Source organism: Malus domestica, chromosome 13, assembly GCF_042453785.1.
Source record: "Malus domestica chromosome 13, GDT2T_hap1".
Taxonomy (NCBI): Eukaryota; Viridiplantae; Streptophyta; class Magnoliopsida; order Rosales; family Rosaceae; genus Malus; species Malus domestica.
This window is the reverse complement of record NC_091673.1, coordinates 3,777,114-3,909,274: the sequence shown is the minus strand read 5'-3', so window position 1 is coordinate 3,909,274 and position 132,161 is coordinate 3,777,114. Positions and strand designations below refer to the sequence as shown.

The 132,161-nt window shown below is 37.8% G+C and overlaps 14 protein-coding genes, 1 long non-coding RNA gene and 2 pseudogenes across 23 annotated transcripts; 12 read left to right on the top strand and 5 right to left on the bottom strand.

Annotated features, from left to right (window-relative positions):
- Positions 1 to 4,330: 4,330 nt before the first annotated feature.
- On the bottom strand, positions 4,331 to 5,338 carry LOC103423783 (protein BIG GRAIN 1-like E). The gene has a single exon (XM_008361862.3). The coding sequence runs from the start codon at positions 5,336 to 5,338 to the stop codon at positions 4,331 to 4,333; it is 1,008 nt and encodes a 335-aa protein (XP_008360084.2).
- A 6,519-nt stretch (positions 5,339 to 11,857) lies between these two features.
- On the bottom strand, positions 11,858 to 21,916 carry LOC139190449 (uncharacterized). Its single transcript, XM_070810755.1, has 5 exons — positions 21,798 to 21,916; positions 13,395 to 13,818; positions 12,380 to 12,481; positions 12,227 to 12,293; positions 11,858 to 12,077 (listed from the first exon to the last, which is right to left on the bottom strand). The coding sequence occupies exons 1-5, from the start codon at positions 21,914 to 21,916 to the stop codon at positions 12,016 to 12,018; spliced, it is 774 nt and encodes a 257-aa protein (XP_070666856.1). The 3' UTR covers positions 11,858 to 12,015.
- A 3,650-nt stretch (positions 21,917 to 25,566) lies between these two features.
- On the top strand, positions 25,567 to 33,136 carry LOC103423782 (MADS-box protein CMB1-like). The gene is made up of 8 exons (NM_001328859.1): positions 25,567 to 25,880; positions 30,845 to 30,923; positions 31,230 to 31,291; positions 31,419 to 31,518; positions 31,615 to 31,656; positions 31,898 to 31,939; positions 32,593 to 32,702; positions 32,831 to 33,136. Exons 1-8 carry the CDS (start codon positions 25,696 to 25,698, stop codon positions 32,916 to 32,918), a joined length of 708 nt encoding a protein of 235 aa, NP_001315788.1. The 5' UTR covers positions 25,567 to 25,695; the 3' UTR covers positions 32,919 to 33,136.
- A 4,034-nt stretch (positions 33,137 to 37,170) lies between these two features.
- LOC103451743 (truncated transcription factor CAULIFLOWER A) lies at positions 37,171 to 41,063 on the top strand (the record flags this gene model as incomplete). Its single annotated transcript, NM_001293937.1, is given in 7 exon segments — positions 37,171 to 37,440; positions 39,324 to 39,402; positions 39,495 to 39,659; positions 39,776 to 39,817; positions 39,950 to 39,991; positions 40,134 to 40,240; positions 40,708 to 41,063. Coding segments are annotated over 7 exon segments (720 nt in total). The 3' UTR covers positions 40,808 to 41,063.
- LOC139190391 (RING-H2 finger protein ATL57-like) lies at positions 38,776 to 47,270 on the bottom strand. 3 transcript variants are annotated; one of them, XM_070810632.1, is made up of 4 exons: positions 47,124 to 47,270; positions 42,235 to 42,535; positions 41,989 to 42,098; positions 38,776 to 39,092 (listed from the first exon to the last, which is right to left on the bottom strand). In XM_070810632.1, the coding sequence occupies exons 1-4, from the start codon at positions 47,229 to 47,231 to the stop codon at positions 38,946 to 38,948; spliced, it is 666 nt and encodes a 221-aa protein (XP_070666733.1). In that variant the 5' UTR covers positions 47,232 to 47,270; the 3' UTR covers positions 38,776 to 38,945. The 3 variants fall into 3 exon arrangements, with proteins under 3 accessions (XP_070666733.1, XP_070666735.1, XP_070666734.1); XM_070810634.1 differs by lacking the exon at positions 38,776 to 39,092 and adding an exon at positions 41,374 to 41,579; XM_070810633.1 differs by lacking the exon at positions 38,776 to 39,092 and adding an exon at positions 41,612 to 41,845.
- Positions 47,271 to 51,906: 4,636 nt separating this feature from the next.
- Positions 51,907 to 53,158, top strand: LOC103451740 (uncharacterized). Of its 2 annotated transcripts, none has more exons than XM_008391164.4 (2): positions 51,907 to 52,324; positions 52,622 to 53,158. In XM_008391164.4, the coding sequence occupies exons 1-2, from the start codon at positions 51,964 to 51,966 to the stop codon at positions 53,011 to 53,013; spliced, it is 753 nt and encodes a 250-aa protein (XP_008389386.2). In that variant the 5' UTR covers positions 51,907 to 51,963; the 3' UTR covers positions 53,014 to 53,158. The 2 variants fall into 2 exon arrangements, with proteins under 2 accessions (XP_008389386.2, XP_008389385.2); XM_008391163.4 differs by having other exon boundaries at positions 51,918 to 52,324; positions 52,616 to 53,158.
- A 610-nt stretch (positions 53,159 to 53,768) lies between these two features.
- On the top strand, positions 53,769 to 60,377 carry LOC103451745 (uncharacterized). 6 transcript variants are annotated; one of them, XM_070810792.1, is made up of 16 exons: positions 53,769 to 54,188; positions 54,270 to 54,404; positions 54,709 to 54,865; positions 55,317 to 55,372; positions 55,694 to 55,753; positions 55,873 to 56,028; positions 56,134 to 56,262; positions 57,004 to 57,696; positions 57,883 to 58,075; positions 58,278 to 58,372; positions 58,469 to 58,573; positions 58,699 to 58,838; positions 59,073 to 59,349; positions 59,456 to 59,788; positions 59,903 to 59,952; positions 60,099 to 60,377. In XM_070810792.1, the coding sequence occupies exons 1-13, from the start codon at positions 53,892 to 53,894 to the stop codon at positions 59,263 to 59,265; spliced, it is 2,409 nt and encodes an 802-aa protein (XP_070666893.1). In that variant the 5' UTR covers positions 53,769 to 53,891; the 3' UTR covers positions 59,266 to 59,349; positions 59,456 to 59,788; positions 59,903 to 59,952; positions 60,099 to 60,377. The 6 variants fall into 6 exon arrangements, with proteins under 6 accessions (XP_070666893.1, XP_070666890.1, XP_070666894.1 ...); XM_070810789.1 differs by having other exon boundaries at positions 58,179 to 58,372; XM_070810793.1 differs by lacking the exon at positions 59,903 to 59,952.
- A 2,370-nt stretch (positions 60,378 to 62,747) lies between these two features.
- Positions 62,748 to 65,892, top strand: LOC139190448 (uncharacterized). Its single transcript, XM_070810754.1, has 3 exons — positions 62,748 to 62,878; positions 63,712 to 64,391; positions 65,846 to 65,892. The coding sequence occupies exons 2-3, from the start codon at positions 63,716 to 63,718 to the stop codon at positions 65,890 to 65,892; spliced, it is 723 nt and encodes a 240-aa protein (XP_070666855.1). The 5' UTR covers positions 62,748 to 62,878; positions 63,712 to 63,715.
- Positions 65,893 to 69,561: 3,669 nt separating this feature from the next.
- On the top strand, positions 69,562 to 71,946 carry LOC103414436 (cytochrome P450 CYP749A22-like). Its single transcript, XM_070810940.1, has 5 exons — positions 69,562 to 70,000; positions 70,077 to 70,303; positions 70,393 to 70,625; positions 70,862 to 71,240; positions 71,348 to 71,946. Exons 1-5 carry the CDS (start codon positions 69,718 to 69,720, stop codon positions 71,774 to 71,776), a joined length of 1,551 nt encoding a protein of 516 aa, XP_070667041.1. The 5' UTR covers positions 69,562 to 69,717; the 3' UTR covers positions 71,777 to 71,946.
- Positions 71,947 to 79,672: 7,726 nt separating this feature from the next.
- On the top strand, positions 79,673 to 87,439 carry LOC103416420 (cytochrome P450 CYP749A22-like). The gene is made up of 6 exons (XM_029090883.2): positions 79,673 to 80,000; positions 80,082 to 80,308; positions 80,398 to 80,630; positions 80,860 to 81,218; positions 86,491 to 86,510; positions 86,617 to 87,439. Exons 1-6 carry the CDS (start codon positions 79,718 to 79,720, stop codon positions 87,043 to 87,045), a joined length of 1,551 nt encoding a protein of 516 aa, XP_028946716.1. The 5' UTR covers positions 79,673 to 79,717; the 3' UTR covers positions 87,046 to 87,439.
- A 6,260-nt stretch (positions 87,440 to 93,699) lies between these two features.
- On the top strand, positions 93,700 to 97,464 carry LOC139190711 (cytochrome P450 CYP749A22-like; annotated as a pseudogene).
- Positions 97,465 to 101,909: 4,445 nt separating this feature from the next.
- LOC108175022 (cytochrome P450 CYP749A22-like) lies at positions 101,910 to 104,128 on the top strand. The gene is made up of 5 exons (XM_017336790.3): positions 101,910 to 102,233; positions 102,331 to 102,557; positions 102,640 to 102,872; positions 102,996 to 103,374; positions 103,466 to 104,128. Exons 1-5 carry the CDS (start codon positions 101,951 to 101,953, stop codon positions 103,892 to 103,894), a joined length of 1,551 nt encoding a protein of 516 aa, XP_017192279.2. The 5' UTR covers positions 101,910 to 101,950; the 3' UTR covers positions 103,895 to 104,128.
- Positions 104,129 to 109,234: 5,106 nt separating this feature from the next.
- On the top strand, positions 109,235 to 111,769 carry LOC103414269 (cytochrome P450 CYP749A22-like). The gene is made up of 5 exons (XM_008352665.4): positions 109,235 to 109,608; positions 109,723 to 109,949; positions 110,053 to 110,285; positions 110,593 to 110,971; positions 111,076 to 111,769. The coding sequence occupies exons 1-5, from the start codon at positions 109,320 to 109,322 to the stop codon at positions 111,502 to 111,504; spliced, it is 1,557 nt and encodes a 518-aa protein (XP_008350887.2). The 5' UTR covers positions 109,235 to 109,319; the 3' UTR covers positions 111,505 to 111,769.
- Positions 111,770 to 116,104: 4,335 nt separating this feature from the next.
- LOC139190734 (uncharacterized) lies at positions 116,105 to 118,077 on the bottom strand. Its single transcript, XR_011575091.1, has 2 exons — positions 117,350 to 118,077; positions 116,105 to 117,264 (listed from the first exon to the last, which is right to left on the bottom strand). It is a non-coding gene; the product is annotated as an uncharacterized lncRNA (long non-coding RNA).
- Positions 118,078 to 120,550: 2,473 nt separating this feature from the next.
- Positions 120,551 to 122,059, bottom strand: LOC103413411 (uncharacterized). The gene has a single exon (XM_008351878.2). It carries the CDS (start codon positions 122,057 to 122,059, stop codon positions 120,551 to 120,553), a length of 1,509 nt encoding a protein of 502 aa, XP_008350100.2.
- A 1,037-nt stretch (positions 122,060 to 123,096) lies between these two features.
- Positions 123,097 to 125,424, top strand: LOC103430657 (cytochrome P450 CYP749A22-like). Its single transcript, XM_008368809.4, has 5 exons — positions 123,097 to 123,427; positions 123,537 to 123,763; positions 123,877 to 124,109; positions 124,322 to 124,706; positions 124,795 to 125,424. The coding sequence occupies exons 1-5, from the start codon at positions 123,166 to 123,168 to the stop codon at positions 125,233 to 125,235; spliced, it is 1,548 nt and encodes a 515-aa protein (XP_008367031.1). The 5' UTR covers positions 123,097 to 123,165; the 3' UTR covers positions 125,236 to 125,424.
- A 2,979-nt stretch (positions 125,425 to 128,403) lies between these two features.
- LOC103414435 (cytochrome P450 CYP749A22-like) lies at positions 128,404 to 131,906 on the top strand (annotated as a pseudogene).
- Positions 131,907 to 132,161: the final 255 nt, after the last annotated feature.

Genomic DNA, 132,161 nt, shown 5'->3' with positions numbered 1-132,161 from the left:
TGATTTCTGTTTCTTAGATGCCCAAGAGAATACACCAGTCCCTAATGTAAAAGTATAGCCAGATGTGCTCTTCAAGTCATCCACACTACCTCCCCAGTCACTATCACAGAACCCATACAATTTGGGCTTAACATTCCTTTCATACATAATACCAAAGTCAAGTGTACCTTGTATGTATCTTAGGATCCTCTTTGCAGCTCCATAGTGAATGCAAGTAGGCTTGTGCATAAATCTGGACAACAAGCTTGCAACATACATAACATCGGGTCTAGTCGCTGTCAAATACAACAAACTCCCAACCAGGCTTCTATACACAGATTCATCAGCATCACCACTAACATCTTCTCTTTGAAACTTTTCATTCACAACTAGAGGTGTTGCAACAGGCTTGCAACCAACCATTTTGAACTTTTCTAGAAGTGTTTTTGCATATTTCTTTTGAGTAATAAAGATACCATCATTTGATTGAATGATACTAATTCCCAAAAAATAATGCAACATGCCTAGATCACTCATCTCATATTTCCTCATCATGTCATTCTTGAAATTCAAGATCATATTATGACTACTTCCAGTATAAACCAAATCATCAACATATAAGGAAACAATAAGGATATCTGAAATACCTTCTGTTTTGACATAGAGGGCAGGTTCATTCTCACTTCTTTGAAAACCTCTTTCATTGAAATATGAGTCGATCTCTCCATACCATGCTCTCGGAGCTTGTTTCAGGCCATAAAGTGCCTTCTTAAGTTTATACACCTTGTGCTCTTGTCCTTTAAGAACAAATCCTTGAGGTTGGTCAACAAACACCTCTTCTTTTAGGACTCCATTTAGGAAAGCCGACTTGACATCAAGTTGGTGTAGAAACCACCCCTTCTGAGCAGCTACGGAAATAAGGCCTCTGATTGTTTCATGCCTAGCTACCGGTGCAAATGTTTCTTGGAAATCAATTCCGGGTTTCTGAGAATAACCCTTTGCTACCAATCTAGTTTTGTTCCTTTGAACGGAACCATCTTGATTGAGCTTAGTCTTATAAATCCATTTCACTCCAATGACGGAGTTGTCACAAGGTCTGTCCACTAGTTCCCATGTCTTGTTTTTCACAATGACATTGATCTCCTCTTGCATTGCAGCCTTCCAAGTCTCTTCTTTCACTGCATCATCAAAGTTTTCTGGTTCTTCAACACAAAAATTGCAGCTTTCATAGACTTCATTTAAGCTCCTTAACCGAACCGGCGTTGAACTTGGACTTGAAAGTGTAGGAGAGTGAGCTTGAGGACTGTTTTCAGGTGATAATTGTGGAATTTCTGGCTCAATTTCCTCTTCATTTGGTTGATTTTCTTCTTCAATTCTGATTTGTGCAGATTCCTCTCGGATGGTTGCTTGATTCCAATCCCACGAAGATTTCTCACTAAAAAGAACATCTCTACAAACCACAACTTTCTTCCTTTTTAAATTGTAGAGTCTGTACCTTTTTGTGTATGAAGCATAACCTACGAAAATGCATCTTTCACTTGACTCATCAAGTTTTTGTCTTAGTTCTTTCGGAACATAAGCAAAGCAGATTGACCCAAACACTCTCAAATGATTCACAGAAGGCTTTCTGCCACTCCATGCCTCAAATGGTGTCTTATCTTCAACTGCCACTGTTGGATGCCTATTCATCAAGTAGACCGCTGTATTAACTGCCTCACCCCACAAATATTGAGGTATTCCCTTGTCATGTAACATTGCCTTAGCCATTTCGACTATGGTTCTGTTTTTTCTCTCAGCTACTCCATTTTGTTGTGGAGTGTAGCTGACAGTAAGTTGTCTTTCCAAGCCAATATCTTGACAAAACTTATCAAATTCTGTGGATGTATACTCTCCTCCTCTGTCACTTCTAAGAACTTTGATTAGATACCCAGATTGTCGCTCAACCATAGCTTGAAACTTCTTGAAGATTGAGAACACTTCTGATTTCTGTCTTAGAAAGTATACCCAAGTCATTCTGGAATAATCATCCACGAAGATACTTGTTTCCCACTTGAGTAGAGGTCTTCATGGGTCCGCAAACATCTGTATGAATCAATTCCAATGGAACTTTTGCTCTCCAAGCTTTACCATGTGGAAATGAATCTCTATGATGCTTTCCAAGTGCACACCCTTCACAGATTTCTTCATTTTCTTGGATACTCGGCAACCCATGCACCATTTCTTTTTCTTGTAGCTTCTTGAGACTTTGAAAATTCAAGTGGCCAAGCCTTTTATGCCATAGCTTTGAATCTTCTTGCACTTCCATCTTGAATGCAGATTGAGTTGCATACTCAATTGTGAGTGGAAAACTTCTACTCTTCCTCATCTCAATCTTAGCCACGAGTTGTTGACGATTCCTCCTATCATATATCTTGCAAGTATTGTCTCCAAAATATAAGTAGTAGCCATGCTCAATGAGTTGTCCAAGACTTAGCAAATTTTGCTTTAAATCAGGAACTAACATGACATCCTTGATGAACATCTTTCCATTCTTCGTATGCACGGCAATAGTACCTCTTCCCAATGTATCGACTAGCTGCCCATTTCCCATCTTCACTCGGGTTAGGTTTGTAGTGTCAACATTATGGAGAATGTTCTTATTCGCCGTCATATGATTGCTACAGCCGCTGTCCACAAACCAAACTTTAGCTTCTTCTTGGACGGTTGTATCATGACCAACATAAAACATATTGGTCTCTTCATCTTCTGCTTTGGTGTAGTGAGCTAGCTGATTATCTTTGTAGGTACAATCCTTTTGCATATGCCCCAATTTGCTACACTTGTGGCATTTCACTTTTCCTTTGAACCAACATTCACTGGAATGAGCTTTGTCACAAATTTTGCACTTTGAAACATACAAACTCTTCTCAACCTTTTTCTTCTCTTCAAAATTACCCTTTCCTTCCCACGCTTTGTTTTTGCCTTTCCAATTCTTGTTGGAGTTGGCTTTGCTTTGACTTGAACTAGCTTGAGTTTTTGGATTCACTGTAAGTGTTTGGAAAGCATTTTCTACATCATTGTTGTCATGCCTAGATAATCTCTGAGCAAAACCTTTGAGAGAACCAATCAATTCTTCAACACTCAAAGTTGACAAATCCTTAGTCTCCTCTATGATTGAAACTATGTTGTCATACTTTCTTGGCAAGCTAATTAGATACTTCTGAACTATTCTCTCATCAGACAAGATTTCACCATAGCTTTTCATTTGATTAATAATCTCAGACAATCTACTCAGGTAATCATCTAGCAATTCATCATCTTTCATTCTTATATACTCAAAATCTCTTCTCAAAGATTGGAGTTTGACAGCCCTTACCTTAGTAGAACCTCTGTAGACTTTCTCCAGCACATCCCAAGCTGATTTGGCACTTGTCTCATTTGAGATTCTCGGAAAAATTTCATCTGAGATAGCATTTTGGATGACCCCAAGAGCTTTTGCATCTCTCTTGATGTTTACCTTCAACTCCCTTGTTTGAGTCTCTGTCAAAACCACAGTGCTTGGAGGTACAACATAGCCATCTTCAATCAAGCTCCACAAATCATGAGATACAAAAATTGTTCTCAAATTTGTCCTCCAGAAGTCGTAGTTTACTCCACTGAAGATAGGAGTTCGAATCTCACCACTGCTACTTGAACCAGCCATGAATTTGAAAAATTTTGATTCTAGGGTTTCACTTAATTAGAATTTCCCCCCTTTTTGATAATAAAAAAAAACGCCCCACTCTTTGATCAGATTGGCTCTGATACCATGTTGGTATTTAGACAATCTTTCATCATTAATAAAACTTGAATAAAATGATAAAGATTGAAAATCAAAGAAACAGAGTGCAGAGAGCTTTGGAAACAGAGGGCTGATGCTTTTTGTAAAAACAGAGATCTATATTTTCATTTAGATATTTATGATATATATATGGCTCAATACATAAGCCGACTGAAGTAAATGGGTCGACTGATAAAGAGAATGGGTCGACTGATAAAGGCAACAGTTAGCCCTTTTACACATAATCAGTTTCAGTAAAGCAGAATCAGTTTAAGTAAAGCATTAACTTTTAACATCTAACTGTTAAAAAATCAAGAAATATAAGAATCTTTAAAAAATCAAGAAATATAAGATACAAGTATACTAAAAATCTTAACATATACATATATATCTCCAAAAGCAAAGTAAAAGCAGAAAACAAACATTCTCAACTGTACATACATAGAAAAAAGGCCAATGGAAGTTTAAGATAAGAGAACTTAAAAAGACAAATGTAGGAAATTTTAATTCCTTTCTCAACCACATATGCATAATCCAACACAAATGTAGGTTTTAGGATGAGGCATTGGAAATTGGTGTTACTGATCTGATCTTGATGTTGTCTACATTTGTAGTTTCGTACACAGGAAGGCCGCTCGAGTAATAACCCAAGTCATAATTCTGCAGCTCGAAAAGATCAGAGCTCGAATCACTCTCTGCACCTTCATCTTCCCGCTCGTCATCAACAACCTCACTGAGCCTCCTGAGCAAACCCTTGTGGTCCTGGTCGGAACTAATCTTATACTTCTCCGATAATTTGAACTTCTCATGATCCAACCAAGTCAGTTCTTTGTTTGATGATCTTTTCTCATCGAAGTTCGTATTGTACTTTGATAAGGAAACCGTTTGCTGCTGCTGCTGCTGTTGATATTGCTGCTCGTGATTATCCGAATAGCTTCTCAAATCTTTGTAGCTATTGGAGGCTACCATTTGAGCATGGCTATAAGGTGGAGGTGTTCGAAATCCTGAACTGGATGAGGAATACACGGACTTGGCATCCGTGGTGCTAGAGCTTCGAAAATGACTAATGCTGCTCCTCCTCTTCCTTCTCCCACCCGGGCTCTCCTCCTCATCTTTCATGGACTGTGTGGCGCTGGATTTCGACTTCTTCTTCTTGGACGCCGATTGGTTGAATAGAGAATTCAGGAAGCTGGCCAGCCTCCCGCCTGGAGAGCTTGGTTGCTTGTACTTCTTGTCTTTGATGTTGCTTTGCTTTTCCATCGCCACTTGGTTATGGTGATTAGGGTTTTGCTGAGGATGATGGAGCATGTGTCTGATAGGCATGTCAAGGCTGATTCTGCCTCCTCTCCATGACGATCTGTCTTCTTTCATCATCCTCTGCGAAAATGCCGATGTCTTGTTGTTTTTATGGCTGCTGGGAGCTTCATTGTATCCTGAGAAGTACCTTGCAGCTTCAAAAACATCGAGCTCGCCGGAGTCGTTCCTGTGGTGGAACAATTTCTTGTGTATCTTATCAGCTCCGGGGTCTGCTGAAAGCACCCCTGTACTAATCATGGACATGTTTGAGGTCTGTGAAATTTTCAAATTGAATTTGTGTAATAAGAATATGTGGGGTTTTTTTTTTGGTGTGCAGGTAAAGCTTGTTTGAATTTGTGACTGGTGTTGACGGTATTAAAGGGGAGGGAAGAGTTGTGAGATAAAAGGAGGGTTTTGTGAGATTGTGGAGAGACTTATGGGTTTGAAATGATTGCTAGTAGTGGGGAAGCTGGCTTTAAAATAATCAACTCATGTGCTTTTTAGTCTATATAAGTATGCATTTCAACTCTATATGATTGTGTGTTTTTGGAGGTTTTTCAAAGGAGAAAGACTATTACGAAACGAAGACGTTGAAATGATGCTATCTTTCAAATTAATAATGCGATATGATGTGAGAAACTTAAAACACATGATATCATATTATTGATCTGAAATGTCAAATATGTTTCCAATGGTATAACAAGTCATTCTCTTTGAGTGGGGCATTTACTACGAAGGAAGGAAAAAGCTTTCACATTTATCCTTGTAATGAGTCAGCACTGAGTTAATTAAAACCAGAGGAGTTTGTGCTGGGGATGGTGGGAAAGGGCAAAGGATATGTGTTTCCTTGGATTCTAGGGCTTCTAATCTTTAGGATGAGGAGATGTGGAATTGGCTCTCAAGTGGGGTGTTGCCTATGGCCTATGGGGGCTATAGGCATGTAGTGTTTAGTGTTTTGCTGACTATTTTGTGCATATCATTACAGGTTTGGAGAATTTGGTAGATGCTACCAAACTTTTCTGTGCTTGGAAGTCACTCTTTAATATAAAATAAAATGAAAGTTTATTGTTGGCCAAGTAATTTTTTACTGGCTTAGATTTTTCTATGGCCCAGTAATATCTTGCTGCCTCCTCTCATTTAAAGTCTTGGTTTTACATTCAGAGAAAGTAGTTACAAGGATTGGAATTTGAACACTAATGGAAGTTGGTTTAGAAAACTATACTAAACAGTGTCAGTAATCAACTACAGATTTGTTGGTTGACCAGCCTGAAACTTGTAACGACAAGAAAAATATTATGCACAGTTAATCACGCATGTGCACATGCATTGATGCGTGAATAACCGTTATAATACTCTTCTTATAAATCACATGTGTGAACTACCACTACTCTTCCTAGAAAGCATGCATGCACAATTACAATCCAATGCACTAGGGGTGATGTGATCTTAGTCTAATTTCTGGCACATATGTAATCATCTCAGTGGATCACCTTGTAACTTAAAATGGCTAGACAAACTTTTCTTCGGATTTCTATGGAAAATGAAGGGAAGTATTCAAAGAAGTAGAATTTTTCAATGTGTTAGGAAGACGGTTCGATATATTACGTGTAATAATCCACAATTGATTAGAAACTTAACAAAAAATCTATAACTAATTATATTAATATACTTGATGTACCGGTCCGTATTTTCAACTCATTGAAAAATCTCTATTGTCCAAGCCCCACCAGGGAAAAAAGAAGGGATAATCTCTTATCAAAAAGGAGTATTGTGGGAGAGGCCCTTTAAATTTTAATGCTAAAGAAGCAGACATGCAGCACAGCTTTCATCTTTTACTTTTCTCTTTTGGAACTCCTTGGTGTAGTCAATTGATTTGGCCCGCCCACTGAAATAAAAAAATGTAGTCTCTCCCATTCCTTGGTGTTTGGGGCATTCCGGCAGTGTGCGTGTGGGTGTGAGCACACGCGCATGTTTACGACCAAATATGCACAATACCAATGAATTCACTTATCTCGCCATGCATGATAAATCTACCCCCATTTTCCACTACCAGATAAGCTCAATTTCTGCATTTGCCAGCAATCAGCTCAATCGCATTTTCCAGGAGGACTTGTAACTTATATTTGCCTCTTATCTGAAATGCGTTATTGTCCCACACCAACAAAAACTCAAATTTGATTGGTCTAGCCAACAAAAATATGGCGTGTTAGGCCGACTGTTAGGATCCGAATTATGCAGTACTGCCTAATGGGTCAGAGAGAGGAGACAATATGCTTGTCGTGACTCACAATTTTCCGTCTGTATTCTCTCTTAGCCAATCCTGCATAATCTCTGATAGATTCATCTCAGCATGTTTTGTAGCTTTCTTTATTGTGCACCATGCATTCTAAAACTTACCTTCATTTCATATGGTGTCTGTGACTTGCAGTCTTGCACATTGATCAAAAGTCACAAAATTGTTATGATGCACCGGTGCAATGGATTATTAGATTTACACGGCTGAATTCTGACAATCTATAGTAAAAGAACCTCAAAATTCAAACACGGGATCATATCTCATACACAATATGGTGGAAAAACCTCAAAATTCAAAGCTAATGCAAAAATTAAGGCTTTCTTAAGATAAAATACCGATTAACAAGGTTTAGAGTCTTAAGATTATAGGGGAACAAAGGCCCAATTGAAGTCCCCACTAAACAAAACCTTGCGTTAAGTTGCTTAGACAGTATGGGACAGAACCCTAAAATGTCCCCCATTCTCACCCCATAGGCCATACCGCCACAGTGTCCACAAGTCTCATTGCTGGCAAGCAATATTCTCCTCTCAAAATCTCAATCAACCTGGGCTTTACGCAATTACCCAAAAGTATTGTTAGAAAAGAGAAAAAAATTAGATAAGATAAGAATTGTTGGAAGTGCATGGAACCCAACTGCATGAATTTTTATGAACTATATGTGAAACAATCCTTTATAATATTTTCTTTTATTTTTAATAACTTTGTCTGAACATTTGAACTACAAGAACTAAGGTACCGTTTGGTACGTGGGACGGGACGGGACGGAACGGGACGAGCCGTTTCGTCCCTCGTTTGGTGCGCCTAAAAACTGTGGAACGGGTTGTCCCATGGGACGAAATTTGGCTGATTTTTCGTTCCACCTCTCCCCCCTGGAACGACCCGTTCCACATCCGTGGAACACAAATTTATAACATTTTATGACAAAATTTCTCCTTATCTTTTTCAACATTTACATCATCTGTTCCGTCTCGTCCCGTCCTGTCCTGTTCCGTCCCGTCTGCGTACCAAACGGTACCTAAGTGCACACATATAGAGCTGCAACTGAGAGATTTTTTAAGGCTCACTCTACAATGTACTTCAACGATCTAATTGTATATTTTTTATGTTCTCTTGATGATTAATTTGTACGAACAGTCACCCAAATTTGAAACTATGTAATTGTTAGATTAATCGAAGACATTTAGCGTTTCTTTGAAAACCGTATTCTCATTATATTCACTATAATTGAATGTCTTAATGATTTTGAATTTATCTAATTTTTTACAAGGATAATTAGTGAATGGTAAACTAAAATATAAGTTGGTCGGCTGCTTAGTATGGTCGGCTAATTTTTACATCTGGTGATTTTTTTTTCACTTATAAGTGAGAGCTCTTAAGGTTTGATTATTACTAAAGGTAAATTCAAACCAAATTATTATTGATTAGCTCATTGTAAGGCTTAGCCCATTTTTCTTCCTTAGCGTAGACAAAATATCATATGTTTAAAAAATTATATATAAATTATTTGAACCATTAAAATATTTGCAAAAATATCGCTCAAATGAAATTATTCAAGAGATCTTAAAGAAAGATATATAAGCCATGCTAAAATCAAAACGTGGCCAAACTAGCTACATACATAGTGCTCTACCACCTAAAAGTATCTGCATTATGTTATCCAAATTCGAACCCTTGTCTCTTGAAAAGACATTGCTCCAATATGTCACTTTGAAAAACAAAATTGCTTACTATTCCCAACAAAGACGTCGTACGTGTCTCCTAGCTTGTTTTGAGCAATATGACTTAGAGAAGCATTTAATGTCCTCTTGTGTTATCGTTTAATTTCGAATGACTTAAAATAGTGTTGGCCATACATTTAGGCATTATAGATACACTTGAAGTTCCAATTTTCCATTTTTGGTCCGCACAAGTTAATATTATTTATCGATGATAAAAAATGCAGAGAACTTATAGTTTAACTTGTTAAGAATATTCATATCTTCATCTAATGTTCTGAGGTCGAACTCTTTCGTTTTAAATCATTTTAATAAAAAAATGTTGACTAAAGATGTGATAAATTCCACTAAAAGTGAGAAAATTAGGTGTATGATAGACGGAAAAAATTTGTATTTGTTGTGGTCTATTTTATCTGACAGAGGGACTAGGGCCGGCGGCAGAGAGAGAGAGGAGAGAGATGTGTGTTTGTAGAATTGTAGGGGAATGTGTGTATTGTTATCCCTCCTACATTGTGCCTTTATTTATAGTAGTAAAGGGAGAGAAGATATTCCTTCTTCTCCAAGTAATACAAGTTGTAATAGGAAATGATAACTAGAATCAAATCTTATCTAGGATTTACACAATCATACTTAAACTAGGAATGTTTACAACACTCCCCCTTGAGTGTGTAAATACTCAAGGTAGATTCAGCATCATGCAGAAGTTGAGGAAGTCGACTCGTTGGCACTGATTCCAAGGAACAACGCTTATTCTCAATAAGGTAGGAACTTGCATAAGTAGTAAGTCTCACTAAAAACCCTAAGGCTATGGCAAAAACCCAAGTAGGGACAAAATCCATAGTCTAAGGAAAAATGCGTGAGAAATGCAAAGTCAAAAGAAACGTCTACAGGACGTCATCAGGGATATGACCAGCCCAAGGTGGGTGCCTCGTTAAAACCTAGTTAGGTAGCAAAAACCCAGTGGGAAAAATGCTCCTAATCGTAGGGAAAAAGAGTACATTAAGATCAAGCAAGTATCTAGAAGATACTCCCCCTGAGTTTGACATAATTCCACAGAGAAATAGCAAAGTTACAACTCAGAAAGTTTACGCATACCAATTCCATGAACAAGCTTCTGAAACGTCGCCTTCGGTAGTGATTTGGTGAAGAGGTCGGCCAAATTGTCTTGTGATTGGATTTGCGTGACTTCAATCTTCTGATGCTCTTGTTGTTGATGTGTAAAGAAGAACTTCGGCGCAATATGCTTGGTGTTGTCTCCTTTGATGTAACCCTTCTTGAGCTGTTCGATGCAAGCTGCGTTGTCTTCAAAAATCGTCGTCGGGGCATTAACGGCGGAATGAAGATCACAGGAGCTTCGAATATGGCCCACTACTGCTCTCAACCAAAAGCATTCCCGAGTTGCTTCATGTAAGGCGAGAATTTCAGCATGGTTAGACGAAGTGGCAACTAAGGTCTGTTTAGTTGACCTCCAAGATATTGCGGTGCCTCCAACGGTAAAGACATAACCCGTTTGAGAACGCGCCTTGTGCGGATCAGATAAGTATCCAGCGTCGGCATAACCAACAAGGCGAGAATCAACCCGATGAGCATAGGGTGCGGCATCACTCGAGGATTCGTAGGGATAGAATAAGCCCAAATCCGTAGTACCCTTAAGGTAACGGAAGATGTCTTTCACGCCAGTCCAATGTCTGCGTGTTGGTGCATTGCTGTATCTTGCCAAAAGATTAACAGCGAAGGAGATGTCGGGTCTAGTGCATTGAGCTAAGTACAATAAAGCGCCTATCGCACTTAGATAAGGAACTTCAGGCTCCAAAATCTCTTCATCATCCTCTTTCGGACGGAAGGGATCTCGCTTTGCATCTAGCGTACGAACGACCATAGGAGTACTCGAAGGCTTCGCTTTATCCTCATTAAAACGGCGCAACACCTTCTGGGTGTAGTTCGATTGATGTACTAGGATTCCATCCGAACAATGCTCTATCTCGAGACCGAGACAGTATCGAGTCTTACCTAGATCTTTCATCTCAAATTCCGACTTCAGGTGCGAAGCAGTTCTCGCGAGCTCTTCAGGAGTTCCGATGAGATTCATGTCATCGACATATACTGCAACAATCGCAAATCCGGAATGTGACTTCTTAATGAACACACAAGGGCATAGTTCGTTATTCACATATCCCTGACTAGTCAAATACTCACTTAAACGGTTATACCACATTCTTCCGAATTGTTTCAAACCGTATAGTGAACGCCTCAGCCGAATTGAGAGCGTGTTCCGGGGTTTGGAAATATTTGAACCAGTCAATGTAAGTCCTTCGGGAACTTTCATATAAATTTCCGTATCAAGATCCCCATAGAGATACGCGGTTACTACGTCCATCAGCTGCATATCCAGTTTTTCGGAAACTACCAAACTGATAAGGTATCGAAAAGTAATCACATCCATAACGGGTGAGTAAGTTTCGTCATAGTCAATCCCGGTAGGGCTGGGTTCGGTTCTTATCGGTTCGGTTTTTTGCCAAAACCGAAACCAAACCGAAATTTCGGTTCGGTTCGGTTCGGCCCAAATTTTTTTCGGTTTTTTTCGGTTCGGTTTTTTTTTCGGTTCGGTTTCGGTTTTTTTTCGGTTTTTTTTTTTTTCCTCCAAAAAATGCAAAACAAGCACAACATAATATAGGAAAAGAAAATATGACATGTTTCCATCTCTACGTATAAAGTCTCATAAAACTAAAAGTCTCATAAAACTTAAAGTCCAACTATAAATAGAATTAATCATCAATCAAGTTTAAGTCTTCAAAAAGTCCAAATTAAACATCAAAGTTTAAGTCTTCAAAAAGTCCAAATTTAAACATCACACAAGTCAAATAAACCTTCAAGGTTTCATCACTTCATGTCTTGCACAAATAAAATCTTCCAAGTCTTCAAGCTCAAGCTCAACGCATAGGCGGCCTAGGAGGCAACATAGCACCTTTCTTTGAGCTTCCCCTTGCCATTTCTACATACAAATAAAAATAAGAACATGACATAATTGGCACACATACTTGGCATAATTGAAATTTCAGATTATATTTTTGGCACACATACTTGGCATAATTGAAATTTCCAGCAACTATAGTACATAGTTACTAGCGAAGAAAACAATACCGATTGATGAAAATAACATCTTGGAAAATGCCTTCTTCTCTCTTAGACCGATTCTCATAATTGCAGCCTGGTCATTCAAAATAAGCAGTCACAATGACATAGAAAAAGCAGATGAGATGTGGGTTCAACTTTTACCAAAATTTTTGAGCTTACCTTTGTGTTATTTCCCATCTCCAACCCATCCACAAAACCTGCTGCTATGGCCACAACATTTTTCAGGGTTCCACATAGTTCTACCCCTTCCACATCTTGGATCTATAAATTTCAAACACGGAAAGGTGTCAATGGAGCATTCCAATATAAATTTGATGTCAATCGCTAAATCAAATTATATGCTGGGATAAGCATTTAGCGTAGCTAACATACTACCAAATTTTTACTAAATGTGTGGGAAACTAAAGTAGTTCCCGTCCGTGCCAAACATTCATGATAGTAAAAGACTAAAAGTACACTATTATGACATTCATTGTAACAATGTATTCGATGTACTCACAGGTGTCATATATCCCATTCAGAGTGCAGTATGATATCCAAATCTAGGGAGACAAATTGGTGATCCATGGTGAAGGAAAAACATAAATGAACGCAAAGATTAACCACGGAAACAAGGGCCTAGCCATCAGTGCGTCTCCTACCGACAACCATATCGAACAATAGGCCCAAAAGTCAAAACCTTTTCGATTTTAAAGTATAATACTGATTCATGAAACTAAAACAGAGAATTGTAGCTAAGTGTGAGATAGGTAAACGCAAGATCTATAAGTTTAATCGACGAAAAACTCATTACAATTTTTGCAGATCCACAGTTTTTAAAGCAAATGAAAGATGATTTCTTCAAAATTCAGCTAAACAATCCCATTTCTACAACCCACAGAATGCAAATCTCAAATCATAAGATCCAAATTCGCAATTAAAAACCGATTCCAATCAGATCTACAGCAAGCAGTGAGAAACTACAAAGATCTACACATTCCAGCACACCCAAACAGCATCACAAGTAAATGAGCAACCTTTCTGAATCAAACACCGCAACACACAGAACCCAAATCGAATCATGCAAAAACAATATCGAAAAATATCCATAAACAAAAAAAATCGAAAACAACCCAATTGAGCAAAACCACGGAGCTCGACGAAATACCAAATGAGCAGAGCAGATGAATATTACCTCAGTCAATGTGAGGCGGGAGGTCGACGGCGGAGAGAGCGAGAGAGATCTTATGCGGAAGAAGAGCGAGAGAGAGAAGAGAGAGGATAGGGAGATCCTTCTCCTCCAGATCCGCCAATCGGCGGGCCTCGGACTTCCGCGTGGCAGCCTCCGCCAGCTTCTCGGCTTCTTCCTCGCGCTTCTTGGCCGCGGGGGATTTGCTGATGAAGCATTCTCGTTGCAGCCATCCCAGGGAGTCGGTGACCCCCAAATCCTTCCTCGCGCTTCTTGGCCACGGGGGATTTGCTGCCCTTCACCTCGCACCAGTACTACTCGTCCTTCTCGCGAGCCTCGCGTTCCTTGCGCTTGGCTTCGATGAAGCTCTTCACAGAGAGACAGAGAGAGTGAGAGAGATGAGGCTCGGCTGCGCGAGAAGGTTACTGGGCTAGGTTACACTGGACTGGAGGCAGGGAATGAGAGAGAGAAGAGAGGAATGAAAAAAATAAAAGGTGCGGCTAGGGTTAAAACTTAAAAGGTTTGTTGATTGTTCAAAAAAACTAAAAAACTTTTTTGAAACCCTGGAGGCATGAGGATTCGAACCCATGCGCAGGGACTTGAAGAGTTTCAAGCAAACCAACTTGGTACCTGGTTATGTCTTGTTATGATTGTATCACTAAATTATTTATAATATTGAAAAAAAAATTAAATATATATATCTGTTCGGTTCGGTTCGGTTTGGTTCGGTTTCCGAACCTTAAAAACCGAAACCGAACCAGCCAGGTTCGGTTCGGTTCGGTTTGGCAGTTTCGGTTCGGTTTTTTTTCGGTTCGGTTTTTTTCGGCCTCGGTTCGGTTTGGTTTTCGGTTTTTTTCGGTTTTCGGTTATTTGAACCCACCCCTAAATCCCGGGGCGTTGTGAGAAACCTTGTGCTACAAGACGAGCTTTGTAACGCACAATTTCGTTCTTCTCATTACGCTTCCGAACGAAAACCCACTTGTAGCCAACGGGCTTCACATGTGGAGGAGTAGGAACTACAGGTCCAAACACCTTACGTTTCGCAAGTGAATCAAGTTCGACTTGGATTGCTTGTTTCCAGTTTGACCAATCAGCTCTACGTCGACATTCATCAACGGAACGCGGTTCAATGTCATCGCTCAACATGATCTCAGTAGCTACTGCAAATGCTAATGCATCGTCGACAATCATCTCATTTCTACGCCACACATCATCTAAGCTAGCATAATAGACCGAAATCTCACGATTCTCGGGAGGAGGATTCGTCTCTTCAAGGACGCTTCCATAATCTAGAATTTCCTCATGAGTTGGGTAAAATGAGTAAGCGATAGTCAGATTCACGGTAGGCTCTTCAGGACCTTGTGCCGTGGTTTTCCTCTTCCGGGGGTGTGAATCCTTTGAACCAAGGGGTCTGCCACGCTTTTGTGTAGGGGCAGATGATTGGCTAGCCGCTAATGTACGTGGATCACCAGAATTGGCGTCCCGGGCTTCCAGGAGGGTAGTCCGTCGTACATTTGGTACATCCATCTTTGCAGGCGTATTCGCAGCTGGAATATGTGATCTTGTCACGCGCGCTAGATCGGTGAAAGCATCTGGCATGCTCTGAGCTATGCTCTGGAGATCTAATATGCGCTGCACTTCAGCTTCAGACTGAGCGGTGCGGGGATCTAAATGAGACAAAGTGGGAGTCGTCCACGATAATTCGCGTCGTTCATTAGGAACGTTGACGTTCTTATCTCCCCCTAACGAAGGGAAGACTGTCTCATAGAAGTGACAATCCGCGAAACGAGCGGTAAACAGATCGCCTGTCAAAGGTTCTAAGTAACGAATAATCGAAGGAGAATCATATCCGACATAGATTCCCATCCTTCGCTGAGGCCCCATTTTGTACGTAAGGGCGGCGAGATCGGCACATAGACCGCACAACCAAAAACGCGCAGATGCGATATGTCGGGTTCGCATCCGGTGACCAACTGAAGGGCACTAAATGGTTGTGTCGCAACAGGCCTCAGGCGGACCAACTTTGCTGCGTGCAATATTGCATGGCCCCAAGCAGCGATCGGGAGCTTGGTACGTATGACCAACGATCGAGCAATCATTTGTAAACGCTTAATGAAAGCCTCTGCCAGGCCGTTCTGGGTGTGAACATGGGGTACATGATGTTCAACTTCAACCCCAACCGACATGCAATAGTCATCAAAAGTTTTAGATGTGAATTCTCCAGCATTATCCAATCGAATAGATTTGATCGGATAATCAGGGTGGTGAGCCCTGAGCTTGATAACCTGAGCCAACAGTTTGGAGAATGCAGCGTTCCTTGTGGACAACAAGCACACGTGTGACCAACGTGTAGAAGCGTCAACCAAAACCATAAAATATCTAAATGGTCCGCAGGGAGGTTGAATCGGTCCACAAATGTCCCCTGAATCCGTTGTAGAAAAATGGGAGGATTCGAACGAATCTTGTCATAAGAAGGCTTAGTAATAAGCTTTCCCATAGAACATGTTTGACATGCAATTTCATGGATCGAACCTAAGCTTCGGGTTAGTGGATGCCCGTGTGAAGTTTTGAGGATACGGCGCATCGCTATTCGTCCAGGATGTCCCAAACGATCATGCCAAAGTGTAATTTCGTGCACGGTCCCTGTGGTAGGGCCGGCCACATAGTGGCATTCTATGGGGCGTATGGTCGTAGTATACAGAACACTCGGATTACGCTCCATCTTCTCTAGAATACGCTTCTGGCCATATTCGTAGGAAGTTACGCACAGAAATTCAACTCCGTTTTCTACGTGGGTTTCAGCGTGGTAATTGTTATCTCTAATGTCCTTGAAACTTAGTAACGTTCTTCCGGAACGTGGAGAATAGAGTGCCTCAGCAATGGTCAAGATTGTACCATTGGACAACATTATACGTGCCTTACCGTATCCTTCGATCAGGTTGGATGGGCCTGAGAGGGCTGTCAGAGGTGCATTCTTAGGTATGAAGTTAGTGAAATAGATGCTTTCACGCAAAACAGTATGCGTGGTTGCACTATCTGCCAGACAACTAACTTTCCCACTAGTCATACCTAGAATGAAAAATTAATTTGAATCGGTCACATGCATAAAAGTTTATAAAAACAAGTATCAATTCAAAATAATTTCATTTATTCAAGGAAAAAACTTAATATCCAAAATAAATCGCCAACTAATAATCCAAAACATAAAGGAAAATTGTTCAAAATCAACCAAAAAACAAGGTGGGGTTCGGCCACTAGGTGGAATTCGGCCCCAATTGTCTTATTTTAACTGAAAAATAAGTCTATGTCTAAGATTCTAATCTTCCATAGGAGTGGTATCCTCCTGAAAATCAGAAACCTCCATCTTTGTAGTCTCCGGTTCGTCCACTTGCAGGAAGTTTGATTCAAACTTCGTACGACGAGAATGATATGCATCCACAACCTTCTTGGGAGCACGGCAAATACGGGACCAATGGTCCTTGGAACCACAACGATAGCACATATCGTCATTTATTGTGGCAGGTGCTTTGCCCTTATTCTTGAAGTTCGGGGCCTTGGGAGCGAGGTTTGGGCGATTCTGGGCTTTGTTTCCTCCCTTGGATAGGCCTTGGCTCTGTTGACCTTGGTGGGATGGCTTCTGGCCGCCCTTACCACGCCTCTTTTGGCGTTTTGGGTGCTGATTAGTGCTATAATGTGCTTCAGGCACAGCAGTAGCCCCAGTAGGTCGAGCTTGATGATTCTTCATCAACAGCTGGTTCTGCTTTTCAGCAAGAAGTAAAACAGAGATCAAATCCGAGAACTTAGTGAACTTCTGAGCTCTATATTGTTGCTGCAGGACAATATTAGAAGCAGAGAAGGTCGAGTAGGTCTTCTCCAGGAGATCCTCTTCAGTCAAAGTTTCATTGCAAAACTTGAGAAGTGATCGGATTCGACAAACTTCAGAATTATATTCATTCACAGACTTAAAGTCTTGGAAGCGCAAGTGCTGCCAGTCGTGTCTTGCTTCAGGCAAGAATATGTCCTTTTGGTGATCGAAACGATCAGCCAAAGCGACCCATAATGCACGTGGATCCTCCTCAGCAAGGTACTCAGTTTGTAGAGCGTCATGGATATGTCTTCGGATGAAGATCATAGCAGTGGCTTTTTCAGCCTCGCTAACAGGTTTATCTGTTGCTTCTTCAATAGCAGGACGCAAGTTCTTTGCAGTGAGGTGGAGCTTCACATCTTGAACCCACTTGAGGTAGTTCCTTCCAGAAACCTCCAAAGCGGTGAAGTCGAGTTTGTTCAAATTCGACATGGTCCTATCAAAATAGATGGACAAGATGTGGTTAGTGTAATGGAGAAAAATCAATCCATTCACATAGGAGTAGAACATACAGGTTCTAATAGACATGTATTGGTTTAATTTTGCATGAAAAACTTCGGGTTTTCATGGGTGATATATTTAAGTGAAAACTTCGGGTTTTCTAACAAGGCATGTGTATAAGAAACTTCGGGTTTCAAAGTAATTATGAACTTCAGGTTCATATATTCCTGCAGGCAAACACAAATATATATGCAAACAAATATGCAAAGAATATATGCAGAAATATTGTATAATGATAAGTGAATTAATTTATTTTTGGTCTTCGGGGCCAAATTAAAATGTGGGTGAAAATATAAAAAAACCCATATTATTTAAAAAAAATTAAATAATAAAATCTCGGGGCCTAAAAATATAAGCCAAGAACCCTCGGGTGGGATTACAGGCCCACGGGGTGAGAAGAGGGGAATGGGCTGCTGTGTGCAGCCCTAAATTTTTTATTTTATTTATTTTTTTTTTTTTGTATTCAATTATATTATATGCATGTATAATTTTAATGAATCACATATTTACGTTGATGCATATGCAAATAATAGTTTCAATGCATGTACATATGTAGGATTCAATTCATGACAAATATCAAATTCACATAATTGTAGCAATTTTGATTATGAAGCATACACAATTTATGTAGAATCTAAAATACGTTAAACGTAAAGTTGGGTCATGCATCATGGTGAATGTTCATGCTATCAGGGCTTGCAAAATATCGAGTTAAAAACCGTTGTTTGGAAAGAACCTGATTGCGTGATGATATGGATGAACTGGTTTGATGCAGAAAAAATTTCCAACGTCAGATTCCTAAGCGCAGCGGTAGGAGCGTGCTGATAACGTGTTGTGGTCTATTTTATCTGACAGAGGGACTAGGGCCGGCGGCAGAGAGAGAGAGGAGAGAGATGTGTGTTTGTAGAATTGTAGGGGAATGTGTGTATTGTTATCCCTCCTACATTGTGCCTTTATTTATAGTAGTAAAGGGAGAGAAGATATTCCTTCTTCTCCAAGTAATACAAGTTGTAATAGGAAAGGATAACTAGAATCAAATCTTATCTAGGATTTACACAATCATACTTAAACTAGGAATGTTTACAACAGTATTAGCAATATAAAGTAGTCATACTCCACTCATATTTGTTTTCTTTTTTACTAAGGAGAAAATTTTAGAATGTTAATAACAGTTTTTATAACAAATTATCGGATATCCTTGTGATTTCTATTTCTTCCCATGAATCACGTCTTTTTAGTTTTTAGAACGTAGACAGTCGAAATTGATTGATTTAAAACATAAAGGACCAAAATTATGTTTTTACAATAATAAAGGACCATTTGTGATTGAATAAACCTTTTATTATTGACTCAAATTCTATTGATTGGAGACAGACATTGGGCTGACATGGGATAAATGGGTTCAGCCCAATTGCATTTATTAGGTCTTCCAAATGTTTTTGGCCCTTTGGGCCGGCCTCTCTTATGAGCTTACAACACTTAAAAATTGTGAACGTTTGTGGGGCCGAATTTAGTTCAAATTTCAGAATCCGAATCCTCGCTTGAATTTTGTGAATTATATCTGTTTATCGTACATTATTCGGTTATAAATCATTTTAAATATTTTTATTTAAAATTAAATACAAATAGTACCTGATAAAAATTGACCGCATAATGTATAATGAACGGATACGATTTACGAATCCCCATAATCCTCACCAAAAGATTTGAAGAGAATCCTGTTGGCAAATTTCAATCCTTCAGTACTACGACCATGAATTCTTCAAAATTGTGTACTTTTGGGTTTCAGAGTCTGACACGTGTTGAGGTGGTCTATTTACTCCTGTTACCATCAGTCATTGTGTCTTTTCTTGGGCCTGGTAGGAAAAGGCCAGTCCATAACTCCGTGTGATGACGTGCGTCGTTTCAATGGACCCCCTTTGAAAACAACACCTGCGGCTTTTTGTTGAACTGCAAATTAACCATTGATATATCACTAAGTAGCATTTTAGAATCCACCATAACCATGGTCAATAAATACATCACAAGATAATAGACCAAACTCAATATTCGGCGAATTACAATATTGGATTAATTTCACCTCGTGGAGATCAAGTGCTTTAGTTTTTAATCTTCTAGAAATACAGTGAAACATAATTAAAGTCATGGCTCGTTTTGAAATATTTTTAAAATGACTGAAAACGTTTTTGGTGAAAATTGTTTTTGAAACCAATATTTATTAAAAATCCAAGTGAATCTTAAAAAACACTTGAAGTGCTTCCTGCAAGAAGCACATATCCAGGGCTTCTTTCAACAAGCAGTTAAAAGCGTTTTTGGAACCTAAAACCAAGAGCTTTCAATCATTTTAAAACTACTTCCAAATGAGCCCTTAATTAGGATTATTTTTGTCTATAGCCAAGGTTCTAAAAACCGTTAGGTGCTAGTCGAGCGGCGAGTTAGCGCCTAGTGCCTAGCCGACTAGGCGAGATCTAGGCGGGCGCCTAGGCGGATTTAGGTTAATTTATTGTATATCTTGTAAAAAAATGCATATTGACACATAAAAAAATTATACTTGTATGAAATCCATTGATAAGATAATAAAAGAATGATAAAATACAAAAAGAGTATCCAACAAAGTCTAAAATTTAAAAACATATTAAGCATATATACCATATAACTTAAGACATTTTGAATGATTATATCTAATTTTAAAAAAATAAAAGTAAAAATCTGACGTAGTGGGTTTGATGGTTAATTATAAAACTACTAGGAAGCCATGCTAGTTATCACTTAACGAAACAACGCCCATTGGTATCATCCCTGAAATCCTCTCTCTTTTATTTATGATTTTATTAGTGTCCTACTTTGAACTTTGGAGCACCAAAACCGGTCAGAGCATGCATCATTCCCCATCAACCGGTCCCATCTCTCTCTCACCTCCCTCACGTCACTCTCTCACTCTCTCTCTAAACCTACACACTCAACCACCAATTCTTACACTCACACATCACCATCATTTTTGTTTTTGAAAACCGGTTCTCTCTCTCTCTCTCTTTTCGAACTCTCTGCCTTCTGTCGAAATCATCTTTTCCTCTTAGATTACAGCTCGCTCTCTCTCTCATTTCGAACTCTCTGCCTTCTTTCTAAACCATCGTAGCCAAAGAGAGCCCCATGCATCATCACCAAAAAATCCAATTAAATTGAGACCCCAAACCACCAAATGCAAGACTTGCGCAACTTGGGGATCCTTATGATACCTCTACATGTTAAATTCTGTGATGGAAAGTAGGAGAATCCAAGCAGGGGTTCTCGGTGAGAGTTGCTATAATGGAATTGAGCTACAACCTTTGAAAATTGAGCTTCTGGCGTGGAGCTCCGGCGAGGGACCCGTTGAAACTTGGGGTCACATGAGCTCGACTTAGTCTCGTTCGAAACTTAGGTAGCTTAACCCATGCTTTGCATGTTAATTTCAAGTTCAAATTTGAGTTTGCGATTTTGGGTTTCTGTTTGAAATTTCTTCCCAGGAAACCATTTCACTCCGCCTAGACTGCCTAGGCCGCCTAAGAGCGCCTAGGCGGGCGCCTAACAGCTCCCCGATTTTTCTTAACGATTCAGACCTAATCGCATCAGCACACCTCCGCCCAGCGCCTAGGCAGCTACCTAGGCCGATTTTTAGAACATTGTTTATAGCAGGGGTGGGCAAACGAGTAGAGGAATCGCAGGTCGGGGCGGGTAATGTAGGTTCAAGGCGGGTACGGGCCTGTTCCAAATGTGTGAGAAAATAAACGGGGCAGGGTGGGGCGAGCCCGTATCATTTACAGGGTGGCCGAGTCCTAAACCCAGGAAAAATGGGTCCCCGAACCGATCCGTTTCTAATTATAATGAACGGTCCAAATTGAATGATAACCTACCATCCAATCTGAATCGTTAGTTTCTAGGGTACCCAAGTCATCCAGGTTTCCATAATTAGTCTCACTCTCAAGTCTCACATCTCCACCACCATCCACCACTCCCTCCTCAACTCCCTCGACTTATACGACATCCTAGAGAACCCAGCCCATCACCTCCGCCGTGACCAACACAACGGCACTACCCATCTAGCCATCATTCTCAACGACATCCCAGGACCCAGAGAACCCAGGTCCCAGAACCTCGATTCTCTCATCTTCGATAACACCCCCATTGTCGCGACCACCATCACCCCATCATTGCCGTTAAGGACACTGTTACGATGCTACCAGCCTAGATTCTTTTACTTGGCCGACTACCAAAGCCCCAATTTTGAATTTGCAATCTCTCTCTCTCTCGTCGTAGCAGCTAGCCTATTCATTCTCAGGTAAAAGGTTTGAACTATTCGTGCGATTCAGAAGCAAATTCTTAGTGTTTAATCAAGTTTTAAATTTTGATTAGGGTCCCTCTAATTAATTTCAAATTGCATATTCATACTCCAAATAAATTCTGGGTTTATTGTCTTAAACATAAATTTCATATCCCACAAACTCAAATCTCCATTTTATGTACTGAAATATTATTACTTCTGTTGTTATTTCGGCTTTGCAATTCCTGTTGTTTGGGATTTTGTTATTTAACTTTAATATTGGTATTTGGAAGTGTTAAATGAAAGTGGAAATGCATAGGTGCCTCAGATTTCTGTATTATGCTTTTGAAATTAGGATTCTCGTATTCTTTTTCGATGCATGTGGAAATGGGGTTGCCTCAATTGTATTATCCTTTGAAATTGGTATTTGAAAGTGTTGCTCCCTCATCTAATCGCAGTCACTGATGCACATTTCTAGAACAAGCATGCAGCCTTCTTCATTTCACTATTTTGTAAATTGACACCATAACCATATTTAAGCTTGCCTCAATTGTATCCGTTTTTTTTAGGGCACAAGTGCCTAGGGATGGGCAAATACCCATTGGTTATGGGTAACCGTGGTTATCCGCCCATTTAAATTTGACGGTTACGGTTATGGGTAACCGTTTAAATAAATAAATGGTTATGGGTATAACCGTTTACCCGTGAAATTTAAATGGACGGTTATGGGTTTTACCCGCGGTTATAAACGGGTACCCATTCAACCATTTTTTTAATATATGTAAAACTAAAAAAAAAAATTAGTTTCTAGCTAAGTTTATTATCCCGAAACATATTTGGTTATAAAGGGCCATAATATATATATGCCTCACTTGAGAGAAAAACATAGTTGATAGAACGGGCCAATATTTAATATATGTGATTGAATGTGCTAAAACATTAGAGTGTTCAACAGTTTTGTTCTGGAGTCTTTTGGAGCTTTGGCCAATTCAAGATAATGATTACCTTGAGCTTTTAGAAACATGTTATTGTTGGCTGATGCGTACCTATATATATATATATATATATATATATATATATATATATATATATATATTTAATTGGCCTCATGTTTTCATTAAGTATTTGACCCAAAAATTAGAAATCAATTAAATGGCTTCGATCGATGAACATATGTTTCAAATTTTTATCAAATCAGCTTATTAGCAGACTGATGCGTACTTACATACATACACACACATATATATATATATGTATGTATACAAGAATATTAATTAACCTACAACCATGCATGATTCTTGTAATAGATTGACAGTCAAATAATTGGGAGACATCGCATATATTCATAAATGATATTGCCGTTAATACAAAAATTCATGTTAAATGTATTTATAACGGTATTTAATTGTTAGAAAAATAAAATTATGACAAATTTCTTTTTAATTTTCAGGTTGTTAAAAAAATAGGTAGATGGATGAAAAAAAAAAAGAGTAAACGGGTTAAAAATGCATAAACGGGTACTCGGTTATGGTTAAATGGGTATGCGGTTATGGGTAGGGTTAACCGTTTATAAACGGTTATGGGTATGGGTATAGCCGTTTATGTAAATACCCAATGGGTAAACGGTTATGCGGGTAAAAACTTAAACGGTTATGGGTAAGTAACTGCGGTTACCCGTCCGCCATAACCGTTGCCCATCCCTACGAATGCCCCTTAAAGCTATTGCAATTTAACTAGGAATAAAAACAAAGGAATTTTACCATAAGGCTATACATTTCCCTTTTTCCTACGATATATTAATTGCAGAACCATTTGGTTTTTCTGGCTATAGGCTAGTGAACCAGAGAAGTGAGGCTACTCTGCTCATTGGAAGAAAGTACTAGTCTTCTTTTGTGCAAAATCTAGGGAGTGAATCTGTGCTGGGAATGAATATGTGCAAATTTGAGTTTTTTATTTTATTTTATTTATAAATAAACGGAAAAAAAAACAAAGGACCCGTGGACCTGGCCCGAACCGGTCCGTTTGAAATAGGCCGGGTTAGTTCCGGTTCCTATATTAGAAAATGTAATTCCCGGCCCGGCCTGACCCGTGCCCACCCCTAGTCTATAGTATAATATACGAAATTTCACTTATTTCTTGCATTTTGTTTAGTTACTTTACACTATGTACGTACTCATAAGCTGTGTCTCACTTTAGCTCATTTCTTTTAAGAAAGTGTTATATGGGTATTGCTATTGTTTAAATCAAATTTGAAAACTAAATGATGTGGTTGTAGATAATTGGATTATTAACTATGTGTCGATTAACATGCTTGTTTCTTATTGATAGCACATCATTTGGTTTAAAAATTTGGTTTCCCTCATATTATCCCTACTAAATATATCCAATGACCCTAAGCCTCATTTGTAATCTTAGCTAGGGCAAAGGGTCGAGAAACTCAAAGCCGCTATTCTTGGATACCTTGGAGTCCTTTTCGCACTATTACGGATACAAAAATAATTAAAAAAAATTGGGTTCAAATGTCAACTATTCCTATTAAAATTGGCAATAAGATTGACTATGAATTTGAGCCATAGCACTTGGTTTCAGAAAATCATAGACTGATCTAAATAAAGTAGGGTTTGAGAAGCCTTTTCTTTCTATTTTATTTAAGTGAAATAATTTCTCACAGAGAAAGTAATTTGATTTTAAATTTAGTTATCAAGTTATGAATTTCAAGTATTGATGGTGAAATGTGTGACTTTTTGAGCCATACATATTCCAATACGGTGGGCATCCAAGGGGCCAATTGCGGCAATGAAAATAACTACCGTGAGCCATACATATTCCAATACGGTGGGCATCCAAGTAGGTTTATTTAATCACTTCTTGAAACTTAGTCCTAGAAACTTAAATTTTGCCAATTATTGTTTACAAGACTTCAACCCAACTAATATCTCACTTTTTCTCCAACCATTAAAATCCATAAATAAACCCATCAAAACTGTTTTTGTGGTACAAATAAGACCCGCTGCTTAACTACCCTGAGGCTGAAAAATTACTAACAAGTCGAATTTTTATTCAAAATAAGAAGAAGAAAAAAACACTATGAACAAAAAAAATTTAGTGACACGCTGAACAACAATCAGTTTCAGTTGGGCCACATAATTACAATTTTAATGAATTTGTTGACGGACTTTGATGATAAAGGCATAGCAATTAGTGAGACACAAATTAAATTTCAAGAGGTTAAGAAGTGACTCGAATTAAATTATAAGACTTGGTTAGGTAAGTAAGTTTTTGTGAGTGAAGCTGGAGTTAGCTTTCCCAAGACATTCTCTCATCGACACGTAAAAACTAAGTTGAAAATGTCTACGATGGAGTCGACATTGCTGTCACTTTTTTACGTAATAAACTGTGAAAATTGTGAATGGTCTACTTCATCTTCAAAAGAAAACTTAAAAAGACACCCAACAAGGAGGTAACAAAAGTTCCCCATAAGTTCTCTCTCTCTCTCTCTCTCTCTCTCAAAAGCCTAACTTAGCATACCCTAGAGAACACGAATATCAAAAAGGGAAAACAAAACCTAGTAACATAATATAATAATTTGATATGTATGCAATCACTGAAATATATTTTTATAATATAATAAGTTAAAAAGAGGAATGGGAAGAGGGAAGGTGGAGTTGAAGAGGATCGAGAATAAGATAAATCGACAGGTAACATTTGCAAAAAGAAGGAATGGGCTGCTAAAGAAGGCGTACGAACTCTCAGTTCTCTGTGATGCTGAGGTTGCTCTCATCGTCTTCTCCACCAGCGGAAAGCTCTATGAGTTCTGCAGCGGCCCTAGGTATGTACGCACCCTTTATATATATATCTCTATTTTCTGAATATCTACAATATATATGACAAATTTTAGTCAGATCCAGTTAAAAGAAATTTTTGGAAGGGATGTATTATTGTTTGGATTTCTTGTTAGCCCCTGTTAACAGTATTATATAGCCATGTTAAGAAGTATTCACTGCATCAAAGGCCAAAGATGAATTTCTTCAATATTGCAGACATTTTTGTTGTTGTTAGAGAGTTGCAGATCTAAACGGTAAAGGAGGAAGATGAGGCTGGATCTATTTCACAAATTTATCTAAATATTTCATTTGAAGTTTATTTTTGTTTTCGTGTCTTTGCCACGTCTTAGTAGTCATCTTAATTAATTTTTACTTAGAAGTGTTAGATCCAAGAGCTTATAAAAAGTATAAAAATATTTGTTAAAATGCTTGTCCTTTATCCTATCCTATTTTTATAGGAATTTTTGTGGGATTCTGTTCGTCTGTTCTTATTTGGAGTCCAGTGATTTTTAAGCACTTTTTAATACTAACAAAAATTTGCTACGTAATTAAATTTTAGGGGATTTGGATGCATATTTGGGGGGACTTGGATTCTCTGCCCTCCCAATTCGGTGCCCTCCTCGTGCCCTCCTGTTTGTGTGGTCACGGTTAAGCCACGTCAATATTTTATATTACTATTTTTTTTTTGTCTTATTATTTTTATAAAAAACAATATAAAATGTTAGCATGGATTAACCGTGACCACACAAAACAGGAGGGTACGGGGAGGGCACCGAAATGGGAGGGCAGAGAATCCAAGTCCTATTTGGGGAGGTAAAAGGGTGACTTATAATAGAGGAATTGTTTGCTTCTATTCATTTCATTGTCGAATTTCAGATGAGTTCATTTTTCATGAGATTTTAGCTTTAAGTCATACAATCATAGGGGAAAGGCTTGCAAATTTGTAATACAAATATACGTTAGATGTGTTATCATATCTTTAAATCGGTACCTTAGAAGGTGCTAAACTAAACGTATGATAGGATTGATATGATCAATTCAAATTGTTTAACGGTATGTTTTATAGAATTGACGAGCGATTGGAGAGTTAGAAAATAGGAACGTAGCCCTCTTTTTGGTTCAAGAAACATAGCCCTTTAATAAGGATGTAAGCTGCAAGTGCTCAGAATCAAGGTTATAGTACTTAGCGGTAATGGACGATACTTGGGTCCTCACCAGTCAGGATCCTTTATACTAACCATCCTATGTGGAACAATCAAATAGTGACTCGTGTTTTATTTAAACTTAACTAAAATTGGTTGTCAAACATTCAATATTCTAGTATCCAAACATCCTTCTTTCTCCCTCACCAAGCTTTGCCTACCTTTGTCGTTGTCGGTAGTCGATATCTCACCCCCGTCTACTCCTCTCCTCCGTCGACCACATCCACGTCTCCTCCTCCTCCCTCTCTTCTCCGTCAATCCCACCCACCTCTCTTCCTCCAACCTACCTCATCAACCCCGCTCCCAATCCATCCTCTTCTTTCCCGATGCGACCATGGCAACAAGGAGTGGGCATGTGCAGAGGTGGTGCTCCTATGTCTTCCACAAAAAATAATATGAGGGATTTGAAAGTGTGTGGGGGGGGGGGGGGGGGGGACCGAGAGGTTGGAGAGGGGATGTCGATAAGGTCAAAATAGTAGAGGTTGGAGGAAAGGATGAGGCGGCCAGCTCTGCCATGGCATAGGTAAGGGATAATCACAATTGAGAATTGGTGTTTGATTATGAGGATTACAATGGTTTGGGAGAATATTAAAAGAACAATTGTTATAATCCTACTGGCCACATAATATGGTTAGCAAATTGGTTACTTCGCGGTGAGTGTCCAACTATTTACAATATACAAACAACAACAAACAAAGTCTTATTGCATTAAGTGAGATTGGTTGTATGAATCTTCGAATGCCACTGTGCTCGGTTTTGCGCTAAGTCTTCCATTAGCTCCAAGTACTCCATGTATTTTGTTAAAGTCTATTTTCAAGTCTTCCTAGGTCTTCTTCTACCCCTTTTGCCTGAGCCTTTATCTCATAATCGCATTTCTAATCGAAACATTTGTAGGTCTTCGTTTCACATGTCCAAATCACCTTTGCCAATTTCTCTCATCTTATCTTCAATTGTGGCCACTCTTACTATACCTCTAATATCCTCGTTCTTAATCTTGTCATTTCTTGTTTGCTCGCACATCCAACGAAGCATTCTCATGTCAGCTACACTCATTTTTGCACATGTTGATGCTTGACCGCTCAACATTCCATGTCGTAAAGTATTATTAACCTTATTATCGTCCTATAAATAAATTTTTGAGGTTTAGTAGCCTACGACAGTCGCACAACATACCTGGTGCACTCTTCTACTTCATCCATCTAGCTTGTATTCTATGGTTGAAATCTCCATCCAACTTTCCATTCTTTTGCAAGATAAATCCAAGATAATGAAAGTGTTCACTCTTTGGTACTTCCTGATCTCCAATCCTCAGCCCTATCTCATTTGGACCCTATTCCCACTGAACTTGCATTCCATATACTTTGTCTTTGACCTACTTAATTTGGCGAAGACCTTTGGATTCCTACACTTCACACCAAATGTTAAGCTTCACATTTACTCCCTAATGTGTTTCATCTATCAACACTATATCATTTGCAAAAAGCATATTCCAAAGGATGTCATATTGAATATATCCCGTTAACTCAACCATTACCAATGCAAAAACATAATAACTTAAGGTTGAGTCTTGGTGTACCCTATGGTTATAAGAAAGCTTTTTGTTTGTCCTTCATGAGTTTTTATTGCAATCCTTGATCAAACTTTCTCTTTATTGCTCAAATATATGTTATTTGTACTCCTTTATTCCCTGAAATCCTCCATTGCTAAATATAATCCATTAAAATTGTTCACCTCAATATATATATGGAAACACTACTCTTAGTACCACTGTTAATTGGTGGACAAAGGCAAATGCTGGCGACTCCTAAGACCATCTCCAACCCTGACCTATAACCTAAATTTTCCCCTTTTTCCCCCCCCCCCCCAAATCCACTCCAACCCAAAACCTAAAACTTAAAATGAAGGCAAATATAGGTCACAAATTTAGCCCACAAAAGCTGCTGGGACCCACGGATGAGAGTGAAAAGTGGGTCTTGTCCTGTAGCCAACAACTACTTTTCTTCATCGGGTGGTGGTGGTAATTGGACCGTTGGTTAATCCAATGGTCCACATTCAATTTTTTTTTGTTTTATATTTATATATTTATTGAATCCAACGGTTTAAATCGAATATAATCAAATCTAACGGTAAAAAAAAAGATCTAACGGTCCAAATTTAAATCCAATGGCTAGAATAATCTTAAAATTTATGTGGTTTATTAATTGTCTTTTTTTTTTTTTAAGTTTATGTGGTTTATCATGATTTTCATGTATTGATTTAGTGATTTTTCAAAATTTATCGGAATTTAAATATTTTTAGGTTAAAATGTTCATAAAATTAATTTAGGATAGTCTACATAATTTTTTTTTTAAAAAAATAGCCTTAATTCATTTTTTGATAATCTGGGGCTCAAATTTTAGGTCAAAAGGGTTGGAGTAGAAAAGCTGTTTCTGGGCTAAAACCTAAATTTTCTGGGCTAAATATTTTTAGGTTTTAGGTCAGGGTTGGAGATGGTCTAAGACCTGAAGGCTATAGTTAGACAAGGATTAGGAATTTAGGCTAATTATAGTTAGAAATGCACTATAAAAAACTAGATTGTGGGATTTTAAATGAGTGGATACAATGCATTAAGAAGGGTCATTTGCAAATCCATTATTTATGTCTTTGTAGTGATCATGTAAAAAATTCCGAAAGCCTTCATCAAATACTTCGCAGTCCACTTTTCTAGCTATATTTAGCCTAAATCCCTTGGTACTTATAAATCCCTTCACCAAAGCATAACTCAAACGAATAAATATATAGGTGTAGACGCACCTTGCACCAATACATGCATTCCTACACATATCTTACATTTTGCGAATAATCTATCTTCACCGTATAAATTTAATAATTGATATTGTTTAATTTCTTAAGCTCCATTTGAAGAACATCCATACATAAAATCTTTTGAATTGGAAATCAGTTATGCATCCAAATGTATGGAACAAATTGACAATGTGAGTACTAAACAACATATACATGGTAAACCGTTCATTTATTTGGTACATTTAGAGATCGTTTATGTGTGTGTGTGTGTGTATGGGTCAAGATTGGGGACACATTTTTTGACACACTTTCTTAGGGTCACTCCATAATGTACTTCAACAATCTTACCGTCTATATTTTAGTTTGTCCCTCAAGGATTATCTATGTCAAAATCACTCAAATATGAAATCATATGACCATTTGATTAAGTGGTAGTCATTTTAGTGTTTATTTGTAGAATCGTATTTGTCCATTTTTTTCGTTACAAAGAATGTCTCTTAATGATGTTGGATTTGTCTTTTTTTTTTTTTTTTTTTGCAATGATGAATTGAAATACAAACCGTTCAGATCCTTGAAAAAAGTTACAGAATGAAAACCACAATAAAGTGTGCCAAATTGTGTCGTCCGATCCTATCCCTATATATATATATAATGTTGCTTAGCTTTATCCCTTTGATTCGTTCTTAAGTTTGGAACCATAAATTTGTAAAGGGTGGATTGTATTGGTGGATATGCCTTTTGACTCACTGTGTTTCGAGTTTAAATATTTTCCTATTATTTTTATAGTTTATAGTAGTAATATCACTTGTGATTAAAAAATTTGGAACTGTATAATCAATTATATCTAGCTCCCAGATTTTGTGGCATGCCTTTTGGCTCTTACTTTACTGGCATTTGAATCAGTGCAAAATGCATGCGCTCTTTTCTCTTTTGAATTTGCATTCTGATCACTGTCCTACAATTGTTGCTTTGTTTCATTTCAGCATAGCGAAGACGCTTGAGAGGCATCAAAGATGCACTTATGGAGAACTGGGAGCAAGTCAATCTGCTGAGGACGAACAGGTTACCGACAGTTTGTCATTTGTAATTAGCTTTAAGATGCATAACATCAATTACCTGCATTACATAAGTTGGGTAAAGCAACCCATATTATCCGTTTTCTTAAATTCTCAATCTGTTGCTAGGAGAAAATTTTCAGTACATTTAGAACACTGCCACACGGTGTTACAATTATTCTCAATCTGTTGTTAGGGACCAATTCGAGGGGTTGGGTTAAGTTGTATGTTGGTAATGGAATTTCTTCCACAAAATTCTGCCCTATGGACTTTTGACATAAGCTGAATTTGTGCCATGCATGTTCACAAGCAGAGCAGATACCAAGAATACTTGAAGCTAAAAACGAAAGTAGAGGCCCTACAACGCACGCAGAGGTATACGTATATCGATCATATATATACATACACATATCAAAGTTTGTTCAATGATCGCATGAAAAATGCAAAGAGTCGACACAATTGGAATATTGCTCATGAAAAATTTTACTTGGCATGTTTTTAGACATCTTCTTGGGGAAGATTTGGTTCATTTAGGCACGAAGGAGCTTCAGCAGCTTGAGAATCAACTAGATGTGTCGATGAAGAAAATCAGGTCAACGAAGGTATTCATAATTTGTTCCATAAGCTTGAAAAAGTTGGCGAGTTATTTAAACGAAATTTTAACAGAGAATGTCGATTTACATTTCATTTGTTCGCAGACCCAATTTATGCATGTTCAGATTTCTGAGCTTCAAAGGAAAGTAAGTATTTTGCAAACAACATAATATATATATATATATATATATATATATATGGGAATTGTTATTAGCACTCCAAAAATCTCATTCTATACTCCAGACTTTCTATATTTGGAAAGAAAAATACACTTGTGAGAGGAGTGTATAATGAGATTTTTGGAGTGCCAATAACACTTCCCATATATATACATAATATAAATGTATGTATGTAAGTTACTGAATCTTTCAAGAATTAACTGTGCAGGAAGAAATGCTACTGGAAGCAAACACTGGACTGAGAAGGAAGGTACGTACGTAATACTAAATTCCTGCTGTATTCTCAGCTGTTTGACCATTATTCATTTCTGTTTTCTATGCAATGGAAATTCATCATGTCGTATAATACATCTTAATTACTTATTCATTAAATGATTACAATATTTCAAGGCCAAATCAATTAGTCCTCATCATATAGGTTTCCTATCCTTAATTGTATAACTATAGTAATGCAAAACACTATTGGGCTTGTTTGGTGCTTAGGATTGAAATGAATTGGGTAACATAAAATTCAAGGGATATTGAAAGTAGTTAAAGATGAATGATTTTTTATTCTAAGGGCCGGGGTTCAGAAGGGGATTAAATATGAATGACATATATCTTTTCTAATCCTACCATTCGGGGGATTGAAATATAAAAGTTTTCTTCACGAGTCATATTCTATCTTTAAGTTGGACACTATCTTTTCATTCCTTCCTTCAACGTGCCTTGAGTATAGTAAGTTGTTCATTTCAATCCAGTGCTAACAACAAACGATGGAGGCCTTCCTTTTAACAACCGTACATTGTCATCTAATTGTTTCTTCACATGGATTCTTGAATCTTGTTAGTTATTCCATTTAATACGTTTTTCAGATAAATAATTTGGTCAATTTAATTGGGTCTAAATTTTCGTGTTTTGCAGTTGGAAGAAATTACTGCTGGCCATCAACGATCATGGAATGGCAATCACCAGGCTGCTCAATTAGAAGGATTCCCTGAGCATTTGCAATACAACAATGCATTGCAGATCGGGTATAACCATATATCTTATAGGGATTCTGTCAAGCGCATGAATTTTTCTGCAACGTTAATTAATGAATTAAGTTGCCTTAATTTTTGAAGCTGTCATCTAAAGTATCCATTAACTATTACTGCAACAGTACTCCAGTAGTAACAAATGATGAGGCGAATGTAGCAACGTCCTCAGCACAAAATGGTACGGGATTCTTCCCCGGTTGGATGCTCTGAATTTCGAATCATGCATGGTAACCAATCAAAGAGTAGTGGTGACCACATGTGTTGTTTCACTGTCCAAAAGAATAAGAACGTTAATAATTTGCTGCCTAGTATCTTTTAATGTTATAGAAGGGTTCATTCATTCATGAGACTAATGCCCAAGAATTCATCACGATTGTTGTGCCCTAAAATATTTCATTTGGATTTTAACTTTACCAGTGAGTAGTATAAAACGCTTGTATGATGTTCGTGAGACAGATCACACAATTAAACACTTGCCCTAATTCATTAGAATTCATCAGGAAAGCATGTGCCCTAAAAATTTCCTTTTGTCGTTTCACTTTTCCTTTTACCCTAATTCATCAGGTATGAAATGCTTGTGTGTGATTTTTGTGAGGCCGATCACACAGTTGAACACTTACCCTAATTCATCAAGATTGTTGTGCCTTGGAAATTCCTTTGTATTACCAAATGAGCAAACGCACTACATCTAATCGTTGCCACGTGCCATGACTTCTTTGCTTATTCAATCCAAACTACATATTAATAAAAATCTAGTTGTCAACTAAAATTCTGGGAAATTATCAGTCTAACCCTCTAATTAAAATTGACCAGAAATAAAAATTATGGGCAATTTAGTAATTACAAGAACACAAAGTTTGTTATTTTTTTTATGACACATCACCCACATGTGGTTTTAACATCTCTAATATTAAAAAATAAAAAATAAAAATAAACCCCCTCTGTCCTCACTCCCACGTTCTCTCTAGGTCTCTTACTCTCTCATTCCATTTTAAAAACCAAAATAAAAATATTCATACACACTTTGTGTGTGGACATGTGCTAATGATATATTATGCAAACTTGTCTACTACTATAAGATCATGGACACGGTACATGGCTAAATCTTCTTTTTAAAACTTATTTCCAAGTAATAAAAAAATCTAAATTGGTATGACCTTATGTGCGGACGAAGATGAAGAAGATGAAATGAAAGAGCATAGCTCACACTATTGGGGTGTCCAAGAGATGTAAAAGGTTGTGTAAAATTTGATGGGGAGACAGCTGCGAGCGTGGTAGGTTTCAGAATTTGAGGTGGAGGACGACGAAGATGTAAAAGCCATCCATATAGTTGGTGGATATGACATGGCCTTAAACGGCGGACCCTTTTCATTTTATAGGGGAATAATACTTGACTATTCAAAAGATATGAGTATTAGTTTTACTCGAAATTGTTCGTTGTTGATTATAGTACTTCGTATTTATGATCCAAACCGTTCATACTCTAAATCACTCAATAAAGTCACATTTACAAAAAAATCAATTAAAAATAAGGTCGTTTAGTCATTGAATTATATAAAGATAAATGAATGGAATTGGTAAAAACATTATGAGTGCTATAATACATTGACTAAACGACCTTATTTTTAGTTCATGTTTTGCAGATATGAGTTTATAGAGTGATTCAAAATATGAATGGTTTTGATCATAAACATAAAGTTCTAGTCATGCTAGATGAATTACGTAAGAAAATAAGATATGATAAATGCTGAAAACTAAGTGATGCTCAGTTAGAAAGAGACAACACATCTTAAAATCTGTTTGAGATTGCTAAAAAAATAAACTTTAAACTTAATTGAAATTGTTTTTTTTTTATTCGGTAAAACTCCAAAGTCAATTCCACTCTAGTATTGCTATCATAGGAAATGACAAAGATGTAAAATTGATTGATTTGGGTGTTTGGGTTGAGATTTGAATCAATTAATTAGTTGTTGATTTGAGTTTTGAATCAATTGATTGATTTGGGCTTTTGGATAGGATCGAACTTGTTCCTTCTAAAGTGACACGTGAATGCACAGTCATCGTCCATGTAAGAGTTACGTTACGTTTTAGCGGAGTTACAAACTTTCAACCTAACAAAAGTATATGAATCTGGGAGAAAAACATAACCTTAGGTATGATACTCGATGAAAAAAACTTAATGTTTGAAAGTTTTGAAAACCTCAAAACTTCATAATAGTAAAGTGAAAATTACTTTTTTTCTATTAAATTTTCTATTATTTATACTTACACATTTATTTATTTATTTTTGGAAAACCTCGATGGCATAAGAGAAATTTATTGACATAAAAAAAAAAGTTACATCTAGTCCAGGAGATATAAACCTTATCCCTCATAAAGCAAGAAAAACAAAATACAAGAAAAAAAGGGAGGGACATACACCTTACCTCTCTTGAATAAGAAAATACAAGAAAAAGAAGGGGGACATAGACCTTACCTCTCTTGAAAAAGAAAATACAAGAAAAATAGTGGGTGGACATAGGCCCAACCCCTCTATAAAGCTAAAAGGTAAGAATTTGCAAGACAAGCTGCAAAATGAAAAGGAAAATCCAAAAAGATTAGGTAAAAAAGAAAATCACACATCAAGAAGGGGAGACGAACTTGTAGGCTAGCATGCCCAAAAAATCTGAGTGCAGAAGAGAAAAAATATCTATAGAAGGAGCGGCATGTCAAACAAGTGAAGACAAGATAAGCTCTAAATTGGCTAATTTGTCAGCAACTGCATTCCATTCTCGAAATGTGTAAGAGCAACAAAATACCATGTTCTGCAATTGGAAAATACAATTTTTCCAACGTGTCTGGAGCGACCAAAGAGGAATGAAAGATCCAGAAGCAAAACAAGATCTCACACTAGAAGAGTCACTTTCAAGCCATAAATTTTGCTAACCCTATACGTGGGCCAACTCCACAGTAAGGATGACACCATGAAGCTTTGCATAAAAAGAAGTACGATGCTCCAAGCTTAGGGAGAACTACCAAGAAAATAACCCCCAGAATCTCGGAAAAGCCCAGCAAAAGCCACATGACCCAGGTTACCTTTAGCAAGGTCATCAGTACCAAGAAAATGGTGAAGGATGCCAAGGAACAGGGACTATAGATGGAGCTTTACAAGACTCAGCCGAGATTGCAAGAGAGACTAAAAGTTGCTTACCCAAAATACCTCGTCCATGACCAGGGTGAAAACTCCAACCTGCCTAATCCAGACCGAAATGAATGGCAAGGGCGTGAGAAGGAATAAGGCTTACTTTCAAACTTCACTTTATCAAGCATTTTCCAAATAGCCATTAGCAAGAAAAACCATGAAGCTAGCCAGACATTGCAAAGTAGTGGAGAAAATCGCTTTGACACAAAAGCAAGCGAGAAATCTAAGAAAGAACCCGTAAGCGGAAGAATAGCTCCAAATTGGGTAGCTTGCCAACACCAAGCCCATTGTGCAAATTCACAACTAAAAAATAAATGCTTAATAGATTTAGAATTTTTGTAACATAGTTGGTATATTAGAACCAGCGGAATGCCCTATCGCTAAAGTTGATCCTCCGTTGGAAGCTTTTTGAAAGAATCTTTCAAACTAAAATAGAGTAGCGAGGTGTAATGAAATGACACTAAACAATGGAAGCCCAACTCTTAACAGAAAATCAATGACGAACAATTTCATAGCCATCAAAAAACAAAAGACTCTAGATGTAGAAGCTTTCCAAATTAACACGTCCTTATCCTCATCAATTGAAAAAACGCATCTCTAAAACCGCAATGTGTACGCTTCATACAATATGTGCCCTTCATCTAGTAATTGAATAATACAAAGCGCAAAGAGATAGTGATAAACAACTAAATATTGCTTTCTTGTCAAATTGATCATGAACACATTGTTGGAATGTGGGATACCGAATAGCAGGGGAGAATCCTAGTCCATTTTCACTACACAAAAAGTGGCACTGTGCATACGTACGTCAGCTGGTTACGAGTCGAGAAAAAAAGTAACAGTAAAGCTGAAGGTTCGTACAATGCATACCTGAGACTCTTGAGTCCGGCAGGAAGCCGGTACCTAGTGAGCTACACCGGTATGTAAGAAAGATAAAATCGAGGTGTCTTTTCCTGGCCCCGTTGGAAAGAGAGAAAACGACTACATAGTACACCTCGGCTAATCAGAAGTCGACAACAAATCCTTTAAAACCCCACCGGTTTTCCCAAAACCACTTGTATTCACAAAAACCGCTTAATCTATCATCAAATCAAAAGTCTGTAGAGCTGGTTATTAGCACATATACTTTCTCAGGCACCTTCACGTATTTGGCTATAAGAAGAAACTTTGCATAAATTAATATTCCCATTAAATCGTAACTATATTTCTTTCTTTTTTGTATATAAATCGACAGCCTACCAGTTCATTTTCTGGGTTGTCTTTCTTTTTCTGGGGGTTTCGGTTGTTTGGTTTTTTTGAGAAAGAAAATCAAAGAACAAGCAGTTGAAAGAGTGAGTGGTAACTCAGAGTCCATAAATATTTAATCATGGGGAGAGGTAGAGTTCAGCTGAAGCGCATAGAGAACAAGATCAACAGGCAGGTGACTTTTTCCAAAAGAAGCACTGGGCTGCTGAAGAAGGCTCATGAGATCTCTGTCTTGTGTGATGCTCAGGTTGCTTTGATTGTCTTCTCCAACAAGGGGAAGCTCCTTGAGTACGCCACAGATTCATGGTATACTATTTTCTTATTAATTATAACTCCTCATCTCAAATTTTATTTACTGAAACCTAGCTAAAATTTCTATCAAAGAAAAAACCTAACTTCTCTATTCGAGAAACCTAGAAATTTGTATTTGTAAGAAAGTAAATGGATTTAGAAACGCCGCCTAAGAAATCGAGCTCAACCTAGCTAAAAAATTTCATATACCTTGCTTTGATAGAGCATCTCCAATAATACTACCGAAATTTTTGTTACTGTAGCTAGCCAAATGACACAAATGTTAATTTGGTTAGCCACCACTCCCAACAATACTAGCTACTTTAGCTAAAGTTAAAATATTTTGTTATTATTTTTTCCTAAACTTTAGACTCCAATCCCTTTTTCTTCTCTTGAAGCCCACAAACAATGCAATTTTATAGTTTTTAATGTTTAACAAAAAATTAACTTTATCTCTTCTTCTAAATCTTGCTAGTTATTGTTTACCGAATTAAAATAGCTAGCCCGTTTTAGTTCGGTTTTTCTATATTTTTTCAAAGTAACCAAAAAGCTTTATTTAATTAAGCTGTTGGAGATGCTGTTTCCTCTTTTTTGCATATTTTTGTTTTGTTTTCTTTCACTACAAATTTGTTATTAAGGTTGTACCATAAGCATGTGATTTTATGTTTTCGTCAATGGTTAACCCTGAGTTGTCCTAAAGTGGTACTCTGTTAACTATAATTTATTATAGATGAAGTAACTAGAGTTGTTAATTTGTAATAATCTGATGCTGGTTAACTGAGATGTGGGTTTCTGCAAGGTAATTAGAAGATCGATCGATGAAAGCAGTAGGAAATAATATTAAATTAGCTAGATGTACTTCTATTGACCAAAAAAGCTAGATGTACTTCTTTTGTGCATTTTCTTTTGTTGGCCAAATTACTTAATGAGTGTTTAAATTTTAGAACTCAAAATTAATTAGAGTTTCAAGGTCTTAATTAATGGTTGCCTCTGACAAAAGAAACATGTTGATCGGTACTTGTTTTATATTTTTCCGTAATAAATTGAACCCACCAATTGTGATGAGACTAAACTTGCCGGCTTGATTACTAATTCTGAGAGCGGTTTGATATAATCATTACTAATTCTAATCCTTGTTAACTTAGTAATGAGTAAGCAGAACAATTTCTTTTGTCAGCAAAAGTAAAAACATCAAACAAGGAGTGGAAGCAGCAGCAAGTAGAATCCTCGCAGGAGAATATTCCACTACCATATATGATATATAATACCCAGACGACGCACATAATACAGTTTGAATATTGTGTTTTTAACTAAAGAATATATGAAGTGAAATGAAAGGAAGCCCAGAAAACGTGAATCCTGGTGCATTAAATCTCAGATGTTTATTTAAATAATACAGTCTTCAACAGGAGCTCAATTATTTGAAGCTAGGAGACCATAAAATAGCTTAACTTGTGCAATATGTAACAGTCTCTTTGTAAACATATGTATATAATATATAGCTATATATTAACAGTCTCCTAGTTGATCATATTTACACACACACATTCAGATCTGTAGTAGTACTGGAACCTCTTAGAGGTGAAACGTGACTTGCTTGCTCGACGGTAAACCGCAAACAAGAATAAAAAAGTGCAAGACTGTTGCAACTCCAAAGTTTGTATTGCCTGGCATTCATTATATAATAATCAACATTATTTCATGCGATGATGATCATGACTAATTTTCGTAATCATATGAATATACTCCCTTGGAAGTGTTTCAGAACTTCTATCATATTATTAATCAATCAATTCATTAAGATGGGGTTTTTGATAGAGGAGCAAGTTGATTCTTCTAGCTAGATGCTAATTGCTACTTTTTCATATGCTTGATATTGCTGATCATGGATATTACAGTATGGAGCAAATCCTTGAACGCTATGAAAGATACTCTTACGCAGAAAGACAGCTAGTTGAACCAGATTTTGAGTCGCAGGTTTGCCATGCCATCAAATTCCTAATACTAATTAACTGGTACGCCTTATTTTGATTGAGTTATAATTACTCATACAATTTCTTGATGCGCAGGGTAACTGGACCTTTGAATATTCCAGACTAAAGGCTAAAGTTGAGGTTTTGCAAAGAAACCATAGGCACTATTTGGGAGAAGACCTGGATTCCTTGACTCTCAAGGATATCCAAAGTTTGGAGCAACAGCTTGACACCGCTCATAAACAAATTCGATTAAGAAAAGTAAATACTTATTATGCTTGCTAACGAGGATCGCTTTCTCTTAATGGTGCATTTGTACTTACACTAGACTAATTTTGAGTTTGATGACGCTAAAGTATTCTCTTAACTTCTTTCAGAATCAACTCATGCATGAATCCATCACTGAGCTTCAGAGAAAGGTTAGGGCACCTATAGCATGTTTTTTCCGTTGTGAATATGTTTAGACTCTGCGAGAGAAAGAGAAATGGTACTGTGTGGCATATATTTTACGTGGCTCATTTAATTGTTTTTTATCTTTTTGTGTCGTGCAGGAAAAGGCGATACAGGAGCAAAATAACTTGCTAGCAAAGAAGGTAATAATATGCTTATACTATTTTATCACATAGTCAAATAGGGTTGTAGTCTAGGGTTTATATTTGCCTTTAACTTGGATGGTTTTTTATGTGATGATTCTTCTTTTCGGTTTTCTGTTTTTCATATAAATTTTGGAAATAGATAAAGGAGAAGGAGAAGGCTGCAGCTCAGCCCCAGGTTCAAAACTGGGAGCAGCAGAACCATGACCTTGACCTGCTTCCACAGCCCCTTCCATGTCTTAACATTGGGTGATTATTCTTCCCACATAAAATTCTTAATTCTAGGGCCTGTTAATTTGTCTTGTTTTATTAGAGCAATTTCAATGGAAAAGATGCAGCTTTGAGATGTAAAAATCACATTTACATTTCATATAATTTTGGGAAATCTAAATGTAGTTGTTGCTCCAATGTGAAGATGTAAATTTCACTTACAGAAAAAAAAAAAAAAAAAAGCAGATGAAACTTTCATCTTCAGGTCAAGATGCGTACTTAAATCCCCTCAAAATTATAATTGGAGAGCATTCTGGCCAATAAGAGATGTATATGTGCTACACATCAGGAGATGCTCTTAGCATGTTAATATTGTTTTATAGAAAATCTGTTTGACCACACTGACAATAGTGATGAATCAGTTAAGAAGTTAATTAACTTGGTATCAACGACCCTAATTAACTTGTTTATATGCAATGCATAGTCTGATACGATATGATATGCAGGGGGACGCAGCAAGATGAATTCCTTCAAGTGAGGAGGAACCAGCTGGACCTTACACTGGAACCATTTTATTCATGCCATCTCGGATGCTTTGCTGCTTGATCATCAATGGGTAGAAAAAGAAAGGAAGAATTAAAAGGAAAGAAAACAAAACTATATATATGTGTGCTATCTCTGTATTAAATTTCTGGTTTCTTGGTAAATTTTGGACCAACCCTAAACGTACTGCTTTTGTAGCAATCCATATTTTGGTACCATATGTAAGTTATTGAAAGGAAGATTATCAGACGATGGCAATGAGGAACTGAACTTTGAAACTGTCCTGTAATTCTATTTATATTTCCAAAGACCTGAAAAATATTGAGTAAATGTGTGAGCTAAACTCTATTTGACTGTATTTTTTCTCTATAATGTTAGTTTAATTATTAAATTAATTAGGATTTTGGTATCTGTAACTGAGGTGACTTTGGAGGAATTTTCTTTTTCAATTAGGGTTTACAGCTTAGTACTTGATTAAGATACAATGTAACTATGCACAAGAAACGAAAAAAATTAAAAAGAGATAAATGAGACACAGTAACTGATAGAATAAGTCACTGCTCAATTGGACAAATACTTTAAGCCGGAAAGTTATAGAATACTTGCAGCCTCACTCTTTCAAGAAGAAAGAATTGCAAAAAAGGAATCGAATAATTGAAATTAGTTCAAGGAGCATATCAAAATACAAGAATCTAGCACACAACGGTGACCAGACTTTTCGATTTGGTGACCAGAAAAAGCTCTACTTTTCTGTTGGTTTTGGTATCTCTTCACTGACCATTGCATGCCAAACAATTTGCGTTGAGTCTCAAGACGTTTCACTAAATAACATCACCTAGAAAATCAATTTAATTAACAACGATCAGATGCAACACAAAGTTTGCCGATTTGATTAAATTTAGTTGGGAGAAGTTACAAAATCCAAAATATTTCAGGTATGTTTTGGCCAATAATTTTCAGGATGAACTTCACGTCATCAGTCATTGGCGAAGAGATTCTACCATTACACCAGCTGTGTACTAGCCTTGCCTTTAGTCATGTGATATTCGCAGAAAGTTGTGTACAGCCGGTGCCAATGTTATGCAAGTTTTGCCTCATCAGCTAGAAAACAAATTGGCGTCTAAACTCAATTTGCACGTTAACTTAAGAGTAACCCTAATTCAGAAAGTGCCTGTCGGAAAACGTGATATTTGCTATATCCATATATACAAGTTAAAAAAGGCAAGGAAGAAATTGAATATTACCCGGCTGCAAATTGGGCAGGTTGGGCTTCTCTCCATCCATTCAAAAATACAAGAAAGGTGGTAATGGTGAGAACACTCCACTGTTATCTTTGGATTTTCAGTCGTGTATTCTGCAGTCATTACAAGAAATAGAGGAACCCTCAGCATAAGATAATTATACCCTTAAGTCAGTTTATAAAAGAATAACACATATAATCCACTAATATTCTGGCATAAGGAAACAGATTTCGCTAAATTAATGATCACCTTCCAGGCATGTGGGACATTCTTCGCCACGTTCTAATAAATCATAGATATACATAAGCCCTGTGGCTTCTTTTCCAGATGATGACTTCTTTAAGGACTCATTAGGGTTCTGATATATTAACCCTTCATTTAGTCCCTCTTGTGGAGGGGCTTGGACAACTTGGACTTCAACAGTAGTAGTGCCAGATTGTGCAACCTGAGGTGCCCCATCGGGTATTGAAGATGCGTCGGCAACCTCATTAGATGAATTGACTAAATTATCTCTTCTCCAACTGCTGATTGATGCTCTATATTTCTCAATCTAAAAATCGATATTAGATGATCATCAGATTTCAATTTAATCGATTCAATTGAGATAAGACCCATACAACAACAACAACAACAAAGCCTTTTCCCACTAAGTGGGGTCGGCTATATGAATCCTAAAACGCCATTGCGCTCATTTGTGTCATGTCCTCCGTTAGATCCAAGTACTCAAGTCTTTTCTTAGGGTCTCTTCCAAAGTTTTCCTAGGTCTTCCTCTACTCCTTCGGCCCCGAACCTCTGTCCCGTAGTCACATTTTCGAACCGGAGCGTCAGTAGGCCTTCTTTGCACATGTCCAAACCACCGGGACCGATTTTCTCTCATATTTTCTTCAATTTTGGCTACTCCTACTTTACCTCGGATATCCTAATTCCCAATCTTATCCTTTCTCGTGTGCCCATACATCTCACGAAGCATCCTCATCTCCGCTACACCCATTTTGTGTACGTTGATGCTTCACCGCCCAACATTCTGTGCCATACAACATCGCTGGCCTTATTGCCGTCCTATAAAATTTTCCCTTGAGCTTCAGTGGCCTACGACGGTCACACAACACGCCGGATGCATTCTTACACTTCATCCATCCAGCTTGTATTATATGGTTGAGATCTCCATCTAATTCTCCGTTCTCTTGCAAGATAGATCCTAGGTAGCGAAAACGGTCACTTTTTGTGATCTTCGCTAGATTGCTCCGGTCATTAATGTGGATAAGTATATAAATTGATAGAGATAGGAAAGCAAACACAAGATGTACGTGGTTCACCCAGATTGGCTACGTCCACGGAATAGAGGAGTTCTCATTAATTGTGAAGGGTTTACACAAGTACATAGGTTCAAGCTCTCCTTTAGTGAGTACAAGTGAATGATTTAATACAAATGACATTAGGAAAAATTGTGGGAGAATGATCTCGTAGCCACGAAACTTCTAAGTACCGGAGTGTGGTATCGTCTTGACTTGCCTTATCTGTCTCATAGGTAGATGTGGCATCTTCTCTGGAAGTACTCTTCCTCCATCCAGTGGTGGTATCTGTAACTGGTGGAGATGCACAAGGTAATGTATCAATTTCACTTGAAGCTTACTTGTAGTTTCATGCTTGGTCAAGCGAGATACAAACCATGTAGTAGGAGTCCCCCAAGTCGCCGAGCTGGGGGATCTGCTGAAAGAGGTGACAGACAAGGTAAGCAATCAGAGCTCCGGCTGATTGTTCACATTCTCCCTATCTTGCAGGCAGCATGAAGGATAAAGAGAAGAAAAATGAGGAGAGATGATATGGGATACTTTTGCTTTTGAAGAAGTAACTTTCCACAGGCTTATTCTTGAACTGGGCTGGAGGGTTTTCTGGTTTCCTCCAGAGTATAAGGCCGACTGAAGAATTTGAGGGTCAAAACAAGTCCATCAAATCTAGAGTACGTTCGACCCTGCTGATATGAGATACTTTTGCTTTTGATAGAGTAGTGGATGTATCGGCACGTGTGCTGTTACGCTTGTCTCCACATGCTTCCTTGTATCCTTCTCACTTGCCCTATCTGTTCCTCAGGCAAATGTGGTATCTTCCCTGGAAGCATAAGATGTTGAAGATGAGTACTCGAGAGCAATGCCAGGTAAGTAATCAGGTAAGGGGTTCCAGGCAGTCAGTTCCTGGCTGAAAGCTTGATTCCAAGTGCTGACTGATTGCTCTCTTTCTCCTTGTCTTGCAGGTAAGAACAAGGCCAAAGGAAAAGACAGGGAAAAAGCATGATATGGGATACTCTTGCTTTTAACCCTGATGATATGAGATATTCTTGCTCTAGTATAGCTTGTTTACAGAGGTATTATCGGGGGGAAAAAAAGCTGAATATTTCGAAAGGCTTTGTTGGGAGTGCCCTCTCAGATAAGAGAAAGGGTTGAGCATTTTTGCAGGTCTGCCTGTCCGTTAGGGATGGAAGTCGACATATATAGGAGTCTCCCTAACATCAAGTAATAATGCTATTCCTTTACCCTGCTTGGTTATAGCACGGTAGTGGGAGCTGCCAGCTTCACATGTTTTAACTCTGTCAGAGCACTTTGAAAAAGTGGTTTGTGGTATCTGGAAAGCTGATGTTGCGTGTGAAGATTACAGACCTGTCGGGGGTCTGGCTCTCGAGATTCGGAGAACGATGCCTCTTCGATTTTTGAGAAAACAATCCTGCTGGGGGTCTGGCTCTAGAGATTCGGAGAGCGGTGTCTCTTCGATTTTTGAGAAAGTAATCATGTTGGGAGTCTGGCTCTCGAGATTCGGAGGACGGTGCCTCTTCGATTTTGGAGCAAGCAATCTTGTTGGGAGTGTTTTCTCGAATGAGAGTAAAGGTTGGGCATGTTTGCTAGTCTACCTTGCCATGAAGCACAAAGGTTGACACACAGGGACTTTCCAATTATCCAGCAGTGGTACTGTTCCTTTACCTTCTCTTCGATTTTTGAGAAAGTAATCATGTTGGGAGTCTGGCTCTCGAGATTCGGAGGGCGGTGCCTCTTCGATTTTGGAGCAAGCAATCTTGTTAGGAGTGTTTTCTCGAATGTGAGTAAAGGTTGGGCATGTTTGCTAGTCTACCTTGCCACGAAGCACAGAGGTTGACACACTGAGACTTTCCAATTATCCAGCAGTGGTACTGTTCCTTTACCCTTGTGGGTAATAATATGGTAGCTAGACCTTCAAAATTTATGTGTCTAAACTTTGTTAGTGTTGTTTCTTTGCAATTCTTTTACCCTTCTTGGTCAGAGCGGTGTAGTGGGAGCTGCAAGCTTCACGTGTCTCAACTTTGTCAGAGAACTTTGGAAAAGTTATCTGTGGTACCCATGAGCTACTGTTGCGTGTGGGAAGTGGGTGATTGAACAGTACGATTCATGTGCTTTCTACTTCGCCAGAAATCTTCGACAGAATGCCCATAATTTCCGCAAAGCTGAGTGTGCGTGTGACAGGTGCTAACAAGGCTGGAAAAGTAGGTGCCTCTTCGATTTCTGAAATCGGCCCTCGTGGTCTCTGAGCAGCCCAGCTTTTGAGAAAGCAAGCCTCTTCGATTTCTGAGATCGGCCTTTGTGGTCTTTGAGCAGCCCAGCTTTTGAGAATCTCTGAGCAGCCCAGCTTTTGAGAAAGCAAACGCCTCTTCGATTTATGAGCAGGCGCCTCTTCGATTTCTGAAGCTTCGTCGAGTGCAGATTTTTATAGGGGCTGACATTAAGTTCCAAAACACACTTGAATATCCCCCAGTAGAAGCTCCATTCTTGCACTTCTAAGATCTTGATTTGTCCGACCTCTTCTCTCTTCAACACCTTTGAAAATGTCTGGCCCCTCCGACCGTCGTTTTGACTTGAACCTTGTTGAAGAGGCAGCCCCGCCTTTTCCAAACAACATATGGCGCCCATCCTTCGTCTCCCCTACTGGTCCTCTTACCGTTGGGGATTCCGTGATGAAGAATGATATGACCGCTGCGGTAGTGGCCAGGAACCTTCTCACTCCCAAAGATAACAGACTACTTTCCAAACGGTCTGATGAGTTGTCTGTTAAGGATTCTCTGGCTCTCAATGTTCAGTGTGCAGGTTCTGTGTCTAATATGGCCCAACGCCTATTTGCTCGAACCCGCCAAGTTGAATCATTGGCGGCTGAAGTGATGAGTCTCAAACAGGAGATTAGAGGGCTCAAGCATGAGAATAAACAGTTGCACCGGCTCGCACATGACTATGCTACAAACATGAAGAGGAAGCTTGACCAGATGAAGGAATCTGATGGTCAGGTTTTACTTGATCATCAGAGATTTGTGGGTTTGTTCCAAAGGCATTTATTGCCTTCGTCTTCTGGGGCTGTACCGCGTAATGAAGCTCCAAATGATCAATCTCTGATGCCTCCTCCTTCTAGGGTTTTGTCCAATACTGAGGCTCCGAATGATCCCCCTCCGGTGCCTTCTCTTTCTGGTGCTCTACCGACTGCTGAGACTTCTCCTAAGCAACCTTTGTGAAGGCTCCATCTTGTTTGTTTATTTTGACTCAAGTATATGTACATATTTGTAACTTATCGGGGATATCAATAAATAAGCTTTCCTTCATTTCAACGTATTGTGTTAAATACACCAAAGCCTTCTTCGCTAAGTTCTTTGAATTTTCTTTTGTTGAAGCTTGTATGTTGAAGCTTTGTGAGTGGAGCATATAGGTTGAGATAGTGTTCCCTTAATTTCCCGAGTGAGGAAAACTTCTCGGTTGGAGACTTGGAAAATCCAAGTCACTGAGTGGGATCGGCTATATGAATCTTAGAACGCCATTGTGTTCTGTCCTGTGTCATGTCCTCCGTTAGATCCAAGTACTCTAAGTCTTTTCTTAGGGTCTCTTCCAAAGTTTTCCTAGATCTTCCTCTGCCCCTTCGGCCCTGAACCTCTGTCCCATAGTCGCATCTTCTAATCGGAGCGTCAGATGAAGGTGTCAGATGAACTTAAGACCCATAGAAACACAAAAATATGAAGGTGTCAGATGAACTTAAGACCTATTGACCTTTGAACTTTTGATTATGTCATAAAACTAAAAGTTGCAAACAGAATTAACGAACTTAGGAAAGTGATAATCAAAATCTGAAAAACATACTTTGTTGTACAAGTTTTGAGTGAAGCCAACATCACCATTACTTGCATTGTCACCGTTATTATCTTCTATAGGATCTTTTGACCGGAAGCAAGAACAAGCCGAACCCATGTCTCACACCTTCAGTTTTTTTGCTCAGCTTAAGCAGTCCCCAGCCTGCATTGACCATAACAACCAAAAAAAAAAAAAAAAAAAAGTCAAGATGATGAGTGATGATTATTGCAACAAAAATTACAAAATCAAACATTAAATATTTAAGAGGCATAAAAGTAGAAAAGCAACGCCATTGAAAGATTAAATTGCTCTTAAAAAATCACATAGTTTATTTAAAAGAAATATAGTATTGATGAAGAGTTTAAAGACTATAAGGCAGTAGAGAGGCAGCATACTTCAATGGGGAAAGTGCATCCTCAACTCTCACACTCCGCAATAAAAAAATCCAGATAACCAAACAGAAAACAAGACAAAGAAGCGGCAAAAAGGGTTTTAAGAGATGATATGAAGGCACTGAATTTTGTGTCAACTGAATTTCTAAAGTCGTGTTTGTTTATAATTCTAACTCTAGTTCTGTAGTTTTTTTTTTTTTTGGAACAATGTAGGGTTTTCTGCTTAATTACAACTTAAAAGGTCAAGATCCAAAACTTTGACCCAAAAAAAAAGTAACAGAGAATTCTCTATCTTCTAAATCTTTTTTTTTTCTTTTTTTTACTAAACTCTCTTCTAAATCTTTTGCCCTTCTCTTCGTTTCTTTCCTCTCTCACTTTCTTCTTTTCCTTTTTTTCTTCTATAAAGAGTAAACTTAAAATGTTAATGTGATTTAATCTTAATCGTTCAAATAGAAGAAAATTACAGAAAAAGAATTTGAAAGGAAAATAATCCTACTAAAATACGAAAGTGGTAATATTTCATGGGGCCTAATTCTTGTGGGCTATCTTTGCTGACACCGAATCTTCTTTTGCAAGTTTCCTTCCCTTTTATTCTGGTTTTAGTTGGGGCTGAACACCAACTACTTTTGCGACCCTACTTTGAAGCTTGTTAATATATGCGCTACTTGCCACCAACTGAGGAAAGCCCAAATGCACAGGGTAGGATGACATCTTCTCCAGTGTCCGAATCTCTAATGACGGGTAACTTTTGTGTAATTGTGACATTGTTATCACAAAATGTTATGTAGTATGATATGAGTGAACTTATAATACTACGTAATTGGTTATCCTCACTGAAATTTAATCAATTAATGAAGTAACAAGTCAACCTTATTCGCTTAATTGCCTTTAGCTGCAACAACATTATATATCATGTTTGGCCACTTTCTTTTGATAAGACATGCAGAAATCCCTTTTTCTTTCACAAATCTACTGTTTCTCTTTTTTAAGATTGGAAGTCTAAATGGAGGTTGGCACATCCTTTTCTTGTGTAAAGTAGTTTAGCATCCTAATTAACGAAAGATTTAGCACTTTAACAAACAAAATTTGTTTCCAAGCACAACCTTTAACTTGTTTCATCATGTCTAAATTCGACATTCATTATGCACCGGGTATGATCTCGCTATAACTAATACTTCTGATTAATATTGATTTAATTGATTTTTTGTAGATAAATATCGTTACAGAATATTTAACAAAATAAACCGTTCACAAGAAAAATTTGTACAATTCTAATTATAAAGTTTATGCGATATGCTAATAACAAATTAATGGAGAAAGTGGTGCACGCAGCACACCATGCATGGAATGGATGAAAGTATTTTCCGTCTAATAATCTCATCCTACCAGTCGATTTACTTGAATTGCAGTTCAATGAATCTACTGTATTAGGTGAGATTTTATTTATATAACTTTTGTGGGGTTTAATTTTCATTTTTGTATTCCTAATTGTGCTGGCATCCGCTTAGAGCAATTATTAATGCAAGATTGAAAATCCAGATAAGCAAATTATAACTTTATATATGTAGAAGGGCTTTTAGTTACGCATTCTGTATTTGCATAAACAACTAGCGTGGCTCAAACGCAACCAAAATCATCATATCACTGTCAGAGAAATCAAAATGTACACACAAATCCAATAATTTTTCACTCATTAAAAAAGGTTTAAAAATCATTGAGCATAAAAGCTCAACTGCAATTCATACTTTAGCATAAAAAATTCACAAATTACAGTCGGATTTCTTTGTGGTTGGCACATATTTATTTGCTGCCGACTATAAATCACATGCATGTATAGAACTATATGACTCGCTAGCCTCTTGCCACACGCATATGTAGATCTTGCAATATCTTACACGATCCGTTAACATAACATGAAAATAACAAGTTTTGGGTCCACCAGGGCCGGCCCTAAGGGTAGCCTAAGTAGGCGCTCGCCTAGGGCCCCCACTTTGGAAGGGCCCCCAAAAAAATTTTATATCCTGCACTTAACATATAAATACAAAAAAAAAAGTAAGAAATATCATAATTCATTTGTTAGTGCAGTGGAAATGTTGGCTTCATTTTTCTTTGGGGTGTTGAGTTTGAAACACGAAGCTGCCTTTCAGTCACTAGTTTTTTCTTAATTTTTCTTGTTTTTCAAATTTACTGCTAATCCATCTGTCAAACTCCCAATCCATATGTCCAAATGCATATAAAGTTATAAAACTCAAGTTTCTTTGCAATCTTTTTTCTTTCAACTTCTCATTCTCTCAATTTCTATCGAATGTTTAAACCAACTTCCTATTCTCTCCATTTCTATTGAATGTTTAAACCAACTATCATATGGTCTTAAAGATTGTACTTTAAGGTAATCAAAACTTTGAATTTTATATTTTTCTTTTCAATAACTTTTTATTCAATGGATTACTTTAATATTCAATTCGTTAGTGTGATGTTGATTTTAGAAGAAAAAAACACAAGAAAAACAATTGGCGTTGAATTTATTATACTCGTCAATCAAGTTTTATTGTTATTTATCTTGTGATCATCAGGTTTTATTATTCTTCACTCTCAATTTTAAACTCTTGAATGCAAACATTTAGTACATTTGTGTCTAAAAACGTGAATCGTGTAATGTTTGTATATTTATCTTCTTTTGATATTAATTTTTAATGATATTTGATGTGAAAATAGAACTTTTTTATCTAATTAGCAAATTTTTTTTATACAAATCAATATACAAAGGACCGAAGATCAAATAATTTTAGGGCCCCACTTCGAAGGCTCGCCTAGGGCCCCCAAATTCTCAGGGCCGACCCTGGGGTCCACATGCTAACGATTCGGGTCGTTATTGAGTCATCCATTAGGAACCCAATAACAAATTGGGTCGTTATCTAGTCATCCGTTAAGAGACCCATTAAGATATCCTTTGCCAAGACATTTGGCTTGAAGTTTTTTTGCCTGACCCATTAACCCGACACAAAACTTCATGACTCTTTAACGAATTAGGTTGCGAGTCACCTGTTAAGAACCGTTAAGATATCAGGTTTGACGTGACACGATCCGTTAAGACAACAAGTATGACACGAAAATGACACGAACACGACAAACACGACTCATTTGCCAAGCCTACACGTACTTGTGTGATAATTGACTCTTTTTATTTTATCATTTGTTTTTCTATTTGATAATATATATATATATATATATTATTTATCTATTTTTTATTTTACTTATTATAGTTATTAAATATATTTTGACCACCCGAAGTTTTTTTTTTGTGATTTTTTTTTAAAATTCTTAATGGAAAAAGGCAATTTGGATATTATGGAAACTTCACCTTTTTTGGTTTTTCCCTGTGTGTGTGTGTAGAGAGAGAGAGAGAGAGAGAGAGAGAGAGAGAGAGAGAGAGAGAGAGAGAGAGAGAGAGAGAGAGAGAGAGAGAGAGAGAGAGAGAGAGAGTTTAATTAGTCGATTTATTAGCGAACAAGGAAAAATATTATCTTGATGGGTGAATAGATTGACCTTAAAACAACAACGATTAATTACTATTGCTATAAAACAAGCTTGTATTTTATCTCCGTTACCTTTTCTTAATAATGAGAAACAATTTGAAAGAAGCGAGTCAACCGCTAGAGCTATTGGTCTTATAACCAGAAAAAAAAATAGGTTGACTGTTCAATTGAATTGAATCAAAATAAAATTCCAATCCAAACTCAAATGCGGATTGACGTTTCTTTTTTGTTAAAAAAATCGTAAAATTGAAATGTGCTATAGTAAGAAAAAAAAATGGGAGAAGAGGAATAAATATTTTTTTATTTAACATCTTTCTTCATTTTGATGACTTTATCATATTTTATCATACTAATTTATACTCTACATTCCCAGAGTTCATTCTCTAGGGAACTCCATTTAAACTATTCCAATAGATACACATATGTATGAATCATGATGAATAACAGGTTTTACAATTTTTGGCTAACTACAGAAAATTGCATCGTTTAATCATCTATATATATTTAATAAATACGTAATTCATAATGATATGTTATTTGGCACCAAACCGTCGATAGTTGAGTTAATGTATAGATGTTTATTTGGATATGTGATCAATATATTGTTATTTTTGTCAAGTATTTTTTGTTTTTGCTTTGAAAAATAAATTGATTATCCTAACATGTCAGATAGCCTTGCATGGCCCTACAGCTTCATGAGAAGCTTGTTACCAGAAATAGCACCGCACAAAGGGCAAAAATAAAAGAAACAAACATGATTAGACGGCAAAAATAAAGAAAACGAATAAAGCAAATGCAAAGCAGAAATAACTTAACACCATGGCCCCCACACCACATCTAGAAATTTGTTCAGCTTCAGTACTCCACTTTATATATAAGAATTACAGGCATCTCAAAGTCTATCGAGTTTCATATCAGGAAATGGGGAAAATAGGCACTAAATTGCCTAATTTCTGTCTAAACAGGATTAGGCCACCCGTTAGGGTTCGGTCGCCACCGATACAGTTCAAGCCAGATGCTTCAGATGTCGCTACAAAAAGTAGTGATGGAAAATTTGAGGATTCTGGGAATGTTGGAGAAGAAGAGAAAGTGAAAGCAGCTGGTGGTGGTGGTGATGAAAAGCCTAAAAAAGCTGCGTTGGTAATTGCTAGGAAAATCATGATTGTGGTTGATTCCAGCCTTGAAGCCAAAGGAGCTATCCAATGGGCTCTCTCTCACACTGTGCAGAGCCAGGATAAAATTGTGCTGCTTCATGTCACCAAATCTGCAAACTCAAAGCAAGGTTGTACATTTTATTTTGTCGGTTTTCATAGGGAATTAATGTTTTTTACTCTACAATAGTCATTTTGTACTTGTCTTTCGTTTGTTTATTTATACATCTATTTTTATTATAAGGAGTGCGTGACTATTTTAAAGAGCCAATAGCAGTTCTCTTTTGTGTAACTCTACTTTAACTTTCTTGAGTGAAGTTATAGAAAAACTGAATATATATCACTTAGGGCCGATTTGAGATTTATTTTGTAAGAAACACTTATGTTGAAAGAATTATGATTTATGACTTATTTTGTTACAGCTGCAGGTGAGGAGACCAGCAAGGAGATAGCTCCATCTCCAAGGGCTTATGCACTTGTCCACTCTTTGAGGAACATGTGTCGGTTGAAGAGGCCAGAGGTAGAAATTGAGGTTGCAGTGGTGGTGGAAGGGAATAAGGAGAAAGGTCCAAAAATACTGGAAGAGGCAAAGAAACAAGAAGTGGGATTGCTTGTACTGGGGCAGAAAAAGAGGTATACTACATGGCGTCTGCTGGTGATGTGGACCGGCAACCGGATCAGCGGCGGTCGCGGCGGTGTGGTGGAGTACTGTATACAAAATGCCAGTTGCATGGCAGTTGCTGTGAGAAGGAAAAGCAGGAAGGTTGGAGGGTATTTGATTACTACAAAGCGCCAGAAAGATTTCTGGCTATTGGCTTAATTAAGTAATTAAGAGTCCAAGATAAGCGCATATATATATGATAATCTAATCTCACTGCATGAAAATTATGATTGTTTCTGCATCTGTTTGTAAATAAAAGGGTGGTTGTGAATGGAAAAAGTGTGACTGTAATTATTCAGGTCAATGGTCTATTATTTCTTTGGAGAGACAATGAGGTCCCTCCCTTGACTCCTTTTATCGAGTGTCTTATCTCCAATATATGTAAAAGGCCGAATGAGAATTCTCTCCGGATAATTCCGGAAATTCTCAAATTAAATTCATTCATCGTATATCATACGATCAGAAATTATTGTAAATTTTTTATTTAAAATTAAATATAAACAATACCTGATGAAAACTGACCGTATGATGTACGATGAACAGATGTGATTAGAAAATCTCCGGGATCCTCACAAAGAGGATCCAAAGAGGGTCCTTATTCGCAAAGGCCTAGCTAACCTCACACCAAAGCATCTTTGGGACAGATTCCCTTACTCACGACTTGAACTAGTCTTTTGGGTTGAGCTCTTAAGCTTGAGTACCTAACATTGATATCAGAGCCTAGGTTCCCGACATTGCGAGACTTGGTGAGTGATGCCTCCTTGGGAGTATGGGTTCCTAAGGGACTTGGCGACCGGTGCCGCCGTGGACGTCGGGTCTTCCAAAAGATGGTGTAATGTTATGATCCAACATCGGCTACATAAGAAATTGTGTAGTAGTACTTAAGTGCAAGGGTCCTCCCACCTATGGACTAGTATTTTAGGTTGGGCTCTTGGGCTTGAGTACCTAACACCCGCAAAACCCTAAGCCCCGCCTTCTTCCTCGAATGCTTAAACCCTAAACCACCGGCATCACCTCCCTGCTCACACCATTCTCCAATGGCGAAACACAAGGAGAAGCACCACCAGAAGTCCGTTTCAAAACCCAACCCCTTCGAGACCAAATCACCAAAACTCGGCAGAGCTGACGCCAATCACAACCATGAGGCGGCGGCGACGGCGAAGAAGAAAAAGAATAAGCTAGGCCCGAACGCTGTCGCCATGAAGCACCAGGCCCCCCTAAAACCCAACCCGTTCGAGACCATTTGGTCCCGGAGGAAATTCGACATTCTCGGCAAAAAGCGCAAAGGCGAAGAGCGCCGAGTTGGCCTCTCCCGCTCTCGCGCCATTGAAAAGGTACTGAATTGCGTCACTCCCTTTCTGAATTTACTTCAAATTTTGTAATTTTATTGCTTTATTTATGCTTTGGTGGCTCAGAGGAAGAACACGCTGCTGAGGGAGTACGAGCAGAGCAATAAAGCTTCGGTCTTTGTCGATAAGCGAATTGGGGAGCATAATGACGAGCTCAATGAGTTCGATAAGGCCATTCAGCGTGCGCAGCGTGAGCATCAAGTAAGCTCATTTTCTGAATTTCTACCCATTGTTTGGGGTCAGCTTTGTTTTCTGTTTGGTGACCAGGAAAATATAGGGAAATAGTAAACAGTTGTAGTTTGTCGCACAAAGCGTATCTCATTAAAATGTACATATCTAACACATGATATCTAAATTTCCTTTCTTTTTGGCAAGCTTTCCACGCAACTATAAACTCTATTTCAGAACTATATTCAGTTTAATTTATGGAATCATGGGTAATTTATTATTAATGTGTTTTGTTTCTCATTTTCTTTTCTTTTTTTCTCTTCATTTTCATGAATAGTTAAAGACGAACAAGAAAGGCAAATATAACTTATCAGATGGAGAAGAAGACGACTTTGAATTTCAAAGTCTTGGTGCATTATCTGAAAGGGATGATTTTGAGGATGATGTGCTGCCTGATGATGACGACGATGGCACAGAAACCACTCAAACTAAGAGTATGTGTAGAGATACTTCTATCTGTGTTGTTTGTTTATCCAGTAGGGTTTCAGTTTTCATTTGTGCAACTTAGATTTTGAATGCATCATTCAGGGTTCAGTTACCATTTACCATTTGAAATTTGGTTATTGACATGTCCATGGTTTTTAACTGTAATGTTTGGATAGAAGTACATGTGGTTGACTTGATGGTTGAGTTGGACAATTCTGGCTTCTACTTATTATCATTTTCTGGACTAGGCTTTATCACAAGTATCCGAAGGAACTCTTGCTCATATGGAGTAAAGGAAAGTAAAAACCCACAAAACGATAGCAGATCTTTGATGCTAACCAAATTTTTTTTTAGTGATTTTATGTTGTTGTTGGAAACACGTGCATCTCCCTATGATTTGGTGATTGATTGTTAGGACTATTCTAATAGCAGTAATGGTGCCTACTTTGTTCTCTGTAGAAAGGTTAGCCATGACAGATCAAATGGATGGTGATCTAATGGAAGGAGAGGAAAATGTGAGCCCTTCTGCTATCTGAGTTTTGCTCTGTGATATTCAAATTCAAGATTGTTTAAGATATGCACATCAGTAAAATAAGTTTTTATTAGATTTTAGGTATTGTACTTGTATTAGGATTTTAATTGACATTTCTTGATTGCTTTGCTGCTTGCCTCTTTATATGATATTTAAGAGTTAATTCCCCTTCGAATTTAGAAATTCATTGTAGTTTTAAAGGAATTCTGTTTCTTGTTTCTCCCACTATAATCTATTCTTTTATCTTGCTCTCTCTCCCCCCTTATAAATGATCGTAATTGGTTTCATTGTTTTCATACTACAGAGACCTAAAAGCAAGAAGGAAGTAATGAAGGAGGTTATGGCAAAAGACAAATATTATAGGGTGGGTTTCTAATCATTTATGGCATTAACTTGTTTGGTGATAGTGATTACATGCGTTCCTTGAAACTTTTTTCCTTCTTTATTTACGATTTCCTTCGTTTTTCCTTTGATCCATTCTAGGCTGAAAGAGCAAAAGATAAGGAAGAACTTGAAGATTTTAGGCAAGAATTGGACAAATCCTTCACATCCATTGTGCCCTCTAAACTGTTACAAATTACTGAACCAGACAAGAACATTCCAAATGAGCATTCGAAGAAGGATGAGCTTTCTGAACAGGTATTTTCATGAAGGTCCTTTATTGGTTTCTAACTTGTTACGGTTGTAATTTTTTTTCTTTAGTATAAGAGTTTTTTTTATTCCTTGATATTTACAATTTCACAGGAAAAATCCCGTTCTTATTTCAAAACTTTTGGCAACTTAGTCATGGTAAGCCGTGCTCAACCCTCTGACAGGACAAAGACACCTGAAGAGATAGCACAAGAGGAGAGAGAGCAGCTTGAGCATTTGGAGGTATCTTATTTTGTTACAATTTATGAGTGTTTTTTCATTCACGCATGTCACGTGCATGCTAATTTGATGTGCCAATGCACTTGTCTTTGCTTTATGTTGGGGATTTTTATTGTTGCTAACAAGTTCAATGTTCTGGTGCCAATATATGTCCAAATTGGTATATACATGATTGTAGTTCCTTCCTCATAATCAAGGAATAGTGCAAATTTTTGAAGTTATTTGCAATATTAGCAGTCCTTATTAGTAAATAGCAGTAGAATGTTGGCAAGTGCAGTTTATATGCTTTTGGCCACTAAGATATATCCTTTGTTTGTTATGAATATATATATGGTAACTGGTGTCATCTCTAATACAATTTGTTTAATTTGATTCTGGTGTGATGCAAGTGGCATGATGTTTTGAGGATGTAACAAGAAAATGCATTATATTCAACTTTTTGAATGTTAGGCTTTCCATTTCCTTTTGGGCATGTTTAATAGGAAGAAGTCATGAATGGGAATGATACTGGTTACCCGCTTTGATGATTTCATACATGGTTGACGTATTTTTTTTTCATTCCTTGTGTGTTAGTATACGCAGGATATGTTGGGAATGATACCCATACCTTGGATGTCCATTTTTGATAAGTAAACATGCCCTTTATTTAGTGGAACAAAGAACTTTGAGAAATTGGATGTTGCATCTCATTTGTACTTTTTTAGTATGAATTGAATGCTCATTCGAGTTTGTTTCACAATTCAGGAAGAGAGACAGAAGAGGATGCTTGCCACTGATATCAATAGTGACGATGACAATGAAGATGCTGAGACACCATCTAACCATAATAAGCCAAGACCCATATCTGGAGATGATCTTGGCGATTCCTTCTCTCTTGATGAAGAGCCGCGGATTAAAAAGGGTTGGGTTGATGAGATTCTAGAAAGAAAAGATGCTAGCGATTCTGAGAGTGAAGAAGGCGATGCTTCTGAGGATTCAGAAAGTCCTGAAGATGACAGTGAAGGATCTGATAAAGATATTAACCTGGGTGAAAAGAATCTATTTATGAAGGACTGGGAACAAAGTGATGATGATAATCTTGGAACGGATTTGGATGAGGAGGAAGAAAAAGAAGATGGGTCTGAAGCACATGAAGAGGATGATGATGCTGATGAAGAAGAGGTGGAACCAAGAAAGCTGAAAAAAATGAAAAAAATTGATGCTTCTGAAGCCAGTAAAAAAGAGGGCGATTCTTTAGATGCCAAGAAAATATCTCAGGACGGTAAACGACCTTCTACTCAGTCAGACCTCCCGTACCTAATCGAAGCTCCAAAAAGCTTTGAAGAGTTTGGTGCATTGGTGGATAATCTTTCTAATGCTGACATTGTCTTGATTATCAATCGAATCCGGAAAAGCAATGCAATCAAGCTTGCAGCAGAAAACAGGAAGAAAATGCAAGTATGAAACTGTTTGTTGCTTCTATGTTTTTGGAAACGAGTATTGAAATTATGTGTCAAATGTGGAACAATTCTGTTCTGTCGTTTAATATTTGACTTGATCCAAGCAAAAAGTCAGTGAAGATATACATCTTCGGTTTTCATTATATTTGCTAAGTACTCATGAGTGTTTCTGCCATTTTTCCAGGTATTTTATGGTGTACTCCTGCAGTATTTTGCCATATTAGCAAATAGAAAGCCGTTGAATATGGAGTTGTTAAATTTTCTGGTTAAGCCATTGATTGAGATGAGTATGGAGACTCCATACTTCGCTGCAATTTGTGCTCGTGAGAGAATTTTACGGGCGCGGACGGAATTTAGTGAGACCGTTAAGAACCCAGGTAATCCCTAATGGAATCTATAGCTTTTTGTTTGTTCGGAAGCATAGTTACAAGCTTCCTCTTGCTGAGGTGCTGACTTCTTGTCATTGTTTTGTTTTTACAGAACAGAGTTATTGGCCTTCTTCAAAGACAATATTTCTTCTGAGGCTTTGGTCCCTGATATTTCCATGCTCTGATTTTCGTCATGTGGTCATGACTCCAGCAACACTGTTGATGTGTGAATATCTGGCACGTAGTCCTATCATGTCTGGTCGTGATACTGCAGTTGGTTCTTTCTTGTGCTCCATGCTTCTCTCTGTATGTATTTTGTAGTTATATGAATTGGTCGATTTACTGTTCTGTCCAACAGTTTCAATTCCCATTTCTTTCTTTTAAAATTAATGCATTCTGTAGATAACCAAACAATCTCGGAAGTTCTGTCCTGAAGCAGTCATGTTTCTCACAACATTGTTGATGGCAGCTAAAGACAGAAAGCCAATGCCAAGTCAAAATTCTCATGTATGACTGCCTTGTAACGTAATTTTTTATACATTAGGCGGCACCTTATGGTTTCATTGTCCTTGGAAGGAAATTAGTTTACAGTTATGTGACGAAGTAACAATCCTCGTTTTGTTTTCTTGCAGTTTTGTCATCTTATGGAATTAAAAGCAATCAGGCCTCTCTTATGTATAAATGAATCCGTAGGTCAGGTCAATCCTCTGAATTTTCTCACAATAATGGACCTACCGGAAGACTCCTCTTTTTTCAGATCTGACGATTTCAGGTTAGGAAATTGTTACAGTACTCAATGATACATTGTAGAAGTGCCCACGTGACGTATGTTGTTTAGGGTTTATGCAGACTTCAGTTTTGCTGTCGATAAATGATCCTCAAAATTGGTCCAACTTGATTTTTGCCACCACCAGATTATTGCTTTTGTAATTCTAATTTTGTATATCAATACTGTAAAGTTTGCATATGGTATTCTGTCTTTAAAAGTTGAACTTTTAATTTTCAGGGCTAGTGTGCTGGTGACGGTGATTGAAACTCTACGTGAGTTTGTCATTGTTTATGAAGGATTCAGTTCTTTTCCTGAAATCTTTTTGCCAATTTCAGTATTGTTGCTTGAAGTGGCGGAACAGGATAATATACCACAAGTATTAACAGACAAATTGAAAGATGTTGCTGAACTGATTAAGACGAGCAGATAAACATCACATTCTGCGGCAACCACTTCAGTTGCGGAAGCAAAAGCCAGTGGCTATCAAAATGCTCAATCCGAAATTTGAGGAGAAGTAATTTATCTTTACCACCCGTCCCCAATTGTCTTAATGTTATTATGTTGGGTAGCGCTTGTACGTATTGCTGGATTAACCACTGAATGATATTTTGTTGGTGCAGCTTTGTTAAGGGCAGAGACTATGATCCAGACCGGGAATGAGCCGAGCTAAGAAAGATGAAGAAACTTTTGAAGCAAGAAGCTAAAGAGGCTATTCGTGAACTGCGTAAGGATAATTCTTTCCTTTACGAGATGAAGGCAAGGGATAAGGCGCTGATGGAAGAAGAGAAAGCTGAGAAATATGGAAAAGTACGACTTTTCCTACAAGAGCAAGAACACGCTATGAAGTCTGGGCAATTAGGAAAGGGCAAAGGCAACAAGAGAAGGCGATGAGTTTGGTTTTTCTTGTTTCAGTTGCGTATTACCTTCTGATGACTTCTGCCTTCGAGGTTAAGGTAATAAAGGCAACATTAGCAGCATTTCTGATATGTTTTTCGTTGCCTTTTTTTGGGCAATAAATTACTCATGTTGGTGCTTCGGGAATTCACTCGCTCACTCACTGATTGCAGGTATGGCGGCCTTGTATCACCGTAGAATGTTAATCAACCCCAACTCCAAGGTTTAACATTCAACATAGATCATAGGGGAAAATACAACATAAACAAAACAAAAGCAAAACTCTCCACCTCTCCAAAACTCCAACAACTGTGTATTCATATTTAAGGTACTCTTTCAGTTCCAATTTTCAACTTGCTACTTGCGCAGGTCCCTGAAGTAAGCAGAAGGGTCAGCCTCGAAATCACCCCTGAAGATTCGGTACTCTCTTTCGGGAGCCTTCATCGTCTTCCTTGGGCTGGAACCCAATCCAAACACTCCATATAGACCGTACGCAGCGAGAGCTAAAATTGCAACAGTTCCAGCCAAACCTGCCACAGTTTTCTCATTTCCCTCCTTACTCTATATGTATATAAGTTGAATCTGCAACATACAGATTGTTATATAGTGTATTATTTTGATTTACTAATGAATTCAGGAATTTCAAGAGTCGAGCAAAAGATTAATACACGCACCCGGAAACGGCCAGATTAATATTGATTGCATTGCACTCTGCGTTTGCTGGTTCATTTAAACTTCGACTCTTCCAATTTTCGAGTATACGGGAACTCTCTGCATGTTCATAAGGCTTTTAATTTGAATGGCATGTTATGAGAGAATTTTGGATGTCACCGGACCACGTGTCATAATACAAGTATTAAAAAAAAAAAAACATTCGCTTCACATATATTATGACACAGCTGTATTGCCTGTGTACCGGTAACTTGGAAAAATCTCTCCTCATCAAATGCACATGAAGAATTGTAACTTTTTATTTTAAATTTAACTCAGTCTCTCTCCAGAGCATTATTCCATTAGGAGTTGCCAAGGTCCGGATTGGATCGTTTGGTTTGGATTGTAGTAAAGAATAGGCAGTGATAGAGAAAGTTTAGAAAATTTGATATTACTGCAAAGTCATTGGCGATAATTTCTCTTTGGGTTGTAGTAAGCGAAGAAGCTTGGGACAAAAGTGGCATCTTGTTCATCGGTGTTAAATAACAACAGCAACTAAAACTTTACAAATATGGACTCCTTAAGAAAAATCAGCCAAACCGATTCCACAATTCCTGCCTTGTCTAATCAGACTACCACCTTTGTTGGCTGCCTCCGACGTATCAATCCACTGCCCTCTCAGTTTTATCCTTGCATCCAAACTCATATATTTCTCTACAATAATTACTACGATAATTGAGATGAGTAGTAAGTCTAGAAAAATATTAATTCATCCAACGACGTCAATTACACATGTTGATAATGCAAAATTAGGTATAAACAGGATGTCATAGTAGGAGAGATTTTTTAGTGTACTTGGTACACCATGTGTCTTATACAATTAGATGGACACTTGAAAAAGTAAAAGCCTTCTCCTTAAGTATATTATGACACGGGTGAACTGATCATGTTCAAGTAACTTAGAAAAATCTCTCCTCCTTCAATGCACATCAAATGTTGCAACTTTCTATTTTAAATTTAAACTCAATTTCTATCCAAAAGATTATACAAGTTAAAGTTCATATATGACTCTAGTCAACTGCAAAGTCATAATGAATGCATTTGATGCAAGCAAAAAAAAAAAAAAAAAAAAAAAAAAGCTTATGCTAGAAGTGTTTTTATTTCAAATGAGTTGAAACTTTTTGTAAAAAAAAAATCCAAGTGCTTGTTATGCCAAATGTAGTTAGAAGTGACCTTTTAGTAATCAAAAATCACTTTTAGCTCTTCGAAATCCTAGACGGGACTGAACTCTATGTTTGTGTTTAAGGACCATCATTTTATACACCCTCTAATAATCCCTACCTATTTGTCACACATTTTTGGGAGATTATTTTTAGGGAAACTTTGGATGCGGTCCTTAGTTATGAATATTCTTTGATTAAAATCTTGTTGGTTTTTAATTTTTGATCGAGGTCCCTGAAATTAATGTGATAATTTATTTCTATGTACGTTACTATATTTTTTTAAATTAAAAATTAGAAATTTTAGTTGTTTATATAAATTAGATTTTAAATTTAAAAAACCATAATTTGTGGGATTAAAAATATTAAAATATAAATATACTATTGTGTGTGTGTATAAACATGGGTACATTCATCAAAATTAACCAAAAAATTTATTGTATCAAAACATGGGTACATTCTTCTAAATCACAAAAAAAAAAAAAAAGAAAAGAAAAAAAAAAGAAAGATATTAGGCTTAATAACATTAGTAAATTTCTTCAATTAAACTTGATATGGATACATTTTAAAATCAAAGAAACAAGAATGTACCCATATACGTTTAAAAATGGATTAGAAAAAAATTGAATAGATTTTATATATAAAAAAAAGAGGGTAAATTTTACATATAACAAATTGGTATATTTAAGAATGAGTACATTTTAAGATTAAAAAGTTTTACATGAATGGGTACATTTAGCAAAATAAAAAGTACAAATAAAAACAATATATATGGGTAAAAATACAAATAAACTTTAAAAAATATGGGTACAAATTAAAAGTGAAAATAAAATTGCTACAAGTTAAAAAAGAATTACAAATTAAAAATGGGTACAAACTAAAACTAAAAATATATGAAAAAAAATTTAGTCATAAATATAAATATATGTTGTAAACATTCATAGTTTAAGTATGATTGTGTAAATCCTAGATAAGATTTGATTCTAGTTATCCTTTCCTATTACAACTTGTATTACTTGGAGGAGAAGGAATATCTTCTCTTCCTTTACTACTATAAATAAAGGCACAATGTAGGAGGGATAACAACACACACATTCCCCTACAATTCTACAAACACACATCTCTCTCCTCTCTCTCTCTGCCGCCGGCCCTAGTCCCTCTGTCAGATAAAATAGACCACAACACGTTATCAGCACGCTCCTACCGCTGCGCTTAGGAATCTGACGTTGGAGATTTTTTCTGCATCAAACCAGTTCATCCATATCATCACGCAATCAGGTTCTTTCCAAACAACGGTTTTTAACTCGATATTTTGCAAGCCCTGATAGCATGAACATTCACCATGATGCATGACCCAACTTTACGTTTAACGTATTTTAGATTCTACATAAATTGTGTATGCTTCATAATCACAATTGCTACAATTATGTGAATTTGATATTTGCCATGAATTGAATCTTACATATGTACATGCATTGAAACTATTATTTGCATATGCATCAAAGTAAATATGTGATTCATTGAATTATATATGCATCTAATTAAAAAAAAAAAAAAAAAAAAAAAAATTCTGGGCTCGCCTGGAACGGCCCGAGAAAAAAAAAAAAAAAAAATTTTTAGGGCTGCACACAGCAGCCCATTCCCCTCTTCTCACCCCGTGGGCCTGTAATCCCACCCGAGGGTTCTTGGCCTATATTTTTAGGCCCCGAGATTTTATTATTTAATTTTTTTTTAAATAATATGGGTTTTTATATTTTCACCCACATTTTAATTTGGCCCCGAAGACCAAAAATAAATTAATTCACTTATCATTATACAATATTTCTGCATATATTCTTTGCATATTTGTTTGCATATATATTTGTGTTTGCCTGCAGGAATATATGAACCTGAAGTTCATAATTACTTTGAAACCTGAAGTTTCTTATACACATGCATTGTTTGAAAACCCGAAGTTTTCACTTAAACATATCACCCATGAAAACCCGAAGTTTTTCATGCAAAATTAAACCAATACATGTCTATTAGAACCTGTATGTTCTACTCCTATGTGAATGGATTGATTTTTCTCCATTACACTAACCACATCTTGTCCATCTATTTTGTGATAGGAACATGTCGAATTTGAACAAACTCGACTTCACCGCTTTGGAGGTTTCTGGAAGGAACTACCTCAAGTGGGTTCAAGATGTGAAGCTCCACCTCACTGCAAAGAACTTGCGTCCTGCTATTGAAGAAGCAACAGATAAACCTGTTGGCGAAGCTGAAAAAGCCACTGCTATGATCTTCATCCGAAGACATATCCATGACGCTCTACAAACTGAGTACCTTGCTGAGGAAGATCCACGTGCATTATGGGTCGCTTTGGCTGATCGTTTCGATCACCAAAAGGACATATTCTTGCCTGAAGCAAGACACGACTGGCAGCACTTGCGCTTCCAAGACTTTAAGTCTGTGAATGAATATAATTCTGAAGTTTGTCGAATCCGATCACTTCTCAAGTTTTGCAATGAAACTTTGACTGAAGAGGATCTCCTGGAGAAGACCTACTTGACCTTCTCTGCTTCTAATATTGTCCTGCAGCAACAATATAGAGCTCAGAAGTTCACTAAGTTCTCGGATTTGATCTCTGTTTTACTTCTTGCTGAAAAGCAGAACCAGCTGTTGATGAAGAATCATCAAGCTCGACCTACTGGGGCTACTGCTGTGCCTGAAGCACATTATAGCACTAATCAGCACCCAAAACGCCAAAAGAGGCGTGGTAAGGGCGGCCAGAAGCCATCTCACCAAGGTCAACGGAGCCAAGGCCCATCCAAGGGAGGAAACAAAGCCCAGAAGCGCCCAAACCTCGCTCCCAAGGCCCCGAACTTCAAGAATAAGGGCAAAGCACCTGCCACAATGAATGACGATATGTGCTATCGTTGTGGTTCCAAGGACCATTGGTCCCTTATTTGCCGTGCTCCCAAGAAGGTTGTGGATGCATATCATTCTCGTTGTACGAAGTTTGAATCAAACTTCCTACAAGTGGACGAACCGGAGACTACAAAGATGGAGGTTTCTGATTTTCAGGAGGATACCACTCATATGGAAGATTAGAATCTTAGACATAGACTTATTTTTCAGTTAAAATAAGACAATTGGGGCCGAATTCCACCTTGTGGCCGAACCCCACCTTGTTTTTGGTTGATTTTGAACAATTTTCCTTTATGTTTTGGATTATTAGTTGGCGATTTATTTTGGATATTAAGTTTTTTCCTTGAATAAAGGAAATTATTTTGAATTAATACTTGTTTTTATAAACTTTTATGCATGTGACCGATTCAAATTAATTTTTCATTCTAAGTATGACTAGTGGGAAAGTTAGTTGTCTGGCAGATAGTGCAACCACGCATACTGTTTTGCGTGAACGCATCTATTTCACTAACTTCGTACCTAAGAATGCACCTCTGACAACCCTCTCAGGCCCATCCAACCTGATCGAAGGATACAGTAAGGCACGTATAATGTTGTCCAATGGTACAATCTTGACCATTGCTGAGGCACTCTATTCTCCACGTTCCGGAAGAACGTTACTAAGTTTCAAGGACATTAGAGATAACAATTACCACGCTGAAACCCACGTAGAAAACGAAGTTGAATTTCTGTGCGTAACTTCCTACGAATATGGCCAGAAGCGTATTCTAGAGAAGATGGAGCGTAACCCGAGTGGTCTGTATACTACGACCATACGCCCCATAGAATGCCACTATGTGGCCGGCCCTACCACAGGGACCGCGCACGAAATTACACTTTGGCATGATCGTTTGGGACATCCTGGACGAATAGCGATGCGCCGTATCCTCAAAACTTCACACGGGCATCCACTAACCCGAAGCTTAGGTTCGATCCATGAAATTGCATGTCAAACATGTTCTATGGGAAAGCTTATTACTAAGCCTTCTTATGACAAGATTCGTTCGAATCCTCCCATTTTTCTACAACGGATTCAGGGGGACATTTGTGGACCGATTCAACCTCTCTGCGGACCATTTAGATATTTTATGGTTTTGGTTGACGCTTCTACACGTTGGTCACACGTGTGCTTGTTGTCCACAAGGAACGCTGCATTCTCCAAACTGTTGGCTCAGGTTATCAAGCTCAGGGCTCACCACCCTGATTATCCGATCAAATCTATTCGATTGGATAATGCTGGAGAATTCACATCTAAAACTTTTGATGACTATTGCATGTCGGTTGGGGTTGAAGTTGAACATCATGTACCCCATGTTCACACCCAGAACGGCTTGGCATAGACTTTCATTAAGCGTTTACAAATGATTGCTCGATCGTTGGTCATACGTACCAAGCTCCCGATCGCTGCTTGGGGCCATGCAATATTGCACGCAGCAAAGTTGGTCCGCCTGAGGCCTGTTGCGACACAACCATTTAGTGCCCTTCAGTTGGTCACCGGATGCGAACCCGACATATCGCATCTGCGCGTTTTTGGTTGTGCGGTCTATGTGCCGATCTCGCCGCCCTTATGTACAAAAATGGGGCCTCAGCGAAGGATGTGAATCTATGTCGGATATGATTCTCTTTCGATTATTCGTTACTTAGAACCTTTGACAGGCGATCTGTTTACCGCTCGTTTCGCGGATTGTCACTTCTATGAGACAGTCTTCCCGTCGTTAGGGGGAGATAAGAACGTCAACGTTCCTAATGAACGACGCGAATTATCGTGGACGACTCCCACTTTGTCTCATTTAGATCCCCGCACCGCTCAGTCTGAAGTTGAAGTGCAGCGCATATTAGATCTCCAGAGCATAGCTCAGAGCATGCCAGATGCTTTCACCGATCTAGCGCGCGTGACAAGATCACATATTCCAGCTGCGAATACGCCTGCAAAGATGGATGTACCAAATGTACGACGGACTACCCTCCTGGAAGCCCGGGACGCCAATTCTGGTGATCCACGTACATTAGCGGCTAGCCAATCATCTGCCCCTACACAAAAGCGTGGCAGACCCCTTGGTTCAAAGGATTCACACCCCCGGAAGAGGAAAACCACGGCACAAGGTCCTGAAGAGCCTACCGTGAATCCGACTATCGCTTACTCATTTTACCCAACTCATGAGGAAATTCTAGATTATGGAAGCGTCCTTGAAGAGACGAATCCTCCTCCCGAGAATCGTGAGATTTCGGTCTATTATGCTAGCTTAGATGATGTGTGGCGTAGAAATGAGATGATTGTCGACGATGCATTAGCATTTGCAGTAGCTACTGAGATCATGTTGAGCGATGACATTGAACCGCGTTCCGTTGATGAATGTCGACGTAGAGCTGATTGGTCAAACTGGAAACAAGCAATCCAAGTCGAACTTGATTCACTTGTGAAACGTAAGGTGTTTGGACCTGTAGTTCCTACTCCTCCACATGTGAAGCCCGTTGGCTACAAGTGGGTTTTCGTTCGGAAGCGTAATGAGAAGAACGAAATTGTGCGTTACAAAGCTCGTCTTGTAGCACAAGGTTTCTCACAACGCCCCGGGATTGACTATGACGAAACTTACTCACCCGTTATGGATGTGATTACTTTTCGATACCTTATCAGTTTGGTAGTTTCCGAAAAACTGGATATGCAGCTGATGGACGTAGTAACCGCGTATCTCTATGGGGATCTAGATACGGAAATTTATATGAAAGTTCCCGAAGGACTTACATTGACTGGTTCAAATATTTCCAAACCCCGGAACACGCTCTCAATTCGGCTGAGGCGTTCACTATACGGTTTGAAACAATCCGGAAGAATGTGGTATAACCGTTTAAGTGAGTATTTGACTAGTCAGGGATATGTGAATAACGAACTATGCCCTTGTGTGTTCATTAAGAAGTCACATTCCGGATTTGCGATTGTTGCAGTATATGTCGATGACATGAATCTCATCGGAACTCCTGAAGAGCTCGCGAGAACTGCTTCGCACCTGAAGTCGGAATTTGAGATGAAAGATCTAGGTAAGACTCGATACTGTCTCGGTCTCGAGATAGAGCATTGTTCGGATGGAATCCTAGTACATCAATCGAACTACACCCAGAAGGTGTTGCGCCGTTTTAATGAGGATAAAGCGAAGTCTTCGAGTACTCCTATGGTCGTTCGTACGCTAGATGCAAAGCGAGATCCCTTCCGTCCGAAGGAGGATGATGAAGAGATTTTGGAGCCTGAAGTTCCTTATCTAAGTGCGATAGGCGCTTTATTGTACTTAGCTCAATGCACTAGACCCGACATCTCCTTCGCTGTTAATCTTTTGGTAAGATACAGCAATGCACCAACACGCAGACATTGGACTGGCGTGAAAGAAATCTTCCGTTACCTTAAGGGTACTACGGATTTGGGCTTATTCTATCCCTACGAATCCTCGAGTGATGCCGCACCCTATGCTCATCGGGTTGATTCTCGCCTTGTTGGTTATGCCGACGCTGGATACTTATCTGATCCGCACAAGGCGCGTTCTCAAACGGGTTATGTCTTTACCGTTGGAGGCACCGCAATATCTTGGAGGTCAACTAAACAGACCTTAGTTGCCACTTCGTCTAACCATGCTGAAATTCTCGCCTTACATGAAGCAACTCGGGAATGCTTTTGGTTGAGAGCAGTAGTGGGCCATATTCGAAGCTCCTGTGATCTTCATCCCGCCGTTAATGCCCCGACGACGATTTTTGAAGACAACGCAGCTTGCATCGAACAGCTCAAGAAGGGTTACATCAAAGGAGACAACACCAAGCATATTGCGCCGAAGTTCTTCTTTACACATCAACAACAAGAGCATCAGAAGATTGAAGTCACGCAAATCCGATCACAAGACAATCTGGCCGACCTCTTCACCAAATCACTACCGAAGGCGACGTTTCAGAAGCTTGTTCATGGAATTGGTATGCGTAAACTTTCTGAGTTGTAACTTTGCTATTTCTCTGTGGAATTATGTCAAACTCAAGGGGAGTATCTTCTGGATACTTGCTTGATCTTAATGTACTCTTTTTCCCTACGATTAGGAGCATTTTTCCCACTGGGTTTTTGCTACCTAACTAGGTTTTAACGAGGCACCCACCTTGGGCTGGTCATATCCCTGATGACGTCCTGTAGACGTTTCTTTTGACTTTGCATTTCTCACGCATTTTTCCTTAGACTATGGATTTTGTCCCTACTTGGGTTTTTGCCATAGCCTTAGGGTTTTTAGTGAGACTTACTACTTATGCAAGTTCCTACCTTATTGAGAATAAGCGTTGTTCCTTGGAATCAATGCCAACGAGTCGACTTCCTCAACTTCTGCATGATGCTGAATCTACCTTGAGTATTTACCCACTCAAGGGGGAGTGTTGTAAACATTCCTAGTTTAAGTATGATTGTGTAAATCCTAGATAAGATTTGATTCTAGTTATCCTTTCCTATTACAACTTGTATTACTTGGAGGAGAAGGAATATCTTCTCTTCCTTTACTACTATAAATAAAGGCACAATGTAGGAGGGATAACAACACACACATTCCCCTACAATTCTACAAACACACATCTCTCTCCTCTCTCTCTCTCTGCCGCCGGCCCTAGTCCCTCTGTCAGATAAAATAGACCACAACAATATACTAATTGTAACATTTTTAACATTAAATGAATGTATTTAGAAATAAAAAAAATATTTTATTATTAAAATAATTAATGATGTTATTAATACCCAATGACCTTTATCAAAATTTGAAAAGGAATAAGATTTTAATCAATGAAGTAGCAAAAAGAAGGATGAGAATCTAATTTTCCCTTATTTTTATCATTCTCGTTCTCCTTGTGTGATGAGTAGTTTAGGAGCGGCCACGGTTCAGATTGGATCGTTTGGTTTGGATTGTAGCAAAGAAAAGGCAGTGATAGAGAAAGTTTAGCAAACTTGATAACATTACAATGTCATCGGTGACAATATCTCTTTGGATTGTAAGAAGTATTCGGACGAGTAATAAGAAGCTTGGGACAAAACTGGCACCTTGTTCATCTGTGTTAACAACGAACAGCAACTAAAACCTTATAAATATGGACTCCTGATTAGAACTCAGTAGGTTCATATATGTAGCCAAAGATATATAAAAGTATAATATACACAAATGACTACTTTGGGAAGGGTAGTGACCATTTCTGCTAGCTTTCTGTGTGTGTTCTTTGTCTTAGTTCTCATTAAGATCCTTCACAAGCTATGGTGGACTCCGCATCGCATTCAGAAGCAGATGGCTTTGCAGGGGATCAAAGGCCCTCCTTACAGACTTATTCATGGAAACACCAAGGAAATATCCGACATGATCAAGGAAGCTATGAGCAAGCCGAAAACTTTATCACACGACATATTCCCCACAGTTCAACCTAACATGCACACTTGGACTCAGATATATGGTAACTAACGATCTCGTGTTAATTATGGTATGTTAGTCTTAATTTTAAGGTGAATTGTGGTCATCTTGTTCGACAGGAAAGAATTATCTTCAATGGCAAGGCTCTCAGCCTCAGTTGGTCATAACGGAACTTGAGTTGTGCAGAGAGATACTGAATAACAAAGATAGAGCTTATCCGAAAAGTGAGCCCACCGACTTTTTAAGGAAACTGTTAGGAGATGGCATTGTGACAACAGCTGAAGGTGAAAAATGGAAAAAAGTGCGGAAGCTCGGCACCCATGCGTTCCACGGAGAGAGCTTAAAAGTAAGTTTTTACAACTACCGGTACTTACTCTTTTTGCAAAGATTACTGAAGCCAAATTTGTCAATAGCATCGTGGTATTGTTTTTCTAGAGTATGTTTACGGAAATGGTAGCGAGTGCGGAGACAATGCTTGAAGGGTGGAAAAGTTATGAAGGAAAAGAAATTGAGGTGTTTGAAGAGTTCAGGTTATTCACATCAGAAGTGATTTCTAGAACTGCATTTGGCAGCAGCTATATAGAAGGACAAAACATTTTTGGGATGTTGACGAAGTTAACCCCCTTAGTTTTCAAAAGTTTTTACACAATCAGGCTTCCCGGCATCAGGTAACCATTTTTTTTCGTTTAACTAAATCTTGAATTGGGGAACTCATTGATAGACCTGTAATTTCTGTCCATTCCACTTCTCCGGACAAAATAAAAGATCCCAGTACAAATACAAAACTTGAATTGACACAAACTTCCCTAGGCAACTTGTTTCTCGAGAAGGGACATGAATTCACAAGAAGTTTATGGAAGATTATTTCTGTGCTCGCATTTAGTCTTTCCATTTAATATTGCAGCCAGTTTTTCAAAAGCAGTGATGAGATTGAAGCAGAGAAACTTGAGAAAGGAATACATGCCTCCATAACACAGATTATTAAGAAAAGAGAAAAAAAGTCAATGGGCGAAGGACGAGACAGCTTTGGGTGTGATTTTCTTGGATTGCTTTTGAATGCTCACCATGATGCCAATGACAACCAGAGGATTTCGGTGGATGATTTGGTTGACGAGTGCAAGACGTTTTACTTTGCAGGACAAGAAACCACTAATACTTCGCTTGCTTGGACAATCTTTCTTCTCGCGCACCATACAGATTGGCAAGAGGAAGCAAGAAAGGAGGTGATGGAATTATTCGGCAAACAAACTCCAAATCCTGATGGCATTGCCAAACTGAAAAAGGTAAGAAAGACAACAACTCAGTTAATTGCTTGTTTAAATGTCAGAAATATGTTCTCAATTAAGATTGGATATCCTGATTTTATTATCTATTTTTCGGGTTCATGCAGATCAATATGATCTTCAACGAGTCTCTAAGGTTATATTCCCCTGTTGTTGGTTTTGTGAGGAAAGTTAAAAGGGAAGTTAAACTTGGAAAGCTCATTGTTCCTGCTAATTTTGAATTGTTTGTCCCAAATCTAGCACTTCACCGTGATCCTCAAATCTGGGGAGAAGACGCGCATCTTTTCAAACCAGAGAGATTCGCGGAAGGGGTTGCTAAAGCAACTAACAATAACGTTGGCGCTTTCATACCCTTTGGAATAGGACCTCGAAGTTGTTTGGGATTGAACTTTGCAAATACTGAGGTAAAGATTGTTCTGTCCATGATTCTACAACGCTACTCCTTCACACTGTCTCCAGGTTACGTGCACTTGCCCTATCCCTATGTGACGATTCACCCACAACTTGGAGTTCAGATAATGCTACACCCACTTTGAACTGCGAAGGCCGGACTTGCTCATAAATCTTGCACTCGGTAGTATCGAGCAGCTGGACGTTGATGCCTTTGGTCGTTCGGATGTGCTTGCTACCTTGTAAATGTTGGAAATGTGCCCTAAAGCCAATAATTTGATTATACTTTACTAACATTTCACATGTTAAACTAATCTAGTTTAATATAAAGAGCAAATATTATTGTTTAAAGCCGTCTCATATAAATATTATATGCTTAAATGATAAGTCAAAGGAATATGTAATTGGGAGAATGTGATCTAAAGAAGTTAGATTCATAAGACCATTCTCTTTCGTATACATATCCTAAATGTTCTTGATCATATGATTGCCAATTGGGCATTGACAGTCCGTTAAGATTAGTACGTGCTATGTTTTCTCTCAGGGAGAGTGATTGGTCTCGAGTCATTGGTGTGACTGACACCAAGACAAGTAGATAGGTGCTCAATAGAAAATGAGTCCACTAAACGCGATCAATAAGAAGTTCTCATACTCATGTCACATGAGAACTCATGGTTGGGATAATACAAAGTAATACTATATGATATGATTAAGAATCTTTGGTCAGAGTATGAATGTAATTTAGGAAGTCGTTCCAAATCACATTCAAGGTAATCATATAAGTAAATGAATCACATTTGATAGTTAACATGAATAAACTATCAAACCAAACAATGTGGTCAAGAGTATTGTATTAAAGAAAGACCGTATTGCATTGTAATTTTAAAGTAAATAGGTTCTCCACCTTTTCTGATTAGCTTGGGTATCCATGATATACTGCTAGGTGTCACTCATGGTTTGTAGAAGCCCTAAAGGTGTATAATCACTAAAAGGAGAATTGAAAGTAAGTTTCAATTCACAATTGATTTGAAGAGTTCTAATCGCCCACTGCCTCGCTAAAAGGAACCTAATGGATTGCACACTGTGTAAGGTAATGATTGAAGGATATAACGAAGATAAGTAAGGACAATTAAATAGTTTAATAGTATATGGTAAGGATTAATTAAAAGTTAATTAATCTAGAATGAAAGGTTCATTTTAGGCCTTAAGTTAGTTTTGGGTTTCGGGACACAAATGGGTTTTGGTCCACAAGGCACATAAGGTTTAAGTTGTGTGACAACTAAAACAAAATGGGCAACTAACCCACTAAAATAAGGAGGCCGGCCATGCTTAGAGAGGGAGTGGGTTTTGAACTTATTACAAGTTTGCCACTCCAATGAAGGTAGGTATAAATGTGACTTTATAGCATTTTATTCATTAGGGTTTTCTTGAGGAAATTGGAGAGAACAAAAGCTATTCTTTTTTCTCTCTAGGAGGCCGGCCACCATGGGGAATTTACTAGCATCTAATTCTTCCATGGTTACTCATCTTCTTCCTTAACCATCATTGGTGTCGAAACTTAGAGGTCTCCAACTTTGGGGACTTTTGGAGAACCCAATTCTTCCATCCATATCCAAGAAGACATGGAGCCAAGAAGCAAAGTTCCTCCATCCAAATCCATAGAGCCAAGGAGCAAGGTGACAAAGGAAAGAAGACCCTCACATGGGTGATTAACCTTTGCTAAGCAAAGAGGTGTTTCAAAGGTATAAAGTTTCGCAACTCACTTTGTTTTGAGTTGAGTCTTGGTTCACCATAACTACTAGGATTTGAATTTCATGGGTTAAGTTTTGTTTATGAGTGCATACAAGCATGATTCCGCCTTTTAATTGTTAATAGCATGCATAGATGTTGCTCAAATGAACTTGTTTTCACAAATATTTCCTTCAGTAAACAGTGCAATTGATAAACTGATTGTAGCCCTCAATTATCATTTGAACCTTTTCAAGCTGTTCCATTTTAGTTGGCAGCATGTTAAGATAATCTGTCGAAGATCTTTCGTTTGTTTGGTTTGGTAGGGAAGTCTAAACATTTCTCATTTCGACGGTCATGCGTACGAGTTGGGGTGGCTGTGAGTTGGGTTATAAGGAGGGTAGTTTTGGATTATGGTTGGGTGTGTTTGCACCTAAAATATACCCATTTTTACTTATTTGGGCAATTTGGGTAAAATATGGCATTTGGAGGATTAATGAGCAAAAAGACTAACTTGGAAGATATTTAGCTATCAAGTGGGATAGGTTGGCACTATAATATTGTTTCTCCCATTTGTTTTGGTGGTGGAGGTTTGCCAAAAGAATTGTTTAATCAAGACAAATGCATGCTTTTTCATGCAAGTGGATGAAAATGCACCATGAGAGCTTTCAGACAAGGAACATGTGAAAGAGTCAACTTGGTTCTTTTAAATGTTAGTTTATTACAAGTGGGAAGACATGTGCTAAAAACATGTGGTGGAGATACAAGTTTCTCTTTTAATATTGTTTCTACATGCAAGTTGGCAAATGCAATGCAAGCTGCCCAAGCAATGAAATGCAAGTTGCCCAAGCTTCTTTCGGGCAAGTACAAAGATCTCAGCAAGGAGGCTCTTCTAGACCTCTATATAAAGAAGCAGATGGAGAAGGATTATGGACACTCAAACAACCAAACAAATACAAGCACAAACTCTGCTCAAACCAGATTTGCCTTCACGAAGCTGTAGTCAGCCCCCAAACCTTCATCCTTTTCAGGATCAACCCTCACAAAAGCCATCTTTTGTCTAGTTTATTAGCTCTACTGCTCACTTGTAGTATCGATCTCCTTTATAGTTTTCATGTACAACTCATTTTCAGTCATTTAAATTACAAGCAATCTGCAATATTAGTCACTTTCCTCTGTCATTTACATTTCCGAGCAACCTTGTCATTTACATATTGTTCTATCTCTCCATATAAGTAAAGTCCTTATTTTTAAGGCAAAGAAATAACCTTGATTTGAGCAACTCCCACTCAAATGGCACAATCTCTTGATTGGAAGTCAAAAGGCGCAACCTTAATCATTCAAATCCCGTATACTAGCGGCATCTAGTAGTGGCACGCCCGCACCCACCAATCTCGTATGTGAGCAAATCCCCGGTATGCCCGCAAGGCCCATGGCGGATTTAGGGAGCGAACAGGGTGTACATATATTTACAGTTTATTTTAAAAAGTTGTGTTCAAATATTAAGTTGCCTGAAATTATAACTAAAAAGAAAAATCACGTTCTAGTAAATGCAAGAAAGTAGACAACAACCAAGCACGGTCGGTTGTTTGAATCTTAAAACGCTATTGCGCTTGAATTTATGCAAATTTTCTGTTAGTTCTAAATACTCCATATAAGTTGAATTTGTGACATACATATTATATATGCATTATTTTGATTCACTAATGAATTCAGGAATTTCAAGAGTCGGGCAAAAGATTAATACAAGCACCGGAAACTGCCAGATTAATATTGATTGCACTGCATTGTGCATTTGTTTGTTCATTCAAACTTGACTTTTCCAATTTCCTAGTATACGGGGACTCTATGCATGCTCATTAAGGTTTTGAATTTGAATGGCATATTAGAGCATCTCCACCAGTTGGTGGAAGGCAAAAGCATGCAAGTTGCCTTCTTGAATAGTACTTGTCCTTGTGTAACATCACCCGTTTAAAAAGGGTAAGGGTAAGGGCAAGTAAATTTATTTTTATTTTTGTATGCTTTGAAAATAAAATAATTGTTTAATTCTAATAAATTATTTCACATATAAAGCAAAAACATAGCATTGCAACAAACATAATTAATTGAAAAATAAAGCAAAAAACTCCCATAATCATATAACCAACTATGAAATTGAAACAATCTAAAAAATTCTAATTTTTAATTTTTTTTTTCAATTTTTCTGATATCATATATATATATATATATATATTATAGTTTTTAATGTTGGATTAATCATGCCTGTTGTTTTTCAAATTGATTTAAAATCAAAGGCACCAAATTGCGTCATGTGGTGCAACAGTAAAATTTTTAAATTTTTTTTACTGTTCGAAATCCAACAGTCTAAACCCTCTGACCGTTGGAAATCCACCGGTCCATATTCAGCCACATCATCTAGCCGCAGTAGGGCCTACAGTTGCAGGTTTTGTCTCTGACTCTCCCTTCTCGGTGAGTGTGTTCACGCGCTTGATTTAAAAAAAAAAAGGTTGTGATGACATTAGCTTGCTCGAAGGAGTAAGCCAGGCTTAAGATGGCCGAGCATTTGGCTAGCAATGGTTGGCCCACCACTTGCCTTTGGTTTATTGGACTGCTAGAGAGGTTTTTTTTTTGGATAGGGGCAACATTGTTGCCTTTGCCTTTGCCTTCCACCAATTGGTGGAGATGCTCTTAGGAGAGAATTTTCAGTATATCTGGAGCACGAGTTAATACACTATGCATCATAATACAAGTATATGGACACTTGATAAAAAACAAACTTTCGTTCCACATATATTATTACACAGCTATATTGACCGTGTTTCGGTAACTTAGAAAAATCTCTCCTCCAATGCACATGAAAAGTTGTAACTTTTTATTTTAAATTTAACTCAATTTCTCTCCAAATCATTATACAAGGTAAAGTCATATATTACTCTGTAGTCAAGTGCAAAGTCATATTAAATGAATATAATGCGAGAATAAAAAAAAAATGAGTGGAAACTTTTTGTATAAAATCCAAGTACTTTTTGTGCCTAATGTGACATTTTAGACCATCTTCAAAGAAGACATAGGATAAAAGGACAACAATTTTTTTCCAACCGAGGAGTTTTATCTGACTTGGATTTGACGCCAACCATCCCAGGTGTTTGTTTTGTTAGCAAAGCCCAAAACGTCAAATTCCTTCCATTTGAATTATGGATAATTTTAGGAAGACTAACTTTTTTTAACTAAATGACATGATTGCTAATGATTAAATTATTACTTAAACGTTAATTAATATATTTAATTTTTATTTGTGACACATCATTTAATTTACAAATTTAACTTAAAATTTTAGTCTCACTACCATTATCTTTGAATTATTTAATAAAATGCCTCTCACAATACACCAACCACATGAAGTTCCCAAAACAATTTACACAATTTTGTACAATTTATATAACAGTAGGACCCACAATATATGATAAAAAATAATTTGACACATCCTCTGAAAAAAAGAAAATTTAGCATCTAACTTCGAAGCTCTCAATTAAAATTTGACAACCTAAATTTAACATCTTTTTTTTTTTTTTTTTTTTTTTTGGAAAACCTCAACTGTACGAGAGTAATTTTATTGATAACGAAAAAACAAGTTACACCTAATGACACACCCCGTCCCGAAGGAGGGCATGCTGGCCGTCACGTGAGAGTGACGTAACCATTTGCACAGTACGGAAGCTTTAAGATACAATTTATAAGTTGATACACCCGAAGGTGAGTCCTAATTTTTGTCCATTCTGTCAGAATACCGTTGGATTCCTCGTGGCCACCAAAACTCTGCTATCAAGAACCTGGAGGGGCGAAAAACAAAATTGAGTGGGTCAGTAAAACCAATCTTTTCCAAATCCAAACATTTCTCAAAACGTTGTAACCCCTCTCTGTAAAACCTGTATACTTTCCCAGAAATGTAAAATATAATTATACATATATATTCTCAATACTTCAATTCATTACTCCACATTTTTCAGTACAAATATGCCATGCCATATCGGAATTCAACAGTTAAGTATGAATGCATCAACAGTAATTATATCAGGTGCAAGAAGTAATCAACCGGAGGCCCTCTAATAGCCTTGTACGGTTGAACCTAGAGCTCAAAATCTATCACTCTCACTCTGCCGGAGTCACCTCTGTGACCTGTACGGCCTTCTGCACACAAGTTACGCTCTAGTGCTTCTCTCATCAATCATCTGTGCACATAATCTAAGGTCACCCACCAGTCGAAATCTCACTAACACTCTTCGACTGGCCCGTCGCACCCACTCCGCGTGGACTGTGCGACCAGCATCTACTTGGATCCAAGGCGAGCGTGCGATGCGGTGAATACTATAAGCACTAAACTATGGTGCAGGATTTGAGCTCAATATACATCAACATCATCATAACAGTAATTAAATACTCACCTGATACTCACCTGTGCGTCCGCCGCACCATTCATTCATATGCATCATATCTCAATTCATGCTTTTCATATCATTTCATGCATGGCAATTCGATTCACATTTCTATATACTTTTCATATACTTTTATGCATAGCATCTCAATTCATATTTTTCGTATAATTCTATATACTTTTCGCATACTTCTATGCATGGCATTTCAACTAATATATCTCATATACTTTTATACATTTTCATTTAAAGCATAATTTCATGCATTTTCAATTTCTGGGAAAACGGTAAGTATATATGTATACGGAAAACAAAACTGCCCACTCACAGAATACATCGACGTGTCGTAGGTCCCTGAGCCTCCCTTAGTCGTGTCCAACGTTCGTACAAGCCTCGCCTATACGAGAAATAACCGAATTAACGTTATTTAATGCATAACCTAATTCTTAGCTAATAACTCCTCATATATTGCTCAAATTGGGTATATGAATATACCACTGTGACCTACACAACCTCAGGATCATCCCCATATTTTTAAAATAATTTTTAGAGGTCTCACGCGCCCCCACGCGCCTGACATGGCACGGACCTACGCGGCCCCCACGCGCGGCCACGTGACATGCATGCTGACGGCACAGTAACGGCAGTTAGGGAATATTCCGTCAAATCCTAGTATATTCCGTTAAAAACTAACGATTTCCGTTAAAGTTAACTAACGGCGTTAGCATATTCCGTTAAAAATAACGGAATATGCCGTTGTCTTCTCCGATGGACTCTCGCCGGACTCCGGTCACCGGAAAACTGGGAAATTTTTCTATTTAACTATTCTCACTCGTTTTTCGTCCATTTTTCTCGAATTTTATACCAAATTGAAGCATTTAACATGTACAATCACGTTGGGAGGGTTTTAAACACTAAAAATCACGGGATCATACCTTCCAAAAATTCCAAAAATCGGCCAAATGTCGAACTCAACGATCCCGACGTCCAAAACTTCCAAACGTTACACTCCGAGCATCCTTTGAACTTCCTAAGACTCGCTGTGATCTTAGTTTGGCCTAAAACACAACCACTTCAAAGATCATGAACAGTACATAATCACGGTGTCTTTAGAAACTAGGGTTTTCGAAATGAAACTCACCTTAAACTGATACCTACGTGATCGTGAAGTCCTCAGGAGTGCAATGGTATTCTTAAATCCGGCGTTGGTGTTGATTTTAGGTGGTTTAGGTGGTTGTCCGAGAGTTAGAGAGGGTGAGAGAGAGAATGAAGTTTGAGGAAGAGAGAGAGTGTGCATACGGAAAATGGGGAGGGAATCAGGGCATGAGGCCCTACCTAAATCCCAAACACAACATTGCAACCTAGTTTTAGTCCCTAACACTAATTAACATTCTAATTAACCATAGTTTAGGAACTCTAGATAACACAAATGTCGTACATTTACGCACCTTAATCCCGTTTAAGGGCATTTTTGTAAGTTCACGTCCTCGGAATTAGTAATTCCGGGACGGGCTGTGACACCTAATCAGAAGGGGACATAAACCTTAGCCCTCAAGTAACATCTTAATTAGAGATGCTAGTGGTTGTTGGAAATCCTAGACGGGACTGAACTCTAAGGACCATTATTTTATACACCCTCTACTAAACCCTACCAATTTGTCAACACATTATTGGGAGATTATTTTGATTGTAGCAAAGAAAAGGCCGTGATAGAGAAAGTTTAGCAAATTTGATAATCTTGCAATGTCATCGGTGACAATTTTTCTTTTGGATTGTAGTAAGTATTCGGACCTTGGGACAAAACTGGCATCTTTATCATCTGTGTTAACAATGAACAGCAACTAAAACCTTATAAATATGGACTTCTGGTGAAAACTCAGTAGGTTCATGGACATAGCCAAAGATATATAAAAGTAGAATATACGAAAAATGACTACTTTGGGAAGGGTAGTGATCATTTCTGCAAGCTTTCTGTGTGTGTTCTTGGTCCTAGTTATCATCAAGATCCTTCACAAGCTATGGTGGACTCCGCATCGCATTCAGAAGCAGATGGCTTTGCAGGGGATCAAAGGCCCTCCTTACAGACTTATTCATGGAAACACCAAGGAAATATCCGACATGATCAAGGAAGCTATGAGCAAGCCGAAAAATTTATCACACGACATATTTCCCATAGTTCAACCTCACATGCACTCTTGGACTCGGACATATGGTAACTAACGATCTCTGATCATGTTAACTATGGTCCGTTAGTTTTAATTTTAAGGTAAATTTTGGTCGTCTTTATCGACAGGAAATAATTATCTTCAATGGCAAGGCTCTCAGCCTCAGTTGGTCATAACGGAACTTGAGTTGTGCAGAGAGATACTGAATAACAAAGATAGAGCTTATCCGAAAAGTGAGCCCACCGGCTTTTTAAGGAAACTGTTAGGAGATGGCCTTTTAACAACAGCTGACGGTGAAAAATGGAAAAAAATGCGGAAGCTCGGCACCCATGCGTTCCACGGAGAGAGCTTAAAAGTAAGTTTTTACAGCTACCGGTACTTACTCTTCTTCCAACGACTACTGAAGCTAAATTTGTTAATAGAATCATGGTATTGTTTTTCTAGAGTATGTTTACGGAAATGGTAGCGAGTGCGGAGACAATCCTTGAAAGGTGGAAAAGTTATGAAGGAAAAGAAATTGAGGTGTTTGAAGAGTTCAAGTTATTCACATCAGAAGTGATTTCTAAAACTGCATTTGGCAGCAGCTATATAGAAGGACAAAACATTTTTGAGATGTTGACGAAGTTAACCCTCTTATTTTTCAAAAGTGTTTACATAATCAGGCTTCCCGGCATCAGGTAACCATTTTTTTGGTTTAACAAAATTTTGAATTGGAGAACTAATTGATAAACCAAAAGATCTCGGTGCACGTATAAAACTTGAATTGACCACAAACTTGCTTAGGCAACTTGTTTCTCAAGAAGGGGACATGAAACAAATTTGATTGTTTGTAGTCAACTAGTCACAACAAGATTTGTGGAAGATTACCTTTGTACTTGCATTTAGTCTTTTGGTTTAATGTTGCAGCAAGTTTTTCAAAAGCAGTGATGAGATTGAAGCAGAGAAACTTGAGAAAGGAATACATGCCTCCATAGCAGAGATTTTTAAGAAAAGAGAAAAAAAGTCATTGACCAAAGGACGAGACAGCTTTGGGAGTGATTTTCTTGGATTGCTTTTGGAGGCTCACCATGATGCCAATGACAACCAGAGAATTTCGGTGGATGATATGGTTGACGAGTGCAAGTCGTTTTACATTGCAGGACAAGAAACCACTAATACTTTGCTTGCTTGGACAATCTTTCTTCTCGCGCACCATACAGATTGGCAAGAGGAAGCAAGAAAGGAGGTCATGGACTTATTCGGCAAACAAACTCCAAATCCTGACGGCATTGTTAGAGATAATGTACACATAGGATTGTGACACTTGTAAACAGATTAAGAGAGTTAGTTATAGTTGTTAAGAATATGCAAATGTAAGTAGGGTGTAGTATATATACTCTTATAGTGTAATAGCTTGGTGATTAAGAAAAGAAATAGAAATATCTTTCTCTCTCTATAAATCTCTTTCTCTGACTTCTCTCTAAGACTACTATCTGTGATTCTCTTCTTCTTAGTTTACATGGTATCAATCGCCATTTTCGCTCTTGCTGTTTTCTTCGATCCTTCGGCTGCTTCCGCTCATCTTCTCACTCTGTGATTCTTTCTCGTCCTTGACGTCGCTTCATTTCTGTATGCTTGGACGCCTTCTGGTATTCTTCTTCTCCTTCTGTGATTTCTAAGGTTCTTGGTGTTTCTTGTTCTTCTTGCATTGGTGTTTCCAGAGTGTGCACACCAGGTGTTTGTGATATTTCCTCTCTTGGATTTCTATCTTCTTTCTGCATAAATGGTGTCTGCATCTCAATTACAACTCCTTCAGTCGCCTATTACTGCTCTCATTTCTACTCTTTCAACATCTATCAATGTTAAGCTTGATGATTCAAATTATCTTAATTGGCATTTCCAAATGCAATTGTTACTGGAAAGTAATGGAATCATGGGGTTTGTTGATGGTTCAACACCCTGTCCTGCTCGGTTTGCTCCTAATTATGGTGATTCTGGAGTTAATTCTGCTACTTCCTCCTCTGGTTTAGAAACAGATGAATATACTGTTTGGAAATTACATGATCGGGCACTTATGCAGCTTGTTACTGCCACCTTGTCCCCAGTAGCTATGTCATGTGCAATTGGTAGTGCTAGTTCTAGGGAGTTGTGGACTCGGCTTAAGGAACAGTTTTCTACTGTTTCCAAGACAAGTATTTTTCAGATGAAGTCAAATCTTCAAACCATTAAAAAGGGGTCCGATTCGGTCACTCGGTATTTACAGAAGATCAAAGAAGCAAGGGATTATTTGTCTGCTGCTAGTGTGTTTCTTGATGATGAAGACATTATAATTTTGGCTCTTAATGGTTTGCCTCCAGAGTATAATACATTCCGCACGGTTGTTCGAGGCCGAGAAAGTGTTATGACTATGAAAGAGTTTCGGACTCAACTCCTTGCTGAAGAAGAAATTGTTGATAGTCATTCTCATGTTCCTTTTTTGTCTGCGATGGTTGTCAATAATAACTCATCCACTGTGCACAAAGGTTCTAATCAGGCATTTAACTCTGGCGGTGGTCATTCCTTTCATCATACTGGGGGTCAATCCTATGGTGTTTCAGGAGGTTTCAAGCCGTATGTTCACAAGAACAAAGGGAAGGGCAAGTTCAATGGAGGTCAGCGATACTACACTCCTCGGCCAATGTATCATACACAAACCCATGTCTTCCCTACACCTACTCCTGGTGTTCTTGGTTCGTCGCCCTCCGCACCTCTATTGCCGACTTGTCAATTGTGTAATGCTGAAGGTCACACTGCTCCTTATTGTTACAATAAGTCTTCTGATCGCCAACAGTGTCAAATCTGTGGCAAGTTCAATCATACAACTTGGTATTGTTTTTACAATGAAAAAGGGCCTTCCTATATGGGACCTCAGTATTCTCAACGGGCAGGTACTCCAATGCAGGGATACTCTTACAATGTGCCTCCGGTGTTGCATGGCTCTCACCCCTCTTCCCTGCAAGCTATGAATACTGTATTTTCTCCCATATCACCATCTTCTCATATGGGATCTGTGGCATCTCCTTCTCAATCACCACAAGTCTGGTTGACAGATTCCGGTGCTACTACACATATGACAGCTGATCTTAACAATTTGTCCTTAGCTTCTCTATATCCAAGCAATGAAGTTGTTCAAACTGCCAATGGTGAAGGTTTGCGAGTTTCTCACATTGGCAGTTCTATTCTTAACACTTCTAAAAATCCTATCACATTAAATTCCATTCTCTATGTTCCTAAATTGACACAGAATTTATTGTCAGTTCATAAGTTGTGTTTGGACAACAATTGCTGGCTAATCTTTGATGCATTTTACTTCTGGATTCAGGACAAGGTCACAGGGAGAATCATGTACAAGGGCCCGTGCAGTAATGGACTCTATCATATCCACTCACTCTCTACTAGCTTCCTACCTTCTCATTCTTCACATGTTGCTTTTCTTGGACATCTTGTTGGTTCCAGCCTATGGCATACTAGGTTCGGACATCCATCCAATAATGTAGTTTCTTTACTTCTTAAACAAGCAAATATTCCATGTAATCAGGATGTTGTCTCTCATATGTGTCAAAGTTGTCTCAAGGGCAAATTCACACAGTTACCATTTCCTTCCACTCATGTCAAGTCTGTCATACCATTTCAAATTGTTCACAGTGACCTTTGGGGTCCTGCACCATGTACATCCATTGATGGCTATAAATACTATGTTACTCTCATTGATGAGTGCACTCGGTTTTGTTGGTTGTTTCCCTTATCCAATAAATCTGATTTCACTGATGTTTTTGTTACCTTTTGTGCATTTGTCTCCACTCAATTCTCTACTTCTGTGAAAATACTACAAACTGATGGGGGGGTGAATATATTAGTACTAAGCTCTACACTTTTCTGAAATCTAAAGGTATTGTACATCATAAATCTTGTCCCTATACACCTGAACAGAATGGATTAGCTGAGAGGAAACATAGGCATATCATTGAAACTACTGTCACTTTGTTACAACATGCCACACTGCCTTCTCAATTCTGGACCTTTGCTTGTCAAACAGCAATTTACTTAATCAATAGGATGCCAACTCCAGTTTTACAGAATCAATCTCCTTTTCAAGTTTTGTATGGTCAAAATCCTATCATTACTCACCTCCGTGTCTTTGGTTGTTCTTGCTATCCTTTACTTAGACCCTACAACACTTCCAAACTTCAAGCTAAGACCACCAAGTGTGTTTTTCTGGGGTATGCTTCCCAATATAAGGGTTATATTTGTTATGAGGTGTCCAAAGCCAAGTTCTTTATCTCCAGACATGTTATCTTTAATGAGACTGAATATCCTTATCTTAGTCTTCTTCAATTGTCCAAACAAAATAGTGTGGCCCATGTCCCTTATTCACCTTCATCTTTTACACCTGTTCCTAACCATCAGAATGTTTTGGTGGTGCCTCTTCCTCCGGTTTCTTCCTCAACCTCTCCACCTGTCCCTCCATCCCCTGACTCTAGTGTTGCTGTTCATTCTCCACATATGGTTGCTTCACCTCCATTCTCCTCCTTACCTTCTTATTCCTCCATTACTGCTCCATCAAGTACTACTCCTTCTCTCCCTGTGGATCATGAGTTCAGCCCCGATCGGTTACAAGTGGTGTTACCTATTGCACCATTGAATATGCATCCTATGCAGACCAGGAGTAAAAATGGTATAGTCAAACCCAAAGTGTTTTTCAGTTCTTTAGCGCCATCTGGAGATGTTGATATGTCTCTCATTGAGCCAGTTTCTTATAAGACTGCTATGAAATCCTCTGTGTGGTTGGCTGCTATGAAGGAAGAGATTGCTGCCCTGCACTCTCAAGGTACTTGGTCTCTTGTATCTCTGCCTTCTCAGAAAAACTTAGTCGGCTGTAAATGGATCTTTAAAATAAAGAAGAACTCGGATGGTTCTATTGCAAGACATAAAGCTCGCTTAGTTGCAAAGGGCTTCAGTCAAGAGGAAGGATTAGACTATGGGGAGACATTCAGTCCAGTGGTTAAGCCTACCACAGTAAGGCTTGTCCTGGCCTTAGCTGCTCAGTTTCATTGGTCTCTACGGCAACTTGATGTCAAGAATGCATTTTTGCATGGCATACTGCAGGAGGAGGTTTACATGGCACAACCTCCTGGTTTTGCAGACCCTGTGCATCCTCATTTTGTTTGCAAGTTACATAAATCTCTGTATGGATTGAAGCAAGCCCCCCGGGCATGGAATGAGAGATTCACAGCTTTTCTTCCTTCTCTCGGGTTCATCTCCACCTATTCTGATTCGTCTCTCTTTGTGAAGCATGTTGGTTCTGAGATAGTGATTTTACTGCTTTACGTGGATGACATTATCTTAACAGGGAATGCTACAGCTGCTATACAACATGTCATCCAGTCCCTTACTACTGAGTTTGACATCAAGGATTTGGGCACACTTCATTATTTTTTGGGCATTCAAATATCCTGCACAGCAACTGGGATGTTTTTATCACAAACCAAGTACATTCAAGACTTGTTACACAAGACTGAAATGCGTGATTGCAAACCTTGTGACACTCCATGCTTACCTTATAATCGTTTACTGAAGGATGATGGAGTTCCATTTTCAGAACCTGGTACATACAGGAGTATCGTTGGTGCCCTGCAGTACCTCACTTTCACTCGTCCTGACATTGCATTCTCAGTCCATCAAGTATCTCAATTTCTGCAAAACCCTATGGTGTCTCACTTCACTGCTGTCAAACGCATTCTGCGTTATTTGAAAGGCACCTTGTCTTCTGGCATTACTTATACTGCTGGTGAAGTTGGTCTCAAAGCTTTTAGTGATGCCGACTGGGCTGGTGATCCGAATGACAGGCGCTCTACAACTGGGTTCGTTGTTTTCTTGGGCTCCAATCCCATCTCGTGGTCTTCTAAGAAACAACAAACAGTTTCTCGTTCGTCAACTGAAGCCGAATATCGAGCCATGTCCTCCACTGCTGCTGAACTTGATTGGATTCAGCAACTTCTTACATTTCTCCACATTCCTCTGTCTTGTGCTCCTGTGCTTTTCTGTGATAACCTGTCCGCCATTGCTCTTTCGTTCAATCCCGTTCAACATCAACGGACCAAGCATATTGAAATTGATGTTCATTTTGTTCGTGAACGGATTGCTCAAAAGAAGTTACTTGTGCAGTTTGTATCTTCCGGAGAGCAGTTTGCCGATATCCTTACCAAAGGTCTTAGTGCTCATCTCTTTCGGACTCATTGTACCAATCTCATGCTTGGTTCTTCTCCCATGCATGAGTTTGAGGGGGGATGTTAGAGATAATGTACACATAGGATTGTGACACTTGTAAACAGATTAAGAGAGTTAGTTATAGTTGTTAAGAATATGCAAATGTAAGTAGGGTGTAGTATATATACTCTTATAGTGTAATAGCTTGGTGATTAAGAAAAGAAATAGAAATATCTTTCTCTCTCTATAAATCTCTTTCTCTGACTTCTCTCTAAGACTACTATCTGTGATTCTCTTCTTCTTAGTTTACAGGCATTGCCAATCTGAAAACGGTAAGAAAGTCAGCAACTCAGTCAACTGCTTGCTTAAATGTCAGAAATATGTTCTCAATTAAGATTGGATATCCTGATCTGTTATCTATTTTTCGGGTTCATGCAGATGAGTATGATCCTCAACGAGTCTCTAAGGTTATATTCCCCTGTTGTTGGTTTTGTGAGGGAAGTTAAAAGGGAAGTTAAACTTGGAAAGCTTATTGTTCCTGCTAATTGTGAGTTGTTTGTCCCAAATCTAGCACTTCACCGTGATCCTCAGATCTGGGGAGAAGACGCGCTTCTTTTCAAACCGGAGAGATTCTCAGAAGAGGTTGCTAAAGCAACTAACAATAATGTAGGTGCTTTCATACCCTTTGGAATTGGACCTCGAAGTTGTGTCGGATTGAACTTTGCAAACACTGAAGCAAAGATTGTTTTGTCCATGATTCTACAACGATACTCCTTCACACTGTCCCCAGGTTACGTGCACTTGCCTGTTCAATATGTGACGATTCACCCAAAACTTGGAGTTCAGGTAATGCTACACCCACTTTGAACTGCGAAGGCCGGAATTGCTCATAAATCTTGCACTCCGTAGTGTCGAGTAGCTGGACATTGATGCCTTTGGATGGTGCTTGCTACCTTATAGACAGTTCAATGGATAAACTGATTATAGCGCTCAGTTATCATTTGAACCTTTGCAAGCTGTTCCATTTCAGTTGGCAGCACTTCATAAGATAATCTGTCGAAGATCCTTCGTTTAGTTTGGTTTGTTAGAGAAGTCTAAATATTTCTCATTGCAACGGTCACACGTATGGAAAATAAATATATTATTAATGATTTTATTCATTGCACAAAGGCTTATATTTATACAAGTATATTTTTGGTGTATAAGTAAGAATCGTATATAGGAAATACAACCAAAATCAAATTATACTATTCATTCTTGATTCTTAGGAGATACAGTTGACTTTGACAAGACTTCTTCTCTAACATCCTCCCGCAAATGGTTGAGAGGAGACAAGTTTGGACCGGAGTAGAAGAAACCGCGACTTAGAAAGACCTTTGGTCAGTACATCCGTAGGTTGATCTAAGGATAAAATAAACTATACTTTATGTGCACCAAACGTAACACATTCACGAACAAAATGGTAATCCAATTCAATATGCTTTGTGCGAGCATGAAATACTGGATTGGCTTCCATGTAGGTGGTACTGAGATTATCACCAAAAAGATAAATGGGAGTAGAAACCACTAGCAAGTAGGAGACCCAAAGAGATTCAGCTCAGGTGTGAGCAAGAGCACGATACTCAGACTCTGCACTAGAATATGAGACAGTAGGCTGCTTTGTAGACCTCTAGAAGATGTGATTAGGACCAAGAAAAAGAAGATAGCAAGACGTTAACCGATGTGTCTCGGGATAACCAAACCAATTGGCACCAGATTAGCCATGAAGAATAAGTGGACCACAATGAGGCCAAAACACAAAGCCCAAGTCTAACGAACCCTTAACGTAGTAAAGAACACGTTTGGCAGCAATCAAATGAATCATAGTAGGACGAGCCATAAACTGAGTAATATGATTGACCATAAACGCAATATCAGGATGAGTCAAAGTGAGATAATGTAAGGCCCCAAGAAGGTGATGAAACTCAGTGGGATAAAAAAAATGAGTACCATCCTGATTAAAAAGTTGTGACCTGGAGGTAAAAGGTGTAGTAGCCGGCTTGCAGTCAAGCATGTTGGTGCTTTTTAGAAGATTAAGAGCATACTTGGTCTGCGTTAGTTGAACTCCGGAGGAAGCATATTGTACCTCAATACCAATGAAATAATGGAGATGACCAAGATCCTTAAGCCCAAATTCAGAATTTAAAATGGAGATAAACAGCTGAATGGCGAAAGATTGCCGATAAGGACTATGTCATCCACATATAGCAACAAAACATAACACACTTGCCTTAATGAAAGAATAAATAAGGAAGGGTCTGCCTGGCTTTGCTGAAATCCATGGCGCCATAGAAAGGAACTCAACCGTGAAACCAAGCTCGAGGCGCCTGTTTGAGACCATAGATGGCCTTATGAAGTTACAAAAATGCAAAGGAAAAGAGGGATCAGCAAAACCTAGGGGTTGAGACATGTAGACATCCTTGCACAAGAACCCACATGTAAGAAGGTATTTTTTAACATCAAGTTGAAGAAGAGACCACCCTTGAGAAACAATAAGACTCAGTACCAAACAAGTAGTAGTGGGTTTAACCACTAGACTTAGTCTAATTATAGTCAAAATTAAATTGCTGATAATAGACTTTAGCAATTAATCGGGCCTTATAACGCTCAATAGTGCCATTGGCATGTCGCTTAATCTTGAATTTCCACTTACAACCAACCGGGCTTTGGGACGGATGAGGAGGGGCCAGAGACTAGTTATGATTCTTTAACAGCGCATTAAACTCATTAATCATCAGTCAACGCTACCCACTCTTCAGGAGAACGTACAGCCTGGGTTTAGCAGGTAGGTTCCATAGGAGAAAAAGAAACCATGGCAATAAGAATTGAAGGAAGAGGATAGCGAACAGTACCATCGGAGCGTTCTTTAGGACACTGGATACTGACTTTACACGGGTAACCATGTGATGGTGATTGGTAGCAAGGGCAGACTCGAGCAGAGGAGCTACAGTGGAGGATTGGGGTGATATGTGACACACGCACAAATATATAAATACTAGCTTTCATGCACATGCTATATTGCGTTACGCGTAACTTATACATTTTAAATATGTTTATATGCATGAATTGCTTTAATAATTTTTTATTTCATTATTTTCTTTTTTTTGTAAGTCAAATTAGAACATAAAAAAAACGCGATCATCATCACTATCTAATGTAAACAAAATGAAACGTTAAATAGGAAAATACTGAAACTTTTACTCATTTTTTATTATATTTTCCTTTCATTTCCTTTTGACACCATCGCACAACTTTCATGATTTTGCTCTTTTTTTTTTATATTTTCCTTTCCCCTTGGGCACCAGCAACTTTTACTCATTCTTTCATTTTTTTTTTAATTCTTTTCTCTCTTCCCACTTTCTCCAAGTATATAAAAATAATAATAATTATTATTATTATTAAAAAATACTGTTTATATGACGAAATTACCCCTACATTATTTCATGCATTATTTTGAGCTGTTTGTGAATTTTTTTTGTTTGGGAGGCATTTTTGTCCCATTCTCTTTTTTTGTATGTATGTATGTATGTATTTATATATATATATATATATTATAGAAATATAATCAAGAGACAAATATATTTACAAACATGTTTACACTTCTTAGTAGCCTTTGGTTTATATAATATTCAACGGTTTAGATTAAGATATGATCAAAATACGAATAATCCATTAATCAACAAATAAGTATACGAACCGTCAGATGGTGTGAATTCAAGTATTGGCTAACAACGCTCCAGAAATTAGTTCCATTGGAGAAGGCTACCCCATCAAGAATTACTTCCTTCTGTAGTACTAAGAGTCTCAACAGAAATTGTTCTAGTAAAAAATCAATAAACATAAATCCATGCGTCTTTCTTTGCAGTAGATCTTGTCTTTAACTATACTAGTTCTATAATTTTTGATTGCCATATGTTATATGCCCTTATCTTGCATCAAAGAAACAGATGCTCTATCCGGTATACATAGCCGGTGCTGTTCTCATGTACAAAAACACTTTGCAATGATTGAGTAAGCTCAGCTGTAAACTAAATTATAAAAAAGCAAATTAGGTGGCCTGACTTCCCAACAACTCTGAAAAAACAAATCAATAATCCGTCGAAGATCTTTCGCTTTGTTTGATTTGGTTTGGTTTGGTAGAGAAGTCTAAATATTTCTCATTGCAATGGTCACACGTACACGGTGGGGGTGGGTGTGAGGTAGGTTTACTTACAAAATTTCATATATATATGGTATAAATTAGATTGGGTTATAAGGAGGGTAGGTTTGGAATATGGTTGGGTGTACATATATTTACAGCTGAACTAGTATAAGGCCCTCCTTACAGACATACTCATGGAAACACGAAGGAAGTATTTGACATGATCAAGGAAGCTATGAGCAAGCCGAAAAATTTATCACACGACATATTTTCCGTTGCTATTAAGTGATTTTCACACTCTTTTTAAATCTATATATACCCATTTTTATTTCTGGTGGTCGATTAAATAAATCAAACAAAAACAACATATATGATTAAATAAGAATATATGAGAAGCTAATGACATGGGTTTATCATTTTTCATATTACACCCTTATCCATCCAAGATAGCTAATCATACAGAGAGGGTGTAAAGAATTTGTTGTGGCCAGCTGCAGATATAAGAAGACTCGAGATGAAGTCCATAACGTTGGATTAAATCGTCATTTCATGTTGGATTAAGAAAGTTTTCAAATTTAATAATATGGCTACGACTTTAATTAAAAGACGCCAAGGACCCACTAATTTGCGACCAGCAAGTTTTCCACAATAATGCAAAGTGATCTAGAAGGATCAAAAGTGGGATTAAGTTAATTAATCTGTGTTAGCAGTCTGAGATTTCGGGAGTTCTGTGCAAAATTCATAAAAGGGGCCCTTCTTATAAGATATCTTAAAAAAATTTGAACAATGTATTGATGTTAAAAAACAATGTCAAAATAAACTTTGTGATTCTTTTTCTTTCAAAAATAACCTATTAATAGCTCATTTTTGAGACTGAGTCAATTGTTCAATTTTTCTTTTTCTTTGATGCTTCAAGTAGCCAAATTGATATTTTCTAGTAGGTGTCATCTTTTATATCTCAAACAATATCACAATAAAATTATAGTAAGTATGAACAATGAAACCTGATAGTCTGCAATACGTGTGCGTCTATTGATTTTTTGTGACTGCTCTCCTCTTGATTTTGCCCTGAAAAGTACAAAAGAAAAAAAAATATTATAAATAAGAAATACCCAAATCTTCAAATTCCAAGTCAATATACTTAAATTAGTAAATATCTAACTTTAATCGAAATCTATATCATTATGATCAATTGAATTGTCTTCATATTCGAAAATTTCTCTTCAATTTCATGAATTTATAAATTAGGATTTACTAATTTGTGGAAAAAGAGAACAATAGGAAGAGAGAAGTAAAGTAGATTGCAGCGGGAGTGATGGGAATTCTGACACTGGAGTCTGGAACTGGAACTGTGGTGTGAATTGTGAAAGAAGAAAAAGGACAATGATTATCTGCCCTTTAATTTTTCATGCCCTTTTATGCCTTCCTATTTTATGTGGTCACGGTTAAGCCACGTTAATATTTTATATTATTTTTTATAAAGATAATAAAATAAAAATAAATAGTAATATAAAATATTAACGTGACTTAACAGTGACTACACAAATAAAAAAGCATAGAAGGGCATGGAAAATTAGAGGGACAATCCTTGTCCGAAGAAAAATGAGAGCAGCGATGGGATTTGAGCGTGAGAAAAGAAAAGTAGGAAGCAACAGTGATGGGACTCAGCGGCACTGTTCGGAATCAGCCATCAGATTTTTATATACATATTTCTTGATTGGATTAGTATTTTTATATAATATTATTTTGTATATTATTATATTCAGCAAAAAATTATTTTTGCGGGGCACGTATCTGATGGCTTTTGGTCCCATTAGATTTTTATATATATATTTTTTTGGTTTGATTAATATTTTTATATATTATTTTTATATAATATTATTTTATATATTACTATATTCAATAAAAAATTATTTTTTGGGACCCCAAATTTTTGAACCCTGTGCAGTGTAACCTGTCACCAAGGAAGAAAATATCGGTAATATCGGAAATATCGGTAGTCCGAAAACACGGAAATATCGATGGAAATATCGGGATAATATCGATATCGATAAAAATTACATGGAAACCACGGAAATTGTAAGAAAAACTTGGAAATTTTTAATGAAACTTTGTAGGATGTTTATTTAGTCAATTATCTATTAGTTTATCACAAAAAATTGGAAGGAAATGCATTGCATGATGGATTTAACTGATTTAAGTTGATTATATAGCGAGCTGACAAACATTGTGAGTGTAGAAAATATGTAGTAATTAATGAAAGAAGTTTAAACACACCATAATCATTTATATATAATTAATTAGTACAATATTTGGAGGTTTTATTTAGGATATTAAAAAAAAAAAAGGGAAGTGAATAAAATGATGAAGAATAATGTGCCGAATTTGACAATTTAAATTTCTTACACATAAGCATGCGTCTAGGCGTTGAAGTTCCAAATTATAGTATATCAATTAACGATTGAAAATCAATACATTGAATAAGATTAAACTTTAATTTGGATGCCGATTATGTTTTTTCAACTTGATATAAAGTAAAAGTATTGAATTTTGGAAGTTAGGAGTGTGTCAATTGAATTTTGGCTGACGTGCAAGGTATCAATCTCTTCGTCTCTTCGAGGGCTACAACTTTCCTTTTTGTTTCACTCAATTTCGTTGCGTATTGAAAAAGTTATACTCATTTGAATCTTACCCAGTTTCCGGCGACCTCAGTAGATTTCGAGGCAATTTCCGGCCAAACCACAACGAGTCAGACGTCGTGTGAGGTACCATTCTCTTCGTCTCTTCGAGGGCTACAACTTTCCTTTTTGTTTTACTCAATTTAGTTGCGTATTAAAAAAGTTATACTCATTTGAATCTTACCCAGTTTCCGACGACCTCAGCGACCTCAGTGACTTTCGAGGAATTTTCCGGCCAAAACACTACGATTCAGACATCGTGTGAGGTACCATTCTCTTCGTCTCTTCGAGGGCTACAACTTTTCTTTTTGTTTCACTCAATTTCGTTGCGTATTGAAAAAGTTATACTCATTTGAATCTTACCCAGTTTCCGACGACCTCAGCCACCTCAGTGACTTTCGAGGCATTTTCCGGCCAAACCACTACGATTCAGACATAGTGTGAGGTACCATTCTCTTCGTCTCTTCGAGGGCTACAACTTTCGTTTTTGTCTTGCTTGATTTCGTTGAGTTTTGACAAAGTTATGGCCGTTTAAAGTGGGTGTAAAATTTCGGCCGAAATTTTGATTTTTTCCCCATTGGGCGAGTCCCACATCGCCCATGCAAGGAAGTGAGCAATGAATTTTTCCTATAAAACTCACACTCCCCTAATGAGATAACCAAAACTTGTTTGGCCTTTGGGCCATGATCAAGTTAATTATGTGTTGAGTTTTTTCAACATATTTAAGTATTTTTTTAATAAAATATCGCGATATTGTCGATAATTTCGAAAATATCGCGATATTATCGATAATATCGTGATATTTTGACGAAAATAGATTGGATAGTTAAAAAAATTTCGGAACTTCAAAAAAACGATAATATCGGCGATATTTCGCCGATATTATCGATTTTTTCATCCTTGCCTGTCACAGCCCTTAAAAGCCGGCTCTGGTTAACAGTACAGATTAAAGAGCAAGAACACTTTACAAACTATGGTCTGCTGATTGAAAACCCAGTTAACAAAGATGATGAGTGCTTTGGGAGGACAATTAGTCATTCTTCCAAGCTTTCTGTGTGTGTTCCTTGTCTTACTCCTCATCAAGATCTTTCATAAGCTATGGTGGACTCCGACTCGATTGCAGAAGCTGATGGCTTTGCAGGGGATCACAGGCCCTCCTTACAGACTTATCCATGGAAACACGAAAGAAATCACCGACATGATCAAGGAAGCAATGAGCAGGCCGAAAAATTTATCACACGACGTATTTTCTGTAGTTCAACCTCACATTCACTCTTGGACTCAGATATACGGTAACAAATGATCTTGATTAGTTAACTACTTTTTTAAATCGTAGTTTCGATCAAGATAAATTTGGTCATCTTTAGCATGCTAATTTACAGGTAAGAATTATCTTCAATGGCATGGTTCTAAGGCTCAGTTGATCGTTACGGACCCTGAATTATGCAAAGAGATATTGAACAACAAAGATAGAGCTTATCCGAAAATAGAGACCCCTTACTTTGACAAGAAGCTATTCGGAGATGGCCTTCTGACAACAACTAAACCTGAAAATTGGGCGAAATTGCGAAAGCTGGCTACCCATGCTTTCCATGGAGAGAGCTTAAAAGTAAGTTTTTACGGTTACAGCTGCTTTCTTTTAGCTATCCTACATCGGTCGCGGAAGTAAAAAATAATGACTTTAAATAGGATTATCCTACTCTAACTAATATCGAGATTTTTTATGATAAAATTACACATTTGACGGATTTGATAGGTGATAATTACCAAGTTAGGGCAAGTATAGATATCGTTAGAATGGGACCTCCGGGCCCGTCGATTTAAAAATTTCAACATGATATTAAAGCCCTAGATACGGGCTCGTGCAAGCCAAAAGGCTTGTCACAAAGTGTGAGCTTGGTAACAAACCTAGACTCTTAACATATAGTAGCCTCTGAGTTCTTAAGAAACACTTCTTGGAAAGATTGAAAACAAGTTTAGATTCCATCGGAGTCGATCTCTGAGTTTCAATTACCGATGTGTGAATCTCTACGTGTGAACCACTAAATGAGGTTCCACATGAGGTGGCATGTTGGCTATCCCGCGGAAAATAAAAAATAATGACCTTAAATAGGATTACTCGACTCTAAATAATACCGAAGCTTTTGTGATAAAATCTCATACCTAACTAACGGATGAGGCAGGTGGTAAATACGATATTATCGGTATCGTTAGAGTGGGCTACCGGACCTGTCGATCTAATAATTCCAACACTTTCATGCAAGTTGTAGGTAAATCTGCTAACAGAATGATTGTGTTGTTTTACTAGAGTATGACTCCAGCAATGGTAGCTAGTACTGAGACAATGCTGGAGAAGTGGAAAAGTTATGAAGGAAAAGAGATTGAGGTTTTTCAAGAGTTTAGGTTGTTCAGTTCGGAAGTGATCTCCAGAACAGCATTCGGCAGCAATTATATCGAAGGAAAGACCATTTTCGAGACGCTGGCGAAGTTAGGCGTCTTAGTGTTCAAAAATTCTCTCACAATCAGGGTTCCCGTATTCAGGTAACTTCCTGTAAAAGAAAAAAAAAATTCTGATTACAAGAAGGGATGTGAAACATGCTCAATTTGATTTCACTATGTAGCTGAAGCTGACTCATTCGGCTTGTTATGCATAGAATCATACTTCTCTATCATGGTAATTTTTTCCACATATCTGTTGGCGCAGCAGTGGAGTTGTGGACTATTACTTCTTTTTCTTAGAGCATCTCTGTCGAAATATCTTAACAAATAATAACGGTAAAAAAAAAAGAAAAAGCAGTAGCAATTTTTTTTAATCGAGAAGGTAAATCTGATGTGACATGATATGAAATGGTATTTCTTTCATTTGCTGCCAAATTTGACGGCAACTTCAAAAAAAAATTAATTAATTATTAAATGCTTTTTATTAATTTTTTTTATTAGTTAAAAGTCTTGCCTTTTAATTTCTTTTCATTACTTTCATGACCAATGCAATGTTTAAATATTTTATACCCTTTAATTCATTTTCTTTCATTACCAATGCAAAGGAAATAAATATGAAATTTTATTTTACGTTTAAAATTTAACATATTGGGTGGAAAACAAAACTTTAAAAGATATCAAAGTGCCACATAAGATATCAAATTTAAATTTTATTTTTAAAATTTGACATCTCCTTTTGTTCAAAAGAAAATAAAAAAATAAAAATTTGACATCTCCAAACATAGCTAAACTTTATTCTTTCATTTAATGTTGCAGTAAGTTTTTCAAAACCAGTGATGAGATCGAAGCAGACAAGCTAGAGAAAGGACTGCGCGTCTCCATAATGGAGATTGTTAAGAGAAGAGAAGAGAAGGCAGCTTTGGGAGTGATTTTCTTGGATTACTTTTAAAGGCTTATCATGATACGAATGACGACCAGAGGATATCGGCGGATGAATTATTTGAACTATGCAAGGAGTTTTACCTTGTTGCACAAGAAACCACTAATGCTTTGCTTGCTTGGACTGTCTTTCTTTTGGCGCTCCACACGGATTGGCAAGAAGAAGTGAGAAAGGAGGTTGTGGATTTATTTGGCAAACACACTCCGAATGCTGATGGAATTGCCAAACTGAAAACGGTAAGAAATCCGAGAACTCAATCATAATGAGCTTGTCGGTTAAGTTTTAAACTCTGATTTGTTATATACTTTTCATTTTCATGCAGATGAGTATGGTGATCAATGAGTCTCTAAGGTTATATTCTCCTGTTGCTACTATTATAAGGAAAACCGAAAGGGAAGTTGAACTTGGAAAAGTCATTGTGCCCGCAAATCTCGAACTGATTGTCCCAAATCTAGCACTTCACCATGATCCTCAAATATGGGGAGAAGACCTGCAACTTTTCAAACCCGAGAGATTCTCTGAAGGGGTTGCTAAAGCAACTGACAACAATGTAGGCGCTTTCATACCGTTTGGATTGGGTCTTCGAAGCTGCGTGGGCATGAATTTTACAAATATAGAAGCAAAGATTGCTTTGTCAATGATTCTACAGCGATACTCCTTCACCCTTTCCCCGGGTTATGTCCACCTACCCTTTCATTATCTTACAGTCCGTCCGAAACGTGGAATTCAGGTAATGCTACACTCACTTTGAACTCCGAAGACCAGAATTGCCAAATATCTTGCACTTGGTTGGTAGTATGGAGTACCTAGAAATTGTAGCCTTATGATATGTGTTGACGTCAGTCTTTATTATAAATATTCTAGGAGAATATTTGGTAAGATTAGGATTTGTAATTGATAGTAGTCCTTTGTAATTAGTTTCCTTATCTTTTCTAATTAGTTTCCTTATGAAATACGGTATGTGTGCCTATATATTGTAAACCCTTCAAATATTCAGCCATACACGTTTCTATTATATGATGGCTTAAGCTATAAGCAGTTTTTTTTTTTTCTTTCCAATTATTGTTCTCTTTCGTTTGTCAGAATTTTTTGGATAATCCGAGCAAAGTTTTTCTTTTTGTTTGGCGTACGCCGTAATATGTACCGTAATTGATAAGTTAACATGGCAGCACAAGGTTATGCTACTTCCGGGCACGGCTAAAATCAATACAAACTAGAGGTGACGGTAGTTCCATTAACATAGATAGATTTTGGGGTTCAATGTTATTGCACCGTGTTGAATATTATACATTAGTTGAAATATGATGCCTCTGTGCCGACCGGAAAACAAAAGAATAAAAAAAGACGAGTATTTTTTAAGGGAGATGGCCAAAGAGAAGCACACGAAAAATGGCTTCTTTGGGAGGCCCAGTAGTCATTTTTTAAAGCTTTCTGTGTGTGCTTCTTGTCTTAATTCTCATCAACATCTTTCACAAGCTATGGTCAGGGGCGGAACCAGGATTCAAAATATGGGTGGCCAACATGAAAACAACAAAAATCAAATAAAAAAATCTCTAAGTTACATACAAATTATTAGATGGGATTAAAGTATAAATTAAAAAATTCTTTCCCAGTCTGTTCCTGGCATCAGTAAGCTTTTCAAAACCAACGATGAGATCGAATTGGACAAACTAGAGAAAGAAGTACATGCCTCCATAACAGAGATTGTCAAGAAACGAGAAAAGAAGGCAATGACAGGAGAAAACAAGAGTTTCGGGAGTGATTTTCACGGATTACTTTTGAACTCACGATGAAATTGAAAACCAGATGGTTTCGGTGGATGAGTGCAAGACGTTTTACTTTGCTGGACAAGAAACCATTAATACTTTGTTTGCTTGGACTCTGTTTCTTCTGGCACTCCATACGGATTGGCAAGAGGAATCAAGAAAGGGGGTGATGGAATGATTTGGCTAACAAACCCCAAATCCTGATAACTTTTCCAAACTGAAAATAGTAAGAAAGGGGGTGTTGGAAACATGTTTTCAGTTGAGATTAGAGATTCTAATTTGGGAATCTGTTTTTCTTTTTTATTCATGCAGACGAGTATGATTTTCTATAAGTCTCACAGGTTATATCCCCCTCTTGATTCCTTATTAAGGAGAGTTGATAGGGAAATTATACTGGGGAATGTCAGTGTGCCTAGACAGGGGAATGTTATTGTGCCACCTAATGTGGAATTGGTTTTCTCAAATCTAGCATTTCAGCACGATGCTCGAATTTGGGGAGAAGACAAGCAACTTTTCAAACCGGAGAGATTCGCAGAAGGGATCGCTAAAGCTACTAACAATAACATAAGCACTTTCATACCCTTTCGTCTGGGACCTCAAAGCTGTGTGGAGTTGAACCTTGCAACCATCGAAGCAAAGATTGCTCTGTCGATGATTCTACAATGCTACTCCTTCACTCTTTCCCCAGGTTATGTCCACTTGCCCTTTCTTTATTTGACACTGCGGCCACAACATAGAATTCAGGTAATGCTACATTCACTTTGAACTGTGAAGGCTGGCATTGCCGGGAAATTGATGCCTTTCGGATTTGCTATTCAGTGCAACTAATGAAATTGTGTCTATCCGTTATCATTTCAACTTTTTCTAGCTATCGAACTCATTGGTATGTGTTTAGACTTTAGAGTAACCGCTGTGTATCATCAATGGTAAACTATACTTAATTAAAGACACAAAGCTTAAACATAATATGTAACTAGTAACTGCATTAGGATAGGTAGGGAGAATACATATGGATAAGCAGTTCAACAGAAGCACAGTACTAATTACTACTGCTCCTTATTTATCATATATAAGTCCTAATGTCTCAGCCATTAGTGAGAAATAGTAGATTTTTTTATTTGCGCAGATCTTTGAAGTAGGCAGCAGGGTTACTCTCAAAGCTGTCTCTCGAGATCGTATAATCTCTTCCTGGCGCTTTCATAGAAGCCCCCGTCCCTCCCGCTGCTTTGGCTCCTCCGCCACCGCCACCGCCACTGCCACCAGTTGCTCCACCGGAGGATTTGTTACCCCCCCCAGACCCAGCATTTTGATTCCCTCCAGAGCCCTTGCTGCCTCCCATTTTCTAGTACAAACTGCTTTTACTTTTCTTTTGCCTTTTGTTGATTTTATGACTTGCATGAAGGGTGCATGGCCATATATATAATGCACTAATTTAAAGATTTGATTCTGGGAAGATTAATTCAAGCATCGGAAGTGTTAGAGTACGTTGGAACATGAAGTCAAAGCTTGAAAATGAAGGATAATAAAGGACGGTAGTATTAAAAGTTAAAGTCTGCCATTTCCCAACAAGAAATGCATAATACGAAGCTTGAACACGTAATACAAAGACTCCTCCTTTGAAATGCCTTTTTCTTACCAATAATTATAAAAAAAATAGTGTTATTCACACACTCATTTTTATCTTCTTCACTTCCTTGTTAATTTTTTGTCATGATCTTGTTCAAATTATTCGATTTGACGGCTGAAATTTGAGAAGATTATGTGAGAAGTAAAAATGAATGTGTTGATAGCACTACCTCTAAAAAAAAAAATATGTTCAAGATTGCCTTTGGATGGACTAGTAGTGCAATCTGATAAATAAAAACATTAATGTATTTGACAGAAAAACTTAAATGTTTTTAAATCATTGAAGCATTTTCTCAAGTAGTACTTTGTTATGCTTCTTTATAAAGTTTTCACAATTGTTTTTTTTTTCTTTTTTCGAATGTACTTAAATTTTTAATAAAAAAGTTCAATGCATTTCTTATAAAAACACTTCTAGATAAAACGCTTATGAGCACAAGTGCTTCATAAAAAATAAAAATAAAAAGACTCAAACGGGCCCATAAATGGCAAATGACATAACAATGATTTATGTACACATTTGCTTGATTCATTTATTTATATAAAATGACACATTTTACAACATAAGAAACGGTGGACAGAGATTTGTGACTCAGTTAGTGTTTTTTTTTTTTTTTTTTTAATTTTAACAAACGATATTATTTACACTAAGAGGGAAGTGTGAGCTTAGCTTCACAATTAGCTAGTAATAATATGGTTTAAACTTGTCTTTGACGAGAATCGAACTTAGGACCTCTCACTTTCAAGTGACTCAGTTAGCTAAGGGTGCGTTTGGTACGCAGACGGGACGGGACGGGACGGAACGGAACAGGACGGGACGGGACAGGACGGGACGGAATGAAGGTGTAATTTTTGAAAAAGACATGGGATATATTTGTCTTAAAATGGTAAAACATTGTGTTCCACAGACGTGGAACAAACCCGTTCCAGGGGGGAGGTGGAACGCAAAAACACTCAAAATCTGTCCCGTGGAACAGCCCGTTCCACCCATTTTTGGCGCACCAAACGCGGGACGGAACGCCTTGTCCCGTTCCGTCCCGTCCCGTCCCACGTACCAAACGCACCCTAAGAGTACTTACCTATGCACCCAGTTCGATTTCCTCCCCTAAATATACTCAGTTAGTTAAGAGTGCTTGCCTATGGGTGACTTCACTCTGCACCCAACCCAAAGCAGCAACTAAGCCTAACTGATGCTAAGCCCAAGTGTAAATCCATACAAGCCCAAATCTAATAAACAGCTCCGAAGACACCACAAAATTTGACAAGAAGAATTTGGAGAGACCCAGTTCTCAGGGCTAGGAAGGAAGGTAGGTTTCAGGTTTCTGTGAAGGGTGCTACAATGGAAAGTTGAAGGCTTGTAGCCTTTTTTTTTTCTGTGTAAGCAGCAAGTAACACCACCCAACCCACTCTTTTTCCCTTTTTTTTTTCATAAATTTTATCTGCATTTCTTTCTTATTTTGTCCATTCATTCTTTAGATATTATGCACATCCATGTTTAGATCGGACGTGAATTCGCAGAATCTCATCAGTTAAAAACTGACGAACACCCCAAGTTCGACTCCTTGTAATCACATGCAGGGTCCTTTAACTTCCCATGACATTGAGCGACCTACTTTTGTCCCGTAGATATAGAAGTTTCACAGCGGAGTCAAGAAATGGCAGCTTAAGGTTCATGTCTTTCAAAATTTAGAAAAGCCAACTTATTACAAGTCACAACCATATCCATCCAAAAGTCGTAGAAAACGATGGACATAATTTGTTATGCCAGCTGCAGTCTGTGACAAGGACACAGACACTAATTTTACGAAGAAATTTTAGGCTTGCGAAAGCTCATCAAGGAAACTAGAAAAATGTGGTGAAAGAGAGGGTAGGGAAACAAATTAATAGTACGGTAAACGTATTTGGTGACAAATTCAGGAGATAATTCCAAAGTGACATATCGAAAGTCGACAAATAGCAGCTTAAGGTTTCAAGCCAATGTATTGATGATGATGTTTGCCCCTTGGATTTTAGTAACTAGCAAGATAAGTAAGTGACACTCACTAGATAAATACCATCAGCAGCATCTTGTTAATTTGTGTTACAATATAAAGAGCAGAAAAAACTTCAGAACGACGGACTCCAACTCAAAAAGAAATACGAAAAAATGGGTTCTTTCGGAGGTTTAGTAATCATATTCCCAAGCTTTCTGTGTCTGTTTCTTATCTTAGGGCTAATCAAGATCCTTCACAAGATATGGTGGACTCCGACTCGCATTCGGAAGTTGATGGCTTCACAGGGGATCCGAGGCCCTCCTTACCGACTTATCCATGGAAACACCAAAGAAATCTCTGACATGAGAAAGGAAGTCATGGGAAGGCCACAGATTTTATCACACGACATACTTTCTGTTGTCCAACCTCACACGCACTCATGGATCAAGATATATGGTGACAAGTGAACTCTCGCGATTTTAGGTTGACTACTATTGTTTTTTAATCTTAATTCCGTGACAAATTTTGATCATTGTTTACATACTAATTACAGGGAAGAATTATCTTCAATGGCATGGTTCTAAGGCTCAGTTGGTCATTACGGAACCCGAGTTGTGCAAAGAGATACTGAATAACAAAAATAGAGCTTATCCGAAAACAGATACCCCAAACTTTGTGAATAAGCTATTGGGAGACGGCCTAGTGACAACAACCGAAGCTGAAAAATGGGGAAAATTGCGGAAACTGGCCACCCATGCCTTCCATGGAGAGACTTTAAAAGTAAGTCTTCAAGGTTGCTTGTACTTTAGTGTAATAAACTGAAGGTGAATCTGCTAATATCATGATGGTATTGTTTCAATAGAGTATGATTCCGGAAATGGTAGCTAGTGCCGAGGCAATGCTAGAAAGGTGGAAATTTTTTGAAGGAAAAGAGATTGAGGTGTATGAAGAGTTTAGATTGTTCACTTCGGAAGTCATTTCTAGAACGGCATTTGGCAGCAGCTATATAGAAGGAAAGAACATTTTTGAGATGTTGATGAAGTTAGGCTCCATACTATTCAAAAATGCTTTCAAGGTCAGAGTTCCTGGCATCAGGTAATCCCTATTATTCTTTTTCGTTTGCCCATCTGCTATGCAACGGTGATCTACTCAATATTCACCACAAGATTTGTTGACAATCACTTCGGTCCTCATGGGTAGTCTTTTCATTTAATGCAGTAAGTTCTTCAAAACCAGCGATGAGATCGAATCAGATAAACTCGAGAAAGAAGTACACGCCACCATAATAGAGATCGTCAAGAAAAGAGAAAACAAGGCAGGGACCAAAGAAAAAGACAATTTTGGAAGTGATTTTCTTGGATTACTTTTGAAGGCTTGTCAGAGTGCCGATGACAACCAGAGGATTTCGGTGGATGAGTTAATTGATGAGTGCAAGACGTTTTACTTTGCTGGACAAGAAACCACTAATACTTTACTTGGTTGGACCGTCTTTCTTCTGGCACTTAATACGGATTGGCAAGAGGAAGCAAGGAAGGAGGTCATACAATTATTTGGCAAACAAACTCCAAATCATGACGGCATTGCCAAAATGAGAACTGTAAGAATATCAAGAACTCTTTTTTTTTTCTTTGCTCTGTTACAACATGTTTGAAAATTGATTATGTTATCAATTTTCCATTTCTATACAGATGAACATGATCATCAATGAGTGTTTGAGGCTATATACCCCTCCGGTTTACCTTACAAGGAAAGTTGAAAAGGAAGTGAAACTGGGAAAGCTCATCGTTCCTGCTAATCTTGAATTGGTTATCTCGACCATTGCACTTCACCATGATCCTCAAATCTGGGGGAAAGATGTCCACCTTTTCAAACCAGACAGATTCTCAGAAGGGGTTTTAAAAGCAACTAACAATAATGTAGGTGCATTCATACCCTTTGGACTGGGACCTCGAACTTGTGTGGGCTTGAATTTCTCGACAACTGAAGCGAAGATTGCTCTGTCGATGATTCTTCAACGCTATTCCTTCACCCTTTCCCCGTCTTACGTCCACTTGCCCTTGCATTATGTTACTGTTCGTCCATATCATGGAGTTCAGGTGATTTTACACTCGCTTTGAACGGCGAAGAGCAGAGTTTCTCATGGTTCTTGCATTTGGGGTATCTGAAGTACCCACACATTGGTGCCTTTGATAAATACAATAAGTATAATAAAGAAATCTTGAACGTCATAAAAGTAGTTGTACACTCCCTTGTGAACTGCCCATGAATTCTGCACTAGGGCGTCAGGACTGTAAGCAGCCTAATATGAGCACTGCAACATAAATAAAAAAGGCATCCGTTTCCTTTTTTTTAAGTTTTGTTTCTTTTAAGTCGGATTTTTTTTTTGCCAAATTAGAAACTTTTATTAGTTGAAAAAGCTATTATATGAAATAGAAAGTCCAAAGGTAGTTCAAATACAAACATAGCCTAAAAGAAAATACAACATAAATGCTCAAAAAGAGCAAGCCCACAAAAAACAAAACTTTAGATCTGAAAGATTGTTGCCTCCGCCACAACAGTTGCACCACCATCGCCAACCCGCCGCCATCACCAATAAAAAAACCCACAAACAATCTGGATGAACTGAAAATGGAGGTGAGTGAGCCACCCGCGCAAAAAGCGCTCGCCATAATCTTACCAATTAGTGCTAAAACACTTTAACAACCACCAAATACCAAAATACGTGGCCAATGGGAGGCAAGCGATGGGCCGAGTAGCAAAGGTCGGTGGTGAAGAACTAATAACGAGGAGAAGCAAAGGAGAAAGAAATGGGCATAAAAGCCCAGATTTGTGACAAGCTCAGGGAGGTTGACACAAGCTCAAGGAAACTAGATATTAAGAGGGTTATCAAAAACAAGGAATAGAACAAAACTAAGAAACTTATTGAAGTGAAGAGAAAGGGGTTGCGAATAAGTAAGTTGGGGGGAATACCAGATTGGAGGGATGGAAGAGGTTTCGAGGGAGGGGTTGACACGCCCCGATCCCGATATTCCCCAAATACCAGGATAGGCACGTGCTGGCTGACACTCGAGGGTGACGAAAACCATTTATTGAGTGCAAAAGCTGAGAACAAGAGATAGATAAGACTTATAAATATAAAAGAATAATGAATATGCATTTAAGGAACGTATTCAGAGTATACAACTAATTAGAAGATTAAAAGAAATAATATAAAATTGAATGAAACAAAGGATGGATCCTACACCGAGAGGATTCGAAGATGCTGATGCGGAAGTGCCTTGACGCCGGGATTGTATGCCTCGATTCTAAGTCCTGAAAATGGCGCAAAACAAACATGAGTGGACCAAGTTGATATATATATATATATATAAAATAAAAAAGTTATCAACATACTAATCCCCAGGTTTTATGAAAACTCATATAGCATGATAAAAATAGGTTTTCCGAAACCTAGCATGTCGTGCAATGTCTCAAATCATAACTCATATATATCATAATCACTAGTGAATGTCCAATATCCCTCCAGGCCCCATGCCAGCTCCTCGTCTCTATGCCAATTGCCAGAGGAAAATCACCCCCAGGCCCCAAGCCAGCTCCCCGTCTCTGTGCTAATTGCTAGAGGAAAACCATCTTCAGGCCCTATGCCAACACCGTAACCGTCGTCCAGGACATAATATATCCCTCACCCCGTAACGGAATTGGGACCACTAGGTAAGTACAAAACCATTGAACATACATTTATTTGAAAAGCAACTTCATAGTATAAAGTCATCCATCATCTATACTATAAAGAGGTGTTCAAAACATGTTCTAAATATCATATCATCGTCCATCAAATATTCTATAAAGAACACGGGTTATAGGAAAAATAGTAATAATTCAAACTAGCCTCAATAAGCATGTTATCTCATAAAATGTTTCATAAAACATAATCATTAAATCATGATTTTCTTGTATGCATTTATACTATTAAAACATTCATTTTTAGAAGGGGTCCACTCACAGATACTTAGCCGCCGAAGAGCCACGCAAACTATCGAACATGGAATCGTCACAAATAATTGTACATAAAGGGTCCAATTAATAAAACTCTATTATAACAATTGAATTTGGGAAAACGAACGTCGGAAATGAATTCAAGATGTCGAATTACACTAAGTAAGGTCTCGGTTAAATTTCGTAAAAGTCAACACAAAGAATATTCCCTGACGAAATATTCCCTAGTGGATATTCCCCATAAAGGGTTTGGGCCAGTTAGGGTTTAGGGTTTGGACTTGGGTTAGGTTTAGGTTTAGGTAGGTTGGGCTTAGGATAGTGGGTTAATGGGTTACGGGTTTCTAATTTAAAATGGGTTTTAGGGTTGGGTTATATTAGGTTTGGGCTTGAAAGCTCAGGTCTTGGGCTGGTTCAGTGGCCCAAAGGCCTTTCTCACTAGGGTTCTCAAATGGGCTAGGCTTGAAGGCCCGGCCGAGCCTATTCCTTTGGGTTTTAAAACAAAATAAACAAAATAAAAATAAAAGGTTTAGGTTGGGTTGGAGAGTTTGGGCTGAAAGGTCCTAGGCCCAAAGGCCTAGTTCAAAGGGGTTTTGGGGCTTGAAAGCCAGGCCTGAGTTCCAATTGTGGGTCGCCGAACCCATTTGGCCGGAATTCGGCCGGACATTCCTTGAGCTCCAATGGAGCTCAAAACTTAACCAAAGCATGCGATTTAATATACCAAATTGAAGCCCCAAAGGTAAGGAATGAAAATATACCCTTGGTTCTTGTCATCGTGCCCGGAGTTGGCCGAAAAACCACCTGGAAGCCACGGGTGTCCTCCGGAAACTGGGAAAGGCCATCTTGAAGTGTTTTCATATCCAAACCTTCACCAAAATCACATTATAACAACCATGAATCCTTCTAGACTACTAGGGAGAAAGATGGAAGGGTGTTTCGACCTACCTTCTTCGAAAACAACGATAACTCATCGATGAAATGTTTGCACTGTGGTGAGAAGGAGAGAAAGTTGGATTAGAGGGTGGTGTTGTCGTCGTTTGTAGTTATGGGTGTGTAGGGGTGGTGCTCGGACAAATGGAGAAATGCAAAGAGAGAGCACAGGTAAAGAGGAGAAAGTTAGGGAAAAGAGAGAGAAAGAGATGATGAAGAGAGATTGGGGCCGGGGGCACACAAAATAAGACCCCAAAATAATTTTTAAAACAAAAACAGGGGTGGGGTGTAATAGGGGTAGTGAGCTAGAGAGGAGAAGGACAAGGAGGAAGAGAAGGGGGTTACCTGCCAACCCTAACCAGAGAGGAAGGAGTTGACGGCGAAAGCAGGTTACTTGGGGAGGGGTTCTGTGCCAAAGGAAATGGGAGCCCTACGGTTGGTTTCTTATGACTTCTAGCATGTTATCATATAATTAAACATTTTCCGCTTCAATTAATGAATGATTGTTAGAAAATAATTAATTAATCTTGAATATTTTTCGTAATTGTAGCATGTAATATAGGAATGTAATTTTGTTTTTTTGAATAAATGATAATATTTACACTAAAAGAGTAGATGAGTAGGTTAAGCCTTACAAGGGCTTGTCATAATAATGTGGCTCAACTTCGCATTTGATGAGAATTAAACATAAGGCCTCTCATTTACATGTAAAGATAAATATCATTAAATCGTAATATTACGATACTTTCAATTGTAACTAGTGTAAGATTTGTCCCTCAATAGTCATTAATATGACCCTATGCATTGTACGATTTTGTCCCTCAATAGTCATTAATATGACACTATACATTGTACTATTTTCCAATTTTTAATACAATTAATTGTAATTCTACACTGTACCACTTGTTTAAGTTTTTCTTATGTCTTTTCTTTCATTCGAGTTCCGTCCTCAGCGCGCACCTAATTTCAATTGCTGGTTGTTTGCCTGAGCTGGCCATACATTGGGGGTCTTGTTGGAACTGGTGTGTCCTGGTCTTGGTCGACAAGATTACCTGATACAATCGAGGTTGACTCTCAAATCAAATCATGTTTTTTCTTGTCTAACGATAAGTTGGTTTATCTCTAAGTATTGTTCATGTCTAACGAGGAAGAGCCTTATTGAATGGAGAGATTTTTCTGTGTGATTGGTACACGAGATGGTACACTAAGTATCACTATATAAATAGTGAGATATGTGTGTTAAAAAGTTATAACTTAAGTAAAATTTCCCATCACTTACAGAGAAACTCATAATGTACAATCCGTGTTCCCGTCACAACAAAAAATTCTCTATTGAATGGACGTTGAATATCTTTTACTTTTACGTAGAAGCACGAAACTGATGATGTTGATCTCGAATAAACAAATTAATATAAATATATACCACTTCATTTTCGAATTCATTTTAATTGGAATATCAATATTGAATTATTGGAGTTACATATCACGTTGTCATTATTATTGTCATTCATTAACTCTAACTGATCATAATGTCAGAATTTTTTTTTTTAAATTCACAAGATTCCACAACTTCCTCCTACAATTAAAATTCACAATTTTTTTTAAGTTGGTGTGGGGGTTTAATAGCAGAAGTTGAGCTTGAATTCAATTATTCAAGGCTACCATCTGCAAATCTCCTCCTCACAGAAATTGCAGTGATCGAATCGATCAATTCACCACCATTCTCTCTCTCGGATTCATTCCTCCCGATGGGGTTTTCAACCCAGTTGCACCATCACCATCGTTCTGATGGGGATGAAAAGGAAGTGGAAAGGTAGCGGAGGAGAAGTCGCCGGAATTGCAGAAGCTATAAAGGCCGCATTTTCAGACAGAGAAGGGCTTTTTTTTTTTTAATTTGTGGGAGGAGGAAGGAAATAAGTTGATGTGCAATTAATCAATAGTTAGTGGTCATTCCAAATTATCTTTTAGAAATAGGTTTATTATATTTAGTTTGCAAATTTAGATTTTTTTTTAAACAATTGATATTATCTACTTTAAGAGGAGAAGATGGGTTTAGCCTCCTAATAGGTTAGCAATAATGTTGTTCAAACTCGCCTTTGACTAGAATCGAAATTAAGACCACTCATTTACAAATGAAGAGAAATATCATTAAACCGTAGTACTAAATGACGCAAATTTTGTTTACTTGGCATTACTCTTTGTAAAATGAGCTATTCCAGCTAAGAATCTTAATAAAAAGATTCAGTATTATTAAGATTCGATGTAAGAATAGAGTAATGGTTGTCAACTAATTTACGCCTTCTCCCTTCTTTTTTATTCGGACTGGGGACCGGCATAAGAAATAAACTATCAGATGCGGGGTTGTATGACTTTATTGTTGAAGAATTAATTTGAAAAGCTGGCAGATGGCAGCCTAACATTCTAATAAGTCAGCACGGATGACAATATTTGCCCTTCAGGTCGCATTAAATGGCAGTAGTACGAGAAGCAAAAGTAACAATCAAGTAGGGTCAAACGGACATTTTAATTATCTTACCTTTCTGCACACAACACGTTAATAAACAACAAAGCCGAAGTGAAAACTCAGCAGCTTCAGAGAAGAGAAAGCCAGTACCAAAAATGGTCACTCTGGCAGTGGGAGGGGTGGCAGTCACTCTCTCAAGCCTTCTGTGTGTGGTTCTCGTCTCCGTTCTGGTGAAGGTCCTTCACAAGCTATGGTGGACTCCCACTCGAATCTCGAAGTTGATGGCGTCGCAGGGTATCAGAGGCCCTCCTTACAGATTCATCCATGGAAACACCAAACAAATCGCCACCATGAGAAAAGAAGCCATGAGCAAGCCGAAGGATTTATCCCACGACATACTTTCCGTTGTTCAACCGCACATGCACTCTTGGATCATGATTTATGGTAACGAAAAACAGAACGACCTTAATTTTCGTAAACTATTGTTTTTTTTTTTTTTTTGTTTGATATTTTGGTTCGAGATTATTTTTGGTGATATTTGTATGGAATTGCTTACAGGGAAGAATTATCTACAGTGGCACGGTACTCGGGCTCAGTTTGTGATAACGGAGCCTGAGTTGTGCAAGGAGATACTGAATAACAAAGATAGAGCGTATCCGAAAAGAGAGGTCCAGGGCTTTGTGAGGAAGCTGTTGGGGGATGGGCTTGTCTCAACGACCGAGGGTGAAAAATGGGGGAAACTGCGAAAGATCGCGAACCATGCCTTCCATGGAGAGAGCTTAAAAGTAAGTTTTTGCTGCTAATTGTACTGTGGTGTTAAGTATTTGAATAGGAAAAGGAGGGATTTTAGGTGAATTTGATGATGTGATGATGTCATTGTTTTACTAGAGCATGTTTTCGGAAATGGTCGCGAGTGCCGAGACAATGCTTGAAAGGTGGAAAGATTATGATGGAAAAGAGATTGAGGTATTTGGAGAGCTTAAGCTGTTCAGTTCAGAAGTGATTTCAAGAACGGCGTTTGGAAGCAGCTATATTGAAGGAAAGAATATTTTCGAGATGTTGAATAATATCGGCTTCCTGATATTCAAAAATGCTCTCACAATCAGAATTCCCGGCATCAGGTAATTTCCTTTTAATTGAAAGGATATCCATTTAGTCACTTCTCTTTAGTTATTGAATCTCTGATTGATTGGTTAGTGGGTTTTAAATCTTCGATGTTTATTGTATCAAATGATCTTTGATTGATCAATTGGAACTTTCAATTTGCTAGAGTCTGCTGCTGGAACAGCATTAAAAATTGAATACGGGACAATACATTCTGTTCCTTGCGATGTTAACTAGCACATAATCATGTCTAAGCTGTTCTCACAACTTGATTTTCGGATGATTGCTTCTGTCCTTATCTGTAGTCTGTCATTCAATATGCAGTAAGTTTTTGAAAACTAGAGATGAGATTGAAGCAGAAAAACTTGAGAAAGCAGTACATGCCTCCATAGTAGAGATTGTTAAGAAAAGAGAAGAGAAGGCTATGACCGGAGGAGAAGACAGCTTCGGAAGTGATTTTCTTGGATTACTTTTAAAGGCTTATCATGATTCCAATGACGACCAGAGGATTTCAGTGGATGATTTGGTCGACGAGTGCAAGACCTTTTACTTTGCTGGACAGGAAACCGCTAATACTTTGCTCGCTTGGACTGTGTTTCTTCTGGCACTCCATACGGATTGGCAAGAGGAAGCAAGAAAGGAAGTCATACAGTTATTTGGTAACCAAACTCCGAATCACGATGGCATTGCAAAAATGAAAAGGGTAAGAAAATCAAGAACGCAACCACATGTTTGTCTAAGTGGAAGAATCATGTCTTCGATTAAGCTTCAATTCCTGATTTATTGTCTATATCAATTTTCACGCAGATGAGTATGATCATCAATGAGTCTCTAAGGTTATATACCCCTCCCGTTTCAATTACAAGGAAAGTTGAAAGGGAAGTTAGACTTGGACAGCTCATTGTTCCTGCTAATGTTGATTTAGTTATCTCGACCATAGCAATTCACCATGATCCTCAAATCTGGGGGAAAGATGTACAACTTTTCAAACCAGACAGATTCTCGGAAGGGGTTGCAAAAGCAACTAACAATAACGTAGGTGTATTCATACCCTTTGGACTGGGACCTCGAACGTGTGTGGGCTTGAATTTTGCAACCACCGAAGCAAAGATTGCGCTGTCGATGATTCTACAGCGTTTCTCCTTCACCCTGTCTCCAGGTTACATCCACTCGCCCTTGCATTATCTGACATGTCGTCCACAACATGGAGTTCAGGTAATGCTGCACTCACTTTGAACTGCAAAGACCAGAATTTCCATGATTCTTGCACTAGGTGGATTCGATCAAGCACCAAGACTAGTTACTAGCAGGAGCAAGCTTTTTGTGCACTTATCTTATCTGGTATTTTTAGACTGAGCAATCTTCCATCTACTATCAATTAACGTCAACAGACTCAACACAACTATGTTAATCCGTTGTAATTTAAGCTTTTCGAGACAATTGTTCTCCTTTGTTTGCAGCATTTTTAAATAATCCAAAGCTTTTATCTTACAATTGTAAACATCTGTCCCAACAATGCTAACTTCGTAAGATGAGCAAGAATTGCTTATGAAGAATGGATGGATATCGACATAAAACAAGGAGAACTAAAACCCATAATTTTCAGTTTTACTCATCATCGAAGTATAACAGTGTAAATAACGAAACAGAAAGCTTAACCACAATGATAATTTTAATAACTTAACATAGATAGGGACACAACGGCAACGACTAGTACTGCTACTCTTTATTCTATGTAAATTTTAACATCTCATGCAGTAGCGAGTAGTCAGTAGCAGGAGTTGTTTATTTACACAAATATTTGACATAGGCAGTAGGGTTGCTCTCAAAGCTGTCCTTGGAGATTGAGCATCTCTTTCGGGTGCTTTCGTTGTTTTGTGTACGGTACCAGTACTCCCTCCTGCTTTAGCTTCTCCAGCACCATCAGGTGCCACGTTCCTCAACCCCAGCATTTTGATTTTCTTCCACCGGGGTATTAGTATTCGATTCTTTACTGGCTTCCATTTTCTAGTCCAAACTTCTGGTTTTAGGTGTTTCGGGTTTAGTCAGATAATCCGAAGTGCTAGCTTATCTGGTTGGTTTTGTAAGCTATTTGAAGGGTGCATGGCTATATCTATATAGATGGAAAGATAATGCAGTGCATTTATTTGGTTCTGAGAATTTGAAGAAATCATGCATCAAATAATAGAAGCATCGAACTGCACCGATATTGAATGTTTGTTCATTCACTTGACTATTTCCAATTACGTTAAATAAATTTTGGACAAAAAAAAATTACTTTGGGTAAATATTTTACTTTGGAATATGGTGCCTTCAATCCCAAGTCTTAAGGCCATATTCTGAATGCAAATACTCAATTGGCATTTGTGAATTAGTAATTAGTTGGCATTTTATTTTCTTCAAAAATAAGATGCCTTATCATGGGTTGATGATTCATGAACTCATTTGACCGATTCGATTGTGATAAATATGATGTAAATAAGATGATGATGGGAAAATGGTCGTGTTTTTTTCTCCCCAATTTCATTCAACTTGTGGATTTATAAAATTGACCTCGAGAATTTGATCGTGAAAGTCACGTTATTGAACTTAATAAATTTGTGGATAAAAATTGAATGCATGTGGAATGCACTAAAAAATTATTAGTAATCTGTAGGCCCCAATAAAACTCATTTGGAAAGAGAAAAGAATTGCAAGGCCCAAATAAATGAAATCAAACAAAAGAAAGTCCAGGGTACGCAGGCTTAGAAAACAAAGATATCAAATGCCCAAAAGTATTCATCTTCATTTGTAATTTAATCTTTATTTTAAGGGTAAACTACCGATTTAGTTATTTAAATAAAAATAAGGTCTCTAAATTATTTTTTAAAAAAAAATAGTCCCTAGACTAGTACAAATCCACCAATTATATCCTTAACATTAGATTTGAAGCTATTCTATTCAATTTTTCGTTAATTTAAGTTACGTGACTTACATATGATACACTTAAAGAGTAGATTGGTAGTTTTTCATAGTTTAAGGACCTTTTTTTTTTAAGAAGAAGAAATAGTGTACGGAATAACTTTGGAGGGTAAATAAGACATTATATTCGCAACCTATATGCAATGTTAAGGTCTTATATGCAAGAAAATAACAACATTATCCTCTAAATGTGTCATGTGACTTAAGTTGACGAAAAATTTGATAAAAAAGCCTCCAATATAATATTAGAGATTATATTAGCAGTTTTTATGAATTTAAGGACTTATTTTACTAAAAAAATAATTCATGACCCAAATTTGTATTGAGGTGATAATTTAGGGACTAAATCAACAGTTCACCCTTATTTTAAAGATCAACCTTATTTAATTTGATCTTTGATTTAAAGATGACTCTTTATGGCCACCTAGTAATACGTTTAATGGTATTCTTCTTTACTTATAAGGATATGTCTTAAATTTAAATCTTATGGATGAAGAGTGTTGGAAATTTGAGTAGTTTGAGTAGAAATTTCCTTGTCCCACATTGGCCATTCTCAAAAGATTTTATCACTTTATAAGGCTTTGTCCTTTAAAGAAAGTGATTGGAGTAATAGGCCTGGAGACTAAAATTGGGCTCACCCTTGGGGTTGGGCTTTGGGGTGTATTAATTATTTGGTAATTAATATATAATTAATTATAATTAATATATAATTAATATATATTTAATTGTCAAAAGAGTGTTAAGGTATTTGAAAAATACACTTGACTACGAATTACACTACACAAAATATCCACCTGTTGTAGAAGGCTTCAGTGATGCCAATTGGATTTCTGACACTACAGAATCCAAGTCGACAAGTGGATATGTTTTTACCTTGGGAGGTGCAGCAATATCTTGGAAATCCTCTAAACAGAAATGTATAGGTCGGTCCACCATGGAATATGAGTTTATAGCTTTAGACTTGGCTGGCGAAGAAGCCGAGTGGCTCAAAAATTTTCTGGAGGATATTCCAATGTGGCCAAAGCCGGTAACGGCTATATGTATACATTGTGATAGTATGGCCGCTCAATCAAGGGCCAAAAGTCATGTATACAATGGGAAGTCACGTCACATCAGACGTCGACACAATACTCTTAAGAAGATGCTCTCCAATGGAATAATATCCATTGATTATGTGAAGTCAAAGGAAAATATGGCTGATCTTTTGACAAAAGGCCTACCAAGAGAGCAAATATTATTTACATCGAGGGGAATGGGTCTTAAGCCAATTCAATGAATTGAACTGGCCGGAAACCTAACCTAGCTGATTGGAGATCCCATAGTCTAGGTTCAATAGGCAAACTAGTTGAGTTTGATTCAAAAGTTGAACACATAACTTACCCATTCTTATGATAAAATGTGTGTTGTCTGTTGACGTTTGAGGGGTTATGTTTTATACATTTAATGACATTAATATCTTGTTATCAAGAGGAATATAGCAGACTATTCTTAACTAATGTCACCTATATAGGAGTAAATGGGGCCACATTTATGAGAATTGATATGGCTAAATTCTCTAAAGCTCCTACGAAATCCGGGATCTGTTCAGGGCCAAAATGAACACAACCGTATGAATTGACGTGTGGCAGCCATGATATGTGTGTAGCATATTGTCTTGGTTTACTACTGCGGTGAACAGTTCAAGATCTTCCACATCCACTGCATCACCAAGTAAACCCGATATGTTTTCACTAGGGTAAGTTCAAGTCCAAAAGACACTTCACCCGATGCATATCATGACTATTCTCTCTCAGTTTTAGGCAACCTAGTCACACATTTGCATTTACATTTGCATTCAAATGTGGGGTCATTGTTATTGTTGGAGTTTGAATGAAATTTCAACTCAAATGTGGGGTATTGTTGGAAATTTGAGTAGTTTGAGTAGAAATTTCCTTGTCCCACATTGGCCATTCCCAAAAGATTTTATCACTTTATAAGGCTTTGTCCTTTAAAGAAAGTGATTGGAGTAATAGGCCTGGAGACTAAAATTGGGCTCACCCTTGGGGTTGGGCTTTGGGGTGTATTAATTATTTGGTAATTAATATATAATTAATTATTTTTTAATTAAATTCGAATTTAATTAATTATTTATTTTTTATGAAAAGACTCATCCTTTCAGATGAAGTCTGAGAGTTCTTTCTGAACACAGAGCAAAGCACCCCTCTGAAGAGATGTCTCCCAACAGTTACACCCCATTCTCATACCTGTTACAAAAAGGCATCCATCTGCTATATATACATTCATCTGCATAGCATCTAAAACACAGAAAATAATCAACTTCATCTTCTACATTCCTAAACCTTCTTACTGAGAGAACCACACTAAATTCGCCAGAAGTTAAATTTTCCGGTGCTGGAATTTTAACTTGATCGTTGAATCCTGGTTAAGCAGACGTCCGTAGAACTACAAGCACAGAGTAGAGACGAAATTTTTGTTTCAAGGACATTGCGGTACGCAAGCCTCGATCTTCAAGTTGTTTGTTTTTATAATTCGTATTCTAGTTTATATTCTGTTAATTCCTATTGCATTTATTATTTATTAGCATAAATAAATTATCACAGATTGTTGACATACATCCAACAAAGAGTTCAATACCAATTCGCCTTTTGTATTGTTGCATCAGATAAAGATGAGGCTTATTTAATACAGACGTAGATTTACAACATACTGAGGTAACCACTAGCTAGGCTCTTGCTAATCTTTCACTTCCTAAAATTGTAATTAGAAGCACGATATTGATGATGTTGATATTGTATACAAATATACCACTTCTTTTTTTTTTTTTTTTTTTTTTTTTTTTTTTTTTTTTTTTTTTTTTTTTTTTTTGGAAAACCTCGACGGTACGAGGGTAATTTTATTGATAACGAAAAAACAAGGTACACCTAGTCAGGGGGGGACATAAACCTTACCCCTCCAAAAAACAGAGATAACAAAAAGGAATACACTAGAAAGAAGGGGGGACATAAACCTTACCCTTCTAGAAACAAAAAATGAGAATGATACAAAGAAAAGAGGGGGGGACATGAAACCTAACCCCTCTAGAACCAAACATGAAGGTCTAAACCTGCAAAACAAATCAAACAACACCATAAAGATAGGAGAAAAAAAGGAAAGTGAGACAAACCTGGATGCCGACATGCACATTAATTTGAGAAGCGGTAACCAGGCAAGCCAACATAGTCAGAAAACAGAGTAGCACGAACCGCCATCGGAGGAGAATCATGCCATGTTAAAGATGGAGAAGACAAGCCCATGTTAGCAAAATTGTCCGCAACAAGATTTCCTTCTCGATATATGTGAGATGCGTAGAAAGTCATTTTCCGAATGCGATCCAAACAAATAGACCATTGCGTATGAAGAGGCCAAGGAGGATCAAAATCAGATGATTGAAGAGCAGAAATAACACTAGAACTATCACTTTCCAACCAAAGACAGTGCCAACCCCGCTGATAAGCAAACTCAATACCAATAATAATTGCTGATAACTCTGCAAAAAAAGAGTTGCAATGACCAATCCGTTGACAGAAACCTCCGAGAAAACGACCATGGCAATTCCTGAAAACTCCTCCACATGCAGCAGGACCGGGATTTCCTTTAGACAAACCATCTGTATTAAGCTTAACCCAAGGAAACCAAGGAGGAGACCAAAGGACAGGAAGAATAGTAGGAGCCTTGCGAGGGATAGGTTGGATCCCCAAAGAATAAATTATTCGAGTGTCAAAACCCTGAGAATAACCAGGAATAAACTTCCCACCATGAACAATCGCCGAATTAATAGACATGCAAAGACGATGAAAATAGATTGGACGACCCTCAAAAATAAATTTATTTCGAGCCTTCCAAATAGCTGAAATAGTAGAAAGACCCGCAAAAATCCATAGATTGTGCAATTGTTTGGAAAATGGCTTACGAACATATACATCCCAAAAAGCAACCAAAGAATCTGGAAGAGGTAAAGATGTACCAAATTGACATGCTAACCACCTCCAAAGTTGCCTAGATATCCGACATCCAAAGAAAAGATGAGCAGTAGATTCTTCAGAATTATGACATAAACAACAAATGGATGCCAAAGAAATACCACGTCGTTGTAACGCATCTTCTGTAGGAAGTTTATCATGAAAAAGCCTCCAAGCCAAAATAGATAGTCGTGGCGGAATAAAATGTTGCCAGATAACCTTAGCCCAAGCACAATCACTATGTCTCCTTCGAATAAGGTGATAACCAGAAGAAAAAGAAAACTTCCCAGTAGGTGAGGGCTCCCAAATCAATTTGTCATCCTTAGCATTTAAAGGCAAAGGTAGACGTAAAATCTGTTGCACAATTGAAGGGAATAAATTTGAAAAATAATCTGGCAAAGACCAACTTTGTGCTTCAATAACATCTGAAACCCGAGGAAGAACCTTAGGTGAAATGACCGAAAATAAAGAAGGACTAATAATAGGCTCATCCAACCATTTGTCAAACCAAAAGGAAACTGACCTCCCATCACCAATAATCCAACGACTATTATTATTCAAAATAGGCAAAGCACGCTTCAAACCATGCCACACAGAAGACCGTAAATAGATATTTTGATTTCTGTAAGGCGAAAGAGGAAAACGCTGACGAGCAAAAGAACCCCACAAAGAGTAAGATTGTAAAGCATCCCATCCAAAACTAAGCAAAGCCGTTAAATTCAAAGAAGCTAAATCACGAAGACCAAGCCCACCTTCTTTTTTAGGTCCACACACCATACTCCAATCAACTGTTACCAATTTTCGGGAAGATAAATCCCCTGACCAAATAAAATTCCTTGCGCAAGCAGAAAGATGCTTTAAAATGCAAGATGGCAATTGATAAACAGAGAAGCTATGGAGAAATAAGCTTTGATAAACAGACTGTACCAATTGAAATCGTCCAGCCATTGAGAGAAGTTTACCTTTCCAACCCGAGAGGCGAGCTTTAGCCTTGTCTACCAAAGCTTGAAAGTGAATTCTCTTTGGCTTACCTCGAAAAATGGGTACCCCAAGATAAGTGAAAGGAACAACACCCAAACGAAAGCCAAGATGCCTAGAAACATGAGCTTTACGATGGGCTGAGGAAGAGCTAAGATAAAAAGTACTCTTAGATGCATTAACAAGTTGCCCCGATGCACAACCATACTTATCCAAGAAATTTCGAAGAGAACAAAGAGATCGAACATTCCCACGACAAAAAATGAAAAGATCATCAGCATATAACACATGAGTAGGAGGGCAACAACCTCGCGGAGCTGAAATAGAAGTAATCTTTCTAGTAGAGAAAAGCGAAGATAAACCTCTACTCAAAGCTTCCTCTGCTAGACAAAAAAGAAGTGGAGAAAGAGGGTCACCCTGACGTACCCCTCGGGAGCAAGAGAAAAACCCATGCGGTGTGCCATTTACCAGAATTGAAAGGCGAGCTGACTGTAATAAAACCCGCACCCAATCCACAAAGATACTAGAAAAACCAAAACTAGAAAGCACATGGAGAAGAAAATCCCAGTTCAAAGTATCAAAAGCTTTAGCGATGTCGACTTTTATGCCTACATTACCTCCAAAAGCCTTTTTGTCCATAAAATTGAACCCTTCTGAAACTAGCCCAATGCAATCAGAAATACGTCTACCTTTCAAAAATGCCGTTTGTTGAGGAGAAATAATGCGAGTGGCAATTGGGCTGAGCCGATCAGCAAGAATCTTGGGGATAATTTTGAACAGAAAGTTAGCAAGAGCAATGGGCCGATACTGAGCAATTGTGGCAACACCTTCTACTTTAGGGATAAGCACCACAAAATTGCAATTGGCATTGGGATAAAGCCATCCACGCTTAAAAAAATCTTGTACAAAAGCAATCACATCTAAACCAACAATATCCCAGCATGACTGATAAAAGGAACCAGGAAAACCATCAGGTCCCGGAGCACTCGAAGGATCCATAGAAAAGACAACACTTCTAATTTCATCTGCTGAAGGTAAACAAGAAAGAGAAAGATTTTCCTCTTCACTAACCATAGGTGGTATTACACCACAAACATCCTCAATTCCAGTTGGGGTGAACGAAGAATTATATAAAGACTGATAAAAGTTTACCACATGATCAACAATAGCAGTATGTGAAGAGAGTACATTTTCACCATCTAAAAGATTTACAATCCTGGAGGAAGAATGCCTACCTCGAGCATAAGCATGGAAAAAAGCGGTATTACGATCACCCTCAGTGAGCCATTTAACTCGAGCACGGTCATGCCAAAAAGCTTCTTGCATCTGAAGAGCATCGAGGACAGCCGTCTTAGCCACAACTTCCTCATTAAACTTCTCTTGCGAATTCCCATCAGAAGAAATACTATTTTGGATATTCTGAAGTCTTTCTTTAGCAAAAGTGACATTTCTATGGACATCGCCAAAAACAGTAGAGTTCCAAACTCGAAGACAGCGCTTAAGGGCCTTAAGCTTTTCCAACATAACAAACATGGGACACCCATAGACAACAGTTGATTGCCAACACTTAGCAACCAAACCAGAAAATTCTGAATGTAAAGTCCACATGGACTGAAACCGAAAAGGTCGCGGACCTCCAAGACGAATAGCAGAAGCCGAGAAAACTAGACAATTATGATCAGAAACGACCCTGGGTAAAGCACAACAACTAGTATAAGGCCAAGAATGTAACCAACGTGTGTCACAAAGAGAGCGGTCAAGACGCCTCTCCATATAACCACGGACATTCCAACCATTAGTCCAAGTGTAAAAAGCACCAGTAGTATCCATATGAGTAAAGTCACAAAGCTCAGTAGTACTGCGAAAGTCCTCACATGAAGTTCGAGCAGGCAAGTGACCACCCATTTGCTCATGCGCTCCAAGGATAGCATTAAAGTCACCAATTGCCATCCACGGCATTGTAGTATTAGAACGGATATTTAAGAGGTCACACCATAAAACACGACGAAGTGTCGAGGTAGTAGCCGCATAAACAATAGTAAACTGAGAAAGAACACCCTCAAAAGAAGTCTGAAAAGTAACTTGTTGCCCTGAAGAAGAAATCACAGTAGGAGAACAATAGTCCGTAGAGTACAAAACCCAAATATTAGGCAATAAATCATCCCTGTTATTGATAGTAAGTAAAGAGAGACCTAATGAATTCCAATAAGCAGAAGGAATAGAATCAAAAGTAACCATAGGTTCAGAGATGCAAACCAAGTCAGGATGATGAGAGTGGCAAACATTAGAAAGCTCCGTACGTGTATCGGAATTACCAATACCGCGAATATTCCAATAAACTAGCTTCATTTGGAGGTAGAAATAACTTGTCTTCCTGCCCTTGTAACATAGGGTTCTTCTTGCCTACATGCATCAACTTTTTGGTTTTTCTTTTGTTTCTTTTGCTGGGATTTACTAAGAACTAGAGTAAAGTCATTTGAATCCTTCCCTGCATCCACAACATTGATCTCTTTCCTCAAACCAAAACCAGGTGGGACATCAACATCAACATTGTGGTCGATATTAATTTCTTCCGAAGGCTCATCTCTCATCTCCTCTGAAAGAGTATCATTCAAGTTGCAAGAAGGGGAATCATTAATAATATTGGTTGGTTGTACCTTTAGAAGCTGTCTATCTGAAATTGTCTCTAGGTGACCATGAGGATCTGTTGATGAATCAATGACCTTGTCAGCCAACACACTTAGCTCATTATTCACAACAGTCATTAGTATTTGATTCGCAAAATCATTGACTTGTTCAGTATGGCGTTGCTCAAGAGAGCTACAAAGTGGGGCTCCCATATCATTATTAAGTCCAGTAGAACGATTATTGTGAAGAATTTCAACTGAAGGGGAACGTTCCATGTGTATAGTATCACCTGGAGGAGAAACAGTCTTAGCCGATGGTTTTGGACGATAAACTTGACGAGTTGGTGATCGTCCACGACGATGCGCCTCAACATGCGGATGCATCCCATCAGAATGATTACCCTTTAAATGCCGGCATTTGTTTGTATTATGGCCAATTACACCACAATGACCACAGGTTGGTGGCAAATTCTCATAAATAATATCAACAGAAAAACCATGTTGTTCCCGCTCAACCATAATAGTCGAAGGCAAATCAGCAGAAAGATCCACATCGACCAAAATTCTAGCATAATAACCATATAACTTTTCACGTGTAGCATGATCCAACTGGAGTGGGGTACCCACCCCACGAGCAATTTCCATAAGAATGCGAGGGTGCCAATACTCTTGACTTAGGCCATATATTTTGATCCATACCTGAGCATGTGTTTGGGGAAGGACATCACCAGGTTTGAAATCTGGTTGCCATTGAGACAGCCTAAAAAGACCAAATTGAAGTGTACAGGTTCCACCACCCCACACTCTTCTCATATCTTCTTCGCTGGAAAAGTGAAGATCAAAATAGCCCTTGCCAAGAGGTACCAGTTTCCATGAATTGTGAAGCTTCCATAAAGAAGCCAAAGCACTCTTGAGAAGCTCAGTCTTCATCGGCATCGTTCCTTTTTTTAACAAAAGCCTACCAATGAGGTTTGTTCGACATGAACGTAATTGTTCTTGATAAAGGTCCTCACTGATTTTAACATAAGTCACATCTCCCCGAACAGTAGGAGAGGGAAGTTGACTTAAATTAACTGAAGTTTCCACACCATTTGTGACAATGGCAGCAAAGGTTCGTGCTTTTGGAAGTTGTCCGGATAATTGACCAGTGGCAGTATTCAATTTGGAAGAAGTAGCAGAGAAGTCAAGAAATCCCCATGGGCATAAGGCAACGGGTGACTTGTCCATGGAAACCAAGAGATTAACCTAGAACAAAATGCATTCCAAAATAATAATATAAAAAAAAAAAAAAAAAAATTAAATATAAAATTAGATAGTTCAACCTGTTGAAAAGTGTGTAGGTGCAACCAATTGTTGAAAATCCTTCAAAAGCAGAGTCTGTTGGTGCAGTATAGGTGCAGCAAGACCCTAAGAATTGCTTTAGATTAAAAACCCCAATTGCGGGTTATCGCAGTTCGCAAACAGCAGCCAATCTTCAACACCGAAGAGTAACCAGCGCAGCGAAATAACGAACCAAGACCAACGGATGGCGATGTGGAAGATTCAACAACGGCGCCGGGACGACGCCGCCTGGGACGACGCCGACAGAACACCGTCAAACCCTAGGGACACGATATTGATGATGTTGATATTGTATACAAATATACCACTTCAATAACACGTCTTGTATGTGTTTAGACATACATTTAGCAGCCTCTACATGACATATGTTGGCTCAATTCATCAATAGTTTGCATGCTCGATTCATACGTCTTTTTTTTTTATATGTATTCTTTTAAATTTGTTTGAGTTAAATAGAAGGCGGTGAACGTAATTGACTTTTTCAAGTGCCCACGTAATTTGGTTTTCTAGGCAGTCAAGTTGAAAGATATGTGTATGCATGATAAGGACAAGCACATTGAGTACGTCATGTCATTTATGAGGTTTTAGCCGCCCTAACTTGTAGTCTCCATGTATGGAAAATAATGGATACACCACCAGAAATGTTGCTCACTTATTTGCAAGCCAAAAATCTTTTCACATGGAAATAACTTATATACTTTAATTTCCGAAAAGCTAGAGCTATATAAGGCGTGTAAGAATGTACCATTTCCCAACAAGGATAGCCATTGCTGACAAAGCAAGGAGACATACATTTCCAAATATAGAGCTCCATGACACTGATATGTGTTTTGATTCAGAAAATACTTGGCTCCTTCCGCGGACGAAACCCTAGCGGTTTCTGAGTGACGGCTCATGCTATAAATACGAAAGAAATATCCAGTAAGGAAACCTAAGTAGCTAGGAAACTTAAAACCACAGTAGCTAGGTTTAGAGAGCTATAAGAGAAAATTATGAGTTCTTTGGAGGGCTTTCTGTGCTTCTTCCTTGTCTCAGTTCTCATCAGCATCCTTCACAAACTATGGTGGAAGCCGGCTCGCATGCAGAAACTGATGGCTTCGCAGGGAATCAAAGGCCCTTCTTACAAACTTGTTTATGGAAACACGAAAGAAATATCCAGCATGAAAAAAGAAACAATGAGCAGTCCCAAGAGTTTGTCACATGACATATTATCTCATGTTCTACCTCATTTTCACTCGTGGACGAACGTATATGGTAACTAAAATCTTAACTCTTAACTTCATTAATTAATTATCTTATCGTTCTTAGTTAAATTTATTTAGTTCCGAATATTTAATGTTGGTCATTTTTTTGCACACAACAGGGAAGTATTTTCTTCAGTGGCATGGTTCTCAACCTCAGTTGGTGATTAGAGATCCTGAATTGTGCAAGGAAATACTCCAAAACAAAGATAGAGCTTATCCAAAATCAAAGATCAAAGACTATCCCAAGAAGCTACTTGGAGATAGCGTTCTGACAACACCCGAGTATGAAAAGTGGACAAAATTGCGAAAGCTCGCAAACCATGCCTTCCATGGAGAGAATTTAAAAGTAAGCTATTATTATTCCTTACAATTTGTGGAAACTCTGATACAATTATTTGACTTGTATATATATATATTATTTTATTTTATTTTATTATTAATTTTTTTTTTTTTTACTAGGGTATGCTTCCAGCAATGGTAGCTAGTGCCGAGTCGATGCTAGAAAGGTGGAAAAACTATGAAGGCAAAGAAATTGAGGTGTTTGAAGAATTTAAGTTGATGACTTCAGAAGTGATTTCCAAAACAGCTTTTGGCAGCAGCTACTTAGAAGGAAAGCTCATTTTTGAGTTGTTAATGAAGCTAAGCTTCTTTGCATTCAAGAACTTTTATACAGTCAGGTTTCCCGGTATCAGGTAAATAATATACTCCCTTATCAGGTATCCAATATACTCTTTTCCCTAATCATAATAGGCTTAGCCTCACAATAGGCTAGTGATAATACAATAGGCTAGCGATAATTTGGTTCAAATTCACCTTTGGCGAGAGTCGAACCTAAGACTTCTCACTTACAAGTGCAAGGGGAGTACCCCTAGACTGTCTAATTAATTTCACTCAAATATTACAGTAAGTTTTATAAAACCAGTGATGAAATAGAAGCGGAGAAAATTGAGAAAGCACTGCACAACTCGGTAATGGAGATTATTAAGAAACGAAAAGAGAAGGCAATATTAAGGAATGGAGAAGAAGACAGGTTCGGGAGTGATTATCTTGGACTACTTTTGAAGGATCATGATGATGCCGATGACAAGCAGAGGATATCGGTGGAAGATTTAATCAGCGAGTGCAAGGCGTTTTACTTTGCTGGACAAGAAACCACTACTGTTTTGCTTGCTTGGACTGTCTTGCTTCTGGCTATCCATGCGGATTGGCAAGAGAAAGCAAGAAAGGAGGTCTTACAAATCTTTGGAGAACGAACACCGAACGCTGATGGCATTTCGAAACTAAAAACAGTAAGAAATTAAGAATTAACTAATGTCACACAATTTTTAATTTCTTTTTTAATTGTCACAATATAATTTTCTGTTTTCATGCATGCAGATGAGTATGATCCTCAACGAGTCTCTAAGGTTATATCCTCCCGCTGTTTCTATTTCAAGGACAGTTAAAAAGGAAGCTAGGTTGGGAAAGTTCATGGTTCCTGTCAATTTAGATTTGGTTATTCCGATTCTAGCACTTCACCATGAGCCCGAATTCTGGGGACCTGACGCGCAACTTTTTAAACCAGATCGATTCTCAGACGGGGTTGCTAAAGCTACCAACAATAATATGGGTGCATTCATGCCCTTCGGAATGGGACCTCGAACTTGTGCAGGCATGAACTTTGTAGCCAACGAAGCGAAGATTGCACTGTCGATGATTTTACAGCGGTACAGCTTCAGTCTCTCCCCTGCTTACACCCACTCGCCTTTTCAGCTTCTTACGCTTCGTCCGCGATATGGAGTTCAAGTAATTCTACATCCTCTTGTGGACTGCCCATAAACTTTTCCTGGACTTGGTGAATGGAGTACCGACTGCTGAGTACACAGATTTAGTGTCTTCGATAAATATTCCAGCAATATATATATGTATATTATAAAACGGGTATGAACTTAATAGATCCGATTGTTTGTGATGAACATGATCTAATAGATGATAATGGAGAAATGGTCGGGTTTTTTTCCACTTTCATTCAACTTGGGGATTGATGAAGGATGATATGATTCACACATATTTTTATCTTTTGTACACATTCTATTAATTTAGGTGATGTGGACTATATGATTCACACATATTTTTATCTTTTGTACACATTCTATTAATTTAGATGATGTGGACAACACAAACGGAGTGACGTGAAACACGTGTGGCCATTGAGCTTCATATGTGAACCAACATGCTCTGATACCATGAAAAAAGTTGAGGTTCCACCATAAAACCAATTGACAATATGAGGTGTAGCCCAACCTCTTATTAGTCTATGCAAGATCCCTCCTCTCATCAATGCGTGATTTATTCTCAACACACCCCCTCATGGGTGGCGGATTTTCAAGCCTAATACGTGTGAAGCCAAACGGCCACACGCACTCCACGTCACCTGTTATGTTGTCCACGTATTAAGCTTGAAAATTTGTCACACGTGAGGGGTCGTGTTGAGAATGAGTCACACATTGATGGGAGAATGGACATTGCATGAGCTTATAAAAGGTTGGACTACTCTCCATATTTTCAATTGGTGTTATAGTGGAACCTCAACTTTCTTCATGGTATCAGAGCATGTTGTCCCACGTGTGAAGCCCAACAACTACACTTGCTCCACCTCGTTGTGTTGTCAACGTATTAGGCTTAGAAATTCGCCACACGTGAGAGGAGCGTATTGCGAATGAATCTTAGCTAATGGGAGGAGGGACCTTGCATAGGCTTATAAGAGGTTGGGTTACTCTCCATATTGCCAATTAGTTTTATGGTAGAACCTCAACTTTCTTCACTTTTGATTCTTTTCAATTTATTCAATTTGAACAATTGAAAATTGAGAAGTACATGGAAAAAAACAAAAGAGTGTAAATAGCACTACCTTGATGAAACTTAATGAAATTATGGATGAAAATTGAATGTATGTGGCATGTTAAGTCTAGGGGATTAATTGTAATCTTTATTTTATTTTGTCTGAGTGGTAAATGCACAAAAGTTAAAAAAAAAAAAAAAAACATGAGGTTTGTGAATCTTGCCATCGTAAATTGATACAATTGAAAAGAGAATTGAACTACTAGGACCAAATCCCAGGCTGCACAGGCCTAGAAAACAAGAATATCCAGGCCCAAAAAACATAAAAAAAAAGATATGATATCCATACATCCCATTTTACTTTTCACACACCTTTTTAATTTTCGGCCTTCAGATCGGATGAATTGAAGAAGATTAACGGACATAAATCATCAAAAGGTGTGTGAGAAGTAAAATGGGGTGTGTGGATAGCACACCCCCAAAAAAAAGCTATATGTCTGGCAATTACCTTCTTTAGTTTGTATTGTTTGTTAATTTGAAAGATCAGCCTTACTGAAAGGGAAGTTGATGTACAAGAAAGTGAGGTAGCCACTATCTAAGCTTTCACTTCATACACTTAGAAGCACGAAATTGATGATGTTGATATTGTATATTGTATATATACTACTAATTAAGTATGCAATTAAATAACACGCTTTACACGTGTTTAGACCTAGAAATTGCCGTTTTCAACATGAAATTAATAGGCTCGGTTCATCAGTAGTTTGTGTTCACAATTCATAAGTCTTTTTCTATATATATTCTTTCAAATTTGTCTGAGTTAAACAGAAAAAGACAAACGTAATTTGCTTTTCTAGACGGCCAAACGAAATATATGTTTTGTCGTGGAGACATGATAAGGACACACACATTGAGTAACTTGAATATATAGCTTTGTCATTTTTGAGACTTTAGCTGCACTAAATTGCAATCTCCATGCCCGAAACTGCTCGCTATTTTGCGAGGCCGAAATACCTTTTCTTGCATGGAGGCTAAGCTTTGCCAGATATTTGACTGCTTTGGACTGGATTCCATGTACAAATTCTGGCAAAGAGGCCCAGTAGAATTTACCGAAGGCGGGCCAATTTGGAACCGCGACCGGTAAAGAACTAATATTGTAGGAAATATTTTTTATTTTTTATTTTTAATAAACGTTTTTGCTAGAACAACTTATATAAACATGTTGGAAATTTAGCAAAAAATATCCAAGTACTTCTTAAATAATAAGCATTTCTGGTTATAAGTTCTTATTGATTTTCTTGAAGAATTTTTTTATTTAAATTTTTTTATTATTAATGTTCAAAATTATTGTAATAATTTAGATACGAGGGAGTTTCAAACTCAGAACGCATGGGTGTAAACCCAACACTCTACACAAAAAGATATTAGACCACATGCAAGATTTATTGAGGAATGAATGGTATGAGAATTTAGAAAATGAATTCATGAGAATTTGAGGAGGGGATGAAGATTGTCATGGCTCTATAATATCGCTACAATTCGGGAGTACAATCAAACCATGGGAAAAGCTCCACTCGGGTAAGCACAGGAATCACTAGGCAAACAAAAAAACTCAAGAGAAATACTAAGAAACTCTTTTAAAAGTTAAACTCTATATAGATTTTATGTCATCTCATAGTTTAACGTTAATCCTTATATTAATATTCTAAAACATTGTACTAGAAAAATAAGGTGGCAAGAGAATCCATAAAAAAATTCAATTTTGAGAGAGTTTCCTTGACATTTCTCAAAATTCAAATGGAGGATGATTCTCTCCTCTCATAATCTCTCTCCCCTTCCCTCCTCTCCTATTTAAACGATTATGGTTTAGCCACGTCAACATCTTATATTGATTTTTTTATAGAGACAATAAGACAAAAAATAATATGTGAGAGGAGAAGAAGGAAGGGGATCTCTGCATTTTGGGAACTTGGCAGATGAAACCTCCAACAACTGCTACACAAGAAGACAAGTCTGTGCATGTAGAAAACGTGTTTGAGTGCTCGTAACTCATAGTTCATAAACCTTCACCACGTGTGTGTGTGTGTGTGTATAATCATCTGTTTTATATTACTTTCAGTTCCATTTACTTGCCAGATGAACCCTAGCCTTCAAGAAGTTTTGATCATGACTACTATTTCAGGCCTTCTGTGTCTGGTCCTTCTGGTTCTCTTAGCTCTCGTCAAAATCTTTCACAAACTATGGTGGACTCCGACTCGGATACAGAAATTCATGGCTCTGCAGGGAATCAAAGGCCCTCCTTACAGACTCGTCCATGGAAACACCAAAGAAATTTTGAGAATGCAGAAGCAAAACATGGGCAGCCCCAAAAATTTGTCGCATGATATAGTATGTGCAGTCCAGCCTCACGTTTACACATGGACCAATATATACGGTCAGTGGTGGATATAAAACTTTTTCCTTTATTGTATTTTTTCAAAGGATAAATTAGTTTCGTACACCTCATTTCTCATTTCATTAATTAAAACCTTATTCATTTTTTATTTTTATCCAGATCTCTTGACTTTTTTTCATGTTATTATTTGAATATTAAATTATTTACAAGTCATTATATGTCAATTTAAAAATGAACAATTATTAATCATTTTCAAATATAATATTTTTAGTATTTTTTAATATATTTCTATTTATAATTTGTATCTTTTTTTAATTTATACCAATAATTTTAGTTTTAAATTATACCCATAATTTTGAATTTTAATATGTACCCATATTTTCAATCTAATTTGTACCCATAGTTTTGAATTTTAATGTGTACCCATATTTTAAATTTAATTTGTACCAATATTTTTTTTCTGAACTTATCCATACTAATTATATGTGTTTATTTTATGTTTTAAAATATATCAATAGTTATTTCTTGCACTATATTAATAATTATGTGGGTACATTTTTTTGGCTAGAACTATGTGAAGAACAAATCACTCTATTATTGATTTTTAAGTAAATGTTAGATTTGTAAACAATATTATTTGGATTTGTTTAAATTTCATCATTTGTGGGATATTGAATGGATAAATGCACGAGTTAAATCTCTTAAATGATGCTAGGCACCTTGATCAAAACTATTTAAACAAATAAGGTCATATTCTAACAATTAGGTTTATTAGGGACCGAAGCCAAAATGATCATTTTCTAAAATTTAGTTTGAAGGTAAGTTTTGGTAATTTTTGCATGCAAATTCAGGGAAGATTTATAATGGCATAATTCTCAAACTCAGTTGGTAATTATGGAACCAGAGTTGTGCAAAGAGATACTCAATAACAAAGACAGAGCTTATCCGAAAAAAGAGTTCGGTAACTTTGAGAAGAAGGTATTAGGAGATGGCATGGCGACCACATTAAATGTTGCGAAATGGATGAAGTTGCGAAAGATCGCAAACCATGCCCTCCATGGAGAGAGCTTGAAAGTAAGTTCTTCCTCATTAAGCTACTTTCTGGTGATATATTGTTGTGGTATTGTTGTTTTTATAAAAGGAAAAAACTACGATGGATGGACAAGATGATATCCTCTCGTGTTCCAGTCTCGTGTCGTATTTTCATGTCAGTCGCATTCCCATGTGGTTATCCAACAATTTTTTCTTGCTAATTTGACGTTTCTCCGTGTCATATATCTCCATGTCCATGTCCATGCATCGTATGGAAAAAAAAAAGAAAAAGAAAAAAAAGACTAAATTGCAAGGAAAATTTGCTGACAGCATGCATGATGGGATATTTTGTTTTGGGATAGATTAGTTGTGGTCCCTAGCTGGTCCCTAACTATTATAGACTCAAACCATATGCATTTTAGATTGAAGTATCTCTCCTGCCACACAGATGAAGTGATAACAAAAGAGATGCAATAATACCAATAAAGACTCAAACCATTATTTTGCTTTCATTTACGCTACCAATTTAATTATTGAAATTTGCTTATGGGTTTCAGCAAAAAATATTGCTTATGGGTGCATTCTAGATTATAAAAAAAAAATATATCATTTTTTTTATATTTTCTACAAAATATGAGTACATTTATATAATAAAATTTGGGTACATCTTACATATAAAAAATTGGTACATTTATATAAAAATGTGGGTAGATTTCACATACAAAAAATTGGTACATTTTATATAAATTAAAGGGTATTGGGTACATTTTACATAAAAAAAATGGTACTTACAAAACAAAAAATTGGTACATTTTGCATATAACGAAGTAGTAAATTTTTAAAGAAAAATGGGTACATTATAAATAAATTATGGGTACAAATCAAAGTTTAAAAAATATGGGGACAAAAATAAATTAATATATGGATACAAATTAAAACTGAAAAGAAAATTGGTACAATTTAAAAAAAAAAAGGTTGCAAATTAAAAATAGGTGCAAACTAAAAATAGAAATATATGATATAACGTTTGGCCATAAAGGTACAATTAATATATGGTAGCTTGTACCGAGACCATGTTAGAAAGGTGGAAAAATCATGAGGGCAAAGAGATTGAGGTGTTTGAAGAACTTAGGTTGTTGACTTCAGAAGTGTGCAAAAACAGCATTTGGAAGCAACCATGGTGAAGGACAAAACATTTTTGAGATGTTGATGAAGTTGTAATTGGGTAGCTATTATTTATATCTTAATCACTTATCATGTTTGATGTTTCACTGAACAATGCAGTAAATTGTATCAAACAAGTGATGAGGCTGAAGCAGAGAGAATTGAGAAAAGAATGCACAAGTCCCTATTTGAGATTATTAAGAGAAAAGAGAAGAAAAGGCAACGAGGGGAAACAATAACGACTTTGGAAGTGATTATCTTGGATTACTTTTGAAGGCTCATCATGATGCCAATGAGAAGGAGAGGATATCCGTGGATGATATGATCGACGAGTGCAAGACGTTTTACTTTGCTGGACAAGAAACCACTAATATTGAGCTTGCTTGGATTGTATTCCTTCTGGCAGTCCATACTGATTGGCAAGAGGAAGCAAGAAGGGAGGTTCTTGAATTAGTTGGAAAACAAAATCCGAGTCCTGAGGGCATTGCCAAACTAAAAACAGTAAGAAAGTAAATCAAATAAGTGCTTCTAAGTTTGGAATCCCAATTTAATTTTGGTGTGTTTTCGAATTAGTTTTTCTTGTCATTGCATTCAGATGAGTATGATCATCAACGAGTCTCTAAGGCTATATCCTCCTGCTGTTTCCATGGAGAGGAAAGTTGATAGGGAGGTTAGATTGGGAAATTTCATTATTCCTGCTAATGTTGAACTGGTCATCCCAATTCTAGCAATCCACCATGAGCCTGAATTTTGGGGGCAAGACGCGCAACTGTTCAAACCCGAACGCTTCGCACGAGGAGTTGCTAAAGCTACTAACAATAACATAGCCACATACATACCCTTTGGAATGGGACCTCGGACTTGTGTGGGTATGGATTTTGCAATCATTGAAGTGAAGATTGCTCTGTCAAAGATTTTAGAACGCTACAGATTCACTCTTTCCCCTGCATATGTCCACTCGCACGTTCGGTTCATACTTCGCCCACAACATGGAGTTCAAATCATTCTACACCCTCTTGTGAACTTCCCATAAACCCTGCAGTTGGTGTATCCATATGTTCGAGACATTTATGCCTTAATTTTCAATTAAAAACAAAAGACGCATCATCTGGTATAAGATGTAATTCTATGTAAAATCATGTCTTAGAGATGGAATAAAGAATTATGAGATGAAGGGAACCATCTGTTATACTATTTATTTTTAACAATAACAAAAGAACATAAAAAAGAAGAAGAAGAAAATGGGTTCTTAGAGGGAATTGCTAATAATTCGTTCACGCTCTCTGTGCATGTTCCTTCTCCTATTTCTCTTCAGGATCCTTCACAAGATATG

What these genes read in the sequence shown, in the direction of transcription:
- LOC103423783 (XM_008361862.3), bottom strand. Translation starts at nt 5,338, where the DNA reads ATGTCCATGATTAGTACAGGGGTGCTTTCAGCAGACCCCGGAGCTGAT.
- LOC139190449 (XM_070810755.1), bottom strand. Translation starts at nt 21,916, where the DNA reads ATGGGGGTGTTATCGAAGATGAGAGAATCGAGGTTCTGGGACCTGGGT. An exon ending in CCCGCCTCACATTGACTGAG is followed by an intron (nt 12,482 to 13,394) that starts GTAATATTCATC and finishes TGAAATTTATAG; the next exon opens with ATCCAAGATGTGGAAGGGGT. An exon ending in AGATGGGAAATAACACAAAG is followed by an intron (nt 12,294 to 12,379) that starts GTAAGCTCAAAA and finishes TTGAATGACCAG; the next exon opens with GCTGCAATTATGAGAATCGG.
- LOC103423782 (NM_001328859.1), top strand. Translation starts at nt 25,696, where the DNA reads ATGGGAAGAGGGAAGGTGGAGTTGAAGAGGATCGAGAATAAGATAAAT. An exon ending in TTTCTGAGCTTCAAAGGAAA is followed by an intron (nt 31,657 to 31,897) that starts GTAAGTATTTTG and finishes TTAACTGTGCAG; the next exon opens with GAAGAAATGCTACTGGAAGC. An exon ending in ACACTGGACTGAGAAGGAAG is followed by an intron (nt 31,940 to 32,592) that starts GTACGTACGTAA and finishes CGTGTTTTGCAG; the next exon opens with TTGGAAGAAATTACTGCTGG.
- LOC139190391 (XM_070810632.1), bottom strand. Translation starts at nt 47,231, where the DNA reads ATGGGTTCGGCTTGTTCTTGCTTCCGGTCAAAAGATCCTATAGAAGAT. An exon ending in ATGTCCCACATGCCTGGAAG is followed by an intron (nt 42,099 to 42,234) that starts GTGATCATTAAT and finishes TAATGACTGCAG; the next exon opens with AATACACGACTGAAAATCCA. An exon ending in CCTGCCCAATTTGCAGCCGG is followed by an intron (nt 39,093 to 41,988) that starts GTAATATTCAAT and finishes AATGAATGCCAG; the next exon opens with GCAATACAAACTTTGGAGTT.
- LOC103451740 (XM_008391163.4), top strand. Translation starts at nt 51,964, where the DNA reads ATGGGGAAAATAGGCACTAAATTGCCTAATTTCTGTCTAAACAGGATT. An exon ending in ATCTGCAAACTCAAAGCAAG is followed by an intron (nt 52,325 to 52,615) that starts GTTGTACATTTT and finishes ATTTTGTTACAG; the next exon opens with CTGCAGGTGAGGAGACCAGC.
- LOC103451745 (XM_070810790.1), top strand. Translation starts at nt 53,892, where the DNA reads ATGGCGAAACACAAGGAGAAGCACCACCAGAAGTCCGTTTCAAAACCC. An exon ending in CAAAAGACAAATATTATAGG is followed by an intron (nt 55,754 to 55,872) that starts GTGGGTTTCTAA and finishes GATCCATTCTAG; the next exon opens with GCTGAAAGAGCAAAAGATAA. An exon ending in TTCAGATCTGACGATTTCAG is followed by an intron (nt 58,839 to 59,072) that starts GTTAGGAAATTG and finishes TTTAATTTTCAG; the next exon opens with GGCTAGTGTGCTGGTGACGG.
- LOC139190448 (XM_070810754.1), top strand. Translation starts at nt 63,716, where the DNA reads ATGTCGAATTTGAACAAACTCGACTTCACCGCTTTGGAGGTTTCTGGA. An exon ending in CCAGAAGCCATCTCACCAAG is followed by an intron (nt 64,392 to 65,845) that starts GTCAACGGAGCC and finishes TTGGGGTTGAAG; the next exon opens with TTGAACATCATGTACCCCAT.
- LOC103414436 (XM_070810940.1), top strand. Translation starts at nt 69,718, where the DNA reads ATGACTACTTTGGGAAGGGTAGTGACCATTTCTGCTAGCTTTCTGTGT. An exon ending in CACTTGGACTCAGATATATG is followed by an intron (nt 70,001 to 70,076) that starts GTAACTAACGAT and finishes CTTGTTCGACAG; the next exon opens with GAAAGAATTATCTTCAATGG. An exon ending in TCCACGGAGAGAGCTTAAAA is followed by an intron (nt 70,304 to 70,392) that starts GTAAGTTTTTAC and finishes TTGTTTTTCTAG; the next exon opens with AGTATGTTTACGGAAATGGT.
- LOC103416420 (XM_029090883.2), top strand. Translation starts at nt 79,718, where the DNA reads ATGACTACTTTGGGAAGGGTAGTGATCATTTCTGCAAGCTTTCTGTGT. An exon ending in TCCACGGAGAGAGCTTAAAA is followed by an intron (nt 80,309 to 80,397) that starts GTAAGTTTTTAC and finishes TTGTTTTTCTAG; the next exon opens with AGTATGTTTACGGAAATGGT. An exon ending in ACAAACTCCAAATCCTGACG is followed by an intron (nt 81,219 to 86,490) that starts GCATTGTTAGAG and finishes CTTAGTTTACAG; the next exon opens with GCATTGCCAATCTGAAAACG.
- LOC108175022 (XM_017336790.3), top strand. Translation starts at nt 101,951, where the DNA reads ATGGGTTCTTTCGGAGGTTTAGTAATCATATTCCCAAGCTTTCTGTGT. An exon ending in TCCATGGAGAGACTTTAAAA is followed by an intron (nt 102,558 to 102,639) that starts GTAAGTCTTCAA and finishes TTGTTTCAATAG; the next exon opens with AGTATGATTCCGGAAATGGT. An exon ending in GCATTGCCAAAATGAGAACT is followed by an intron (nt 103,375 to 103,465) that starts GTAAGAATATCA and finishes ATTTCTATACAG; the next exon opens with ATGAACATGATCATCAATGA.
- LOC103414269 (XM_008352665.4), top strand. Translation starts at nt 109,320, where the DNA reads ATGGTCACTCTGGCAGTGGGAGGGGTGGCAGTCACTCTCTCAAGCCTT. An exon ending in CTCTTGGATCATGATTTATG is followed by an intron (nt 109,609 to 109,722) that starts GTAACGAAAAAC and finishes AATTGCTTACAG; the next exon opens with GGAAGAATTATCTACAGTGG. An exon ending in TCCATGGAGAGAGCTTAAAA is followed by an intron (nt 109,950 to 110,052) that starts GTAAGTTTTTGC and finishes TTGTTTTACTAG; the next exon opens with AGCATGTTTTCGGAAATGGT.
- LOC103413411 (XM_008351878.2), bottom strand. Translation starts at nt 122,059, where the DNA reads ATGGACAAGTCACCCGTTGCCTTATGCCCATGGGGATTTCTTGACTTC.
- LOC103430657 (XM_008368809.4), top strand. Translation starts at nt 123,166, where the DNA reads ATGAGTTCTTTGGAGGGCTTTCTGTGCTTCTTCCTTGTCTCAGTTCTC. An exon ending in CTCGTGGACGAACGTATATG is followed by an intron (nt 123,428 to 123,536) that starts GTAACTAAAATC and finishes TGCACACAACAG; the next exon opens with GGAAGTATTTTCTTCAGTGG. An exon ending in TCCATGGAGAGAATTTAAAA is followed by an intron (nt 123,764 to 123,876) that starts GTAAGCTATTAT and finishes TTTTTTTACTAG; the next exon opens with GGTATGCTTCCAGCAATGGT.